Raw genomic sequence first — 121896 nt, 5'->3', positions numbered from 1 at the left:
ATGTGGAGTGAATAAATAAAAGTATATTTACGGTGGCCCCTAGAGACAAAGCACATACAAACTTCAAATCACGTACAAACTCCGAAGCACATACAAACTCCGAAGCACGTACAAACTCCGAAGCACGTAAAAACTCAAAACACGTACAAAAGACAACAGAAGTGCTCCAGGATGCTAGGGCGCAGTGTTGAGCTTTTGTTACCTAGTGGCTACACATGCCAGCAAGTACCAACGACCGGATTTGGTGTGTGGTAGTAACAGGTAAATGAACTTTTTTTTTTTTTTAATTATTTGAATATATATGAGTGCCTGTGTATAAATACACAAACAATACAGACATGTTTTCAACTGTGTAATTTAAGTGATCTAGTAGCTCTGCTTTGGAAGTTCAGTTCATGCTAGAAATGTGTTTTGGAGTTTGTACGTGTTTATAAACATAAACATATATAAATAAAACCTTTTTTTTACATTAGTAATTCCTTTTGTGCATAATTTTATATTATTGTTAATAATAAATTAATTAACGCAACAAAACAACCTGAAGAGCCGGTTCGGAGCCGAAAGAGCCGGCTCTTTTTAGTGAGTCGAACCAAAAGAGCCGGGTCTCTAAAAAGAGCCGGAAATCCCATCACTAGAAGGGTGAGTTCGATTTATCTTCACGTCCTTAGCGGTTCAGCTTACTTTTATTGTTTTTTTGCTTTTTGGGTTTGTTTTTTTTTGTAGAAATATAACCCAATTAATTGAAAGTAACTGGTTTAAATGTTGGATAATATTTCGAACAACCTCTGATGGGCGACAAACAAGCAGCTAATTGGCATTATCTGAAATGTCCCGCCCGCCGGACATCGTTTATTATGTCCCGCTCAGTACTGTGTGCGGAAGACAACCGCCATTTCCGGAAATTATAAGTCAGCTGCTAGGAAGCTGACGATTGTTGCTGTTTAGTTAGCTTGATGGCTAATCTCGTCAATTGTTAGGGTTTGCTTCACACTGCTGGAGCTGTTCGTGGAAACATTTGGACCTGTGTTGTTAACGAGCTGCATTCCTGTAAACATGAAGTGGGTGTTTTTTCTCGAGGCTCTACTCCTGGCTTGTTTTGTGCTGCTGAGCGAAGTGACAGCGAAGGTAAGGCTGACGTTAGCACACTTAGCTAGCTATGTGGAGGAAATGGTGATGATGGCTGGATGAAATGAAATGGCTTTTCTTTAAATCTCCTCTAAACGATGACTTGTCGCTGTGGGTTTGACAGCTGGATGTCAGAAAAGTTAACTAATGCGCGAATGTGGCTGCTATGTTTCCTGCTTGATGGTGAGGATGTAGAACAGAAAAAAGAGGCTATTTATCCCGAAGTTGGCAAGTTCCTGTGTTAACAGCGGCCAAAACATTAAACAAAAGCTGGATAAAATACATTACGACAGGACGAAAGGGGTCAGTAAAGTAGGAACACAGTTAAATAGAGAAAAGTGAACGAGTTAAATATCTAAATAAAATAATGACACTCCATCTAAAAGAAAGTGAGTAAAAACAAAAGATGCAGGTATTGTCACGTGATTGTACTGAATGCGTGTGACATCTGTAACCTGTATCGACATAACTATAATAACCAGTGTTATAGTTGAGAAAGCAGGTTCAACAAACTGTGTCTGACCATAAAGTCTAAGTTGATTACCTCTCACACGGGCAACTCTTTGAGTTCGAGAAAGCCAGAGGTCAACTGTCTGAGTTTGTTCACCCCAGAGTTTAATTGCTTCAGTGCAGGCTCTCCATTTGAATCCATCTATCTTAAAAACAGCATCGCGGCATTTTATTCAGCATCGTCCACTCGGTCATCATTTACTCAGGTTTACTTTTCATTAACAGATCAATCCTAACAAACACACTCCAGGTTTTACTAATTTGATGGCTGATAGAAGCTGTTATTAAATGAAAATTTAAAAAATAAAAAAGAGACAAGCAACATCCTTCTGCCATGTTATGGGTGTTGATGTTGTATAGTCTGTCCATCAGAGGGCGCTAAACATCTTCCCTGTTGGCAACACTGATTGAAACAGCACAAACACAACAATCAGCTAATCTGAGCAGAGCTGGGCAGAATGTAAACGAGTAAATAAATAACCACACGAAAAAATGTTAATGAATCTGTTTATGTTTTCTTTGTCTGAAAGAAAAGGAAATCATCCGATATATCAGAATGTCAGATTATTAAATGAACAAATATAACCATTGGGCTTAAAAATCCTCTAAGTTTATTTTGGGTGTAGTTTATTATTATTTACATAATAATGAAATGTGTAGGCTTTTGTGTACCATATATTGTGCAAATGTGTTTGACAAACAAAAAAAATAAACATTTGTTGTCTCTGTTGCAGAATTCAGAGGACATCCGCTGTAAATGCATCTGTCCGCCGTACCGAGAAGTCGAGGGTCAAATCTACAAACAAAATGTCTCTCTTAAGGACTGGTATGCTAACAAATCCGTTGCTGTGTGACGCAAGTTGTCCTTGGTCTGTTTAGCTGAAAAGCTGAAAGCTTGTTAATTTTAATGTTTCGTCAGCAACTGTCTCCACGTGGTTGATCCCATGCCAGTGGACGGGAAAGATGTGGAGGCGTACTGTTTACGCTGTGAGTGTAAATATGAAGAGAGGAGCTCAGGGACCATTAAGGTAAGTTCAAGTTAGATCAAAGAGTCGTGGTTGTTTTTTCTTTGCTGTGACGCAGGGCTGTATCTAATGATTGAGTTTTAGTTTTATAGTCTTATTGTCCTTTTATTGTGACGCCTCTCTTTTGTCTAAAGCAAAATGCAAAAATGAAAAACAGCCAGCCTATCATGTGACTCAGGCTGTGTGTGACTTAATGGATTATTGTTCAGCTTAGAGGACACCTGATTGTTTCAGTGACTTTTTTTTTTTTTTTTCTAAACTAGGAAACGAGCAATCCCACAGTAATTGTTTCTTATTTTCAGTTTACCATCATAATGTACCTGTCCATTTTGGGTCTGCTGCTGCTCTACATGGTCTACCTGACTCTCCTGGAGCCCATGTTGAAGAGGCGCCTGTTTGGGCACTCGCAGCTTATACAGAGCGACGATGACGTTGGGGTATGTGGTCCCTTTAATTTTACAGCACTCCACCTGAGAAACTAGCATTGTTGTATAGTTTCTTTTCACTGCTGCTGCGCCACTCTTCTGCTCCTTTTATGAGGACTTTTATGTGGACCCATTGGCCGAAATGTCACATGGGAGTCATCCTTTGTAGGTAAACTTTAAAAGTTTACAAGTGCCTCTGTTAATTTTCAAACCCTTTTTTTGTGCTGTGCTGTGCTGAAAATGCGTCAAGTGAATCTGAACGCATTTCAAGCAAAGACTGGAGAACACGGTAGTTACTACAATCGCAGGGAGGATCTAAAACAAGCTGTAACTACCTTCTGTTCACAACATAGTTAAAAGAAACCTGATGACAGCTGCTACATTACTGATGGTGAAATCCTGATTATTTATAAGAACATGGGCATGACAAAGATCTGGGACAGGAAGTGTGGTTGTGGTGCAGCGGGTGAGAACACAACCTATGATGTGAAAAAGTAGTGGTGAAGCTTTAGGTTTCCTGCTGCTGCAGATTCACATGAAAATAATTTAATTTGTGAAATATGAGTTGACCCTTACTGTAACATACTCACAGGAAATGCAGTGTATGGGTCAGTAAGCTTAGCACTTACTGCTATCGTTCATCAGGACGAGCTGATGCTCATTTTCTGCATTTTTTCCACTGTGAAAACGATTAAAATGAACGAAGAGCTTCACTCGGCAGGAAGAAAACAAATTCCTCAGAGAGATGACCAACTCCTGTCAATATTCCCTGCTGTTTACCAACTGATACCATAGGAGACATAAAAACAGATCAGAGCTATTCACAAATGGATGGAAACAGGCTGATTGTGTTGTTATTTTTAAATAAGATAAAGATATTTTGGTTTTAGTCGTCCTCACCATCAAAATCTGTGAGCTCAAACATTGTCTGATACCACCAGGTGTCACCAAATCGACATGACTGAAAGGATTCCCACTTTAACGTGTCAGTTTTCAAAGTCAAACATTGGTCTGTTTATTACATTTGTTCATGCTGCTCACTTGCTACACAGTGAACAATCAATCTGAGTTTGTGTTTTCATTAATCTGTACTTTTTAAAAGCCAGAACACGCTCATATGCAGTATCAAGTAGGAGAAAGAAACAAAAAGGAAACAGTTCAGTAGATTCCTGACTTCTTGCTGTTTTCTCTTTTTAATTATTTGATAAAAAGGCACAGTGAAAATGCTCAAATTTCTTCGTAAGAGCAGATAGTTTGGTTGTTTTAATTTGAAAGTCTGAAAGACTGTTTAGAGAAGATGGCAGTGACTACTTTTGACTGTGGGAGGTGGGTGCAAAGCGGTCTCACTGTGTTTCACTGGCAACGTTTAGGCAAGAAGAATTGTGGTGTTTGTCTTATACTGTACAAAAAGCTAATGCTGGCACTAAAAGTTTAAGATTTGTCAGTATATTGTTTTTCTGGTAAATAAGCTGACAACAAACAGCTGAGGTGCTGCGTTGTCTTGTTTATCCCAAAGCCTGTAGTCAAAATTCAGACCACATGTTTCTCCTGTGCTCTAACATGAATTAGATGAACATTTGCAAGCAAAACCAATAAAAGCGGAAGGACTCCTGCAACATTAATTATAGAGGAACTGGTGGGCTTGTAATGTTTAGTGCTCGATACAGAGAGACTGTCTGACTAAAGCTCTTGCTTTTAGTCAGACAGTGCTTTTCCTTTCCCATCCTCACAACATAATCCCATAACCATTTTTTACTTAAATAATATCCAGTAAAGAAGATTATTATAGTTGACTGAAACTAAACTAACATCTGGATACATTTTAGCTAACTACAATAGACTTTTGAAAAGAAAAAGAGATTTTGTGAACTCTGAAAACTAAAATAAAGTTTTAGTAAATTATAAAGTTTTAGGGTTTAGTTTAGTGTTTGTTAGTTTAGTAAAATTTCATTACAACTTGCCTTATGAGGCGTTTATGGACATGTTTATTGGGACTCTTGGTGTCTTACAAGACTGTTAATTAACTTCTTTCCAAAAGTTGTTTTACCTGTACTGATTTTCTAAATCTTACCTCTGATACATTGCCGCCATGCAACAATTTAAAAGCCTTAAACTAGCAGTGAAACTTAAAAAAACTAATAAAACTAAAGATTTTCAAACAATAAAAACCAAAACTGAAATCAGAAAATCCACTCTGGACACCAACAGAAACCAAACTGAATTAAAAACAGTCAAAATAAAGTAAATGTGAAAGGAAACTAGAAAATACAAAGCTATAACAACACTCCACCAGAGACTAGGCTTTTGTTAATTTAAACGATTCTCACTGCTAACCCGGCTTGAGCAGCTGTCAGCATACATACACATCCCAAACAGAACAGAGGACATCTACATGTGTGTTAACTGTGTTCTTTTTATTAGTTGTTGTTGTTTTCAAGACTGTCATTAAAATGTACATTTGAGTCTTAAAAAGAACTAGCGAGACGCTCGTGTTTGACGTACGTCAGACCTTTTAATCTCACTGTGTTAACTTTGCTTTCAGGACCAGCAGCCGTTCGCCAACGCTCACAACGTCCTGTCCCGGTCACACTCTCGATCCAACGTCCTGAACAAAGTGGAGCATGCCCAGCAGCGCTGGAGGAGGCAGGTCCAGGAACAGAGGAAATCTGTGTTTGACCGCCATGTTGTTCTCAGTTAAACACCGTGTTTAAGTAAATGGTGGAGCAAAAAAACAACAATAACAGAAAAACACTGTGACAGACCCCCTCCAATTATATCACTCTCATTTCTAAATCAAATCTAAACGTGTGTGGTGCATCAGAGGTGGACGTAGGTAAGAAATCATTCCCGGCTCTGGTTTAGTCTTCAGGCAACACACGAGGTTACTCTGAATTAATTTCTTGCACAGTTTAAATACACAGACCTAAAACACAATTTATTCTTTGACTAATGAATCTGAGCTAAGAGTCCTCTTAGTTCAAAGAAGTCTGATTACACTTGATTTCTGAACAAAACATCCAGGTGTTGGTCATAACTGGCTGTTACCTTGTTGGCATTTAGCGGGGTCGATAGTTTCCACCCTAAAACAAACACGATCACTGCTCTCACCATGGGAGCAAAAAGGAAATAAAATCATGTAAAATACTCCTGCTTTAAAAATGCATGTTTTATAAATAAATCTTTTCTAAATGTGTTTACGATCCTTCCTTCCTACCATGATTATTAATGTCTCATAAATGGTGTGAAATTAATCATTTTAATGAACTGAATTAAATTTGGTAACTGAACAAGTAGTTTCCCTGAACCTTGTTGCAGAAATCAATGTGATTTCCTCTCGATGTCATAATGAACTTACAGTAGCTGTGCTATTGGTTATCGGCTGTTAGTGGCCCTTTAAAATCTGTGCCCTCTCCAACTGCCTAAATGTAGCGTCACGTCTTTTGGTTTAGCAGGTTTTTTTGGGGGGGTTTTAAACACTTGGTCAAACATCACGTCCACAGTCCTTGTTGTCCTTGTTGTCTAACAGGCAGGGTTTCTGTGACAGAATTTATTTTGTGTATAGTTTGTGTGTGTACATGGGCAGAGTGGATGAACTGCCATCGCTGGGAGACATTTGAAAGTGTTCTTAACTATTGTATATGTGGTACCTTTAACTTTGAAATAAAGTTCTGTAATATTTGTGATTCTTACACTTGTAATCTGTTCGTTACATTGGCCCCAGGTCAGCCCTGAGAAAACACGTTTAACTACTAGTTTGTTGTCATTTATTACGATTTATATATTTGGGGTTTTTTTTTGAGCTGACTGACATGCTGCAGAGGTCCCAGGACAAAGATAAAATACCAACTTACTTTAGAACAAAGACGATCATTGTATCTACACCAGAATCCTGCCCATGTTCAGGTCATGTTTGTCACATGTTAATCACAAAAGAGCCACCATATGAGGCTCCTCGTCATTTTAGCTTTTATTTCAACATGCGTGTGTTAATAAACAATACAACTGGTAACCAAGTCGTCACAAAGAGGGGGCGTTTGTAGATATGAGGTTGGAGGAAAGCTTGATTTAGGGTTTTGGTAATGGCATAAATTACAATGTAGATCTGACGCGGAAGCATAATTCACATGTAACCCTGTAACACTGGTACTTATAACACCCAACAGCATCAGATGACAGCATGGATAGGACCAATAGAAGTTTATATATATATATATATATATATATATATATATATATGTGTGTGTGTGTGTGTGTGTGTGTGTAAAGTACCATTCAACTGATTGAGTATGTTTACATCAGGTACTTTATTTTAGTTACACAACCTGTGCACTATTAAGCTGCTTGATTTGGATTACAGGTTTTACTCAAGTAAAACGTCTTAATAGCTCAGCCCCCCGCCCCCGACTTTTCAAAACGCAAAATTATGTTTAGATGTTGTAAGAGGGTGTGAATCATGTCAGATTTTCTACACCAGATTTCTGCACTGATTTTTGGTTGTGATTAAATATTCAGATTTCCTGTAGCCCCCCCACCCGCGAGCTTTGTTCTTGGTCTCCTGTGGCGAGAACGAGGCAAGAATCCTGGAAACACTTCGGTCTCAAAGTTACTTGGGAAGCCTCCCTTCAGTGACAACGTGTATACGATTTTTCTAAACTCTGACAATCACTTTAAATCGTTTAAATCCACAAGTCAACCAAACTAAGAAAAACAATAGATTTAAAAAAAGAAGAAGAAACCTTTCTGCTTGAATGCATTTCTGGGAACCGTGGAGACAAACATCTCCCAAACTTTGACATGTTAGTAATCCAGCCTTAAATACCTCGGTTTTTTTTTTTAAGTGTTCTTTTGTCTGGTGCTTTTCTGGCTTAGTAAATCTCTGTTTTCATAACTTGTCCTCTCTGTGTTGGCAACAGATTTTCTACCAATGGAAAAATACTAATTTGGGATCCAGCTTTGTCAATAAAAAACTCGACAGGCTTTTTCTTCTTCTTCTTTTACTTCTCATCTTGACATAGTAACCCATTAAGTTACCCTGTCATGATGAAAATTTGGATTTCGCAGAGAACAGTACAACCATTCAAACCAGTTAAATTGCAGATGTTTGATAACTCCAACCATCTTCTTTTCATTTAACTCAGTGATTTCCATACAGCTACGTCATCGTTTCCTGTGCAGTCCGCTTTTCCTTTTTTCCCTTCTCTCTCTCTGCATGCAGTTCTACCGAGAAGACTATTTTCCCCAGTAAAAAAAAATAATTAAAAAAATAGCAGTTTTCAAGCTGCACACATACACACACACACACACACACACACACACACACAGAGAGAGCGAGCGACACGGGCTCTGTGCAAGAATGGATCAGTGACCTAACTGAGCTCCAAGAAAGAAAGTCAGGTAGGCTTTGTTTCTTTGTTTTACCTCCTTAAATGTTCTTTGTATAGAGATCTAACCAAACTTTCCTTTTTTAAAAGTAAGCTGTAGTTTTTGCAGCAGATTTAGAGAGTTTCTGTGAAGAAAAACAGCTGAACGGAACGATACCTTAGTCATTTTTGATATAATTAAGGTGTGTGACTCAAAAAAACGTTCGCAGATAGTGATTTAGATCGATGTCAGATGATAACTTCAGTGTTTAATGTTTATGTGGGAAAGTAGCTCTTCTCAGTTTTACTGTTGCACTTGCATCGACGAGCCTACAGGGGTCGCCTCAGACTTTGAATTTGATCCAGTGCAGAATCGATGGCTTTTACATCCATCTGTGTTTATTTTATTTCATGCCCCAACAAGCTCCTGTTCAATTTTTTAAATGACTTTCCCAGGCATTTGTCTAACCTGTCCCTACTAATACACAAACACACACACAGACTGTCATGTTTCCATATCTCCACAATACATTACACTGACTTACATTCATTTTGCTGTTGTTACCTCAAGCCAAGTCTCCTTAAAATGCACTGATTTTGTTATTTAGAGTCTATTTTTGTACCCACAAGAAAGCCAGATCCTCGGAATGAGATGGTTATGCCAACATAAATATTATATGTATATACATATGTGCATACTCAGTATATGAAATGTTACCCCGTATCGCTGCATTCAAGGTTTCTGATTCAGTTCGGACTGATGTTGTGGCTGCTGTGTGGTCAGAAGCTGAAATGCCATGAGATAAAGGAATGTCCTTGTACTAAACTGTTCTGCTTGCTGCTCCGCCAGCACATCATGTTGTGAAAGCTGCAGCTATTCAGAGCATTTTTAGAAACAATAACATCTTATTGTTACTTTGACTGAGAGAACAAGAAAGGTTTTTTGCTTCGGTTAAACATTCCCCCTCGATAATCAAAGAGTGATCATGGTTACTCATAGACTGCAATCCCCCTTTTAAAAGCCCCCCCCCCCCTTTCCCCTTGAAGCAGGGATGTGAAACTCATTTTACATGCGTCCCATTTTGATCTTGTGCTGAGACCTTTACACCGACACCAGGTGTTTAACTAAGCATTTAATCCCTGTGATATCTTGATATAAGATAAAGAAGTGCAGTTTCAACAACACTTGTTTTTCTACATGATCAATGTGTAAAATTAAGACAATTATTAAGATGCTGCCCAGATGGTCCTGTAGTTTTTGTTGATTGATGAATTTTGTTTTCAACTGAAATTTCTATAGTAGACAGCTACTTTTCTGTCATTTAATTGTTTAAATGTGTCTTAACTACTTATTAAAGGGTGAACGGTTGTGGGGGAGGTCTTTATCAGCAATAAAACCTTTAAAAATACAGTTAAAATAAAAAATATTTATGCCCTCTTTCATATTTTCCAAAACCGCTCAGTGGGCCGGATTACAGTTTTTCCTGGGTCAATTCTTGCCCCCAAATCTCATGTTTGACACCCCTTTCTTAAAGGGTTTCTGTAACACAGAACCAGCTGATAACTGTTATTTACTGTAACCCTCAAGGTGGTTGATACTACCTAGCTTTTCTAAGGTGAAGGATGGACTGATCCTAACAGCCACAGTACCATTTGGCCTTTTGTGCATTCAAACATGTGCGAATGCAAAGAAAAGTAAGTGGGAGTCTCTTGAGAGTGATGTCAGATACAGTTAAAAGAGACACTTCCAGCCCATTTCTTCACTTCAAAAGAAATGAAGAGGCTGTGTCAACTCGACAAGTTGCATCTTCTCCCTCTGTGCTGTCAGGCTGCATCTCAGGGTGTTGAAAAGACACGTCAACTTAATCGGGAAGTTAAAGAGCTGCCTTGGGTCCTTTTCTGAAACTCAATATGGTGTTTATTACACTATTTAGGGGATAATTGTGCTGTGACTTTGACTTCTTGTCCTCTCTTCTCATTGAAACTTCAGGAAGGAAAAAGAAAGGCTTAGTAATGATTTTCTTTCTGGCGTGTGAGTGGCCAAAGTCTCACAGAGATGAGGCGTAATCGTATCTGTTGTTCATGTTGGATGAGATTACTGCTTATTCCCTCATGAGTGCAGCTCTGGGAGGTGTGTAACGAATGAATACGATGTCTGCTGGCAGAGCTCTGTGGTCAGTCCCGAAATTGAGGTCGAAGGGATTCACATAAAGTTTTAGAAATCTGTCTTAATTGGGATTCCTTTCCTCTCTGGTAAAATTTCATGTATGCTCGTGAGTCTGTGCTTTGATGCTCCTGTGTCCTGTGAGAAGAGGATGTGGCTTTTAATGAGAAGTCCAGATGCCACTGTGATCAGTGGAACAATGAATTCCACATTATGTTGTGGTGAAAATAAAAAAAAAATCCCACAAAAAGCTCTTAGTGCCTCCGTCTTTTGTACTGAAAATGTGCGGATTGAAGTGTTTTCAGGAAGGACGATCTTTATGAGACCTTGAAAGGGTTTGACGGGGTCTCTGTAAGAAAAGCTGCACAGTCACTGATCTGTAGGCTTCCTGCTGACTTCATGTAATGAACCGCGATCACGGATGTCTGAGTTTTGTGACTTCCTCTCTCTTCCCAGGCTTGTGGGATGATAAGACACCCCAAGAGACTGAAAGGAGAATGTTTACGGATGGGTGCTCCTTCAGTGTTTGGGGCAGAAATGTACAGACAGATAACCATGGATGACAAAGGGAACTCTCTTGTGAAATAGTTGGAAATGGTTTTTGCTGAACTTCCATCAACTTCTGCCAAAACATATATTAGAAATTCCTTTATTTGTGTCCAGTGCAAACCTTTTTTAATTGGATGCGAGACCTCACCATAACACCACACTACAGGCTGAAATGAGTGTCTTTCTCTTGTTTTTGTACGGTATAAATTACTGATGTAAGTTTTACTGATGTAACACCTGGCTTTAAAAAAAATCACTGCCCTTAGGCTTAAAGCATCACCCGTGAGTCTGATTTGGTGTCTCCTGCCAGGTCTCTCCTCTGTTACACCTGGAACCACACCCACAAGTGATGTCATGGGATCTTGGAGTGCACCTGGGTATCTGTGCAACAAGGTTAAAGGTGAACCCATTGGAGGTCAGCAATAAAACAGATTTTCAGGGATTCTTAGTCATCTTTTTTGCTTTTAAGTGAACATTACAAAGTGATATCACGCCATACTCCTACTTCCCTTGTAATAGGTATTCTGAATGGGGGTTTTCTTTAGAAAAGCACAGTTGTTTTCATCATGAGGTGGTCAGAGATGGATGATTAATAGAATCAGTCATCACATATCTGATGATTTTTTAGGGTAGGGTTGAAAAAACACCCTATTTTTAGTAAACTGTAACTGCTCTGGTGCTACCCAATAAATAAAGCTCGTTAACTTAAAAGTTGAATTTATCATGTTAGTGTAACTGAAAACTGTTGTTCTGATTAATAGAAGCAGTAACTTTGGTTAGTTGAGTGTCTGAAGGGGGGACACGATGGTGAGAAGGTCCCAGACCAGAGTCCAGTCTGGGGGCTTTCTCCAGTTTCCTTTAACAGTCCAAAGTCACGTATGAAGTTAGGTTAACTGGTGATTCTAAGTTGGCTGTAGCTGTAAGTGTGAGTAGTTGTCTGTCTCTTTGTGGTAGACTGGCTATCCAGGGTGCACATCCTGCATCTCGCCCTATGATGGCCGGGATAGGCTCCAGAGCCTCCTGCAACTCAGAATTTGATAAGTGGAAGAACAAGATGGGTGGATCTGTGCATTTCCTTTTAATGTGAAGGTGACTAAAAAGAGATGATTTTTGTTCCAAGTCTCATTTCTTGCACATCATTTCCTCCACCCTGGGGTGTACTCTCCCTTCAGGGAACAGCACAGTCCTGGTGCACAGCTGGCTTTAGAGGACACCGCTGGAGTCTCTGGTTTGAGGAACAGACGCTTGTCAGTTTTTATTAAACAGCACCTGTAAGAACCAGATTGTGCTTCGAGTCATCACGAAGCATTTTGAGCTAAAAGTTAGAAAAGGTGCCTTAAAAATAAAGCGTGTTTGACTGACTTTGAATGCACTCTGGTGAAGCTGCTGGAGGACAAATGAATAACATGAGGAGTCTTCATGTTTGTACGCACTTTAACGGTGAACATGTCATAAGGGATCTTTTTCTATCATTAATGAAACGCTATTATACGGCCAACATGCATTTGCACATGTGGGCAACACTCGGTCAGTGTTTCCCATTCACTTTGGACATATGAATGGCATCTTTGTGTGTGCTGTGGAGCATTTTTCAGCATGACAATGCCCAGCAGCCAGCTCTGGCAGCGCGGATTCGTCCCATCAGCAGCCCTCGGCTCCTGAATATTCATCCACGCTCCTCAACTCGTCCTGACAATAAACAAGAGGCCAGAGGCTTGAATGCCTGGGTGGGGAGGGGAGGAGAGCAAAGGGGCAGAAGGAAGGGAGGCGGAGGGGAGGGGGGGGGCAAATCCCGGCAAAAGTGGGGGGCAAACAACCCGTTTCCAAGGTAACAAGCCCAGCCTCTGTACTCTGCAGCAGTCTGTGAGAGAAAGGAGAGGGGAGGCAGGAGGGCTTTTTCCTTTTTTCCTCCTTTTCTTTTTTTTTCTTTTTTTTCTGGTCGGTTTTAGTTGGAAAGACATGAGTCGCAGTTTATTGAGAAGGGCAGGTATCCGGCAGAGCCAGCCAAAGTTTTTCACCGTGTAGACGAACGGGATCTGTGCGTCGCAAAGGGATTATAATCTCAAAATACCAGCAGCCATGGATGTGAGGGCAAACTCGGAGGTAAAAGCCGTCTGCTTTTTTTTTTTTTTTTTTAAACAAACAAAAATTTACCGACGAGCTACGGCAGGAAGTTTAATTTGTCACAAAGCAGCTAGTGGGACAAAGCAGGGGTGGAAAATAACTTTTAAAAAAGTTGCAAGGTGCGTTAAAGTGTCTCCATGTGACCATATTTGGTCAATGGCATGCTGAACGATGAAGCGCAGTCATCGGCAGACTGCTTTGCTTTCACCCCCCCCCCCCCCCCCCCCCCGACAGCTGACCCTTTGAATGAAGAAAAATGTCCCAGCGGATGCAGGCAGTAACTCTGCGGGCTTTGTAATTAGTTATTATCGGTCAAACATCCCTAAAGTCAAACCAGCAGATAAGTAAGAAAACAGCACAAGACTCCAGATCACACGACTCTGAACTGAGCACCCTGTGTCCTTTTTCCTGTTGGAGTTCAGGCTTATGGTGAGGGGGGTGACTTCTGTTGTTTTGGCCAGGGAAGGGTATAAACCCAAATACTTTTTAAAACTTGCATTCTGCGTATTTTAACCTTTACACTCTTGTGCATGTGCAGTTTTATCTGTTAACGCTTTTTGCGCCACACATTTGGAGATCATTTGCATTTCGTGCAATGTAGCAGTCCTTAAAAAGTATCATTAATCACACCTCTGTGGGTTAAAATGATCATGTACGTGTTTTCTCTACTTCTTAGTTTGGTGCCTTTAATTTAACTTCGTCTGACCTGGCTTTGGCGCAGATGCAGGTCCAGGGTTGGTTTATTTTATTTTTTTGTGATTCACTGAAACATGTGCATTTACTTACTTGGATAAAGGGGGAAAATCTGGTCCATGTATCACAATTGTTTCAGGCAATTTAAACTTCTAAAAGCACCTTTTTTTTTTTAGAACAACGCTGGGAAAAGAGTGTTTTCACTACACTGAGGTTTGTGTAGGTTAAGTATGGAGAGCTGTGTGGCTGTCTTTCTTGAATGTTTTGGTTCCTGAATATGAGTTTTCTTAACAGATTACAGCCTAAATCCTTGTGATCTTATCTCACTCACCATAATGCAAACCCTATGGCTGTGAGCGGTTTTCTTTAAGCTTTCTTTTTCCTCCCTTAAAAAAGCCTTTCCATTGTGCAGATCAAACAATGACCTTCCCCTCTCACTGGATGGGACTGTCAACACAAAGCTATTGAGGAAGTTCTTCTCTGTTCTCCATTCACTCTAACAGGAGTGCGTCTAGCCTAAATGGGCCGTTGTTCACTCAACATCACAATCAAGAGTTGTTTTTGTCTTCAAGATAGGTTCACTGGGATTTACTGAGAATCGTGAGGGTGTGAGGTTGTAGTTTTCCTCACCGTCATGCTAAAGGGATCCTCAACTACATTTCTTCAGATAGGGGGGTGTATTTCTCCAACATGCGGTTTTGACAGATTTCCCAGTCATAAATCTGCAGATCACAAGACCATCTCCCTTAGCTTCCCTCAAACAGCCACAGAAGTCACAAAGCTTCTTTTGAAAGCAAGCTTTTCATTGCCTTTCATGATTTTCATTTAATCTTATGTGACTATATCTACGCAGAAAGGAGACATATGATATCGGTGCCTTTGGCTCGCCTGTGGCTGTTTTAACCAATTCAGCTCTCACATTCACGTGGCTTAAAAACACAGCAGATGTCACACCTGTGGAGAGAGCACAGAACAATAACGTGTGTGTTTCTTTCTAGGATTATAAACACTGATCTCATCGATCTGCTGTCGCTCAGCTAAGAAACTACATTAACCTTGCTTTCCGCCGTGGGATTTTAGCAGTCTGATAAGTTCATTGAAGGTCATGCTATGCTGACTTAGATCTAAAAATCATAGGTAGAAAATTAACTTTCAGGCGTACAGTATTACCCACTGTTTTAGGTCTAAGGCACACTCTTAGTCATACTGTTGGTCACCATGCTACTCAACATACAAACTAGATTTATTGGCATCCCAGTGTTTTACTTCAGTACATTTTACTTCCACCTTCCATCCTTAATATGAGTGTTTGAGAGCCTGCTTGACTTCTCATTAGCTCATGAAGTAAAGCAAAACATATCACTTTCTTTCTGTACTGGACGTGAGTGGGATGAGCTGCTATATCACTGGTGTTCTGGGTTTCACAAGCGATGGTGTTAGGTTGATCAGCACCTCATATGATGCTCCATTCATGGTGTTTTGTTAGTAGACTACAGTCACAGCAGCAGTTCTGTTGTCAAAAATTTGTCTGGCTAACACTGATTGCAAGACCTTCAGAGCTGCCAGCTATGGACCTCTTTTACAGCGTAACGTAGTGACACTCACCGTTCCAGGTGCCAAACCAAAGATGTCACCGTGATTCATTTATATTAGTCGTCTTTCCTCTGGGGCTGCCCAGAATTGCACAGTGTAAACCTGCCTTAAGCTTAATCCCTTTTGCATTTACCAAAATAAATCTACTACTGGTGTGTCTTAAGGTTTCCTAGGAAGTTTCTCAAGCTCTCTCCAGCTGCAGTGCCAACACGACTACACTTCCTCTCACCCACTCACAGTGCCTCTGGTTCAATAATGCTTTTTTCTTTTTTCTTATTAAAGATGACAAGCGCAGGATTTCCACAAAGCTTTACAAAGACTTTGGTTACAGCCTTTTTCTGTTTGTCTTTTAATAAAAATCCAAAAATATTTGTCAAACTATTTCATGTGAAGTAAAAATTAAGCCTCAAGCTACTGTGTAACTTAACCTCTATATGTAACCATTTATAAGCTCCCCCTGGGCTGTATAGTTAATGGGTCGTAATGTTTTAATAGGATTTTGCATGCCATGTCAGGGTAACAAAACATCATCATGTAGACGTTATCATGCCGTAAGACGTCCTGACTATATTTATTCGAGGGGCTACATTTGCCATGTGTAGTTGCCTGCTGAGATACGAGCAGCGCTCGGGTTGGATGTCTGGAGTACACACACTCTCAGCTGTGTTTTCATTTCTTAAACACTTGTCACAACCTGTTGATACTCAGAATAAATGGTGCAAGCGCTGCATTTACAAAGCCTCCTTATAAAGTAGACAGCCTATAATCTTTAATGAATTGCTAGTGAATTTGACTCGGAGCATAATTTTCCCAGTGCCATTAATCAGCACATATTGACTTGAGTTTCCAGATTATTGAACTCAAAACAGCTAAAGCCAAGGAATGTCTTTATCTGTCTCAGTCATCACATGCGTAATGACTCCCCTAATGAGATCACGTCCAGTTATATTAATTAACTCACTGGCTACTTTAAGTCAAGAGTGCTAATGCCAGTGTAATCAATGGGAGCCCAGTTGTTTTCTTCAGGATTTGTTCATCAGTGAAGCCTGAAAAAAAAGCGGGTAATTTGATCCACATATTTTAAGTGCTCCACAAACAGCTCATATTTGTTCTGTTTCTAACTAAAACTGTGCGGTGAAGTTCGGGGAAACATCACATTTATGGCCAAAAGAATCCAGTGCCAGCTGTTCTTACGTTTTTATAACTAGTGATGGGAAAAGAAAGTGTATGAACAGTGGGTTCATACTGGGTTATGAATAAGTGTTCATGCTGCTGGCCCTCGTCCAACATGGGGGAAAATAAAGAAATCCATATAGCTTGTTATGAACGGTTTCATGTAAGAACTGCTTTGTTTTGGCTGTCTGTTAGTAATTGGGTAACATTACAGTTCAGCCGAGGATGGGCGGCTGATTAGTGATTAGTGTCACGCTGTCACTAGACTGAGTCTCCCGTGGTGGGCAGATGAACATTTGCTCACGCAAAGAGTGATAGTCTCGGTGGGTGTGTATTGGTAAAAAAACAAGGTTTGTGGATTTATTGAGCAACAGGGCTGTGATTTCTGGAAAGAGACATTGCTGCAGAATATTTTAAATGCACTTTTTTGGTTCTTTGAGTACTACAAGGAAATAACCCTTGAAGTTATACATCTCTACAGCTGAGATCTCCAAAACTGCGCAACACCGTGAAACAATCTTTAGAAAAATGAGATTTCTAGACTCAACTGTTCCTTTAATCTGCATAAAACTGATAGATTCTGAGAAATGACTCATAGGAGAACAAATGAACCACGCAGGTATTAGTAAAGCTAATCTCTTTCTCTGTTTACTTAAGCTTTAAGAATTTGGCAAACAAGAGCACATTTTGTTTCCTTGGAAAAGTCAAAGACTTTTCTGTTGGAGGTGACAGATTCCCCCCACCCCCCCACCCCCACCCCCCACCTCCCCGCTGCAGCTCAGATGGACATAAGCCTGTTTTCCACATGCCTGCCTCTGCAGCTGTGCATGCTCATATCTAGGTTATACAGAAGGGGTTTTCATCTTTTCCACAAGGAGAAAATATGCCATGATTACCCTGAAAAAAAACCAGAGATAAAAAAAGAAGTATTGGTTCCACCTGGACAATCGAGCTACAGTGGCAGCATGGCAAAACATGTGGTAGTGTAATTATATAGGTATGGGTATGTGCAACTGCCAGTAGCACTGACCTTGGTGGTTTTCTTTTACATAGACAGATAGAGGCCGTCAGAGTCTCAAATGGGTCTCCAGAGAGTCACACTATGAACACAATGCACATATATACTTCAGGTTTTCAGTTTCAGATGGGAATTTTTGCTTTCCCATCATGGTTGGCTTATAAAATGCCTAAAAACAATCTTCACGTGTAGTGAAAATGATTTTATGTGGACCGTATTCATCCTGTTGAATATCAAACCCTGGGTGCCCTTCTGAAAATATGTATCTGTACCTCAACTCCCACGCTGCTCTGCTGACATGATTCGGCTCAAATTGGCTCAACGGACTTTGTCCGCTGGGGACAAAACTGGTCTTTCAGGAGGTACTGAAACAATGGTGTGGATCAGTGTGTGGGCTTATGCACTCATGTCTGCCAGCAAGTTGTGACGTCTGGAAAGAGTTGAGAATTCGCAGAGATTTTCACCCTTCCTTTCCCCATTTGTTTTTGGCTGCCTGTGAGCTCTGCAGTGGTTTGAAAAACCTTGAAGTCAGGTTGCTGATCAGCAGAAATAGAGAACCGGGTCAACCAGAAAAGCAGAGAAACAAGAGGGAGGCAGCTCTGATTATGAAAGCTGTTGTGTCTGCTGCTTCTGATGCATATTTTTAAAGTTTGCCAGTCTTGATAATAACATGAAAATGTTACGTAAAATTAAGCGATTCCGTGAAGATTGCTCTTAGCCAGGTGCGTATTTGTGTAGCCTTACACTGAATGAGAACAAAGGTTTTGGCTTTGACTCCAGGTGTTTCTGCCCCTCTGCTGTGCTTCCTTTCACCCTCTGAGAACAGACTTTAATATTTTGAATGCAGCCAAGGTCTGACGGATAATGCAAATATTAGCACATTCCTGCAAGTTGCGGGGAGAACTATGTATCAGATAATATGTCAAAAGTGACAGTGCCAAGGACATGTGGACTCTCTTTAAAAGACACACACACACACATAGACTACAGACTGATAAAAGACTTACTTTTTAACCACCTCTCCCTCTCAAGGACACACTGAGCACAAAGAGCTCTTTTATTCCAGGCCAAACAGTCTAATGGAGACACTGTCATGGTCCCGTTTCATCAATATGCTCCTGTTGCTGGGGGAACATATGCGTCATTGATATGCCTCTCATGTAATCACATAATACTTCTGGACATGAACATGACAGAACCAGGAAAAACCCTGAAATGGCAAAGCTAGCTAATTAAGACGATGGTGTTGAATATCCAAAAGCAACACGTTGGCTTACAGGATTTGTTTTTATGCCAGAGGCAAAAACAGCCAGATAGTTTTTAATCTCTGCGTTGAGGTTGAAGTAAAGAGATTAAGAAGTAGCGCTTAAAAAATAAAATAAGGAAGCAAAACTTTTAGCTGACTAAGTCTGGATGTTTTGCTAAGCTAAGATTTGAAAGAAGAGGAAGCAGGCCAGTTGCTTGGAAATGCAGATATGTGTTATTCGACATGGTTAGGTGAGACAATAGAGTGTAAATAAAGGATGGATGTGCTAGCGGCATTTTGGGTGTAGACAAAATGCCAAACTCATAGGACTTGTTTTTTTAAGCAGGACGTGACCATATACAGGATGAACCTGGGGAGGTAGCTTACACTAGCCTAACTGGCTAGAAGAGTGCATTGTGGGTTCAGTGTGTTGTAAAACAGGATGATAAGTTGGCTAGCGACAAACAGACAAAATGTATTGGTCACAGAAACCGAACAATGTGACTTTGAGTGCACTGGATGTTGTTAGTTTCAGGGTGTTGATCTGCAAAAATGGCTGATCACACCAAGAAACAAACTCATCCACAACAGGCCCATGGGAATACTCTTCACCATAAAGAAGACTTACAATCATCGTATCATCTGCATATTGGGAATCCAGATGTGGCCGGATTGAATTAAAAGATGAAGAAAAGTCAGTAAATAGGAGCAGAGCATGGGCTTTGCCCCTTTCCAGATGACGATACAGGAAATTTATTAAACCACAGCTTCCTCTTCAACACCCCTACAAGGCCTGTATGCAAATTGCAGTGGACTATTATGCTCGATCTCCTGCAGAATCTCCTTTCTGTTGAGCTTTTCAAAAGACTTCATCACTAGAGATGTTAAAGTCCAGTCCCTGAACTTTTATTAGTCTTATTAAATTAAAAAAATTTTCCACCCATGTTTACTTAAGATGGAAAGTTGGCATTTTAAACTGGCAATTACCTAATTGAGGCCTAATATTAAATTAAAAAAAGAAAAACAAAAAATGACACTGTAATGAGCCCATGATACAGTGTTACAGTAAGAAAAGGACTTCACATTGAAAAGCTGACTGGTAACTTGGTTACAAGTTACAATTAAAATATTATTAGTTAAAACAAATCTATTTTAATGGTATATAGCTTTTAAATGAACCTTTATCTTGTCAGTTGTCAGTTATTCACCGCTTCATAGGAAAAATTGGAAAAAAGATGAATAACATCATCCAGCTCAAGGCTATTTAGCTTAATGGTTAATGGGGTTTGTGAGATTGTTCGGTTTCCCCTCTGCAGAGAGCTCGATTGAGATAGTTTGTAGGCTGGTTCAGGCCTACATGTGATCTTTAGACTGCTGCTTTATTCAGCATTTTCATACTCTCCTTTTCCCTGATGTTTGACACCCTTGATGTAATGCTGTGTTCCAGATACCTCGGAATTCAGATGTTGGAGAACGTTCCAGAAAAGGCACGGGAAAACAAGATTTGCTTTGATTCTTAGCAAGATAGAGGCATTCAAGTGTCGCTAGCAATACAGCATAATACTTATTTTATTGAGCTTAAAAATACTGCTAGAGCATATTCATGGATAGAGCCTCAGTGTCAGTCACTGCTCTGCGTATGGATTATTTAGTGAGTCACAGATACAGAACAGTGCCATTAGAGAAAGGTTTTACCGTTTTACTCCTGTTTACATTCAGTACTGGGATTGCTAGGGCTGCTCTGACGTTTCATGTTGGAAATCCTAGTTGAGGGGACATTCCAGATTGAAATTCCTAATTGGAATTTAGAAATTCAGAGTTCCACTTATTGAGGAATGCACTATAAACGTCAGGGTTAGTCAAGTCAGTTTTGTTTTGTGTTATGTTGCTTAATGACAAATTTGCCCCATTTTCATTATCACGCTTCTTCTATCCTCACATATCCAAGTTCCTCCTAACAAACCCTTTAGAAAGAAACATCTGAAAAAGCAAGACGGAGACGTGTGGGTGAAAAGAGTGGACACGGAGGGGAAAAGATGGAGACAGAAGTATTGTGTTTTTACATCAACAGGACAGCAACCTCAGGCTAAAGTGTGCCTTTTTGTGTCCTGCCTCCAAACTCCGTAAAACCCCAAAGATTTTAACACCCTGCGATGTCAAATGTTTTGCCAGTTGTTGACCGTTAGCTTGCCCTTGGCTCTGACATCTCAAGAGAAAAGTTGTATTGAATGTGGTTGAATGCACTTTAAAGGTACTCTAGAGCTTTCTTAGAAGTGGTTGTTTACAGCCAGTAATTTTGTGTAGAGAGATGGTATCAGACCTCAGGAAGTCAGTTGGCTAACGCCTTGGTGTTTACACAGCAATGTCCATCTTGGGCCTCTGTGACCCATTTCTGTGATTATAGCTTTCTGAGTCCAAAAAAAAATGAAAACAATAAATTTACACAGATTAAAATTGATTCTAAGTTAGTTACACAAGGTAATGACGTTAAAGAAATTATTTCTGCGCTTCTTTAAGGTGTTAGAGATCAAATCAGAGAGAAGAGAGTGGAGTGAATATCATCTCCAAACTCACCATATTTTAATCAGGTATAAATCATATTTACACAGCTGCCAGTGTCTCTGGATTCATGTTTCCTAATTTAATTTAGTCAAATTTTGAATAAGATGAAAGATTTTATTTCTCAAGTTCTCCGAATGTTTTTCTCAACGTCCCTTTTTTTCCTGTCAAGCATGATTTGTTATATTTTTATCGTTGTTTAGTCCATCGTGAATCAGTCTAGATACGCGCGTATTAGGATAGTCTTCGATGCCAGACATGTGATTTGTAGAAATCATTTGAAAATTTCTCTAATTTTAGATCAAACAGCATGTCGATTGATGACTCTGTCTCTCTCCGAGACATGTGAGTTGATGCTTATGTTGAACCTTACGTAACTATTTGGATGACAGGAAATAGATGCAACTTTCTACATTTTCCCTCCTATTTTGGGACTAATGTTCTGTTTTTACTTTGAGCTCTGCGGTTTTATGGTTCACAGAGGAGCAGCAGCACTGGCGGAGTCGTATACAGGACAAGGCAAAATCGTTCTTTGTGTTGGATGAAAATAACGATGCATGCCTCGTTGTTCTAGCCCAGTCCACAATCCACAGGAAATAGCTGACAGCAGGAATGCTCCCTCTCTCTTCTCATCTGTCTCTATAGGAATCAGCTCCACTACTGGTTGGCTGGCTTCTTCATACAACAGCTTCCTGTAAACAAGTCATGCTGCCAAGCACCCTCCTATCCTCCAACTCTGATCTCTAGGGATCTCCATTTGACCTCCTCATGCACCAGAACAATTGCTTTGAGCCTTTTTGAAAGGTTCATTGCTGCACTTTCAGGGGCACTGGCCCTCAGTTTGAAGGGAGGCTTTAACTAACTGCTAATTTGACAAACTTGAGTAAATGTTTTAGGAAGAACGACTTAACAATTTCAGTGCTACATCAGCATTTCATAGTGTTATAAAGAGAGGGTTGTTTAGGATGAAAACAATTACACGCTCAATAGTATTTTCATTGCTATCTTCTTTTCACTTATTTTAGACGTGAAAGGTGGTAAATATGTTTGTCTGATACCAGACATACTTCTTGAGTATGAGCCATTGATTACAATTAGGCAAAGCATGAAGAGCATATGGAAAGATTAGGATGTGGGTTAAAATAGCAGACCCTGAATGTCTGTTGTGTACTGTGGGTAATCCATAGCCCGTAAGACTCTTGCAGAGACCTTGGTTGGAATCTGCCCGGGCCTATCTGCCGTGTGGCTTCCTCTGCTCTCTCTCACAGCTTTCCTGTCCTAGCATAATAATAACTAAAGAGCCCCACTCCTTCCCCAAAAATAGACCTATAGTATTGTGTGTACAATATGGTGAGTAAGCAATTAGCACTTTATTTGCTAAGAGGGTTTGCCTACCCATATATCCACCCTGACTTCCACCCTATGCACAAAAGATGGGTTTCAAATATGAGTTTAAGCGTTATGACAGTCTTTAAATATTAACTTTGTTTTAAAAAAATCTGTATTCTTTTCAAGTCTGGAAATAAGTAAGCTAAATTAGTTTTCTGGACTTCGCTTGAACTCAACCCTTAATGTTAGTATCAGCAGAGTAGCACATGTGAATATATGTTTTTATATATGATTCATAATGTTTATAAAGAGCTTGCTAAATAGAAGTTTAGCTTTTTCTTTGGCAGCTCTGTATACCCGTTTGCTTTGATCCCGAAAGGAAAATTTTCTAGGCGTAAAAAACCCCACAGCTGTGCCGGGAGCTCCGGGGCTTCTCCAGCACAATATTGTCTACATACTCTGTCAGTTATGCCACTTACATTCAGTTTATTGAAAGTCATCTGCAGTGTTTACACTGGAGATTCAAGATGGCAGATGGGGTGAAATGGAAAACTCTGTAGGATTTCTTTATTAGCCCGAGCTGTGAAAAGTTGTCAGATGCAATAGTAGTAAAGCTACCATTGATGGGGGATAATAGTAACAGCTGCTGTTTCAAAACCTTATATTGACACATTGATACTACAGTTATATAGACTCACAACCACAACAGATGAAAGAGTTGCTATGTTGTATCTGTTTATTCATTTGTTTTTGGCTGCACATGTACATGAGAGGTGCTGTATCACTAGAGTTAGTGTTGCCTTCTGTTAGCTTTGTGTTTTGTTATGTGGCTCCTTAGTGTAGTGGTTAATATGCTCACTTAGCAAAAGATCGCTTGAGACCGGCAGGGGACACAAGTCCCTGGGAGAGTTGCAGCAGGACCAGTATGAAAATTTGCAGAGTCATCTGACGTGACGACTCCTTGGGAATAAGACAGCAACTAAAATAAGCTTTTTAGCTCTATGATTCTATATCCTGAAAATATTTACGACAAATACAAACAATATAAATGGTTTAATATTCTGTATAAAACCCATGTTTAAATGTTTGATATCCCTGTGTTGTAGGTGAGCGGGTGGTTTGCAGACGAACATGACTGCCAACAAGAGTTCAAAGGCTGCTCCTCGTGCAGCAGGAGGTAAAGCTCCTCGGGACGTCCCTGACAGGTCAGTGACATGTTGGACAGGGTGGGCTTGGGTATGTGCATTTCAGGGAGCATTAAGTGGTTTCAAAGTGACCAAATGACTCGACTTGAAAGACAAACAAATCCACTGCTCGAATTTATCCATATTTTCCTATTTGTTTCACTCATGGAAAAAAACAACTAATGATTGTCAGTCATGATAAGGCTTCCAAAGCTTTTGCAAGTATGATCCTGTTTCCTGGACAAGTGCCCCATTCAGCCCTGAACTGAATACTGAGCTGAAACGTGTGTCAGCGTGTCGAGAAGTGACAGTGACATACTGCAGGAAAACTAATTTACAAATGCTTTGTAAAATATAATTCTTTATGATCCTGTCAAATTTGTCAAAAGCCCCTCTGAGTCACATGTTTTCATTCGCATTTCCTGTCACATCAAATAAAATGTGTCGTATTTCATATGTTGATAAATTGAAATTTATAGAATTCAAATATTTTCAATATTGCAGCAAATAAATGGCTGCACATGCATACTTTTAAACAAACCTAATAAATGATAAATCAGCTTTATTATTTCCTGATTTGTTGCATTCTTCTTTTTCTTCATGTGCTGAAGAGACTGTAGAAATAATATTTTATAAATGCCTTTAAAAATTAAAAGCAGTGTGACAAAAAATCACCACACATGGTCTTTAAGTAAATGTACAAAAAGAGATTTAAAAAAAAAACTGGCATGTTGTCATGTCAATTCATGAATTTATATGCTACTGTGGTCTAAATTTAAACATTAGAAAAAGAAATACATTTTTAAGGTATCCTGAAAATTGGACATATTTGAAGAATGACCCTTTTGTCTTTGTTGAAGCTGTTACACGACTCTGCCATAGCTGATTTTAAACAGCTTTTTTTTAATCCATGGTTTCTATTATTCTTATATAGTTAATGATTCCCAGGGATGTTGCTGATTTCTATTCCTTTTCTCATTTTTCATTCTGATGAAGCAAGACACACAGAAGAGAGCATTTCCTACATAAAATTATAATGTAACCTAATGGAGCTGGTTTCTGTAGCTGCTCATTTCAATCAGGCCTAATGCAAATGGCAAACCACATAAAGCATAATTTGTGGTACTGCAGCGAATCCCTGGTGCAGTGTGTGACATTCCTTGTGTTTATACTTATGTGCTGATGTGGCTGCATCCTTAATTCATGAGTGAAACTGAGTAAGTCTTGAACAACAGAGAGGAGAACATTTGCAGACTTTTGAGTGCGAGCACAAATTAAAATGAGAGAAATATCGTATGTCTGTACTGTTAAGCTAAACACATTCACAACAGAAGGATTACTCTTGTGCTAATCTAATATTCTGAATGTTTATTACTATCAAACAAATCCAGCACAGTTGAGGTGGTGTTGCTGAGATTCCTATGAGGGTACAAGCTTCAGCAGGTACTTAGGATTTAAATCAGTGTCGTAAATCTAGTATAACTAATTTTAGGTATTACTGTGTACACACTGTTCTCCATAGTAAACATTCACAGCCAGTCATTGTAAGTAAAACACTGATCGCAGTAGCACAAAGCTTTCTCATCATCCCCTTTGCACCCCATTTGTCCATTTAACCTGCGTCTCTCTTAATAAAAGTATTTGTTATTATTGGCAGCTGGTGGTCCTCAGGGACTCGTCTTACACAAGACTCTTTAAGATCATATTTAAAGCTCGTGAGATGCAGCCAGATGTTTTAACAGATGGAGAAGATTTATGTGCTATTCAATGGATTCTCACTGACGTATGAGATTAACCAAGGATAAATTATGCTTGTGCTTAACTGTGAAGCCCCAGGAAGGGAGCATTTTAATATGCAACAGCACATGGGCAAAGTCTCGATTAAAATGAGTTGAAATTGGAAACTTGTCCAAATACAGGACCTTCGTCTGATGTTGTACTCTGAATGGACATGGACCTCCAAGACTACAGTGAAGACTACTACACTGTTTTCATTGATACACATTTGCCATATTTAGGTGTTACGCACCGATAATTGACAGAGAGCTGGTAAAGTCGGCACATGCGGAGCTATAAGTTTAGGGAACAGGCTGCATTCTCCATCCTGGTCAGTAACGGGAAGTGGCTTGTGGTTGGAATGCCCTGGAAGCCGGAGTAAGAGCCAGAGGCCAGGTTGTGACTGGCATTCAGCTCTTTGTAGAGTACTGTATCTGTGGCCAGTCCATCTGAAGCTGACTAAACTAGGCTTCTTTTTACAACCCTTAAAGCACCCAAAGCCTTGAATAGGCAAAAATCTGATAGAAAAGATGAAGCTCAGCACAACGTTTTGACTATCTAATTGAGAGGTCTTCAAAGTCAGACTACAGTTCAGTTGGTTTTCTAATATTATTCTTAAACTCATATTATTTTATGTTTACAACTGAAATAATATGAAGCTGTCAAGTGGCGTGTGAAGACAGGAAGTTTTCACAGGATTCTGTGCAGACCTGTGAAAGCTAAGTACACCCTCACTGTTTTGATAGGAAAGAAGAGAGTAAATAACAACCAGGTGCTGATAATCAAATGCACTTGAAAAACTGATCATCAGTAAGTGTGAACACCGTTATAAAAGCAGATGTTTCTGCAGCCTCCTGGTCTGGAGCCTTGTGTGTTAACACAATACCACAATCTCTGGAACATTGTGCTTTGATCAGAAAAGACCAAAGTAGAGATGTTTAGCTATAACACACAGCTCCATGTTTGGTGAAAATCCAAACAAAGCATGGTGGGGGATTGGTGATGATTTTGGCTCATTCTGCAGCGACAGGACCTGGGCACCTTGCAGTCACTGAGTCGTCCATGAACTCCTGTGCATACCAAAGTATTCTAGAGTTAAACGTGAAGCCATCTGTTGGACAGCTAAAGCTTGGCCCAAATTAAGTCATGCAACTGCGCAAGGATCCCAAACACAGCAGCAAATTGACAATAGAATGGCTGAAAAAGAATAAAATCAAGGGTTACAATGACCTCAGCCTGAATGAAATGCTGTGGGACCTTAAGAGAGCTGTGCATATGATGCACATATGATTGTTGGGTTTTTCTCTGTATCTATGTGATGTTGTGATTTGGCACTATATAAATAAAATTGAATTGAATTGAATGGGTCAACAAGCACCTCCTCCACTAGGGTTTAAATACCTGAGACTCTCCACCTTTTCGTGTTAGAACTGAAAGAGCCTCTTGGATGAGGGGTGAAAATCAGTTCAGACATGTCAGAGTGAAGACACAGCAGTGTGTGCACAATTATGCTGTGTTCTCTCTTTAAGATGTTCTGAAAGCCCAGCGTGAAGCCAGTGTGAGTGTTTTCTCCCAGATCATCTTGTTTTTGCTTGTTTACTGTCACATCATTGTTAGGCATGGAAACACAGCACTAATCTTTCCCAAAGTAAAACCCCAGGGAGAAAATTAATAGTGTCATGATTAACTCAACAAACTGCACTGCTAGTGGTATTAGGATTGCATTGTTGAGTGTTTGGTCTGGTTGCTACTAAAACATTCCAGTTGATACTTAGCTTCAGAGATGCTGTTCCCTCACTAGGTTCCTGTGGTAGACGTAGTCCTTGGCAGAATTTATGATCGGAGTTTTGCCAGGAAAGCAGTAGGAATTTAATTTCCCAGACAAGTTCTTTTCAACAGCTCCCCACTGAAACACTGCAACACATGCTGACTGCTGATTAACATCAGTGCTTTAAAAGGATTGTATTCATGAAACCATGGGGTCTATTTGGCTTTTTTTTTGGTTTGGGAAATAGGTGCAGACATAATAGGTGCACAAATGTGCAAGCATACATGGGAATACAATATATATGACAAAAACAGAGGTTTTATATTTCCAACAATCTTGAAAGTCAGTGTTTGGTATGATAACCTTTATTCTTCAACATAGCCAGACCTTTTTTAGGCAAGGTTTCTTGTAATTTCTTTCAGTTGTCTTCAGGAATAGTTCTCCAGGCTTCTTGAAGGACATTCAAAGTTCATCTTTGTATTTTGCCTGCAGTTTTTCTGTTCTCTGTCAAGATGACTCCAAATTGCTTCATTAATGTAGAGGTCTGGGCTCTGGGGAGGCCAATTTATCCAGATATTCTTATACTACACCGGCAGTGGGTTTGGGTTCATTGTCATGCTGAAAAATGGATCCTTTGCCAGACAGATGCTTCCATTTGGTGGCTCAAAATCTGATGGTACTTTTTTGCATTCATTATTATTCAGTCAATTTTGAGAAGATCCCCAACCTGTAAGACTTGTTGCCTCTTGTTTTCAGTCCAGTTCTTGTGTATGGCATACCTCAGTCTTTTCTTGCTGTTTACCTTCATTAAGAATTCTTTAATTGACGGCCATCCCTCCACTGAGACCATTTCTGATGAGGCTTTGCTGAACAGTAGATGAATCAACTGAAGGGCCAGATGTATCGCTCAGGTCCTGTGTTAGGCCTTTGATGGATTTTTTTCCTTATTTCTTCAGCACATGACTTTGAGATACTGTTCATCTGTTGATGCTTTTTAGGACTGCTGCTTCTTTTGTCCTCCAGTTGCCAAGTTTCCTTAATTTTTTTTAGGAAAATACACAGCATGCTGAGAAATGCAAGTTCGTGGCTAAAAGCTCTCTGGGAATCCCCTTGTTGGTGTATATTGTAATTGTTGGTATTTTTTGTTGACTCAACTAAAGAAATGGGAACAAATGATGTGTTTTTGTGACAGGCTGCTTGTAACAATGTGCCTGAAGACACAATATAAAATTGGTTCTTCACTAAGTTTTCTCTTAGGTGTAGTCATAACATTCTTGAGTTAGGTGCGTTCTTTATGCTTGAAGGATTCACAGGTCAGTGTTAAGTAGCTTAACAAAATAAAAGCATTCTTCTGAAAGTTGTTAGGTACAAGGCCTGTAAAAAAGTAACCAATGTCCACAGAAAAAAAGACCTCAAGAAAGCCTGGAGAACTATCACTCAAGAGCACTTTAAAAGTTCCTAGAAGGTCTGGATCATTTTTGGACAGCGCCCCCAAAAAAGTAAAACTGCACCATGTCATGTTATAGCCCTGTTATATTGATCCTTTAATAAAAATCTAAAAATTTGATCCCCTCAGTGTTGTAGCAGTTGTCCCCCGCACTGTAGAAAATGGAATAATAAGAATAAAAAGGACAGTTTTTTTCAAAGAAAGTTGAAATTCTTTTTAAACATTGCAGCCATTGTAGATTACACTAGCCATAAACCTCACTTTGTTTTTGCATTACTACTGCAGTTTTTTCGGAAACCACCTAATATAGGTAGTTTCCCTTAGATAGTATCATCGCAGGCATAGCATACATACATTTTCACTGCCATGCAGATGACACCAGCCTTTATCTGTCCATGAAGCCAGATAATACACACCAATTGCAGGAACTGCAGGAATGTCTTAAAGACATAAAGACCTGGATGACCTCTAATTTTCTGCTTCTAAATTCAGATAAAACTGAGGTTTCTGAACTCAGTCCTAAAAATCTTGGAAATACAATTTTTAACCAGATCTTACTCTGGATGGCATTACCTTGGCCTCTAGTAACGCTGTGAGGAACCTTGGAGTCATTTTTGACCAGCACATGTCCTTCATTGCACATATTAAACAAATATGTAGGACTGCTTTCTTCTTTTTGCGCAGTATGTCTAAAATTTGAAATGTCCTGTCTCAGAGTGACGCTGAAAATGTATTTATTACTTCTAGGCTGGACTACTGTAATTCATTATTATCAGGGTGTCCTAAAAACTCCCTTCATTGGCTTCCTGTTAAATCCAGAAGTGAACTCAAAATCCTGCTCCTCACATACAAGGTCTTAAATAATCAGGCCCCATCTTATCTTAATGACCTTGTAGTACCATATCACCCTATTAGAGCACTTTGCTCTCGCACTGCAGGCCTACTTGTTGTTCCTAGAGTATTTAAAAGTAGAATGGGAGGGAGAGCCTTCAGTTTTCAGGCCCCTCTTCTGTGGAACCAGCTTCCAGTTTGGATTCGGGAGACAGACACTATCTCTACTTTTAAGATTAGGCTTCAAACTTTCATTTTTGCTAAAGCATATAGTTAGGGCTGGACCAGGTGACCTTGAATCCTCCCATAGTTATGCTGCAATAGGTGTAGGCTGCTGGGGGATTCCCATGATGCATCAAGTATTTCTTCTTCATTCACCCTTCCCACCCAGTATGTGTTAATAGACCTCTCTGCATTGAATCACATTTGTTATTAATCTGTAAACTCTTCCACAGCATGTCTTTTATCCTGTCTTCCTTCTCTCAACCTCAACAAGCATATGGCCGCCTCTCCCTGAGCCTGGTTCTGCTGGAGGTTTCTTCCTGTTTAAAGGGAGTTTTTCCTTCCCACTGTTGCCAGTGTGCTTGCTAATTGGGGTTTTTCTCTGTATGTATTATCGTAGGGTCTACAGGGTCTGTTTTTGTGATTTGGCGCTGTAAACAAAATGAAATTGAATTAAATTAAATTGAATAGGGGCTGCTTATCCTCATATATTAAAACATGAGAATTACTGTAAATTGTGAAGGACCAGATGTCAGTGGGATCCTGCTTTTTAAGAATCATATTTGGTCGTATTTGCTTTGTCTCCACTGACATTTCAGCCTTATGATGAAAATAGTGTTAGTGTTATTAATCATTCAGTTTACTCCAGAGTAACTCTGGAAACTACCATTAAAACTCTGCAGATGTGAGGTCATGTCTTCATTTCTCATACAGTACACCTTCAAAGCAAGTAAGATGAGATGCATCCTTCATGGCTTCAGCAACCAAGCCCCCAGCTTTTGTATAAGTTTCTCCACCCTGGAGCAGGAAGAGTGAAACCAGGGATGGGCAGATAGGCGTGAAGTCGGATCTGTCCCAACCTGCATTGTTGGATCATAGTCCACAGCCCTCAGCTTCCTCCTCCCATAGCTCTTGTTATTCTAACCATGGCTATGACATCAGATCTTCCCAACACTTCACTTTCACAAGAGTTAGTCACCTTTCAGCTCATGACAAAGCTCCTGATGTGCTATGAGTGGTAGGTTAACCTGAAGTTAAGTGGAAAATTTGGCACTCTGTGGAAATCTTAAAGCGGGTGAGCACCGTGAGAAAAGGTGTGTGTGTGATAGTGTGTGTGAGGTAAACGGTTGCAGAGTCTGCAGTAAGTGCGAGAACACAGTAGCACCTAGTACCACTTAGCTGCAAGGATCAGCAAAAGCTTTGCGCACCAGAGAGGAGCAGCGAGACTTTCACAGGTAAGATAAATCTTGCTTGGCATGCTCCTTTCTGTGTGAGGTCCAAACTGATTCTCCTCAAGTTTTTTTGATTATGTGGAAAAATCCGCAGTGGCATTTTAATGTAGTCTGTATTTCCTTTGGCCTGTATTTGAATCCTGCGCTGCCAGAGACAGAATACTTTCCTGTGGTTATTCTAAATACGTGGCTCAGGTTTTCATGCTGTCTTTGATCTCGGAAATTATTTCAAATCTTTCGGCTGATTCTTTACAGTTTTCTCCCATCTGGTCCACATTTGCACGCGGACTTGTTGGCACCTTTTATGACACTGGTTTGTTACCATCTGTCAGTCTGAAGTATTTTTTAAATGTAAATTTTCTTCACACCTCTCTCTGCCTTGTTTCAGGTGCCAGTCTACATCACCGTGTCCTGCTCTCTCTGCCAGCCAGCGGCAGAGCCAGCAGCCGCTCCTCAGCGACAGTGAGAACTCTGGCAAGCAGAGCAGGTACGTCAGAACTGACGGCAGGTTTCTGCTACGTGGTGGATGGAATAACAAGACAGCTAACCTGTGCAGTGGTGCATCTCTCACAAGTGAGCCTGACTGCCAGGGCCGTCTAACCAAGTCAAAGAGCATCAGCTGCCTGGAGAACAGGCTTTCCATCTACAAGCCTCCAGCTCAAACCAAGTCCTGTCAGGAAAGTCAGGGCGCACAGGAGCAGAAGGAAAAACAAGGGGATCTCGCTCCAGGAGATGGACTTAATGGTAGGACACTGAGCTGGAGCACGCTCTCACTGGGACCTTCCTCTTACCAAGGCCACAAGCGCGCCCTCTCTCTCACCTCTTCAGCAACAGGTGTCCCCCCTGCCACAATCCGCAAGAAGATCTCAGAATGGGAGTGCAGAAGGGTGTCTCTGCCTAGGATGAGCTTGTGTCTGGACAAAAGAGGAGGGGAGCGCATAGGGAGTAGCGAGGGCTGCCCGAGCCTGCTGTCTTCTCCCTGCAGCGAGAAGACTTTTGACTTTAAGGGGGTTCGCAGGATGAGCACGGCATTCTCTGAATGCTCCTTCACAGAGACGGAGGAGGAGGAAGGATTTCCAGACAAAAACGGACGTTTCCAGAAAAGGATCGCCAAGACAGACTCTACGGGACCGTTCGTGCGCTCCCTGTCTACTCGCAAAGAGACGTCAGCGGTCCTCAACAGGATACAAAAGATCGAGCAAGCCCTGAAGGAGAATCCCAGCCCACCCCCTCCACGTTACCTGAGTAACTGCTACACGCCGGATAAGACGAGACAAAAGTCCTTTGTGATAGGGGACGACCTGGACAGCACATGTACCAGTAAGCGCAGCAGCATTTGTTCAGTGAACACTGAACCGGACACCGCTTTGGTGCCCGACAAGCTCTCTAAACTCAGACAAAGGTTTAGTGTGAGCTCAGCCAGGTCCAAGAGCCCAGAACCACTGAGCCAAAAGAACTCTGTTAGCACACCAGTCAACCCCTTACCTAAACCCAAACGCACTTTTGAATACGACGCCAATCGAGACCAGAAGGGTGCATCGTCGACCAATGGACTACCTCCAGACAGAGCCTCTGAGTCTCCGCCGCCGCTGCCCTCGACCCCTGCACCCAGCACGACACGAACGGCAAAGACCGAAGGAAGTGCCCCCATCAGAATCCAGGACAGGTGAGGCAAAAATCAAATGCCTGCTTTTGTGTCTTTAATCACACAAGTATAAGCACAGGAAACTTGTATTACATTACCACACAATACGATGCTTTATTATTACAGTCTGGAGTTTTGAGTGAACAGGACGAACCACTTTAAAACAGGAAGTTTTTGAAGGGCTAGGGAGAAAGTATGAAACCTGGCATGCACTTACAGTGTAATAAAAACGTAATATTTTGTGGATCTTGCATATTCCAACTACATGCATACCACATGTAACATTCCCAAAAATATTTAAAAAAGCATCTTGGAGCTATACAGGTAGTTTACAGATTTTTGAATTAACTGCACATTTACCATTCCCAGTCTTTGTACATTAATAAACTCTGCAAACTTGACAGTTTGAATGACAAACATCTGTGTTTTGTTATAGTTTGGCATTGGACCTAGTTTCTGGCTTCATCTCCTTTAAGAGGATAACTCATCAAACATGTTTGACTGCCTTGTGAGAAATTAGGCTTGTTCATTATGGCTAATTGCTTCACTGATGATGAAGCTCAACAGGCTTCTCATCAGTGTGTCCGTTTGCAAGGTTGCTGCACGTCCTGAGTTTGTTTTAGCTCTTGAATCAGCAAGGTTGCCACTGAAAAATAATACTTTGACAGAGGATTTGAAATGCCAGATCCTATCCAGAAATTTATGCAGGCCCATAAAAAAGGTCTGCTCCTATAACTCTTTCATAATTCTCTTTATCAGAAGTCCTCAGTTGTTTTTTGTGAGCATGGGGCCTGATCAGATCATCCCCGTGTGTGAAACGGGCATGAAATCTTTAAACGTTCATCCCTGTGACTCTGTGTTTAACATTCCTGTGGTTCAAGCAATTTCAGACCGAGCTTATAGCCACAAGCTGTCGATGGCGCGACTTGACCGTACTGTAGATCCCTGCGCCGATGTAGCTCCGCTAACAGTTTGTGCAGTGCCTCGACATGTGGCATGTGCTTTACACTGTGCAGACAACATGCAGGAATAGTAAGATATCTGCATGTTTACTTTGGACTTATCTAGAATTTTTCGGTGATCGGAGCATGATCCTTTTATTTCAACATTAATTCTTCTGATTTAGGTTTTTTTTAAAAGGACAAACGTTGACTTTAATGCGCTTATCAGCACTAGGAGTGTTTCCACCTGTTTCTGTTCTTCCAGATGACAAGTAGTGCATTTTAGAAGTAGGGCCAGCTGTCTGGATTATATTTTAATACGACCTGCACTTTTTCTGTCCTCTATCACGTGTTGACATGCTCTGAGTAAGACACTGGCTCGTGTTGACTTGTCCTCAGCACCTTGGTCTGTTTCAAATTGTTTATTTTCTTCTAGAGAGTCATGTGAGTCGGAGGATGCTGCCAGCTTGCCGTCTTCATATCCGTCCTCGCCCACGGAGAATGGCGCACTGACCACAGACGCACGGAGCCGACCCAATTCCAAAAGCACTTTAGAGGAGAATGCCTATGAGGACATAGTAGGTAAGCACACTGGCTCAGTACACTGTAAACAAGACAAGATGTAAACATTAACTGATCTTCAGATCGTTGATCTGTAATTTGTATTACTGTATAAGTCACCTTTCAAAGTAAGACATACAACATTTTTCTGGTTCTTGCGTCTTGAATTTGCATTTATTTTTCATGTTTTCTATTCTTCTGTGATAGTAAACTGAATATTTTTGTATTTTGAACTTATGTTGAGACAAAATCGGTTTGCTCCAAACATATAATGATACAGGTACTATAAAGGAAATCAAAGGCAAGGACACCCAAATCATGTGAAAAAGTTTTAGTTCCACTAGTTCCACTTGTTGGCCACTTTATTAGGTACACCTGCTTAACTGCTCATTTACGCGAATATCGAATCAGCCAATCGCATGAGAGCAACTCGATGCATTTAGATCTGTAGACATAGCCAAGACAATCTGCTCAACTTCAAATTGAGCATCAGAATGGAGATAAAAGGTGATTTAAGTGACTCTGAAGGAGGCACGGTTGCCGGTGCCAGACGGGCTGGTCTGAGTTTTTGACAAACTGCTGACCTACTGGGATTTTCCCAAACAACCATCTCTATGATTTACAGAGAGTGGTCCGAAAAAGACAAAAATATCAGTGAGCAGCAGTTCTCTGTGTGAAAATGCCTTCTTGATGCCAAAAATCAGAGAAGATTTTTGTCCAGACTGTTTTAATTTGACAGGAAGCTAACAGAAATTTATATATAACAGCATCTCTGAATACACAGCACATTGAACCTTGAATCAGATGGGCTACAGCAGCAGAAGACCAGGCTGGGAACCACTCCTGTCAGCTAATAACAGGAAACTAAGGATACAGTTGGCACAGGCTCACTAAAATTGGGCAATAGAAAAGTGGAAAAATGGTTCCTGGTATAATGATTCTAAATGTCTGCTGCTGCATTCAGATGGTAGGCTCACAATTTGGCATAAACAACATGAAAGCATGGATCCACCCTGCCTTGGATCAATTCAGGCTGCTTCTGGTGATGTAATGTGTGGGGGAATATTTTCTTGGCACACTTTGGACCTCTTAGGCTACGTTCACACTGCAGGTCTTAATGCTCAATTCCGATCTTTTGATCAAATCCGATTTTTTTGTCTGCTTGTTCACACTACAAATAAAATGCGACAGCAAACGCGCTCTAGTGTGAACGCTCAAAGCGGCCCGCATGCGCAAAAGAGGGCGTCACACACAACGTGCTCTGTTTAGACCCAGAGCAAACAATATTATTTGACTGATGGCCCTTAATATAAAGACTGTGGACTTTACGTTTCCCCAATTTTTGCTTAAAGTTATTTTGTTATTTACATAACAATGTAAATAACCTAATAATAATCCTTATTGCTGCTTTAGAGGAGCGGTGCTTCAAAGGATAGTTGCAGATTTCTGTCAGAATCTGCAGATTATACAGTACAAATAAAATGTTCACGTTGTCTTCCCAACACTTTCACTAACATCTACACTGGATGGCCAGGAAGCGTTCGCGATGTCTTCTCCGGCGCTGATAATCGGCGTCTGTCTTGTGTCAGTGACGTAAAAGACGGATTTAATGCGACATGACCGTTCAAACAGCAGTCGCTGTAAAACATCAGATATTTATCAGATTCAGTACCACATACGAAAGTGACCCAGATCGGATTTGAAAATATCGGATTTGTGCCGTTCACACTGTCATAGCATGATCGGATATGGGTCGCAGAGGGTCAAAAAATCGGATTTGATGCGCTTTCGGCTGCAGTGTGAACATAGCCTTAGTATCAACAGAGCAAGACAGTCTACTGGAGTATTGTTGCTGACCGTGGTTGCTTCCAGCAGGATAACTCACCATGTCACAAAACTCAGATCCCCTCAATCTGGTTTCTTGAATGTGAAAATGAGTTCACCGTACTCAAATTCCCCTCACACTCACCAGATCTCAGTCAAAAAGAGCACCTTTGGGATGGGGTGGAACGGGAAATTCATGTGTGGCCGACAAATTTGCCGCAAATGTGTGATACTGTCATGTGAATATGGAATAAAATCTCAGAGAAATGTTTCCAGCACCTTTTTGACTCTATCACATGAAGAATTAACCCTTTAAAGCCGGTCGGAGCGGGCACGCTCTGTTTTGCGTAACTATTTTTAAATCCCGGTAGCTTTGCAACCACGTAAGCTAGCGCAATAATTTTTTTTGCATATGAAACTGGAGGAGTTGTACTTACATCTTATGCCATCAGCTTGTCCTCGGTCACAGTTTCCTTCCACATATAGCTTTGCAAAAACTGCATAAAAAGCGCTTGCAGCAACAAAAACATAATATTCCAGAAACAGGCTTTGCCAATCCGATCAGCTGTTTGTAACACTTCCTACGTCCGAAACCAGAAGTGACATCATTTTGCGAAAATGTAGGGTTTTTTTACCATCAGGGCCTCAGTGAGCCTATACTGGTGTTTTTAAAATCTTTGACTTTATGACTTTCTGTGTTGTTTCTGGGATGCTTAGGACTCATATTGCACTGCTGGAAATAGTTTATTTTGATGCATATGCTGCTTTTTTGCAAATTTGCATTATAATATTTATTTTCGTTTTTCCTGCAGTATATGAAAATTGGTGTATTTCAAAAATAAAACTATGAAGACACTCAAAATAAATTTCCTGTGGTGGGAAACTATTTTGTGCAACTTTTTTGTATTTACAGTTTTGAGGGATAAGCCTCTTAAATTTCTCTAACTAGAAATATATGTTAAAAAAACAAAAACGATTTTCAATTATTTTGTAGTTTATTGCACTTTTTTGCAATTTATGTAATTACTATGCACTTAATGCATACATATTATTAAAATTTGGGCTATAATGGTTGTATTGATGTATAGCAACTTGAAATGCTCCCAAAATTGGCACTACAGCATGTAAAAATATAATATAAGCTCTGGCGGACTTGGTTCTATGGTAGGTCTTAAAGGGTTAAGGCAGGTCTGAAGGTGAAAGAGGCTCCAAACGCGTACTGGCAAGGTGTACCTAATAAAGTGGGTGTTGAATGCATATCATTAGTCTGATTGTGACAGAAGCCTTGGCAGACAAAGTCGGATGTTTTAGTGACTCTTGAAGTTGTAATAAGATTGCGTGGTGCCCCCCCCCCCCCGCATTTTTGCTTCATGTAGAAATGTGTGGGGTGTGGAAAAAAAATCCCACTGTGGGAGCAGTCAGTGAGCACTGAGCCTGAAAATAAGATTAATGGATAACATGTGGCTGCATGGGTTGGATTTTATTGTAGAGATCAACTGGGTATCTGCATTTTCACTCTGCTATCCGGCATCAGCTGGGCGAAGAGGAGCAGTGGGAACTCCCACAGTGAAATGCCTTTATTGATGCAGATAGATGTAATCAGTAATCAGTAAGTGGCAGTTCACCAAATGTTAGAGTAAGGATGGTTTTTTTTGTGTGGTCACAGATTTACTTATATAAAAATTGCTAAGCCTCATTTTCTTACATTTTCATGAAGCGTTTCTCGCCGGAGAGAAGTCAAATCATTGGTTTGTTGTCTGAGATAATTTGTGTATGAAATGCTGGATGCGTCGAGGAGCCAAAATTCCTTTCCACTAGCAAATGACCCCAGGCCCTTTGCCCAGTTCAGCTGCCAACTCCCTCAGTGCATATTTAATGCAGTGAAAATGTGTCAGTGCGATGTGCAAGCTCATGATGAAACTTGTGCAAAAAAAAAAAAAAAACCCCAACCAAACAAAAAAATCCCCAAACAGCTTACACACTCTGCAATATTTTTATTATAAATAAATATAATTTTATTATAAATAAATTTAGTCATCACTCAGTGATGACTAAATAAGGGTAGGATTTTTTAAATATACAAGCATAACCATTTTTTCCCAGTCAGTGCACTTCTTCTTCTTCTTCTCCTTCTTCTTCTGTTTTTTTTTCTTTTTTTTCTTTTTGGCTGAGGATGTGCAGCGGTCTGAGATAGAGCGTCAAGGCATGACGGATTTTCATGTGACTCGCAACAAAGCTCCCATTGTTCATCCGGCACTGTGAGGGTGAGAGTTTGCGGGTTGGAGACGCACTTTTCCCGATCTTTGCCTGTTCTCGACAGAGATGTTGTCTTCCAGTTGAAGTTCTCAAACAAAAGCTTTCAAACTAAAGTTTCATTTGAGAAGCAGCCACGCTGGTAGGAAATGAGGGTTTTTGTGTATCTTATTACACGGTACAGCCATCTTTTACAAAGAACAACAACCTCCCGTATATTCTCTGAACTCAACAAGTAAGCGCGTACGGAAAGAAACAGAAAAAAAAACCCTTTTGCTGATGTTTAGGTGGATGTTTAGATTATATATATATATATAGTCTAGGTCTCCCATAATGTGTTTCATATTTGCTCTTGACACGTTTTTCTCTTTGCAATTTGTAATTATAAAAATCAAATGCAAAGAAAGTTGACATTAGAGCTGCTTTAAGACGAAACAATTTCTGGGGAGTACCTGTGGGTAAGTACCCACCGGGGATGTCCCTGTGTTCCAAATTCCTTCCGAGCCTTTATTCTGATTGCATTCGCCCCTCAACAAACTCTTGAGGCTGATGTAATGCAGGCCAGTGGTTGGTAGTTCAGCGTCACCTCTTGTTGTGGTCAGCATCTTCATTTTCTCCCCACATTGCTGCATGGGGTGGATGCCCACTAGCAAACCAAAGGGAACTGTGAGTGCAGAGTTTTATATTTAATCAAGATTGCATCTTATTTCCCTTTATTAAAGTCTGGACTCCATCTCATCTTTAAGAGTTGCTCTCTAAATAGCTACATTCAGATTTTTAGCCAATTACAGTATACCTGCATCACTCCAAGTTCCTCTTAACCTGAGGAAGTACCCTGGTAACGCTGGCTAGAAAAAAGACCCTATAAAACAAAGTACTGCAATGGTTCCCAGATGTGAGGTCTCTTTTTCATGTCGTATGAAAATACATGAACACTGACTATGCAAGAAATGAAAAAAATGAAATAAATAAATGTTTTTCTTTCCCATGAGAACTTTGACTTCTTTGACTTTCTTGGAAGGACGCCCACTCACTTGTTGTCAGTTGGCACTTGTGCTTGATGTTAGGTGTTTATCTTAAGATCGCTGGCCTTTTTTGACCTGCGCTACAGTGTTACTACGGTTGCATGATATATTGTGACATCAGGGAACCGTGTAAGTGCTTTTAACTAGCGTAGCGGACAAATGGTGTGCCGGTGATTGATCTGTTTACAAGCTGATGAATCACACCCTTTGCGCCACTGACACAATGATTCAGCTGTCTGCTCTTACCCCACTGCGAATGAATCTGGGCGACTGTCTGCTACGTGTAACGAGCGATTAAACAGATGCACCTTAGACACATAAAGCAAGCTGTAATTTTGTTATGGTGCCTGAAATACTGTACATTCTGCCACAAAACGTCGCCGGCGTGGTCACGGGAGAGACTGTCTTCGTGACGGAGGCGCTGTATGGTTTGCGGTCCTGCCAGAGGTTCTTCTATAGCGTCCATCCCTGATGTAGTTTTGTTTCAGTGGTTGAGCATTGGTACAAGGTCGCCACTTTAGAGGGTAAACTGATCCTGACATTGTTGGTGTAGTTTGTTCTGAGCCTCGCCCTGCCCAGAGCGTCCATTGTGCGTACGCAGAAATGTACAATCACAGTGTGCAGCTGAGGTGTGTCCCCTCCTTGCGTAATGCTGCGTGTCTGGGAGTGTGTTAGGGAGAGATCCTGATGTTTGTAATCAGAGGAGCAGATTAGTACCCTCCAGTGCATGAGCAGCTATAGAGACATGTGATTTTCCCAGCAGGCTCTCATTACAGTATAGCTTCAGTTTAATGGCGCAGCGGCACAATGTGGGGTCAGACTGAGCCCTCTGATTCTGCCCCGCAGCTTTAATGATGCACATAAAAATAACTCCACTCAACTAATTGACTGCGTGACACAACATAACGCCCCGAAGCTCCCCATCCAGTGTACATTGTCTGTGCATGAATGTGTGTGTGTGTGTGTGTGTGTGTACAGGTTAAATCATTAACCTAAAAATAGGTAACTGAACAAAGCTATGGAAGCATTTTTTTAAGTTAGGTGCTTAAAAAACTCTCATTGTTGGAGGGTTCACCGGCTTTTCCTTTAAAACACAGCTACCAGATGCACTTCTGCTGCCAGATAACACTGATTTTCTTTCTTTTAAAAGTTCCCTTCATGCATTTCGACGCCATCTGGCTCTGTTTTTTGTTCTTCACCGTGGTTTCTTCTCTTTCTCACAACCTTTTTCAGACCCTGCCAAAAAGCTATTCTCAGAGCACATGTCTGAATAGACACGGACTGTGGTGTTACACAAGTTCTGTCTTTATTGAAGTTGGTCCCCTGCCAGGTGACATCAGCGAGAGCCATGCTATGCTCTGTAATGTTCATGCTCTTTGCTTTCCTGCCATCATTTAGTGACTGAAGTACAAGTATGGAGTGGTAGCAAAATCTATGCTTATTGCAGGCCTAAAATAATTTGCCAAATGAGACCCGAACTCTTGTTTGTCAGATGCCTTATTAGATTGTCGTATGCAACAAACAAACATAAAATGATATACTTAGTGGATGTATACCTGAAAGAACCAGTGGTTATTGGAAAGGTCTTTGTGGAACTCATGATGTACTCTTCTTTTGCTCTCTCACTACAGTTTGCATATCTGGACAGTGACTCAGTTGGGAATTAACTTGAGTCGGCTGTGAATGTCCTTTGACTTACCTTTCATCACTCATCCCTTTTTGAAATAACCTAGGGAGGCTTTCTTGGACCTCTGACACCTTTAATCGCCTTCTATTTACCCTCTTTGACCCCTCGGCCTCATCTGTCCTCTCTCAGAAACGGCCTGCTTACACAAACTGTTGCCAGCTGTACTTCTATCGTGAACAGTCACTTTATTCCCACAGAGAAGGAGAATCCATATGAGGACGTCGACCTGAAGCGGCGGAGTTTGGGCCGTACGTCTCGTCTGTTGGAGAACAACCGCTCATGGTCCGTCATGGACAGGAAGCTGAACTTTCCGCCTCAGGTAACCCTTTCGGGGTGTCACAGATGAAACCTGGATAACGTCTTTTAAAGAATCTCACACCTCATTTGAGTCACTCCAGGAAACCGCTTGACGTGTTTAGACCTTGCGATGTTTACAGAAAGGGCCATCTGCTGATTTAGTCTGCTCACTTCATTGCCAGGCACATGCCTCACACTATGTAAAGTAGAAGGGACAAAAGGGGTACATGTGGTAACAACAAGCATTGTTTAACACTGCTGTAAACACTGTTTGAACCGCTACTTTTGATAGAGAAGTCCATCAGAGAAGTCAGTCATTTCCAGAGTAGCGCTGAGAAGATGACAAACGTTTCAAGTTATCACATGTACAGGAAAACCCCTGCTTTGAAGATGGACATGCTTTTTTGAGTTGTTCCTTTGAATGCCACTCCCTGTGACTGCTTCACAATAAATCGTATTCTCCTGCTTAAATGCTTTAATGTTTTGTTTGCATTGACACTAACACATTAAAGCATCGTGGCCCACATATGGACCAGTGAAACTGACTTTTCTGTCAGTGCAAAGCTATTAATCTACACATTTAATTCCTGGTATATTTTAATAAAAGAAAAATAAGTGCAATTTAAAAAATAAATGTTATTGTTATCTTATTGTAGGGTCTTCAACTTAAAATATAAAGCGCCTTAAGGGAACTGTTGTTGTGATTTGGTGTTATATAAATAAAACTGAATTGAATTACTTGTCAGTTTTTCTACATAATAAAGAAACGTTGTTATAGTGAATGAAAAAAAAATTAGTCAGCGCCACACTGGGTTCAAATTGTAAGAAAACACTGTTACAATTACCGAAAATGTTCTTGTAGCTCATTGCACAGACTGTCCTGTAATTATTAAACATAAAATAAAAAAAAAATTCTTGTTAATTGACAGAATATGTCCTTTTCCCCCTTTGTACTCTGAAACCACCATTAAAATAACAGATTTCTATGAAAAAATTGAAATTTCTGTCATTGAAGTCCAAAATTCAGGCTCTTTCCAAAGCTGTCGAGCAGGCCATATTAGAGGCCAATTCTGGCCCCCGGGTCTTATGTTGGACATCTCTTTATGACAGGAAATGAAAAACTAGGAAGGCAGATCACTGCGCAATGTAACTGAGATATAAAGATATTGCTTAAAGCTAAGTGTTATTACAAGTGAATGAAAGGTACCAAACCTGCTGCTTTCTTTTCTCTGTAACTAGCTGCCTTCCAAACCCAGCAGTCAGTCCCTTCACTTGCCTGCTCCGAGCGACAGGAAAAGCCATCGGATGTCGCAGCTGACCAAACGCTACAGCCACGACGAAATGCTGCTTCTCCCTCAGATTGGTGTATCACCTTCACCTTGCGGCCTGCTGGATGATAGCCTCTGTAGCACAACCGATACCCTGCCCTCACACAGGCACTGGAGGATCCCCAAGGTACACACTGCGAAATTGTACAAAAACACCTACACTAAGTCCTCGCAGAGCTCCGACCGTGTTCACTCTGTGTTCCCGCTTCACAGGTCATCTCAGGTTTCAGTCAGAGTCAGTGGATCTCTGGATCACTTGTAATTCCACAGTTTGGAATTGATGTTTTTAAGATAGAGCGCCTTGATGCGTGTAATCACTGTTTAAATTTGCCTTTTTCTCAAGAACCCCCCTTAATGCCTTTCTGTTGTATTTGTCTGCACCCTTTAACACACATGTACTGTATTTCACACTGTTAGCTTTGGCCGTGCACATCTCTGCTTCCTATACTTAGGCTCAAGAGAAACAAAACCTTAAGTTCCTGATAGAATTTCCTCCTTCCTCCGTCTACAGCTGGTCCAGAGGATCAACTCCATTTACTGCACTAAACGTGGGAAGAAGAGGTTGAAGAAGCTTTCCATGTCTAATGTTGAGACTACATCTCTGAGAGGTATTGCTTCTCTATATTCCCCTTCATCTTCTGGCCAGATAAGCGAGTAAATATTTGTATCTCAGCCACCCACGCAGCGTTCCCTCTGTGTCCCTTTTGCGACATAAACACACGTTTGTGAAGAAGCACCCTAACCCATAAAAACCCCTTTTCTCTGTGTGTCTCCAGATGACAACAGCGAGAGCGAGAGCGACTCGGACGACAGGTTCAAAGGTTAGCGAGCGCACATTTTTCAGATACCTTCTGTTTAATTGACTGACCTGCTGGAGCCTCAGATTTCATTCTCTACAAAAAACTGACAATTTTGCGTGTATTATGTTTGCTCCGTTTCTCAGCTCACACCCAGAGGTTATTAAAGTTACAGTCCATCCTGCGACGAGCCCCGAGCTATCGAACGCTGGAGCTGCAGCTCATCGAGTGGCAGGAGAGAGAACTCTTTGAGTACTTTGTGGTTGTTTCTCTGAAAAAGAAACCCACCAAGAACTCCTACTCCCCAGAGGTCACCTACCAATTCCCCAAGGTAAAAGCCGCAACTGGGTCCTGCTGCTGGTCGCCTCTGACAACTTTTACTTGGGGCGTAGCAAGAATGCAGAGAGCGCAAATTGCTTTGAAACAAAGCAAACAAGCAAAAAAATGTAAAAGAAAATCAAGTCTAATGTGTCAGTGACCATAAAATTCCTTAACCGACGTCACTAGGTTTTTTAGAAACCACAAACTGTGCACAGATATGTCACCACTGAATGGTTTCCAAAGCATAAATAGTTCAGAACCTCCTGAGTGTTATTATTAGGTGACTTATAAAAGCAGTTACTGCAATGATATTATTCTTACTATTAAAAGATCGTGTAGAGGGTTTCTAAAATTTCCCCCCATTTTGAGCCTTGAAACACTTTTTTCACATTTGACCCTGCAGGCTCTTTGAAGTTGTGTGGGTTATTACAGCTTATAAATTAAAGCCCTGTAGGTCTGTTTATAATTAAAAATAACCAGGATCCATTCACGCCACAGGAAAAACCCTGAAAGAATATTTTTCTAATTACTTCTCAGCTGACGTGTACACTGGGAGAAGTTAATCTCACATGGCCAGAGAGCACTCTCTGTGTAGTTGAATTAGAGAGGACATGAGGGAGTTTAACCTTGAACAGGAGAAAAGTTAGTCTGGTCATTTGTAGGTCATCCATGGGGGATTTTAATAAAGGATGACAGAGTTATGTGAAGGAGGATGAGCTGACTGGAATACTCTCCTCACCTCACAGCTGGATAGGCCCACCAAGCAGATGAGGGAGGCAGAACAGAGGCTCAAAGCCATTCCCCAGTTCTGTTTCCCAGATGCCAAAGACTGGAGTCCGGTCTCAGAGTACAGCAGGTACGTCCAGCAGTCTTCCACACAGTGTCAAATTCCTTTCCTTTCCTGTCTGTTGGGCAACAGAAAAAACAGAAACTATAGAAATTTCACATCCACCTCGCCCTCTAAGGGCGACCCTCAGAGGGCGAGGTTTAGCTTTTCCTCTGCTGAATAGCTCAGCTTCTGAAATGACGTCTCATGCATGTTAAAAGTTTTTCCATTTGGCTCCGTTCTGTAAAAGGTGGATTTTTACTAAACCCAAAGCCACAGTGGACATTATAACTGACAATAAATGATCCTGTACTTTATTTAATCAATAACAATATAATAATGATGAAAATCTCTCACACACCTCCACCCTTTTATCTGTGCACTCCACCTGCTGCACCGTTTGAATGTATAACCATGCCAGGCTCAATACAATCATGCTCTGTTTTATCACAAGTATCTGCCATTGTGTTCACGACTCTGTGTCTTTGCGTTGCTCCTCATGTGCATATATTTGTTTTTGGCCTCAGCGAGACCTTCTCCTTCATGCTGACTGGGGAGGACGGCAGCAGGAGGTTTGGGTACTGCAGGCGCCTGCTGGTAAGCCGCTGTTCATCTCCCTGTTCGCACCCCGCTGAGCCCCTGTTTGTTGTGACAGACGCTTTTATTTGAACACTCGGTGTAGTTTTCCTGTGGCGCTGCTGATGTGACCGTGTGCTTTGTCCAAAAAGGAAAGAAATGGCTAAGAATAATAATGTCAAAAATAAAACATGAAAAACTAAACTGGGTGTGAAACGCTTGAAAAAATAGATGCGGACAAAGATTATCGCACTTACTGTTACAGCAGCTGAGCAGCGTGCGTGTGTGTGCCCAGTAAATACTTTAAATAGTGTTAGCAGAGCAACAAACACCCAAACTACACAGGTGAGATTTCAGTGGCTACAAAATGCAGTAATTGAATAAGTATATGTTTAATGAAATGTGTAGCTCTGTTGCATTTTAAATTGAATACACTTGGGAAGAAATATTGCCTTAAAAGATAGAACGCAGTCATAAAAAGCCCATGAAAATGTTGTAAAATATAATAATTGAAGATAAAAACCCAGTTAGGACTGACTCATTGAATTTAACAACGGTTTCTCGGGCGAGGCAAGACAAAAAGAAACCATGAAAAATCCAAACATTGTCATTCTGGAGCACTTCCTCTCCGTAATTAGGCTGGCGAATGCTTTGAAGTGTTTCGTTGAGCCTCCCATTTAGCTTGCGGGTGGAGAGCATGACTGTGTGGGATTCTGCTAATGTGCTGGCGATTTTTGTTTGCCGTTTGCCTTTAAAAACAAAAGAAAAAAAAAAGCGTGCACGCAGCATGCGCGGTCTCACTTACCAGGAGCGTGTGTGCTGTTTAACAGATTTCTTGGTAAATTTTAGATCAGCAAAGTGTTTTCTTATGCATGATCCGCTTTGTTGATCTGAGATTCTTTTTGATGGAAGCAGATTTTAATGACGATTGACAGAGACAGATAGGGAGATGGGGAAGAGAGGTGAGCTGCTCTCCTCCAGTAACTTTGTTTCCTCCCCGCTGTCTGTCCAGCAGTTGGCAGCAGCCGAGCATTCCTGAGGACTTGAATCAAGCTCCACATAGTTGATTTAATCATCCATTTGGAAAGGCAGAGGAGAAACTAGAGGAGAAAATTGTATTCCTAATATGGACAAGTGGATTTGTCTGTGTGGCCTGTGTTCATTTGTGTCCGTGTTTTTAAGTGTCTGTGCCCCCGGTGTTTCTATTTGAGCGCACAGAGGACAGCAGATAGGATCAGACAGAGCAGATAAACCACCTATGTTTATCCGCATGAAAGACTTTCACCTCAGATGACAGATTGAGTCAAAGACTTCACATACAACATTTAAGCAACTTATCTTCACGTTATCATCCGTGTAGTTTTATGGTCCCTTTATGTATTTGTAATTATATACAGTAGTGTTTGGAAGTCTTGAATCGCCCCTTGTTGGATTACTCTTCAATAACGTAGAGGTTCTTACTCAGGGGAGGCCAATCGTGACTGATTATGTTCAGTCGTGTGTTTTTCTATCCAGGTATGCAGCGTGTTTAGGATCATTGCTTGACAGATTAAAATCTGATGGTACTTTTCTGTACTTTTGTAATTAATTCCAGCAACACCGCTGGCTGAAGTGCAGCCCAAAACCATGACAGAGCCACGGCTGCTTTTTAAATTTAGTTATTTTTGGCGTTTTCTTTAATAGAATGAACTAAAGAAATGTGAACAAATGATGTGTTTTTGTGTTTTTGTGACAGGCTGCAAGTAACAAAATGTCTAAAGTTGATTCTTTGTTTTCTATGATGTGAGGACACAACACTGGTGCATCCCTTGAGTTTAGGTTCCTTGTTTATGCGTGAATGATTCATAGGTCAGTGTTAAGTGTCTTAACAAGCAAAAACAAATATTCCTGTGAAGATCATCAGGTACAAGGACTGGGCTCAAAACAGCCAAGAAACCCTCGAGAACTATGTGTGAATGTGTGTGTGAATGGGTGAATGACTGAATGTAGTGTAAAGCGCTCTGGGGTCCTTAAGGACTAGAAAAGCGCTATACAAATGCAGGCCATTTACCATATTGCTCAAGACCACTTTAAAAAATTCCAAGAAAATGTGTTTCCTTGGAAGTAAAATATAAAGAAAAAAGGTGTCACTCCAGACTTTTGGACAGCACTGGGTGTAGGGCTACCTTGCTAAGCCCTTCCTTCAAGTGCATTTATAGTTATTATTTTTTAAGGATATCTCTGAATGGGTCTCTTCTGGTAAAGAGTTTATTCTTTTTCTCTTACAGCCAACTGGGAAAGGACCTCGACTTCCTGAGGTGTACTGTGTCATCAGCAGGCTGGGCTGTTTTGACTTGTTCTCTACAGTGAGTTCAGTCTTGTCCTCTAGCCACACATACAGTAAATGCACACACAACACACACAACACACACAACACACACACACAAAAAGCCAAATTTCTGCATGCGGTGCTGTGGCTGTGGTTAACCTGTCTCACAGCTGAAGGAAATGACTTTCAGCAGACCTTGTGCCGAATGCCTGTTTGTCAGTAAGGCTTGTTTCAGCTTCTTTTCCTTTTTTTTTTTTGTAACCCTCTGATTTCCCAGAGTAATTGTTTCTCTTGCTTTTTTCTCACTGGTGCTAACGCAGAACAGAGCAGTCACTCTGTGTGACTCTTTCAGCCTTATCTGATTCCTTTATTATTTCAACCCAGACTGTTGAATGTTTTAAGGATATGGTGCATGTAGATATAGTTGCAGTAACTGAGTAAAAGTAGAATAACTTCCCCATATTGATGAAGTATTCACACACTATCAGTATGGGTGTGTGCCTTTAATTTGTACTGGTGTTTACTTACTAGAGCCAAACTTTAACTAGTTTTGGATCCTGTGATATTTAAGCACCCTTAGCAGATGCCCAAAGGGAGCAAGAGAATGCCTGCGATGTTTCAAATGTAAATTAGATTTATTAAAAAAAAAAAGTTATCATGATAAAGAAGGAGGTCAGTGTTTGATTTCAGAGGAAGCTGTATGTGTGTGAAGAGAGAGCAACAGGGTTGATATCATATGACCTCCAAAATGAGCGATTCCCCAATCAACTTTCCAGACAGGAGGCAGCTCGGACCAAAACAGGCAGACAGGCACACTGGGTGGAATTTTCCTCACACAAAGGCATGGAAATAGATGCCTTTGCTATTTTTCAAAACAGAAAATGAGAGCTAGACAACCATGAGCGCTTGAAGCCACAACAGTATGTTTCCATTAATTGTCAACACCCTCTTTTCAGATCCTGGATGAGGTAGAGAGACGGAGAGGCATCTCAGCAGCTCTGGTCTATCCCTTCATGAGGAGTCTGATGGAGTCCCCCTTTCCTGCTCCAGGGAAGATCATCAAAGTAAAAACCTTCCTTCCCGGTGCAGGAAATGAGGTCAGAGCTACAGGCACAGGCACAACAAAACACAACTGCTTTTTGTTTATGACCGTTAGCTCAGTACACTTTGGCAAAGTGCACTCAGTAAATCAGACTCACGCTTTCTGTGATCACTCAGGTCATTGAGTTGAGGCGGCCCACCGATTCCCGACTGGAGCACGTGGACTTTGAAAGTCTGTTCAAGTGTCTCAGCGTGCGGCAGGTGATTCGCGTCTTTGCCTCGCTGCTGCTGGAGCGGAGAGTCATCTTTGTGGCTGATAAACTCAGGTAAGTGTTAGAGTTAAAGAATTGGTCTGCAAAGTTGACCTGTGCAACCATTTGTGCATACTTTATATTTGTATATAAAAAATATCTCATTGGATAGGTAATTTTAGACATTTTGTTTCTTTCCCAGTAGAATTTGTTTCAAATTCTCCTGGAAATGTTTTAAAAACAACACCAACATTTCAGACTTCAGCCTCAAGACTCAGACTTCATCCTTCATTTTCTATATAGATGCATCTCTCTAGGGTAGCGGTTAACACGTTTGCCTCACGCACACAAACATGATCCCTGGTTTGAGACCAGACACAAAGTTCTGATGAAAAATAAGGGAGCTGCTGAAAGACATTTTACTTATACTGTGATTATATTGGCAACTGAAATGGGAACACACTTGTGTTCTTTCAGTGTGGGCTATAACAGGCATTTTCCCTCTGTGCCTTTACAAAAGGCTGCATATAAAAGAAAGAGTGCCTTAAACAAACAGCCGTCTGGGTACATTGAAATCTGTGGGAAAAGACAAGTCAGCTCCTGTGCTTCGTGACCTCAGCAAAAAGTGTTCCTGAGTTTATGGTCTAGTTTCAAATCTTTTTTTTATACTTATTTTCCCAGTTGTGTTAGATTTATTAATGTGGCTCAAGATGGACATGTGCATGGAGGGATAGTGGATATATTGGAAAAAGGATGGAGCTGCCAGGCAGAAGGGTAAGAGGGACAATACAGAGGAGGTTCATGGATGTAATGAAGGAGGACATGCAGATGGTTGGTGTGACAGAGAGGGATGCTAGGGACAAATCATCCACTGTGGCGACCCCTAAAGGGGAGTAGCTGAAAGGAAAAAAGTTTGGCTTAAGAGGCCCTGACAGACTGGCTTGATTTTCCTTGCCTCCTTGCCATCTCAAATCAAAAAGTAGTTTAAGGATAATTGGAAAGAAGCTTGCGTTCCTGAGTGCAGCGCACAACAAGAGATCACTTACATCAGCCGCGTGACCACTCAGTAAGCTGTGAATCTATATTAAATTAAATTCTCAATTTGTTCCAATCTGTGCGATGACACATCACACTCACTCTGAAGAGGAACTTGCAGGATAAGTGCTGTTTAGTGTCCAATCTGTTGTATCTAGAAAATTTCAGGGCTGCCTTAGTCTCATGCGGCCTATTGGAATCCCTCTTCTAAACACAGAGACGCGTAATAGCAGGGTTATGCTGTGGATTTGCCAACTGAAGCCTGACAGATGCATGTGTAACAGTTTCACTCTGATGTCTGATGTTTGGTAAGTATAAGAAAAAGTCAAGCAGCAGTGGAGTTTTGATATCAGAGATGTAACGGGTCGGACTCAGTGTCCTCTTCTTACACAAAAGAGAGGGGTACTTTAAGAGCATTGGAGTCAAGGGTGGAGTGGGAGGAGATTTGAGTGGAGAAGTAATCTCTTCATGTATCAGAGCCCAGTTTAAACAAACATCAGTGGGGGCAGTGACTGCGAGGGGAAGGAATGCACTTCCTGTGTGTGCAACTCTGCCCTCTGTGATCTGTGGCTCAACTGTCACCATTTGACTTACGATGTCACGTTCACTCCCTACGTACAAGTGACCTCGCGCTCTGCGTCCCCGGAGAAAATTTGTCTGAGCTGCTCATTAGCGGAGCTGATAGCATCGAGGAGTCATAGGGTGGGAATCACAAAGTGACTCGAGATGGAGTATTATTATATGTTAGCAAATAGCAGTCAATGTTGATAGATCTTTGTAATATCTAGCTCAAGTGATAAACAAAGCATACTGATGGTTTCCAGAGAATAGAGTCTTATACCTTCTGGTGATCCTCAGACATTTCCAAACATCAAGTTTACATTTATAATTTTTGACAACTCTTAGGTGGATTGTCATGAAATTTTGTGAAGCTGCTCTTGTCCCCTCAGGGTTATTTGAACTTTGGTGACCAGGTGTATTTTTATTTACCACCATCTAAAGTTTAAATTTCCAGATTTCTTCTTGTTTTTCTTTTTGCACGTTTCTCACACTTACATGTTTCAGTTCATTAGACAAAGTTTAATATTAGTCAGCAATAACCAGATAAATACAAAATGCAGTTTTTAAATGATGATTGAATTTATTAATGGAAAAAAGCTATCCAAAACTACCTGGCCCTATATGTAAAAGTAATTACCCTACTAACTGGTTGCGCCACCTTTGGCAGCAAGAACTGCAGTCAAGCAATTGCAATAACTGGCAATGAGTTTTACACACTGCTGTGGAGAAATTTTGGCCCACTCGTTTTTTTTGCACAATTGTTGTAATTCAGCCACATTGGAGGGATTTTGAGCATGAACGGCTTGTTTAAGGTCATACCAAAGCATATAAATCCCAATAAAGTCCAGGTTTTGGAGTGACCACTCCAAAACCTTCGTTGGTTTTGTTTTGAGTTTTTTTGGACCCTTTCAGAGGTAAACTTGCTGGTGTGTTTTAGATTATTGTTCTGTATAAACTAAGTGTGCTTGAGCTTCAAGACACAAACTGATGGCCGGACATTCTGCTTCAGGATTTTCTGGTAGAGCGCAGAATTCATGGTTTCATTAATAATGGAAAGTCGTCCAGGTCCTGAAGCAGCAAAGTGGCCCCATCAAACTACCACCACCATGTTTGACTGTTGGTATGATAATCTTTTTATGAAGTGCTGTTGGTTTTACAGCAGATGTAATGCAACTCAAGATCATCGAGGATGATCCAGAGGATTTTTTTTTGAGACAAGTCTTTGTGTTCTTTTCGGTCAGCAGTGGTTTTCACCTGGGAACTCTCTCATAGATGCCATTTTTGTCCAGTCTCTTTCTTATTGTTGAATCATGAACTCTGACCTTAACTGAAGCAAGTGAGGCCTGCAGTTCTTTAGATGTTCCTCTGGTTCTTTTGTGACCTCCTGGATGACTCGTCAATGCGTTCTTGGACTAACTTCAGTAGGACAGCCACTCCTGGGAAGGTTCATCTCTGTTCCAAGTTTTCTCCATTTGTGGATAATGGCTCTCACTGTGATTCGTTGGAAATCCCTTTTGTCTGATTTATTGCTTTTTGAGATCTTTTAGCTGCCTAAAGGATCTCTCAGTTATCAAGCCTGGATAAGGCAAGTGAAATTTAACTCAAACAAGAATGCAAAAAACTAAGAAATGACACTGTACCTAATTATTAAAAACTCCGAAATATAAACTGAAGTATAATACCCACTTCAGATTTATTCCCAAATTTAAATAACTGAGAAGCAGAAGGTCAGTTAAAATGTAAAGAAAGGAGACATAAAACGTACACAAAACAAAAATAACATACACAACGTTTAATAAGGCAGCGTTCTTGACAGATACCTCTTAATGTTCGATCTGCTCAAACCAGTCCATGTTTAATGTCTATGGTTCTATGCATGTGTATATGCAGTGCTCCTGTCTTTTGATTTCATTTTAAAACATGATCTCTGTGCAGCTTTAATGACTCATGTGATAAAAGAGCTACTCCCTCTCCGTCTCTGGCACATAATCCATAGCAGACCGTGATATATGTTTCTTTCCCCTCAAATGTATACCCAACACACGAAGGAACCGAGAGCAAAAGCTATTTTAGGCAATAGCTGCGTTCAATCAAGTCTAGTAAAAATGAACCGAGAGCTTTGCTGCTATTTCCAGAAAAGTCTGAAACACAAAAGTCTGAAAAGACAAAGTCATTCACCCTCTGATGCCTGTAAAAACTAGTTGGATGTCTAATCACAGACACTCGGCATTAGCTGTGCTGCTCTGTAATTGCTTTACTCAAGTGACCTGCAGATGTTGAATGAATTTTGTCAGTCCTGCAGGCTTATGTAAACAGTCACTGTCAGCCCTCAGGGTAGAGCTGAGAATGGTTACCAAATTAAATGTCTGGATTTATTGCTAAACATAAGCAGAGAAATACTCCTGCTGTATATTAGATTACAGATATTAGTAATATGGTGATATGATTCTGTGCAGCTGCGCATAAATATATTTAATTAAAATAACTAACAATGCATTTTTGTGCAAATGAAAAAATGACATTAAACCTGCAAGCTTTAATGGCCAGTTTTTAGATACACCAGGCACAAATTTCTCTCCATGCACTGATAATAAACATGAGGGCAAATTCCAAATCGTACTTGTATCATTTTAATTTGATTTATCACTTTATACACTTATCAGTGTATGTCTGAAAGAGCTGCGTAAGAGCAATTGAGTGGGGAGCGAAGAAGAGAAAAGAATTTAATGAAATGTGAGAAGTCTGGCTTTTAGAGGAAAAAGTGAAAAGAGGAGGGAACTGTGAAGGGAAACAAAACAATAGCTGAAAGCCTTTCTCACAGCCACGGTGAATTAATCAAGCTCACTTTTCTGTGGTGCAGCAGGCTGTTTGCGTTTCTGCATAGAGCCGTTCCTGTGTCCTCTTATAGTAAAACTACAAGATTGAAAAAAACATTAAAAAAGCATGTATGAGGCGTCGTGTTTTGGGTTTTGCACTAAATTGCCTGAAAGTGAACTGCAGCTGTGGAGCTCGCCAACATGTTTTGCAGCTGCAGATCTGCAATATTATGATCAATGTGGTGACTGTAGCGCTTGGACAGGTAGAATTATTGCTGTTGCTGTAGGCATTTTCAAATCAGCAGGTACTGCAGCGTTCTTGTTTCATTTAGTCCACGGTTGCTCTCAGACGCTTTCTCTGGCATGTTCTGCAGAGCTGGTACAAAGCCAAAACCACTCTTAGCAACTCATACACTTTCCCATGTGGTATTCAACTCATCGACGCACTGTAAATATGTGAAATGTTTCAGTGGAGAAAGATGTGGCTATTACATGAGTCTGACCATGATTTTTACATCAGTGAGCATATGTAACGGTAGACACCTGCACACTTCCATTTGCTCTCCAGACAGCCTTGATTAAACTCGGATGTTTTTGTGGTTTTAATAAGAACATGTATGGAGTTTTCCATCAGGGGGCCATTTCTCAGTGTAAAATAGTTTGTGCTGTTTGACTGAGACCCAGTGGCTGGAGACCCTTGTGCACAGGAAGTGAGGGAAAACCATTTGTGGGGCTAAAGGAGTAAGCAGAGAACATTCTGCTAAAAGGATAAAAATACACCACTGGGAGCTTTCCCTAGCTATACAGTTCTGCATGTACTCTGTTGCGACTTCATGTGACTTCTAGGTGTTATTAGGGGCTTTGAAGGAGGCCTAACACTGAGGAGTGGTTTTGTGGATCAGCTGGCATGTGACAGCTGTGGTTTTGTCTTCTCTAGACCTGTCTGTGGAATTCGTCTTGCCAAACCGTCCTAAGACTGGTTGATACAACACAGAGCTGCAAAGCATGTGATGATACAGCCTTGACTCTCTTTTTCTCGAATACTGAAATTTATCCTACTCTTCTTCTGGGCTTCACATACTAAGCCTCCCGATCCCACGTTTCCTGGAGTATCTGCCAATTCATCGTCACACACATTAAACCAGGCCCAGCAGACCCATGAGAGCTAATATGTGAGGATTAGCTCCCAAACCTCAACACACAACAGCTCCGAACAGACGTCATCTCTGTTGAACTCTCAGGATCTTTTTTTTCTCTTCTTTTCTTGAGAGTGGCATCATAAATTGAAACATAGATGTATTCCATCAAATTAAATGAGTCAAATTAATTTCTGTGGTGTAGTTTGTATTAGTAAAAAGGTATTAAACTATGGAAATTCTTGTATATTTACATATGTTTATGTCAGCAAGTTTATTGACACACACTTTGTTGCTTTGGGTGTCACTGAAAGGGAAAAACTGATTTTTTGTGCTGTTGTATCTACGTTAGGGTAACTCATTTAATTTCTAACATGTTCTCAATAATGCTAAATGCTAATGTAAGCTGGACGTGGCTACTGTGATGTCACCCATGCGTTTCTGGACTTTAATCAAGGGTGGAAGTTATCAGCAAAGCAAGCTAGCAAGCATGGTTAGGCCCCAGTCACACAGGACTAGAGACCGGTTAACCACCATATGGTAATGATCAGTCACGACAAAAAAAACCAAGTCTGTCATGGTAAAATAGACCCCCTTTTACACAGGCACAGAGTGGTCGGTTTGCCTAGCAACCAGTGAAGTGTGTATTCTGTCACTGGTTGGTGAATGGTTTCTGAAGGTCGCTGGGACTCGCAGAGAGGGCTATGGTACTTCAGTGAAAAACCTCCTTGCACTTCTACCTACTCCTTTTCAAACAAACAATGGAATAATATTTTGTAATGATTGTGAAGGCTCATGTTTGAAAGGTTTGAAATAAAAATGAACTGAACTGAACTGAACTTACCTCGGTCACTAGCAGACTGCCCTTATTGCAGTTTGCATGGTAGATGCCAAATTGTCCGCAAACACTAGGAAACTATTTTCAAGCAAGAGTTAAACTGAATAGTGTTACGCAAACCAGAAACGGTTAGTGTCCTGAGGGTGGCCAAGGCAAACTGTTTGCAACCAAATCTACCACAAGGAGGTTTTTGGCACATCATGCTCTTTGTAACCAGTTTCACCTAGACTCAGCCAGCAGCCTGTAGCAGTCACTCACTGTCCGAGGCCTTAGAAAGCTGCATCTATAAACTTTAGAGATGCAATGCTAAGACACGGGTACTTGCTAGTTAGCGTTAACAGATAAATAAAATACTACAGTTGTACTCCTCAAAACTGAAGCACTAAACTTCTTGAATGATCTGGAATGAACACATAGTAGTATTAGTCATGATATGTAATTCAAAATGGTCCAAAAGGCACCTGCAACACAAACACGGGCAAGAAGTCCAGTTCAGTGACTCAAATTTGTGAGCGAAGCCTAGCAGGAGTGCTAGAGCTATATCGCCAGAGTATGATTCAAATAGGCTGGACTGTTAACTTTAACAAAGTCCAAATGCAGTACAGTTGCTATGAAGGGGGAAACTATCCACAGAGACCAAAAATATTTTTGTACAAAGCTGTAAAATTGCTTAAGAATGCAGTTTAGTTGGGAATTTTACCACAAGCGTCTGTGACAACTTGTCTCAAGTGGACACTCTAAGAACTGCAGTTTTTTCCACCTCCGACTTGGATTATTTGTCAGTTGCTTCATTTTGATTTGTAGGGTGAAATTTCCTAATTAGCACTAGAAAGTACAGAAAGTACATCTGAGACAAAAGTACTGCTAGTTTTATACTTCTGATGGTCACAAACCAAAGAATTTTAATTCATTCAGTGGTTTTGAAAAGATTTCCTCCTCTTCCTGATCTTCCTCCCCTCAACCCCAACCGGTCACAGCAGATGACTGAGGTTTTTTCCTGTTATAAGGGAGTTTTTCCTTCCCACTATTAACAAGTGGTTGCTCAAAGAGGGTTGTTTGTTTTCTCTCTATTACTGAAAGGTGTTACCTTGACATGACTTTCTGTGATTTGGTGCTACATAAATGAAATTGAGTTCAGTGGAATTTCACATTTAGAATAAAGTGGCACTGACTGACTTTGTAGCAATGTTGATGTCATGGCTAAAAAAAGCCATATAATGGCCTATAATCCTATCTGGTACCACCAATTTTGAGTGGCTAAAATCCAGCTTCTGTACTTATCTACACTGTACCAAGGAAAAAATATGGCTTTACTGTTTAAGTCAAACTGTTTTATTTTTTCCATTTTACTATTCTTTACCAATCAATGTATATGGAGGCCAAAAAGCATTTTTTCTTCTTATTTTATGACCTGCGTATGCCTGAAGCTTTGGTCTAGATCAAACGGGAATGTCCCACTCGTTCTCCAGACTTGAGTGGCAACCTCTGGTAGTGCAGAGTGTTTTCGTTGCAAGTTCATTTTCTCCCAGGAGTATGCGGTCAGGGAATGAGTGTAATTGATCCTTTTTGGTATCAGTGGTGTGCAGGGCTGTGTGTAGCCTGTGGCGAAGGTTTTCGGAGATCTGTGCCCCATCACTCCCTGTTGGAACTCGTCAAACCCAGGAGACGGGATCTGTTAGGAATTATCAAGCCCTCCTCAGGCAAATGAAAATCAGACTGGCCAAAGCAAAGCTGCAAGTGCTTCATGTTGTGAGTGAAATGTAAAAAAAAAGAAAGGTTGAATGCTGTGGTTATTGTAGCCTTTGGGTTTCTCTGATGTAATTTTATTTTACCCTGTCTAGAAAACATTTTAATCTTGTCAATTTGACTCATGGGAAGTTCAGAAAAAAATCTCTGGCAGACATGTAGCTGGAATGGATATTGTGGAAAAAAAAGCTGTGGGAGTTTGTCAGTTTTCTCTGTATATTGCTCAGTAAAGTTTCTCTGCGCTGAAACAGAAATAGGTCACATAAAAGGGAGGAATTTTTGTTTGCTGCACTGCTGTTGATGAAATGTATATATCTCAGATAACGTGCGTCATATACCATGTTTGATCCCTGGTCTCGGTCTTGAGCTATACTGATTTAGTGGTTTGCGTGTGTGTGTGTGTGTGTGTGTGTGTGTGTGTGTGTGTGTGTGTGTGTGTGTGTGTGTGAGAGAGACAGAGAGAGAGAGAGAGAGAGAGAGAGATTGGACTCACAGTTTATTTTCACTCTCTTTGTGTACATAGACTGGACAGTATGTAGAAGACTGAGGGGAGTCTGGAGGGGGGGCGGGGTCAGCCACTGTCAACAAGCGACGGATCGTGAGAAAGACGTGCTGCTATTTGTGAGCTTCATGTTATACCACAGCTGTCGAAGTTAAACCGAGTTGCTGCGTTTTGTTATTGCGTCAACAAGACTCCAGCTTAACCATAGCAACATGTCAGAGTCACGCCACCCCTGCAGACAGAGTGGGGCAATCTCAAAATAATGCAGTTCGTGGGGTTACGGTTCCTCGTTGTGGTCTATAGTAAATGGTGTTAACTGTTGGCGCGAGAAGTGGAAGTGCAATAAATTAAGGCATTAATTTTTCCAGAAGCTGTGATAATAATCTGTGATAACGTAAAAACTTTTGGGGGAAAGAAAAGAAAAACAAGTGTATTTGTGGAAGCTCAAGAACAGTCTGTTGGATCTGGCTGCACCTCAGAAGAGCTGCAGGAAGAACAAAGAGTCCGAATACTTAGCTGTACTGTTATGTACAGTGTAGTGATGGAAATACATCGGCTGTGCTCCAATAGTTTGGAATGTGGCCCCAGTTAGTGATTTAATAGTAATGATTTTCCAAACATTTAAAGAAGAATATAACGTTCAACTTAGCATGACCACAGCAGGTGGTGCTTTTTGAGTAAATGCTTGACTGCATAACCCTTTCAGCGTTTTTTTTTTCTCCCTGTTTCAAGCTTGTCTGAATTAATCTGGTTAAACATGATTGATGTGTTTGCCTTCCTCTTTGTCTCCCATCATCAGCACCCTGTCCAGCTGCATGCATGCTGTGGTGGCGCTCCTCTACCCCTTCTCCTGGCAACACACCTTCATCCCGGTGCTGCCAGGGTCCATGCTGGATATTGTCTGCTGTCCCACTCCGTTCCTGGTGGGGCTGCTCTCCAGTTCGATGCCTAAACTCAAAGAGCTGCCTGTAGAAGAGGTGAGTACATTATATTTACACCATGAATTTTTCAATTTTCATGTTGATGTCAGCAATGTGTAAATGTAGCTGCGTAGAGTCCTGAATGTAAGGGATTTGGATGACAAGCTAAAACAGTACAGATTCACAGTAATTTCATTATGACCTGGCAACTGTGGCTGTTTCTCTTTCTGCCTCCGTTTTTATTATACTAGGGAACTAGCCAGGTGACGTCCAAATGATTAAAAAAAAGGAAAAAGGAGGTCTAATTTTTAGATTGCAACTTTCAGACCTTATTAAACAACTTTGTGTACCTGCTTCTCAAGTATGAATACTTTTTTTGACTTAAAATTAGTATTTTGGGGTTTTTGGGCATCTACCAGCTGAGCGAGATGTGCACTCCAGCCGGGGTAAATTAGTTGATCAGTAAAAATAATGGTTACAGTTTTTAGACCAAGTCTTTCTACAAAACAGAATCTTGGTGAAGTGAAGTGTGGCAAGACTTTACTACACTGGTCTGTATCACACATGGCTCAATGTGGATGGACGGATGGCATCTGTGCTCTCCATCTGATTCTTTCTTTCGTATAAAATAAATATTTTGGCAGTAGAAGCCGTGTGAAATGAAATGGCCATTAGTTTGTTACAAAAGTGTTACTACACCCAGTTTTTCCCCAGCATTGGCCGCATTAATGTATCAAACTGAGAAGCGACCGTGTTAATCAGAGTTAAGACCGACCCAATAACGAGTTGTTCGCGATACCAGAAACCTGTTTCTGTCACTCTTCCAGTTTGTGATTCATTTATTGTGACATTTGTATGTTTACATCTAACATTGGGCTGTAGCATGTAGCTTTGACCATTTTATGCAGAGTGGACTTTAAAGTTAAATAATTCATCACAGAGTTCTCATGTGTGCTAATCAAATAATGATATCCTCCTTTTCTCTTTTTTAGGCTTTAATGGTCGACCTGGGAACTGACCGCTTCATTAGACAGGTTGGTCTATGCATTTAAAAAGAAAACCATTAGCATGAGCAGTGACCACTGTGCCCCAAGTGGTAATGTAAAGATAATGGCAAATTTCCTTTAACACCCTACATGTTCTTCAGTCGTTTGCTCAAAAACATTAATTGGCATTTCTTATTTCTGAAACAATATATTAATAAGTAAAAGCAGCTTTAATTGTGACTTAACTCAGAAAAATTCAACAATTATAATAAAAGTTCAAAACTCAGGATAGGAATGTAATGACTAGATGAAGTAATGAAGCACACAGAGGTAATCTGTCCCAAGAAAAAAGCCAATAATGCATAGGTGAACTACATCAGACAACAATGAGGGTGGGAAAAGAACAAAGGCAGGAAGTAAAAATATAGCCACATTAGGAAGAAAAAAAGCAACAAAATAACACAGGAAGTAATGGAAAGAGAGACATAGAACACACCTTCCTAGGCAAACAGGAAGACAGAGAGGAATGCAGAAAGCAGGACAACAGTAAAGAAAGAGAAAAAAAACTAAGAGGAACCGCAGAGATCATTCCTGGGTATCCTGATTTTCTGTGGCAACATGTAATTGTGGTGTAACATCTGTCACAGCAAAATGTCTCAATAATGTGCGTTACAAAGCAGTAACTAACTAAAGTTAGCAGAAAAGAGCTATCATGAGTAAGGGACAAAAACAAACAAACCAAAAAACCCCAAAAATTAGACAGTCATGCTCGTAAAAGGTTGCAGAGCATCGTCTCCACGCCACTGTTGTTCATCTGTAGTAACTGCAGCACTTGCAACTGTCTGTAGATGGATGACGAGGCATCGCTGTTGCCGCGGAAACTTCAAGCAGCTCTCGAGCAAGCGCTGGAGCAGAGGAATGACATCATCACTCAGGACTCTGACAGCGAGTCAGACGAAGGTGAATAAGCGACTGAACATCTCTCGGTAACGTGGCAGATGTTCTTCTTATTAATTAGGGCGACAGGGAGCGCGGTCTACAAGTCTGTGAAACTGGCTGGGAAATGACGTCTTCTGTTCTGCTGACAGTGAGTCATGAAAGGCTCATCTTTGAGATGAGCTAATGCTGTTTCTGGTGGTAGTAGTGTACATTTCAAGCTGACTGGAGCATAAGTGCAGTTGTTTTTAATGTGTCAATGTCTCTATGTGTAGCTCCCATGTGCCCTCGCAGTCAGGATTCCCGGTTTTCACTCAGGAGGCTTTTATCAAGGAGTCATGAATGGCTTACCTGTAATGGGCTGTCACAACATGCTTTACGGCACAGAAACAAAGAGAATTTTGACATAATAAGGCCAAATCATTTGTGTGTTTTTAAAGGCTACTTCAGACAGTCTTATCTCTGCTTTCCAAATTCCCCTCCAAGACCAACAGCTAACACTCTGTGTGGTTATGTTACATGTGCCAAGTGCCACTCATAACCAGTTCTCACTAGTCCAGAAAGCCAACACACTTGTGCAACCCACAGTATAGCCTCATTGGACTGTAGGTGAAGGGAAAAATTAAACTACAACAATTAGCTTTCTTGTGCTAATATTAGTGTAAAGTAATAAAAAACAATAACAACATGAGTAATCAAGAGAAGAAATAAGTAAAAAATATTGATCTGTGGTAAACTAGCCTTGAATGACAGTTGTAGCTCTGGGTGCTCTGATGGGCAGGATTTCAGGTTTTTCCTGCAGTGTCATTGTGCTTCACCTGACATCTTCTGACATAGGATAAGCACAAAGCTGTCACATCATTATTGTTATGTCTCAATTTTGTCGTTAACATGACTGAGGTTTGGTCTTTATTCAACAACTTTACTTTGCAAGCACAGCAAAACTCTTGAACTTCAAGGTTTAACAAAAGCTGTGGGCATATTTTATCGATTAACGCCTTCGTTTTTATCCCCCGCAGAGTATAACTCGCTGAATAGCCTGGTGTCGGAGGCGTTCATCCGCTTCTTCCTGGAGACTATTGGACATTACTCCCTGTTTATCACTCAGAATGAGCGTGGGGAGCGCATTTTCCAAAGAGAGGCCTTCCGCAAATCAGTGGCATCCAAGAGCATCCGACGTTTCCTGGGAGTCTTCATGGAGTCTCAGATGTTTGCAGGGTTCATCCAAGACCGGGAGCTCAGAAAGACACGAGCTAAAGGTAGACTGTTGTTCTCTGAGTGTCAGCTGGGTCTATGAATGCTCTTTCTTCCTTAAAACATTTCATGAGAAAGTGTTTGCTTTTCTTTGTGCATTTCCACCCCTGCATTCCTAGTGCTCTCTGTGCAAAAGAAAGCATTGCACTTACACTGACCTCTAGTGGCTGAAAGTTTTTCAACAGCATGCTTTCTCACTGAATCACAGCAGCTCCCTGAAGTATTGATGTTTCATATTCTCATTCTTTACCCTTCCTTTTTCTTTTTTTAAAGAAAAATCTCTGCTGTTGTGTTGACAGGTCTGTTTGAGCAGCGGGTAGATCAATATTTGGAGGAGCTGCCAGACACAGAGCAGAGTGGAGTCAACAAGTTCCTCAGAGGCCTTGGTGAGTTCAGAAGCAGACATATTTTAGGAGCTGGAAAGTTATAAACAGAAATATCAAATATTTATTCTGCATATGCTAATGTCATCTGAACAGGCAGAGCTACGCAGCAGCTTTTACCAAACCTCTGCACAGTTTCACTCTCACTTTATTTTTTATTGTAAATATCTCACATGGCACGAGCTAGCTGTGATAGGCTTCACCAATAAGAACTTAAACATGGATGTTTGCCAGAAATCAGATTTTTTTTATACCGTATATTCGTGGCTTCGTTTTACACCGCTTAATAGATTCATGTATTTTGTTTCCAGGAAGTAAAATGAAGTTTCTCCACAAAAAGAACTGAGGAGACGACCTGATCTTTCAAGTCTCTGCGTCAAGACGACTCCCATTTTCATCCTTTGTTTTGTTTTAAATGTTCTAAAAGCATGTACATATTATTTCACTGTAAGCTGTGATACTCTTCAGCCTATGTTTATAGTATGAGATAGCAATAGCAGGACGGTACACAGCATGTGAGTCGTAGAGTAACCACTGATGTCTAGTCGTGCTTGTGAAGAGTGTTATTGGAGTTTGTGAGTGTATGTGACTTGCAGGTGGGCGTAGATGTACAGATATGTTTTCCTTTTTGCATTATTTTACGACAGTGTTTTTCTCTGTTTGACCTAAAGCTTATTCAAAAACTGTACATGCAATACAATGAAGAAGATGCTTTGAACTCTTCCTGGAGATTTTTACAGTCTTTTATTAAAAGTGATCATTAAAATTGTTTCAGTGCCCAAGTGTAAGCATTGAACTTAAACTTTATTCTATTCTTTATTCTTTAACCTTATTAAACTTTATTCGTTCATTATCAAAACAAGGCCCAAAGCAGTACAGACTTCCCAGTCAGACATAGACATATATTTCACATTTTGCCTGATGATGAAAACTCACCTCCTTTTATCACTGACATCTCAATGACAGCCGCTCCCAAAGCTGTGCATTAGGTTGGTAAGATCCCAAAAGGCGCAGTAGTCTAACACCGGCTACCACATGCTGCTGGTAACCTAATTACGTCTGTGCACATCACTCCGGTGGCTGTCGCTGCCACGCTGTTATTAGCTCTCCTAACCGAGCGGCTTGCTGTTGATTCCAGGTGCCGTGGTGCTTTTCTCCTGCCAGTGTCTTTATCGCAGTTAAGAGTGACATTTGATGTGAAGTGGTCGTGCAGAGACTTTCGGATAAAGAGCTGGCCATGAAAGAATTTTTTTGCTTGAGCAAAAGTTGTGAAATCAAGTTATAATAACAGTGAACCTACAATTATGCTTTCAGAATGTAGTAAATACACACAAGTACTAGTATTTAATATTTTACTGTGGAATATTATCATTCATAGATGTAATAACTGGGAGTTTTAAAATCCCCCAGTCCAGCTGACATTACAGCGTCTTACCACTTTAACTTCCTGTGACCTGAGATTGTATTTTGATTTCTTCTAGTTATTTGTGATTAGAACCTGTGTTTACCATGTAAACCAAACTTCCTCTTTGAACAGGAAGTTTACGTGAAAAAAAAAAAAAAGAAGTATCTCTTCATATGAGGATATTGGTTTTCTTTTACAGCGTAGCACAATAAAGTCAAAGCTGCTTAACACAGCATGCAACACTTAATAAACAGAATGAAACCCAAAATATCTTCATGTAACAACACGGTGTCAGGAAGTTAAATGTTGCAGCTGAATCCAACTGTTACGTTGGTGGCTCTGTTATTTAAACATATTTTTATTTTTAAACAGATTTTTCCTAATATTCATCTGAAATATGTCTAGGAAAAAAGTAAAAGGTGCAATAATTTCCTTTAAAATTGATTGCAGCTACAGTGGCATAAAGACATACTCAAAAAAGTATCTAATTTAAAAATTAAGTAAAAGTATAAGGTCCTAAAACCACCAACATACTGCTAAAATTATGGCTGTACTTTAACTTGCGGACACCAAGGATATGTGCTGCTACATTGCCCACAGCAGCAGGGCAAATGGGGTAAACTGGCCAAGTGGCTGCAATAAAACTGGTCCTGCAGATTATAGTATCAATAATTCAAGACCAGGAAAGGATGAGTGTGTAGAGTGATGCCTTAAATTGGGAATATATGCCTGCTACTTCTTTAAGCTGTCTAAGAAAATGTTTTAATGTTCTATTTGGACCATTATGAACGACGGCTTCACTCGCTTGACTGATTTAAAAAAGAAATATTTGAATGTTTTCACTGCTTTAATAATAAAATATTCCATATCTTTATTTTATTTTAACTAGATGACTTTTAAAGTCATACATGTTACTGATGTTGATGTTTGATTTGAGTGTTGAGATTTTAAACGAACCATTCACATGTCCGCTGAATTTCTGTACATCTAGTCAGGCACTAAAGTCATCTATGATTTTCAGATGCTTGCTTGATTTTAAAACGCTATCATGTTTTATTATGATAATGCACAACACGAAAAAAAAAAAACATAATTACAAAACGCTTCAGAGACCAAACACAATTAAACTATGAATTTCAGCTAATCTCCGAAATTTAACAACTGAAATGATGCTGCAGTAATAACTCGGCGATAAAATGCGTAATATTTTATCACTATCGCACTTTTTTTTTACTCAGAAATTGATACATGATTCCCGTTTTCAGAAAAATGTGGAGGTTTAAAATTTTGGTCACGTTGTTGATTTGTTTGTAATTTTGTAATTACGTGTTTAAAATACATAATTTTGCATTTAAGTTTCGAAAGGTATTACACGTTAATATTTTGTATCGCTCAGTGACGGTAGGCTCTAATTGTAAACTTGCAGTCTTCTCGCCAAGTGTCACACTTCAGCCTTGAGAAACGTCAGAAGTATTGCAGGACTATAAAATCTCACGATTAACTGCGAGACTTGGAATCTCCAAAATTTTGTCCGGGCCAAAGAGCGACATCCGAAGGGGGGGATCAACACTCGGAGATGCTCGGGTCAAGGTAAAAGAAAAAAAGAAAAAGAAAGGAAAAACTCTCTTTGTGCAGACGCAGGGCACAAGATGTGATGGGCAGGCTGACAGAAGCGGAGTTTCTCGGCAGACAGTCTCGTTTCCTCCGGACCAAAAACAACACTGTGACATCCTCACACGCGCGCACACTCATGTTTACCTGACAGGATGTTTTTCACGAGCCGTGCGCTTCGTGAGGGGATTTAATTTGTACACAGGCACAGTTTGTAGATGCTTAGTGGTGGAAAGTATCCGTGTGCGGACTTTGTGTTTGCGTGCTGTCCTTCTCTGTGTTGTGGATTGCACCATGATGCCATGATAGGGGCGGAATCTCATGCGCACTTTCTAAAAAATAATATCACGCTCAGTGATGCGCTGGCTGCTGATGCAGAGGCAGGCTGTGGATGAAGGGGCAGGTACTCTGCGATGTCTCTGACGTGCTTGTTGTTGTTATTTGAAGAAGCTTTAATAAGGTGCTGACAGCACATCCATAAACAGATGGAACAGGTAGCCGAACGCGTAATACGCCAGAAGGAAAATCACAGGAAATCCCGAATTCCCACAGCCTTATGCAGTGGGCTAATACAAAAACATTACTGTTCACACTTAATGCAAGTTTCCCAGAAGGGTTGGGTAATATTCAGATACGTATGTGCTGTTTTACATTGTTTACAGTTCAGTCATAATGTAACCTAAACACTAAACAGGTATTCATTGCAATAATTTGATGAACTTGTATTTATTATTAAGCTAAAACTATTTTTTTAACGCCTCGATAAGATAAAAAGGGTAAAAAATTGATTCTTTCACAATTATACATCCCATGATTTGGTGGTGTGCAGAAACTTTTTGTTTGTTTAGTTTGTGACATGTCCTGTGACTTGACTCACATAAAATAACTTCTGCACGGCTCTGGATTTCATATAGGCCAATTTCGTTTTAGAGACCACCCGCTGAGATGAACTTCTTGATATGTTTTTCCTCTTATTTATTGCGTGAATCGAGTTCCTTATTCTGTAAGTTTTGCTATAAATATTATATTAATATTATACTTTTTCAGTGAAGTTTAATTTCAAATGTTTTCTTTTGCTTCAATTTAAAGAAATGTAGTTTAATGTAAATCCAAATTAGCATTTGACTACTACACCCACTTAGTGTAACTCTTTTTTAAGAAGCCTGCTAGAGGACCGCAGCTCCCAGCATCCCTAATGCTGCTGAGTAGCTGCAGCACCCTGTTAGTTAACAAATTTTAATAAAATATTATTTTATGTTTTGCATATATATTATTATATATTAATGTTGTAGCATGTACTACTATAAATGAAATGCAGTGGTTAACATCGTGCTGTGCAAAATTCTCGAGCTACCCTTCATTTCTTTATATTTTGGTAGGAAAATTGGAAATAGGTGCAATGATTTATTGAAAAAACAAAAAACTGAGATTTTACAATTTCAACAAGCTTGAAAGTCAATATTTGGCATGACCACCTTTCTTTTTCAACACAGTCTGAACTCTCTTAGGGACGATTTCTTGTAATTTAGTGTAATTACAATTCCTTTAATGTTCAGGATTAGTTTTCCAGGTTTCATAAGGATTGAAGATTCAAAGCTTCTCTTTGGATGTTGGCTGCCTTTTGTTTCATTCTCTGTCAAGATGATCTCACACTGCTTCAAAAATGTTGAGGCCCGGGCTCTGGGGAGGCCAGTCCATGACTGACAGTGTTCAGTCGTATGTTTTTCTATCCACGTATGCTCTTACTGCATTCAAAGGGTTTGCTTTTTTGGATCATTGTCATCCTGAGCTACGAAGCTGTTGCCAATCAGATGGTACTGCATGGTGGTTTAAAATCTGATGGTACTTTTCTGCATTCATAATCCCATCAAATCTGACAGAGCCTTCACTGTGTTTTACAGATGGCTGTAGACACTCACTGTAGTAAGTCGCTCTTGATCTCCACTATGCCTATTGACAATATTTGGACTATAAATTTCAAATTTCATCACTCCATAACACCTGTTGCCACTGATTTTCAGCACAGTTTTGTATAATTTGGTATACCTCATTCATTTCTCCCTGTTTTCCTTTCTTAAAAATGACATGCTTCTACTGAGCTCATTTCTGATGAGGCTTTGCTTTGCTGGATATTTTCCTGTTTCTTAAGGATATGACTTTCTGATACTGTTCATCTGCTGTAGATTTTATGGTTTTTGCCAATTTTTCGGCTAATAACTGTTTGAGAATCACCTTGTTGGTTCTTTGCTAAGTTGCCTGTTATGTAAACACAACACAGGTTCACCCCTTGAGGGGTGGTTCAGGAGTTTTGCACAGAACACTTAATTACAGACTACCCGTAATATCAACAGTATTGCCAGTGTAATGACGAACTGGGAATTTTTACTGTGCAGCTTTATGAGTCTTTTGCTAGTTCAGTGTTTTTGGATTTATGGCTTACATGCTGAGGCTGAACCGATGTCAGTAATATTACATTTGAATATTAAATTGTGTTGTTGGCACATGTGGAAAGTAGTTTATTAAGGAGGTAGCCATTGCAGCTAAAGAGCAATTGAGAGTGAGAGTTGTTCGTCTGCTTGCTTATTCTGCCCCCTGGTGACAAAAAAATTATAAACACCCCTTTAAAATAAATAATACTGAAAATAAATGTCATGTTATTTTATAGCCTATCAGCTATACCGGTTCAACAAGCCCACATTCAAAAGATAAACATGATGTGGAAAATATGTGTTTAAGACTTGTTTCTATCTTTAAATTAAATTGAGTTAGAAGGTCGGGGTATTTTTGTCACATGTGATGCCTTTCGTTAAGGAAGACTTTGCACTTGATTAACATCTGGTGAGTGAAAAGTGAAGACTTTTCTTTCCTGTTCATGGATTTGGTAACAGTGAGTTGTTTGAGGGGAGGAATAGTAAAACAGGATGATAATTTCAGAGTGGTTGAAGATAATCCCGCTTTCTCTGTGACCTCATCACCTCAGCGTTAATAGATGTTACTCGGGAGGTGCTTTCAAGGGAGAGATCATAGCGCAGGTTTCTATAATTGTGACGTCTCCGGAGATGGTATGCGTATCTAGTGCCAGCTTAGCAGAGCAGGGAAGCTGGCGGGAGGTTTCAACGTGAGCGATAAACGCTGTGCAGGTTGCAGAGAAAGCGAGTGCGCAGTTTGAAAATGCTACAGAGCTGAGTGAACGAGACACAGGGTGCACCACGACTGGCTAATTGTGTTTCAAATTGGGTCTTTGAGTTCACAATGGGGAATGGGATTGCTCTGAGCTCCCCCGCTGAAGTATCCAAGGATGAGAAAGTTGTCAGATTTTTAGGTCAGGCTGTAAAGGGTTGTTGTTAGGCAGATTTTCTCATAGGTCCAGATGCCACATTGGTTTAATTCAAAGCTTCTGGGTATTTGATGTGGAACTATTTTAAGTTTTGGTTGGTTTAAGCAGTAACCTCTTCTTTGGTTTCGTTTCTCGGCTTTTACACTTTCTTGCAACTGTATCTTTGAAAGACATGCAAGTGTTATATTTATATTTATCTTTTCTGTGTTCACATCTGTACTTCTTTACTTTCATTGTACAGTGCTCTGTTCATTTTAACGTCCTGATTGATTTTGTAGTTTTAGAAGGAATAGCAGGAGTGCATCCTAGTCCCATCAGAGCCTGACCCCGTTTCCGTGAGCTACGTTAGAGTGTAGCCCCTCTGGGACTTGTCCCCTCCTCGTGCTGACGAAGGGAAGAAGGCCACAGCTGGCCCATCCTAGCCCAGCTCAACTTAGCCTGACAAAACCTCAGCCTTGCATCACCTAATCCTGCCTGCTGCAAAGAACCTAAAGGTGCTTGCATTACAATTTCTCCTTCCCTGCTCATTGTAGGTCACTTGGTCTTCCTTCCTTTAATTTGGAAAGGCTTCCGGGGATATTTTGCCCTACAAAAAATAATTATGTTATCTCCCTAATTCCCAATTATTATGCACAGGCTTATTTAAGAAAAAGGATTAGATTTTCCCTCCCTTTTTTTTGTTGGCTGCACCAGCGAGCAGTGAATGAATATGAACATGACACTTCTCTCCTCGTCTGCAGTGAGGGGTCCTACACTTGGATGATCTGGGGGAGGAGAGAGCACAGTGAGCCTGTCATGTAAGCCGCCTCCTTTGGGGCCACCTCTTGGTGTACACTGCTTCCTGCCTCAGGTAGAAGCCTCAGTGTTTCTGCTGCTGAGGCGTCAGGCAGTTCTCTCTCTCTTTCTCCCTCTCCTCTTCACTCCCTCCCGCTGAGAAGGCAACACATCCCCTCGCAAAGCACGGAAATGGAGAAGGTAAGTTGTCGCATTTTTGAATCTTGTTTCCTATCTTTAATTTCTTTTTTGACACAACAGGAAATTATATTTCTTTCATGTGGCATTTTATGCACCATGCACTTTCTGTATAAAGCTGGCATGTTTCTTATGTTTGTGTTGTCCTCTTCTCAACCCAAAAGTCTTGTTAGATGTTTGGAATACTCCTACTGTTGTCTCTAGACTAGAGTTTCAAAAGTGGATTTTATCCCAGAGGTGCTGTTCACAGCTCCAAAATTAGGCAGGATCAACTATAGATGACAAATGTCCCAGCAAGGATAAATTAATAAAAGTGAAAGTGCTTTGTTCTTATAGCTTCTGTGCTTTTATTTTGAAACTAAAGACGATGTAAACAAGAGAGAGCATTTGAACTTTTTATTGATGAAAACCAACTTTTTTAGATTTCAGTGTTAGATATTTTATTGTGTTAGGTAAACTCTTGGTTGGGTACTTATATTTATCCACACGAGTCGCTCTACAAAGACTCTCGGAGGCATTTGCAAGCATGCAAATGCATAACAGCTTCTTAAAGTGTGATTCCACCTTAAATGAAGCAGCAGCACAATTTTTTCTGACATGTGCCACCCCATCTTTTTAACACATTGTCATGTGTTTGTGTATTCATTGTATGATTTAAGGCAAAGTTTCTCTTTCAGAGCTGCTCAGAGTGCACAGAGCCGACTCTTGCACAGAGTCTGTGTACGCTCTGCAACAAGTGGTTGTGTTACCAGTGCACAGATGTGCACCAGCATCTGAGAACCCCCAACACTTCCCAGTACATGGAATCACACCAGCAACAGAGGCCCAGTGCCACCCAGTTCCCAGAACTGCACCAGAGGGGCTCCAGCTCCTTGCCTCCTACTGGACAAGGCAAGACATTAGTTTGATTTGTTGGCTCTACAGACTTGTATGACACATTATTATATAGATAGCAGGGCTGGTGTCTCTTTGCAATGATTAATGCATGATAGCTGCATGTATTTCTATGCACCTGTCTTTAACACGTGTCTCAGTGCTCGGATGATTTCATTTTTGCTAATATTAGTGTTTTGCTATTTTAAGCCCATCGCGTATGTTTGTCAGCTTTGTTGCCAGCTGCTTTTGCACAAGTTGTCAAATCATAATGAGCACGTCCCAGACAGCATTATTGTGATGTGGGAGGGTTAGCATTTGGTTTGTGTACTTGTGAGAAAAACCGTGTGACAGCGCTGATAGACAGGATGTGGTCAGTCAGATCAGGCTGATGCACACAAGGTGATGCTCAGCTCTCTACCACAGAGATCTCTGATGATCTGCAGGCAGGAGGGGGGGTTGGCTGAGGTGAGCCGGCCAGCAGAGAGCAGTAGGGTACGTTTATTAGCATTATCCAGCTAATGTTAGATGGATTTTCTGTGCGCCAAAAGCTTCTTATATATAGAGAGAGGTACAGGTGAGAAGCACTTTAGAGTGTGTGTATTAAAAGTGCTGCTAATGGTACTTCAAAAGCCAGTTGGACAGCAGCTGAAAAACTGACATCTTTGTCACTAAACACGCTGTAACACATACCATTGCAACCTCAGCTTCCTTCGGGTGCCACAACTGTATGCTGTCATTATTTTGGTGCTAAAGTGTAGCACTAGGTCAGCTTTAATAATGCTTGTCAACAAAACTGGTAACAGTTTTCTTCAGTTTTCTTCAGTTTCTTTTCATGTATGTTTAATGCAACAGTAAGTGCACTGACTGACTTTTATTTTCAACATTAAAAAAAAAAAAAAGAATCCAGGTATAAGCTACAAGTAGAATTTATATTCAGACCATTAGCTAGCAGGAGAATAAACAACTTAAAGAACTGAGGCTTGGTCTGGTCAGCATGGCACTTTAGAGGCGACGTCTAAGGATTAACAGCTCTTTAAGTATTTCACATCAGCATATCTGTCCTATACTGATGACATTAAAAGACACTTTGGAATAATAAAAAGTGTTCATAACTTATCAAGAAGACAGTTAGAGGCTGTCATGTGATCCTGCACGCCATTTGAGCAAACTTTGAGCAAACAGGCTGATGACACTGCAAGTCTTTCTTTTCTTCTAATGCGTTTACTTTAATGCTGCGTGCTGTGGGCCTGACTGTGAACTGCCTGTTGACTGCTGCTCTGCCCCCCTCCTCCTCCCTGCCCCTCCTCTCTCTGTATGTCGTTCAGGCCCGGGGTCGTATCCTTGGTCCCTCCTCATGTGCCACTCTCACAGACAGGAGCCCTTGGAGCTTTTTTGCGAGTCATGTGACCTTCTGTGCTGTAGCAGCTGTCACCTGTCCTCCCACAAAAACCACAGGTCAGTCCTCAGATGCACAGCACAAGGACACTGCCGAGAAGGGCTAACCACAGGTTAAAAAAACACTTCCTGTGAGCAGTAACACTCTTTAACTGCCTTGTCAGTTTTATCATCTATATCTGCATACACTACCCTTGGCCAGCCTAACATTCATTAAGTATTCATACCTTTTTGTTTTCTGTGATGTTAGAAAGCAGGAGGTGCCGCGAAGGTCACCTGCATAATGTCTTGTCCTCGGGGGAAACAAATTCAATTCTGGTGTTCGTCATGCTCAAAGAATAAATTAGTGAACTTTCTGGTGGATGCTGTGATCTCTCGTGTGTTTAGGGTGGTGCAGATCGGAAAGGCCCTACAGGATCAGCAGTGGCTGTTTGAGAGTCTGATGGTTCAGGTGGAGGAGAAGAGGTCTGCAGTGGAGAACAGCGCTAAACAAATAGAGGAGAGGTTGGTTTTCACCCACACTGTCATTAAAGTCCAATTTCTGAGCAACTTTGCCCACAAATGGTGGGTTAGGGAGGGACTGAGACATTTGCCCCCTTTCTGTCTTTCCAGGCTTCACGGAGTGAAGATTGCACACAGGAAGGCAGAGAACCAGATTAAAATGGCAAAGATGATTATGATGAACGAGCTTAACAAACGAGCCAACCTATTAATAGAGCAACTGGAGGTAATTACTTTCTCTTTCCATCTAATCATCTTGCCGGCCACGAATCTACACGCAAAGAATCTGTAACTGCCACGATGCCGTCGCTAGCTCGTGATAAGCTGTCGCAGCTGCTTAAACCGACATCCCAGCACCTACATCTGTCAAAAGCTGTCTGTTGATTAACCTGCAGTCCAATCACAAGGCTTGCCTTCTGCAAGTAAGGACACAAAACTTCATGTTTACATTTGTTTGTTTTTTTTTTAAATTTTCTACAGAAGATTGCAGAGGGCTTCCAGCAGCGTCTGGAGGACCAGCTGCAAGGGGCAATAGAGATATGTGGCCAGCTGGACCATATTCAGAAGTTCATCACCTGGGCTATGACCCATCACTGCACAAGCCCGGTGCTCTTCAGCAGAGCTCTGGTATGCATATGAGACAGTTAACAGACGTCGTCCCGCACACGCACGCGCACACGCACACGCACACACACAAAGTCCGGTCCTGTGAGAGAGGTGATAATTAATTTCTTGTAAAGTAGAACAACAAGTGTGAAGTCTCTTTTTATCATCTTTGAAAAAGAAGCCACACATTTACATTTAAAGGGGAACTCCAATTGTACTTGAAGGTCAGTTTGCTAGAGATTACTGCTCGGTCTGTGCTGTGCTGTACAGTGCCCTCTGTGTTTTTGAAGGAGCAGCCTGAGAAAATTGCTGAAGTTGTGTTGCTGGCTTTAGTTCAGCATGAGAAAGAAAGAAGGCTTCGTGTGCTCTGTACTGGCAGCCTGGAGTTTGACATTTACCCGTTAGGTGGGGTTTAAAAATAGAAAAGCTGCATGATAAGCAGTGCAGGATCCACTGTTTTGGGAGATTCGCCCATGGATGGAAGGCCTCTTTGTGGAAGTCCAAACTAAACCACTTAAGTGTTCTTTTAAACTTACTTTACATCCATTTGTCTTTCTGGTCTCATGATTTGTATGGAGACACATCTGTCCACTGACTCTTTTGTCACGTAGTGGTGTAGTGGGCAGCTTGGGGCCTTGTGCGTGGACCTCAAGCTGCCCACCGCGTCACTTTTTTGCATTTGTCCCAGTCCAAAAGCATGCTCTTTGGGTTAACTGGTGCCTCTAAATCAGACAGCTCATGGATGTGAATCAACTGGAAATCTGTCTTGAGTGTAGTCCACCTCTTGCCCTATCATAAAAACCTTTATATGAAGTCCACTTTAACAAGCATGTTTTATCCCTGGTGTTGATTTAGTTTATTATAAAAAACTGAATGACATATTTTTAGTGAAAGGAACAAAGGAAATGCATAATCATCTACAAATATATGCTGGAGTTTTCTTCCTGTTAAAAGGGAGTTTTTCTTCCCACTGTCACCGAGTTCTTGCTCACAGCGGGTTGTCTGATTGTTGGGGTTTCCTCGCTATCATTTAATGGTCTTTACGATCTAAAGTGCCTTGAGGTGACCGTTGTTGTGATTTGACCCTAAATGAATAAAATTGATCTTTCATCTTTTTCATATTTCCTTTCCTGCAGATTTCACTCCAGATGCAGCAGCTGCTTGAGGCGTCACACCACTCAGATTCTTGGAGTCCTGTGAAGATAAAATTCAACTGGGATGCTAGTTACTGGACGAAACAAATTTCCTGTTTAGGTAAAAATCAATCCGTTAATGCAAGAAGACTTTTTTTAAGAACATGTTTTTCTAGGAGAAACCTCCTCACTCAAAAAAAGTTAAGTAGGCACAAAAGGAACCGTAACTATGTATATCTGTTTGATAATTAATCAGCATTATTTTGATGCATGACATGTGAAATACTCTCTCTGAAACCGGGCTCTCACTGTGACTCTGTTACTCTGCAGGTCAGCTGACTGTTGAGGGGGGAAACTGCGCTTATCCCCCAGGGTTGGCCTGCTCCAGTATTATGAGACCCCAGCCCATTACCTGCTTGACTCTGCCACCAGTGTTTCACAGAGGACGAGAGCCGGGCTGTGGGTACCAAGCCTGCTGTGAGCCTCAGATGTGCTGCCTTCATGGCATTCATTCGCAGCCAGATCTTCCCAGTCTGGACAAAAGCCAGCTGGACACCACACTTTATAACTCCAGCTGTGCTCAGCCGGCTCATATTTCTGCTTCCCAGCACCAGAACCAGCAGATCCAGAGGTTCTGGGACCAGGAGAGTTCCTTGCAGCGTCCTCCACCTGCATCACCTATCCCAAACAGAAGGCACAATCAGCTCAGCCGCAGCCAAGCATCTGCATCTCAGCCACAAGCTGCTGACTCACAACCACATTCTCAGTCTAAGTCCTATCTTTCTCATCATCAACACCGCAAAGAAGTTCTTCCAAATACCCAGGCTCGGCTAAGTGCAGAGCGTGGGAGACCAAACCGGCGTCGGGGGAAGCTATCGACCAGCAGATCTCTGCAACAGGAGCTCAGCTACACGGCTCTGGAAAGGGATCCAATGAGTGAAGAGAGCCGGGTGGAAACGCATCGTGTGGAGGAGACCTGTGGACAAATAGCGGTCGCTGAAAGGAGGGAGATGTTGGATCAAGAGCTACAACAAGGCAGGAGGAGTCCTGTCCAACAGCAGCAACAGCAGCAGAAGCTGCTGTGTTTATCAGGTGTGAGAAAAGAGCAACAGAGGACCAACTCTGCACTGACCGTCAAAGACCACAGAGATGCCAAGGTGAGAAATTAAGCCAAAAATGGAACTTCACCAACAGAGGATATTGCAATATAATATATACCCATATGCACATGCATTAAAACAAGAGCTGAAGCTACAATATATTAAAAAAACAAGATGAAAAAGACAACAAACAAAAAATGCGTGTTAAAGGAAAAGATTATACAAATGAAACAGAAATGTCTTTGCTGTCGTGTCAGGAAGGGCGACCAACATAAAAATCTGCCAAATCAAACATGGCGACACCTTGAGAATAGCCGATCAGCTAAAAATAGCGTTTTATGTACAGTGTGCTTCTTGTACACTCCTCGTTGTAACAACAAAATTCTGCTTAAATCCAGCTTCATAAAGCTTCTTAAAAGCAGCAGAGTTGCGAACATTGTTTGACAGTTGGCCCTCAGATGAAAGCGAGCCATGCGGTGGGATTTTTGTGCACCTCAGCCTTCGGTTTTTCACTTCACACGTGGTTCTGCAAAGTTTCTAGAGGCTCAAGCGAAGTTTTTAACCCTGCTATGGTAAACCACACAAAGCTGTTTATATGTGCCTCTCAGAACCCGCTACTGTTTGGTCAAGCCTATTTCCTGTGAAAACAAAGACGTTCAAACACTTGCTTACACAAAGGCACCAAAGCCTGCATTAGAAATTGCTTAATGACGGGACGTTTTAGTCGAATGAAAAGCTCGGAGAGCCGCGATTTATGCGTTTTCAAAGGGCTATTGTATATTTTTAAAATATTGACATGTAGACGAGTGTTGGAGCGTTTGAGGCGGCATTCAGTTTTAATTAATATCCATTAACAATTGAAACCAAAAGCGACACTTTATATTAATGCCAGAACGATCACTTCCCACAGCTGACAGCTAGCCTCAAAAACAGATGGCGCAACAGAAAGCTGCTCTTGCTTTCAAAAAGAAGGGATGATGGGAAAACAAAAGAGCTGCTCTGACAATTATAGCCGAGCACTTCAATGCATGCTTAAATCCAGGAGCTCGCTGTTCATCATAATCACTCGTGATGCCAGAGGTTTTAGCAGCTGCATAATCGTCCTTCTTTAAAAATTCTCAAGATGGGTGATTACTACCACAAAGATATGTTATTTTTACATTTTCAAGTCACAGCATCTGAAAGTGATATAAAGCCACTTGGGCACAGTCATTTGTGTACTTAACCTGTCATTAATGAGTCGCTGAGGGAATAGTGTGAGCTGCCAGTTTTTTAGCTCTGGTTTGCACTGAGATAAATTCCCATACCCCTCCGTGATTCCAGAGAGAAGGATTATAGTCTATTTTCCTCTACAGCCTGAATCCTGCATACGTTTCCCAGGGGGCATAGATCAGGTGAGTGTTTTAATCGCATGATACTAAGGAGCATGTGCTTGGTGTCAGCCTGGCCTGAAAATGTGTGATGGTGTACCGGAAAAAGAGACACAAGCCAAAGTGTTTAAAAAAACCTTTTTGGAAGACTTGGATCAGTAAACTGTAATATATGAGAGAAACTGTGAGAGTGGTGTCTTAATCAAAGGGCCACACTGTAGCTCTCGGGTTGAATTTACATATGATAATTGGTGTGATATCCAAAGCTTTCATTGCTCCAACAATAACACTAATATATTCAACATGTTTGTAAGGATTGAGGTGTTCCCTGAATAGGCTCTGAGTGATGTTGTTGTTCATTTGGTGTGTGCCCGTGTGTGTCCATCCACTTTTTTTTTTGTTTCCTTTCAGTTTTTAATGGCATGAACAGGTGCACCTGTGCATGCAAGGCTGCTTGAAACCCCAGCTCAGTTGTGTGTGTGGATATATTTATGTTTTTTGACAGAGATCCACATCCCTGGAGGTGACAGTGACAGCCCACGAGTGTGTGTCTGATGTGCAGCATAGCAGCAGGCTGAGCACTGGCTCGGTGTGCTCGAGGAGGAAGAGGCGCTCCCAGAGCATCCCGACAGAACTGGCAGCCCCGTCCGCCAGCCCTTACGCCGAAAGGCCCACAGGATGGGCTCGTAGCCTAGAAGCGGGAGCTGCAAATAAGGTAACCCCGCATCAGAATATGATTGCACGTGGGGAGGCTGAGCTGTCAGAGAGAATAGGACTGATCACAGTTAGGAGGTGCACTCGCCACACGTGTGTTCAGCGCTGTCATCTCTGGTGATACACAGTTCCACAATAAAAACTGTAACTACAAAACTAACTAGAGGCGAAAACAATACCAAGATCCACTTTGCATCGATGGACTAAGATGCTCAGTTGTCACTAGGTTTCTGTTTTTCAAGCGCTTTTAAGAATTCATCTGCCACGTGAAGAAAGAGCAAAGCCTTCTGGAGGTGCAGAAAGAGCAGGATAAAAGGAATGCAGAGTTAGAAAGAAGTGAGCTTAGCACACCTGTGCACGTGTAAAGCCCACTTCTCATCTCTGCTTGAGCCTAGCAGCTTAGGCGAAATCAGCTGCTCTTGGCACGGCGCACCCACACCTCTGATCTGGTGCTATGCATATATTGGAGGTGCTCAATTTGATAAGGCGGGAGAATGAAAATGAGCGAGGGAGAAAGACTACAAAACGATGGTTCTGCTAAATCAGTTTTAATAGTTAAATTCCCAACGTCTGACAGAGAGTGCGATACTAAATCTGTGCAGTACTCTTGTAAAAAAAGGAAAAAATAATAAAATCTGTGAGGCGATTAGTTGAACAGTTTTCTCAGGAGATAAGCGAGGGAATGAGGAGCCCTTTTTTCCAATCATTTTTGACAGTTTCTGTCATTTGAAAAATCGCGTGCTTGTAGAAACCTGCAGGAGCCATTATTTGGTTTAACAGCATATTTTGCTGCTGGAGTTAGTGACTAAAAGAGTTTTACTTAATGGTTATTTTGATTTCAGTATTACGTTCTGGATCCCAGACAGAGGAGAGCATCAGATGGGGTGCTCTGTGTGGCCAAGGAAACTTCAACTGAACCTCCTTTAATGTCCTATAAGACAGAGCCAGGTGGTTGAAAACACTCTGAGATTTTTTTCTTACATAGTCAGTTAAAATAAAGAAAAAACTCACACATTTTCAACTGCTTGACTTTCTTTGTACTTTTTAGATCACCCCATCACTTACGTAAATGAAGAGATTGGTTTTGATGCCAACAAGAAATGCAGCTTCTCAAGTAACAGCAACAGCAGGTATGTATTGTCTTAAAAAAATGAAAGATCAGTCCATGCACAAATCATGAAAACAGATTGTTAACCTATTTTTACATCCCTCTAAATTAATAGTGATGTTCAGAACGACTCTGCAAGGCCCAGGGTTCCAGTCATTTGCCTCGAGCGTCTCAAAATACTCGTGTCTCAGCTCCCACCACACGGACGAAGACAGAGTGACCCTCTACCTGCCAGTGGGACGGATAAGAGCGAAACCCTCCCTAAGCAGAAAACCTGGCAGGATGTAATGCCCCAGGTGTGCTGCATTTGTTTCATTCAAAACAAGAAGGGAGATGTTTTAACCCTTTAAACCCTAACCCGTCATGGTTAGCATTTTTAGCAAGGGTGGGCAACTCCAAGCCTCGTGGGCCGGTGTCCTGCAGGTTGTAGATCTCATCCTGGGTCAACACACCTGAATCAAATGATTAGTTCATTACCAGGCCTCTGGAGAACTTCACGACATGTTCAGGAGGTAATTTAGCCATTTAAATCAGCTGTGTTAGATCAAGGATACACATAAAACCTGTAGCACACTGGCCCTTGAGGCCTGGAGTTGCCCAGACTGGTTTAAAGGGTTAAAAGCACCATAGCAGGCATATAATTAGCTGCCACCACACCATTTATTTCATTTGTTTACTTGGTTGTGGCTAAAGTGTGTTGGCTAGTAAACCTTAGGGGTAATTTAGGATGACCCTGGCTAGCTGCTGTCCTCTGTAGTATTTATGCATAAGGGTTTTAAGAGATTAAACTGTAATATGAAAAAAATCCCTTCCTTTCTCTTCTCTTGTAAACACAGGGAATAACAGGAGAATCTGAGACTTGTGGGGCCACCCGCGTGCTTGCAGCACCAAAGCGACAAACTTGTAATGAGTCCACCGCACAGTCAGACTGCAGCGACAGCAACATAGGGGTACCTGTTCCTCGTAAAGAATCCACACTGCTCTCCGCTGACTCTGAATATGTGGCACCAAGTTTCTATGAACTGGATCTGGATTCTGACTCTGATCCCAGGTCAGTGTCAGAGGAAGCAGTCATCTCTCAGGCTGATTCAGACCCACAGCTTGACTCAGATGCATCACCAGATTCTGACCCGAATGCACCGTCTTCATCTGAGGCTGAACTGGAGTGTAGAGCTGAGCAGAAGTCTGCAGAGATGGGGCTGTGTGGCGACTCAGAGCCAAGTCTGGAGTATGAGGCAGATCCAGAATCAGATGCGGGACCAGACGGCCGAGGGTTGGATGCAGATACAGAATCAGGTGATGCTGAAACGGAGTCCGACATCCAGCCTGTATACGACCCCACTTTTCAGGGCGAGACTGATTCTGACGTGAACTCCGATCAGCCTCCAGACTCTCAGGGCTCCGTAGCATCTGAGCTCGATGTAGACTCTGAACCCGAGCTGACCACCGATGACCCGCAACCGCTTCGCTCTGACCTGGATGAGGAGATCGGTCCAGGTCAGAGGCCGCTCCTGATTGCAAATCCCGTTGTTCCCGGAGACACAGAGGATGTCCAGACTGAGCAAGACGGGACAGAGTTGGAGAGTGAGGATTTTTGTGCCGTTTGTCTGATCGGAGGAGACCTGCTATGCTGTGATCGCTGTCCAAAAGTCTTCCACCTCTCTTGCCATATCCCCCCTTTGCCGACCTTCCCCTCGTAAGCTCACGTGAAATTTCAGCACAATCCTCACACCTCCTGTTAAACAGTTTACATAAAGCTGGTACTGCTAACCTAATGTGTCTTCCCTCATTCAGAGGTGACTGGGTGTGCACCCTGTGCAGAGATGTTCTACAGCCAGATGTCGAATACAACGGTGACAATGAGAAAGCATCTGGAGAAAATGCATCAGCAAATTTTTTATCTCCATGTGACCAGAAAGTAGGTCAATTCATAAGAACAAACTTATTTACAGCAGTCAATTTGATATGTTATAGAGGGTAACACAGCTGTCACTCATATTACCCGAGGGGGTTCATCTAAATGCTAAAAAAATCTCCATAAATATCATGACTAACGAGTGTTTCGTACTTATCAAAATGGCTATAAAAATGTATGTGGCAATAACTAATGTTTTTTTTAGTTTTTCTTTAACTGTGATCCTTCTTTTTCTGTCGCGCCAGTTTTCATTCATGTTTGGTTGAATCTTTGCAGAAATGTGAGCGGCTGACACTTCTGATCCTCAGTAACATCCTGAGTGCGCCATTCCAAGAGCCCGTCAGTCCACTCGTAAGCTAATCAACATTTTCTTACAGTAAAGTTATGCTGTAAGACATACAGTAAAGTATACAGTAAAGTAAAGTTTATATGTAACACAGCTCTGCTCACATTCAGTTTTTGCCAAAGTGAGTGAATTCTTAGAGCCTTAAAATTGTGCTGAATACATTTTCTTCTTCATAAAATATTTACAAAGCTCATTTTATATGATATTTGAGGCATTCTATAATTGTCATTCGTGCCTAAATCAGCTTACACTTATCTATTTATGCAACATTTCATTGTGCATTGTGTTTAAGCTGTTTTGTAACCCATAAACAAAACTTCAACAGAGAAACAGGTCACCTCCATGTTACCGTATGCTATCAAAGGTAACATGGGTCTTGAGTATCTAACTTAGTTTAAGACTGCGATGCAAGCATACACCCTGTGCACAGGTAGCAGCACGTCTGTCGCGATGATACATAATGGAGCTCATGCAACATTAATGTGATGCATTTTGAAGAGCAGAGTGCTCCTGAGATAATTAAATTGGAAATGGTTATAGAGAACCAAAGTGGCTGGGGGGATAATATAAGAGTCTTAAATGCCACTGCTTTCTCACACAGGCACGCCATTACTACCAGATCATCAAGAGGCCAATGGACCTGTCTGTGATCAGGGCCAAGCTGAGCAAGGGGAATACCCAGTGTTACAGCTCACCCGATGAGTTTGTAGCCGACATGTATCTCATGTTCCGCAACTGTGCAAAGTTCAATTACGTAAGTTAAAAATCTAAATTCTGCTTGTTTCTGTGTATATACGGTTAATCAGTCTCGACATCATCACTGGTCACTACTTTACTATAATTACTGTAATGGCATCCCCCCCTTCCTCATTACAGCCTGACTCTGAGGTGGCCCAAGCAGGCCGCAGCCTCGAGGCCTTTTTCACCTCCAACCTGAAGGAAGTTTTCCCGGGCAGAGTCTTCCCCATGGCTGAGGTGGATTCAGACAGCGATGAGTACGACGAGGCTTACAGGACCACTGAGAGCGGCTTCCCCTGGCCAGAGAGAAGAGAGCAGTGCCACAGGAAGAGGAAGAGGAGGCAGTCTCTCAAGTCGAGGAGGAATCATTTCTAATTAGAGCTTAATAGTGCGCAACCATGGCAGCAAACGTGTTATTTCTGTTTATAAATATGCTGTTTTTTTTTTTCATTTAGCAGCCAGAGGGAATGCACCAGTGTTTCTAAAAGCAAGCCAACCTTGTGGTTTGCAGTGATATGACAGTACTGCCATCTGATGGCAGTTAAACATGCGAAAATAGGATTGAGAGTAGTAACTAATGCAGGAGTCATTATTATCCATGCAACTCATCGGAGGGGCTGAGTGCAAAAATGGAAATAAGTGAAGGTCACATTGTATAGGTTACGCAGTCATACCTCTGTGGATCTCGGTTTGTTGCTTCTACAGCCATGTAGTGAGGTGATGCTGTAATACTTCCTTTATCATGTCATATTTTGCCTGCTAAGCATATGCTCCTGATACACTGCACTGCTTGCTATTTTCTGCTAACATAAAATACCTTATATATCTTTCATCACATGCTTTTTTGTACAGAGGATGCTGTAGTTGGATGCTTATTAATCGCACTTTTCATCTTTATTAAGTGGACTTTTTCAGGTCATCATAGCCCTGATTATACGCAGTATTCTGAAACTTTGTCGGTAAATTCTGTACTTACCATATTCACGAGTTTCCAAATCATTTATACACGTGTCACTGTATAAACTTTTATTTTACTATATGAATGATTGCAGGCAATTAACATAGGTTTGATTATTGTTATAATTATGTGTGTCAGTAGCTTTTTTTGAAAAGCAGCAGCAAATTGTTTAGATTAGAGGAAGACAGGATGTGAGAGATCGTGGGCACCGTAAGCACTGTTAGAGCTCACCGGGGCATTTTTATTATTGGAGAATTTAATATCTGGAGCAAACAGTTCATGAAATGTAAAATTTCACATTTAGCTATCAGATAAGTTTGTGTATGTATATTGCATATTATTTCTCTTGGAGCAAAATCTTCCACTCTTCTCTTATCAGGATGTCTCAGGCTTACTGAAAGTCTAAGGTGTTGTTATCTTTGATTACTGATGAGTATAAAAATGTACTTGCTGCTGTGTGTAGAGAATTACTGTCGAAAGGAAATGCATAATTTTATAAAAAAAAAAAAACCCCGCTGTAGCACATTTCCTGTTTTTAACTATGCTGTACTTGGTTCCTGCAGCTTAATATACGCTTTGTGTGACTCATGGCGATGGATGTACAAAAGTAGCGAATGTATAGTATATGTAATGCTATTCCTTTTGACATCAGTAGATCTAATAGGCGTAAGGGAAAACTGCCATAGTTGCTGTCACTGTTTCAAAAGAAATGTTTTCTTTTTTCCTTTTTTGTAACTGTAATTATAAATGCACAAATATTAATATCAATAAAAAGCATTCATGAAAAAAAGCATGTTAGCATTCTTATTTAAGATACAGTACTGCAGAAAGAGTACCAGAGTACCCTGTCATTTCTTTATATTTTGCTTCCAAGGAGCCTTACTTTCTTGTAACTTTTTTGGTGGTCTTGAGAAATAGTTCTTTTTTTGGACACTGGCCGCTTTTCTCCTCATTTTGCATGTTTGCTAAGCCACTTAAAACTGACCTATGAATCATTTAAGCATAGAAAAAGCACCTAACTCAAGGGTTAATCAGTGTTGTGTCTACACATAACAGATAAGTTAGCAAAAAACCCAATTTAAATTGTATATTTAAGCACTTTGTTACTAGCAGCCTGTCAGAAAAACACATTTCCCCCTAATTTTATTTAGTTTGAGCTATAAAAGCAAAAAATAACGCAATTTAAAAGGCATAAAAAAGCAACAGCAAGGTGATTTCCAAAAAATGGGAAAGTGGAGGGGGAAAAAAATCTACAGCAGATGAAAGCCGTGTTAAGAAAAAATCCAGACACGAGACCTGACTCATCTGAAACAGTCTCAGTGGAAGGGTGACTGTCAAGAAGTGGTTCTTTAGGAAGGGGAATGGGGAGAAAAGATGTATACAGGGACATATTACAAACTGCAAAGCAGGTTAAATGCTGGATCAAAACGAAGCAATGTTAACTTTATATCAAAATCCTGTCACTGCCATGTCACATACAGTCCGAGGTTATGGGTGTGTTATAATGAATTACAGTTATTAATGGTGTGTGGAAGAGTGGTAAGAGTGCTCAGAATTACACAGCCGAAACTGCAAAAATATTCAGAAAAGACTCTTTTATTACTTCTAAAACCTTCGTGACATTTAAAAAAATATATTTGGTTGAATAATCTCTCAAACTGCTTTGATGCAACATAAAGTAGAGAGACATTTTTTTGTGAGCGGACAGAAGTTTTAAGAATTAATCAGATGAGACTAAAGAACTAAAAATTGTGTAATTAGTCACACTTATTTCCTTGAGATTTGACAGTCTTTTTGCTCTGAAGTAGTTGTTTTTTCAAAGCAGCCACTATCATCGGCCTGTACCTATGAATGTAACCCAAACCTTCAGTTCAATCTGTTAAATGTAAGAAAGCAATCAGTCTAAAGGTTAGCAGCTCCTGGAAGCCCGCGAGCAGGGCAAAATGCCCATCAAGATGAGTTTTACGAGTTTCTTTTCACATTTGTTTTGAATATTCCCGAGTCATAAATCAGTTAACATGCATCATTTGAAGTTTTAGCTTTTAGTTTTATGTAATGAAATGCTTCTTAAAACCCATCGCTTCTTTGTCCTGATGTATGTAGAAGTGAGTCATCCAGACAGCACCACCCACCTAGTCTGCACGGTTAAAAGGCTCTTTCATGGCCACTTCAAACAGAACACCATCAGAACACATCCCATAACATGTAATAATGAATCTGATTGTCTGGAGAGCATTAAAGAGAGAGGGAGAAGTAACTTGCTGGACTCTTTCGGCAGCACAGACGTGATGTAACCCTTCAACGTGGCCCAGGAGACATTGCTGGCTCCTGCCTCGCGTCACACAAACTGTGGAGAAAAAAAAGTTGCGATGTTTTAATTGCATGTGAAATTTCTTTTTTTTTTTTTTTAAGTTAAAAACAAAACAAAACAATCCTCATATTTAAAAGTAGAAGTTCAAGAGTTCTAAGTGTCATAGAATTCACTTAACATAGGATTTTCTGCATCTGGATATTTGTTTTAGTTTTAATCAGACAATGGAAGGCGAGATTCATCGTAGGGATTTTAAGGGTTTCCTGGAGAGAGAAGGACATTTAACAGAAGCCCCCTGGTGATGCATTAAAGTGTTAGCGTTGTAAAAATAAAATAACAACCCCCCTCTTGGTGCAAGTTGCAGTTTGACTTCTGTGACTTTTGTAGTTTGCTGCAAAAAGCCTGTGCTTTAAGAACAAAGAAGAAAATTCTGTCTTTACATTACACTGCTTATCCTCCTCTCGAGATCAGTCTGTTTTTTTTTTTTTTTTTTAACCAACACACACAGCAATAATTGTTATATGTACACTATTTTGGTCAGGAGGCCTCTTGCTATGTTTTATTTGTGAACAAGGCTTGTGACCTTTCCGTCTTCAGTCTTCACGTAAAACATCACATGATAATAATGAGACACTTCTGTGACCTTTGGTGAACAACGAAAAGGGCAGACAGAAATGCAGTGAGAGAAAAACGCGGGCTGGAAAGTGATGCAGGGAAGTTTGGAGTCTTTTAGTGCTGCAGGGGGCAGACAGGGGATCTAAATTGTGTGCCTTGCTGAGGTTAACTGGCACGTTACACCTGGAAACATCTGCTGGCATTTTATAGTCTTGGTAACGTGCCTGTGTGTGTGTTAGCCATAGATTCTGCTTATGAGAACTCTGAAATTCAGCGCTGACAATTGCACAGACCTCACATCCACCTTAAGGAGTCTTTAAGGTTGGTGCACCTCGAGCATCGCTGGTGTAATGGTCCCATGAAAGAAAGACAAGGCAACAGCGATCCCTAACAGTATCATGCAAGATTCCCATTCTTGCGAGCTGGGTTCGATTCCCAGGCGATGCATTTTAAGGGTGGTGGTAGCTCACTTGGCAAAGTGAGTTGCGTACCAATTGGAAAATAAGGTCAATCAGTTCTCGACTCCTTCTCCTCATGCTGAAGTATCCTTGGGTAAGATATCGAACTCTTTAAGCTTCCCCTGATGTGTATGTGCATTGACAAGAGTTTTGGAAAACTTAAGGTTGAGGTCACTGAGATTTGAACTGGTGTGAGCTTTTTAGTAGCACCTATGGCAGGGGTCGGCAACATGCGGCTCCAGAGCCGCATGCGGCTCTTTAGTCCTTTTAGTGCGGCTCTGCGTGGTTTGGGAATTTTTTTTTTTTTTTTTTTAAGTAATTAGCTGAAGTGTATTTTATTTATGTTAGCTCTTTTTTTAACTTGTAGTTCTAAATCGGAAGATTATTGTGATATTGAAATATAAAAATAAAATTATATTCTATTATTTTTTTAATAAATAAGCGTCACACTTGCGGAAGCCGATATACCCGCCGAAACGCCGTGCCTTTATCGAGACTTTCAACCCCAGGTAAGCGAATTATGGATCTTCGGATCCACATTATGTCAGCAGCTGTTCTCCACCGTGAACTATGTTAAAAACAAACACCGCTCACGCCTCACAGATGACAGCTTACAGTCCTGCGTGAAGATGAAAGTGACTTCGTACAGCCCGTACGGCAGAACCGACGCTGTTACGTAAACAGCGTCGGTTCTGCTCAGGTGCGTCCGCCTCCCCTGCAGCGGCGCTGCAGACCACGCCCCGCCACACACATTAACCAGATAAAATACATATTTAGGCTGAATTTTGCAAACATCTATTTTTCATTTTTTAGCAGCATAGTGCTTTTTTTCCAGTTATTTTTTTTAAAAGTCAGGTCAGGGCTCCAAAAGCCCAAAGGCGATATAAAGGTGGCGGCTCACATCAGTTTTTGTTTGCTACATGGATCATTGTAGTTCAGCTGGGTGTCTTTCCTTTTGTTATATTTCTTTAAGAGTTCAAAATGTGTTAATAACATAAATAAAATGTAATTTTCTCTGTAGCACTTCATGGATTCAAGCAACACGCCTTAGTTGTTTACACAAAGCATAAAGGTAAAAAACAAACAAACAATGTATACAGTGTTATCTTCATTTTAGATGTCAAAAAGTATTTGCGGCTCCCAGTGTTTTCTTTTGCATGGAAATCGCGTCCAAATGGCTCTTTGGGTGTTAAAGGTTGCAGACCCCTGACCTATGGTATTAATGTGAAAATCCTACATCACCTCGTTGAGGTAATGTGTTCACAAAGTGGGGTAAGGGGTAAAAAGGCGCTTCACAAAAGGTGATGATAGATGTTTCTGAATGGGATGAAGCTTAATTAGATGTGGTTTTATTGTGTGACACAAGCACATTTATCAAATCATCTGTTGTGCATAATAATCTTAGAGGTATAAATGTCCTGCCTTTATTTTAGGCTGCTTGTCAGTATTGTGTTGCTTGACTTTTCTGCCAAATCCTTAAATTTTAGCACTAACTGAAGAGTGGTAGAGATTTTCACTGAGTTTTCACAGGGGACACCGGTGTTTGCGAGACAACTCACAGCATGTCTGAGCAGCTGGCAAAGTGATAGGCTGTGTACACTGGAGAGAGGATGAGGGACAGTTTTAACAGCTCACTTAGCTCTTGTAACATCATCAAGTTGGCTCCGCTGAGGAACAATGGGGCTGGAAAAGCAGATGAGCAAACACCGATCTCAACCTTTCTTTTCTGGAAAATTACTACATGTTTGTGCGTTTATCTAATCTATCTGATATGCTTCCCATCACAGATTAAATGTATGTAATGAAATATAAATACTGGGAGAGGGGTTTTAGAGCACAGTGATGTGAGAATTATTTAGCCCTCTCTGGAATTAACAGAAAGAGTCTCACCTTCAGCTAACAAGAAATGACATTCATGTTTTTGACCACAAAAACAGCTGCCGTCATTCTATTCTAGAAAAAGAATAGGAAACAGTCAGTAAGCATTGAGCTATTTCTTCTACTTCTTCTTCTTCTTTTATAATGATATATTATACTGTTAAAAATGCTCAAACATTCCTCAGAGATGTTGGTCCAGGCTGACATGACAGCATCATGCAGTTGCTGCTCATTTGTCGGCTGCACATCCATGATGCGAATCTCTCGATGCACCACATCCCAAAGGTACTCTATTGGACTGAAGTATGGCAACTGTGGAGGCCACTTGAGCACGGTGTACCCATTGTTATATTCAAGAAACCAGCTTGATTTGAGTTAAACTATGTGAGATGGTGTGTTATCCAGCTGGAAGCAGACTTTAATAGATGTATACACTATACAGGGTCAGCAACAATACCCATGTATGATGTGCTGTTTAAAACGAGTTCTAAGATGGCCAAAGTGTGTCCTCACACTTTTTAAGACAGGACAGACGCATGCTTTCATGTTGCTTCTGACTCAACCGTCACAGCAGAAGTTTGACTCACTAGAACAGGCAACAATTTTCCAACAACCGTGCCACATTTAGAGTCACAGGCCTTGTGAAGCAGGAAAATACTGACTCCCTTTCTCTTACCATCGTATTCTCCCCAGCTGTTCTGCGGTGATTCTGCAACATTTTATTGGAGAGTGTGCTTCCATTGTCGTTATGTAAATATACTCATTAAACCAGTAATATTGTTATAGCATACAAAGATACATAATATATGACTTTCATGGGTTTTCCATATTGTTTCTGTTGGCCCTAAACTAAATACACTATATCAGTTTAATGTGACTCCAGAAAACCTCCTTTACAGTCTGTTTCATATGGGTTTGGAATCAGCGATGTGCACATTTTACCACCACTCAGTGTTTATCTTACAGGCTGTAATAGAATGATGGTTTGCAGAAGGGTATAAAATTTCAATCTTCTTCTCTTCTGGCCTAAATTAATTAGCTTGTTTGCCCTCTCTGAGAAACCATGCACAGTAAATATAGTAATCTTTGTTCCATAATTTGACTAAGCTGGCATCATGCTGTGTTCACTGCCTCTCAGAGAGCTTTTTCATTTACTTTGCTTCACCCTCCACTTGTATTTATGTTACTGGCTAAGATTTGATTACTTTTAAAACAAACACTCATATTTTCGACTTGTTTTTGTTGTAGATTATACTATAAAACAATGGTCACCGCGAGACAGTTTTCATCCAGTCACTTTGCCAAATGATTTACCGAGTTTCTCAGCAATTTTCACAATTTTTGCAGTTTGTGGACAATAAAGAAATCCATGCTTCTAAAAATTCATCGTTTTTGTAGTCTGATCAGTTGGTAGATGATATACTGCATTTGATCTCCACGCCTTCTTTTGATGTGTCAAAGAGGAAGCTGCACGTGTATACCGAGGGAGCCTGTGAAGTGACCAAATGTCCTTCCTGTATGCCAAGAGTGCCCTGTGGCAGATCATTGAGGCCCAAGGGGAAAGCAGCACTGGGTCAGTGACCATAAATGTAGTTGTTGGTGTTAGCTGTTACTGAAGCTGAGCTGGATGACTTACTTTCATGAACTAATGAGCCCCATTTCTTAAATCAGCCCATCAGTGTGAGGATCCATGTGGGAGGATCCATGTGGTATCATGTCAGCTATAGTCTGCATTCCAACACATTGATTTGGAGATTCCCCGCACAAAGTTCAGTTATGTTTGTGGCCAGAAAGAGTAAATCTGAGCAGGAGCACAGGGATGAAGACACTTCTGACTCATACTGGATCTTAAAGCATTCCATTAACTGGGTAAATCAAATAACCTCTGTGTGCTTCCTTGCATGTTTATGTAAATTGTAAATGGATAAAGTAAACATACTGGGGATTTTATTTTATTGAATTGTTTTGTAAGTTTGCAACAGTTCAGTATATTACACATTTTAAACATCATAGAGGCAGTAAAAAAACAAAACAAAACTGTGAATGTGGACTTACTCAGTCACCTTAGGTGCTTGGGTCACTGGTTACTGTGTAACTGCTTTATTCTTCTGTGGCACATTAATGGGCGTTCCAGTCTTCTTAGTGAGCAGCATGCAGGACTGCTCAGCAGATATGCACAGGCTCAGAAAGAGTGCTGCCACTTCCAGGAGGTGTTTGGAGCAGAGAATTAGTTGGAGATGTCCAAGCTTTTTACAAAGCTCATTTATCATGTGATGGTCCTTAAGCACTGTGTAGACTGTAGAGAATACAGTGGCTCCAAGTCCATGGCCAAAATGATCAATAATGCCTTAGATAAAAGGCAGAAGTCTGCCTAACGAAGGAAGTCAGTGGTTACTAATTACATGTTACCACACAAAACTGCTTATTGGATACTTCAAGCCTTTTGCACTCATCACCAGATATGTGGAACTAATCTGCTAAGCATTTCAGAATACCAGCTTTATTCAAACATTTCAAATGACATTTTAAATGTAGTTGTTAAATTAGTTTGTTAAATTTCAGTAAAATTTACATTTTTAATTATTATTTCCAAACAGGAACAGTATGTGATAGAACTATGATTCCCTATCTTGGTTTGTATTACAGCTGGATGTTAGGGGTATACACACTATTATTTTCTAACTTCTTGTAGCGATATCCTCTCAAATACATGATTTCTGTGGGTAGAAAATAGCTGCATTACATCAACATTCTTATATTTCTAAATGCAAGATAAAATGGGTGAACCTGGATCCAGCACACTACAAATTATGAGTCTCACGAAGCCATTTGAGATTTCAGTGTAAAAGGAAATTAACACAAACAAACAACCTTCAAATAACATTTAAAAGAGTCCAATGAAAATCAACAGACACCAAAGGAAATGTCAAAAAATAAAACATGACTATAGCTCTGAGTTTGGAGTAGATCTTTCTTTTTTTTTCTGATGTGACAGGAACTCTGGCTCTATATATTAGTGTAGAAACCACATTGTGGTTGCAAGGCTGCACTAGTGTCAGGTTGTTGTGCTCGTGTTAACATCTGACTGAGTTAACAAGTCTCAGAGTGTAAGAAAAAGAAGTCTGTTTAAAGTTTGCTTTAGACAGACTTTGCTTTAGACCACTTGTGTCTTTTAGGATCTTACTCTAAACAATAATTAATATAAATGTTTTCTTACTTATCTAAAATAATAAACATAATGTGAAATCATTTTCCCAAGGGGCCACACCAATACACCGAACTCAGTTCTGCTCAGTTTTATTGGTGCGGCCCTCTATAACAGTTCCAGTTTCTCATGCGGCCCCCTGGGAAACATTAATTGCCCATCCCTGAATAATTATTCCAAAATGAATCTAAAACTCAAACTCACCAGACAAGCTCTCCATGTGCCCACTAGATGGAGACTAAGAACCAAGAAAAATTCAAGATGCCGCAAAGAAAAAACATGTCTCCTTATGCTTAAATATCCGGGTATGAATTGTTCTTTTGTTCTGTCAGGTTCATTATTAATAGGGTTCTCTAACCCACACTACTACAAGCCCCTGAAGCAGTCGCTATTCACTCAGTGGAGTTTTAACTCCCTTTCTGTCCCTCTTGGCTTCCCGTAGTCGTTCGAAAAAAAAGTTTTCGCGTGAAGCCCAACCTGCTGAATGAAAAATGTCTCATTCCAACGGGTAAGAAACTTTTGGTGAATTTTACAGCCGCAGCACTGTACAAACAGTACAGCCGTGCGTGTATGAGTGGGGTCGCCTTTATTTAACGCTGTCTTCTCAAGAGGAAACGTTTTTGCAACCTCACGTTTCGTTGCCATGCCAACGTGTAACCGTGGGAGACGTTACCTTATTATAAAAAGTCAATTTTTTTAAGCTTTCTGCGCTGTTTTTATGCGTGGAGTAGCTGATTTTTTTTTTACATTACTAGATACCGAATGTCTCCCTGCCGTTTTTGGGATATCACAGTTATTATTATTATTATACTTATTGTTATTGTAGATTTCAACTAGCTATCGTTATTATCTAACTAGCACATTTGGTTACAAGCGTCAAGTGTTAGGATTGAGGCTCTGTGTTAGATTAACTGGCAGTATAATGACAGAGGTTACACACCGAGCAGGACAATAATTTAACATTCATTTTAATGACCCGGTTATTCAATACTCAGGGTAGTCGATGTTGAATGCGTGTTTCGTGCGGTTATAGTGACTATGTTTTTTGGCTCTTAACATTGTCCTCTTATTTTAAACCACCCGGCATTCCCTTTTAACTGCAGCCATTTTGACATGAAATAGTATTGTGTGCCAAAAAAGTGATTACAGACGTTTCTTTGTGTTTTTTTTTTAAATGTCTAATGTCTGCGTATATTGGTAATTAGTAGTAGTAAACAGCATTTATGAATGGTTCCATATAAAATAAAGAAATGCCATGTTTTGTAAGTATCAAGGGCTGCTTAAAATATCTTTATAGAACTTTTATGTTATATTTGTTGAAATTTCTGCTGCCCTTTTGGTCAGATCTCTCTTTAAAAAAGACTTTTTTTAGCTGGATATATAAAGTCACTTTGCAGTTTCAACTCGGCATTATCCATGTAAATGACCTGCTGAATTATAATCGGTCAAACAACAATTTAAATGCTAGCACTTTTTTAGCAGGTGACATGAAACATAGATGCTACTAATAAGAAAAGCTTTAAATGATGTGTTTAATAACACTTGTGTACTATTGTTGTCATATTGACTTATGTGAAACAGTCTGTGTAAAAGGGAGTAGTTTTAAGTGTCTTAAAACTTTATTTGGCCATAAAGAGGCCCACTGCTTCTTTTTTTTGAAACAGATGAATACTGTAGAAGCTGTTATAACATTAGTATTTGACAGGTGGGGCCATTTGTGTATTCCAATATGAATGTGACTTTTCTCCGGCTTCTCATCGATGTAAATTTGAGGTGTTCTTGTTTCTGCACTGGCCTACATTTTCCTACACATCTGCCACCCTAGCTTCCCAAGGCTGAACCCAGCAAGGGCAGAGATTAGCTTTAACCAGGATTAAACCAATGAGAAAATTTGAATTTGTTGGCCCTTATCTCCTAGCAACATGTGGAGAGCCCTGAGCAAATGGCAGAATTTGATCTTTTGCTTCCTTTTGGCAAAGCGTGTTTTCTTGCCAATAGACACTTATCAAACATGACCATTGAACACAGCAGGATTTTTTTTGAGGGGGGAGGGAGGGAGGGGGGCTTTAAAATTATTTGTTTATAGGAAAGCTGCATGCATTTCTTGTTTGCAGTGTGAGAGCAGCAACTTAGTTGCACCTCCATTTTATTTGTCAGTCTTGTTGTCCATCAGCTGCCAGGTACAGTGTAATTTTACTGCTCTTTAGTTAGTCTGGTGTGTGCTTTAATGGCTTAATGTTGTTGGTGTAGTGCATTTAGACCAGAAGCTTTGATTATCTCTGCATAATATTAGGATTCACTCCATAACTTAGTAGATGGGATATTCGCATTCTAAACATGCAATTTCTTGCCTCATCAGGTAATGTAATTCCACGCTTCATTAGGACTGTGAAGTTTATCATTTGTCATCAAAGCCAAGCTGTCAATAAATGATTAAGTTTCACATGAGTAAAATGTAATATTGGGGCCCGAGCAAAACGGATGGCAGTGTACATTTTAATTGCAGTTAGGAAGATTTTGTTTTTGTTTGATTTTCAGGCGATATTTAAGCAGCTGCTCGTTACAGCTAGAGGCAGTCCCGCAGAGCTTGAGTCCAACTTATTCCTACAGTTTATGCAATTAGAGAAACATGAACTTCTAAAGGCCCCAAACAATAATTGAAATGTGTAATATGTTATTGGTCTGGGCAAACCGAGAGGGCTAAGTGTTTTTCTGTGTGCTTCCCAACATTTTTCACTTACATGCAATCTCATCAACCTTTAGTATGCTGCAGCTAATCTATACCAACTATTTCCAATATTGACTGACTACAGTTAATAGATAACTAAATCTGTTGTTTAGTCAATAAGATCACAAAAATCATTATGTGTATCATTTCCCACAGCAAGGGGCTATTCTTGCTTTTTAAGTCCTTGCTTCACATGAATGACACTGATGGGTTAGAAAAACTACATGTACATGATCATGAATAAATGAAAGAGGAGCTGTTTTAAGTAGAGAAAAGTAGGAAAAGGTTTTAAATGAACCCTTATGTGTCTTTTCTCTTTGCTTGTTATAGCATGCTTATATTTGGAAAACATTTGTATATTTAGTTAGTTATGTAAATAAGCTGAAATTGCTGTCTGACAGAATGATGGAGAGGTGGGACAAGTAGGGGCTTGACCTGGGGCTGTAATTACTACCTCTTGAACCTGGAGATGAGACCAAATTCAATGTAAAAGGGTGTACTGATGTTTGCTCACCCGTCAGTGTGTCTGTGGTTGAAAACAGACTTGTTATTTGTGCCATCACTGAAATTCCTTCCTCACTGGCTCTAGTTAATAATTATGTGTATTTTCTTGGGTCAGTGCTATAGAGATTGGAAAGAAGATCCATACATAGATTTTGGTGGTACTCCAGCACTTTCTTAATCAAGTCAAGAAAAGGAAAATAAGGAGTCTAGCCTTCAGGGAGGTTTCAAAATTTCGCATTTTGTAAGTACTGATGTAGGGGTAGCAGGAAGGAAGACGTAGTCTTAATGGAAAACATTTTAGGTACACAGGTGGCACAGGGGCACACTTCTACCCCACCACTGCAGAGTGGTTCAAATCCCAATTGTATTTCCAGCAATTTGGTCATGCAACAAACACAAGTGGCCATGCTTTGCAAGCCACTAAATGACCATGTCTTTGCCACTCCATTAGCAATTCTTCAGTGTTGTCAGTGGCTGTTTCACTAAAGAGCACAACCACTCAGTGAATTTCCTCAATGGAGGCAATTTGTAGCTTTTGTCAGATGCATTTATGTTTTACATTTAAAAAAAATCTTGATGGGAGAGGTGGCGGTACAGTGCTTGTCTTTACTTTAATTCTCTTCGGTTCTTTTCTTTGCTCCTTTAAGTCCCTTAGTTTGGGTTTGTGGTGGGGCACAAGAAGAGTAGAATTGTTTTTGACTTTAAGTTTAAAAAAACAAACAGATTTAAGTAAGTCATGCATTTCAATTGAATTGTTAGAATCACAGGTATAGATATTCTAGATAGGCACACCAGGCTTAAAGCAATTCAAGACCTGTGTCTGTGACCCTTTTAAGGTCAGACCTCTCACCCTAACCTGAACATGAACTTGATATCCTATTTCCTTTGCATCAGAGATCTGGGGCCAAGGACCAGTCACCTCTGTCTGGGAGATACCTGAGGAGCTGAGACCCTCCTCCAGTCTCCTCAAGTCCTCAGTGATACACTCATCACATGCTGCTGTCTCCACAAATGAGCTATGATTGAGGTGACTGGAATTTCCAGAGGCTGTCACAATCATTTTGATTAGAAAATAGACAGGAGAAAATGGGAGAGACAGGCCTGTTATGAGAGCCCTGTCAGGGCTAAAATAATGCATCAGAGGGAAGAGGTTAAAGACACCACTTCCTTGTTAATAATTAATTGCTGTGCGTGTGGTGGATCCACTTCATCGCTCCCAGTCATCACTTGATAATTGCTTTACATTTAATTTGGCTTTAGAGACTGTTTTTCAAGCTGGGTAAATTGTGCTTAAAGTGAATATGGGCTCAGACAGAGACAAGAGTTTGGTCATAAACCATAAACCATAAATATAAGGCGACAACTTAGACTGGGAGAAGTAAAGTTTTAGTAATTCTGTACACTATTTGAACACCAGACTTTTGGAATTAAAGTCATTAGGAAACTTTTAGAAATGTCTACAGCATTAGTAGATGAAGCTTAAAAAATAAACGTAATCGTTGACACTTGCTTGAAACTAGCAGTGATAATTTCTTGCATTGGAGAATATTTATGTGTCTCTCAGCATTTCCTTATTTTTAAGCCTTCTTACCACGACACATGTAATGCCTTAGGGTTTAGAAACATGGTTGCCAAGGATTGATTGGGCTGTAATGATTAGGAATGATGGCAAACTGGATCATGATGGAAATGATTACGTTTCTTGACTGACTAGAAGATGAAAAATAATCTTGTTATGATGTTGGGATTTTAAGATAAAACAATATAAAAATCACTTTGCTTTTTTTTTTAAAATGTTTTTTTTTAGAAAAACCTGCTGTAATACCAATATTTGACAATTTTGACAGATTTTAGTATAGTATTTTCATCAATAAAAAAAATGATTAGCCAAAGGATTACAGCTACTCATCAGTTAAGAATGAATTTCTTTTATACACATGCCAATTCAAGAAAGATTATGACTCGCTTCTCCTTCCTTCTGTAGATGACAAAAGCAGTTGTTAGTGGACTAGATATGAACCTAAAGTCTGTGCGGACCAGTAGATGCACGTCGGAGAGGAATGTGCTAGATATACGGCTGAAAAATGATGGAGACATCAGGGTACGTTGATTCTGTAACACGATCCCACTGACAAAGTAAAACCTGTCTTTGATGACGTCTGTTTTACACACTATGTGCAACATTAGAAGACCAAACTCCACTTTACTTCTGTATAGCCTCCTTCATTGGTTAATTTCACTGCTCACTTTTCTAAATCCAAAGCAGCCAGTGCTCAGTCTTGCGTGCACACAGATAACAATCAACTTAATTAGACCTGAGATTGAGCGAACTGCAGCAGCAACTTAATCATTTGTAACTTGATTAAAAATACTATATTCTGCGGCTCCAGAGACTGGTGTGTTTTTTTTTCCTTCAGAGGGCTTCGCAACTTTGCAATTCAGGTCTTAAGTTAGGACATAATAATTTTGAAAAACAACAGTGAAATGATCCTGAGGTCTTCAACACCTGCTCGGGGGAAATCCTCTGCTGTATATGACTGACGGTGAACAGATGGATATTACAAATGTATTAATGTTTTCTCGTATTTCTGTGCCCATAGGAAATTTATAAATTTGAAAATAAATTGGGTCAAGGTGCCTTTGGAGTTGTTTATGAAGCCACCCACATAGAGACACAGACAAAATGGGCCATTAAGACGTTTTACAGACCACCGGTGAGTGTGTTTGGCATCCCCCGAGGAAGCATGTTTTTTAATGTGTTTAAAAAGTTGCACTAATAAGGGAAGTTTATTTTTGGAGGGTAACAAATCCAGCTGTGATTTGACTTTCTGTTGCATTAGGCAGGAAGTTTGAAAGTAGAAATGGTGGATAACGAAATAAACCTTCTCAAACAAATGAATCATGCGCACATAATACATCTTGAGGCAGTCTACCGCTCGACCACGGTAAGCGTTGCTATCCTTTAAATCACAAACTCAAAATTAGCATAATTAAGTGAGTGGGTGAATGTAATGCATGTAACATATCACTGTGTCTATTACTGCATGCCGCTCTGCATAAATATTACTGATGAACACACAAATTGACTGTATAGTAAGATGCATTTATCTTCTCGTTTCTAGATGATTTATTTGGTTACTGAGCTGTGCAAAGGGGGTGATCTGAGGGAGCTGTTGCAGCGGAAAAAGTTCTTCACAGAGGACGAGACAAGGGATATAATCTGTAGTTTAGCTGATGCTGTTGTGCACCTTCATAAAAGAGGTAACGTCATTTTCTAGATTGATCTAATCTATGCTAATTATACTGTCAAAAATGTAGTTCAGCCTGTGTTTTGAATGAATTGTGCTTCAGTTAATTTATACTGGTGCTATAATGCCATTATTGTATTCAAATTGTTTTTGCCCTCAATGATGTGATATTCCTTGCCATTAGGGCTTTCAGTCACTGTAGCAAGGTGTCTTATTTTGATAAAATGGCAGTAATGCCCAGCTGCCAGGAAATAAACATTTTAATTAAACCATTTATTTGGAAATGCTGTTTCCCCTTTGGTAAAATCTGAGGTTAGAGGTAATTTAGGACAGTTCTTGGTAATGAGGCATCATTTCATGTGGCTAATGACTAATGTAGAACAAACTAGGGAACAATACTAATTAACAGGAGTTTTTCACACGGAAAGTCCTTTTGTGGTGGTGTTTTTCGGCTTCATTTTTATTAATGATAGTAATGAGAAAGTGCTTGAATGAGCTCTCCAGAAACCTTTCTTTGTCAAATGACAAGTTGCATAACTTGGCTTAAATTTGTAGATCACATTTTTTCTGACCTTTGTCAGTACCATCGGCACATTAAGGGGCGTCCACACAGGAAGTGATTCGCTTGTCGCTAGCGGACATACCAGGCTCTAATTGTCTAGGAAACACTCTAGTGCAGGGGTGGGCAATTATTGCTCCCCATGGGCCACATGAGAAACTGGGACTGTTGGGGTGGGCCACGCCAATAAGCTATAAGTTAATATTGAGCAGAGTTTAGTTCATCTTATTGGTGCGACTGTCCAAAACAGTCCCAGTTTCTCATGTTGCCCCTTGGAAAAAGTAATTGCCCACTGCCTCACCTCATATGTCAGTCAGTGGTATGCTTCTCTCTTATTGGTAGTCTCCTCAATCGCTCGTTTTGAAGCTGAGAAAATTTTAACAAATAAGCTGCCCACTTCACCTCAGCAGTGGTCTCTGGTTCCCGCATCACTGGTAGTTGCTTGCTGTGTGGATCTGTGAACTGTATTGTTCCTTATTGTTCTTATTCCTTAATGGAATTAAATGCACCAAACCTTATATTGTGTAGTTTATAGTTTGATATTAATTTCTTTTCATTAGTATTTCATTAAGTAACTAGAAAAAAAGCAGAACTAAGTAGTGTATTTAACAACTGGTACTTCTGTTCTAGTGTGTGTATAATTGTTACGTAACTGAAAAAAGAAATTGAGAGTTCAGGTGACAGAAAGCACTTTAAAGAAAAATAATTACCATACCAAAAAAATGTTAAATAGACAAAAGAAACAAAAACATTTTCAGGTGTTTGTTTTGGGCACATCATTTGTTCTAACTTACCTTTCACACACCATCAGCACTGTTGCATTGTATAATTGGTTGCTTCAAATAGTGCACTGAATAGGACTGCCCAGGGCAAATTGTATTTTTCCTCCTGCCTTCCCTCTCTGTGCTAAGTTAACAAGGCCCTTCAGCCTGGTCTGCTGTAAGCAGGAAAAACATAACTGTGTTAGCATGTATGGAACATGTAATTTATTCTAGTGACTGACCATAAAATGATACCTTGATGAAAGGCTACATATGTATTTTTTTCTTGTTCGCTTCTTCAATTCTTGGCTTATAATTCAACACAAGAAGTCAAAATATTAACATAAAGGTTTTGTCATGTTCCACTGGCCCAGCCCATGAATCTGCTTAGTTAAGTTAGTATTTATAACCCCCTTTGGGGACATTTGCCCCCTGCTTTACTAGCATTAACTACTTAGAAAAAGCAGGTAACCTTCAAAATGCAGCCACCTTTTTGTTTTTTCCTTTTGCACAGGTAATATTACAATAATTATGTTGGCATTGATGTTTTATCTATGACTCATGAAAAGTTAAATAGTTATCACTGGTCTCATCATTAAGCAACCACTGGTCTACTTCTAATTTAAAAAAAAATGATTGAGATATTTATTGCAGCACCTAATCCTGTAAATATATATAAAAATATTTGAAGCTTTTATGTCTGTGTAAAATTTCCTGTTTCTTCACATCCTACAGATATTGTACACAGGGACTTGAAACTTGAGAACATTCTTGTGAAAAGTTCTCCTGATAAGGATGGTGACAAAATCGATGTCAAGGTAAAATGTTGAACCAAACTGAGAGCTTTCCATCAATGCATCTTATCCATTCTCTGCCACACTGAGAAAAAGCCTCAAATAGGCGCCTTCTCCTCGCCCACTGTCTCCTCTATAGTTAGTAAAGGCTTTAAATACTATCTCATTATAATAGTCTCCCTCTGGTCTTCCTTTATAGTCCACCTTTACAAATGGAGTCTAAACTGCGTCTTTAAACAGATGACATGCTGAGCACAGCATGTTGCTTGTATTGATGGCAAGCCAGACAAAGCAGATACCTGGTGTATGAGTTAAAACAAGGCCAGGATTGTCTTTGTCTTTGGCTGCACATACACTAACACACACTTATAGTACATGTTGTTAGAAAGTTTTGTCATAGCAGAGCATAAATTGTTTTTCAGAGTATTTTCTTTTTTTAAAACTTTGCAAGTATTGCGATTTTTTTTTTCCTCTAGAAAAATTCTGTATAGTGTCGGCTTGTATTGATGTTACTTGCCTAGCTCCTTACTGAAGCACCTTTAACAAAGAATCTAATATGGATTTTGTCAGCATGACTGAATCATGTTTATTTGTGACACCTTTTTCCTAAGTGCTATTCTCCACCTAGGTGGCAGACTTTGGATTATCGGTGAAGACAGGTGGTGTCGGGATCGAAAACATAATGACACACGCCTGTGGGACCCTTATCTATATGGGTAAGATATTTGGATCTCCTGCAGCATGCTAGTTGACCAACACGATGACAGTGCGGATGAACAGAGTAGCAGAAATCACTCCTGTTTTTGATTCTACCACTGAGGGCGCCAAAGTATTTTTATGACATTTTTAAGTTTAAATACAGACTGCAAAATTCATAAATGGACTGTAAAATGCTGTTTTTGTTTTTATATAAAAAGTATATTGTTAAATGTTATGACTAAATATGCTATTATATACTTATATCTACAATGCAGTGTAAAAGCTATAAGTCCTTGTGAAAAAACCAGTAAAGTGGTCATGCTTTCAAAAGTAATATTTATCTTTTAATTTAACGGGATACAAACTGTGGTGTCCCTATGCCTTTAAAAAGTACCAATTCTTCTACAGGCAGATTTTCACTTTAACTGTTTGTAAAAGTTGGAATAAAGTTATTGCCAGTCTTTCAGTGAATTTATGCTTCCTCGGCTGCCACTTTCTCTTTGGTAATCCTTGACTTACTCTGTGATACTAAGATCAGCGTTTTCTGGGATTGTGCCCCTTCATTCCTTTTATTATCAAAGATATTAGGAGGATTTTTATCTTTAGAACTTTGGTTGTACATTTGAGGTACTCAGTCTGGGACAAATTAAATTTATTCTTGATGATGTTTAATGCCAGGACTTCTCAGGTCCTTGTTAACACTCAGACGACTAAACAGCCTCCTCTTGGAGCCAAATATTTCAGGTTATGACTTGTCCCAAAGCACCTGCTCTTCCATTTCTGCAATCCACATCTCGTGTTTTTCTGCATACGTGAGTTAACTTGGCTTTGTCTTTACATCAGAGGACTGGCTATTTGGCTGGAAGTCTTCCATGACAGCAATTCTGGAAAATCCTCAGATTGTAATGTTAACTTAATGCATAAATTGTTTGCTGCACTCTATTTCCTTGGCTTGCCTCTTTGTTTTGAACCGTAACCGTTTCTGTGTGGTTCTACAGATGATCTTGGACTACACGTCCAGAAAAACCTGTTTGCCACAAAATGTTGGCCCATGAGAGACCAAGCATTGCAGGCTGACCACCTTCTGTCTTCCTGCTGTGCACATTTTGTTTCACGGTTAAAGATTTTTAGCTCGAACTGTCACTGTTTCAGAATCCTTACCTTTTTATTATGTCAGGGTATCACCCACTTTAATCCTTCCTACACAGCTGTTTCTGTTACAGTTAATGGTTTTGGTTTAGCCACGTTAATGATTTGATTCATTAGCACCTGTTTGGTATAATTGTTCAATTATGTGCTGGGCTATATGCCTGCAAATTCCTTCTGTTATTTTGTTACTTTCTCAGCATATAAATATGTCTCTGGAGTGTTTCATGGTTGCACAAAGGATGTTTTGTAGATCCAGCATATAATTTAAAATACATTACAAAAGATATAAGTCATTATATATTAAAAATATATAATAATATATTCAAAAGATGAGCCTCTTCCACCTTTATTTATTCATCTCTAACTTTTATGGCTCATTACTACCTCTAACTGTGGTTTTGCACTTTCACCTTGTGTGTCACTCTGCTTGCATGTGTATGTGTCCTTGCAAATATAGTGACAAAACATAACACACACATTATTATAGTGTTAACTTATTGAAATGGGGCTCAGCAGCACTGCTGGTGCTAAAAAACATAATTTAACAAAGTGTTTTTCCACCACAAATTTCTGTAGCTCATGCAGACCAAGTCATACATTTGTGCATTTGTGTTGTTTCCAGCCCCTGAAATGATGAGCGGTCGAGGTTATACCCAGTGGTGCGACGTGTGGAGCATAGGAGTCATTATGTATATGTTGTAAGTAGGCGCACACATACTATTTTTATACATGTACACGCGATTCATGAGTGCACATGTCTGAGGTATGTGTCCCTGTAGACTGTGTGGAGAACCTCCATTTGTCTCCAAAACAAGGAAAAACCTACTTAAGAAGATAATGAACACTGGAGTCAAATTTTCTCAACCCATCTGGGCCTCAGTCAGTGATGCAGGTAACACTTCATGATCTTAATCACATTCTTATGGTAATATAAAGTAGCAGTGCAAATGCTTCATATGTGCAGTTTTACTGGGCAGGTTGGTATTACGAACACTCACTGATCGTCTTGAGTCTTTCTCAACAGCTAAAAATCTTTTGACTTGCCTACTGAAGGTGGACCCCGCATACCGAATGTCTGCTAATCAGCTACTAGAGAACCCCTGGATTACAGTAAGGCATTTTCAGCATTCATGAACTTCAGATAAGTCGCATGAAGAGCTCTTATAGTGCGCTTTGTCAAACAGGGTGACTCTACTATGCCTGTTGTACCACCCAATGTGCTGGAGATGATGCGTCAGTACCTGGAGCAGGAGGAAAGTAATAATGAAGATTAAATTAAATCTCCCAAGTCATCACTTGATCATTTTGATTTTGATTTGATCACTTTATTAGTACTGTTGCTATGATTTGATAAGCTGTAGTTTAATATGCTGATTACTATATTTGAGTTCTCCTGATATGTAACTGAGCAGACACGCAGGTCACAGTACAAATGGATCTGGAAAAGTTGCCAAATAAGGCCAAGGCAGTGATATTGACTTAGTAATGTAATATTTAAATGTGAGGCATTTGTTTTTATTTAGCATAGAGTATAAAGAAACAGATGATCAGAGACAGTGATAAACCAAAGGCATGTGAATCTACCTAATGTAGATGTTGCTAAAAAATTTCCAAAACAGGAAATAAGACTTCAGAAGTTTCACCCTTCATCACTTCTGAGGCAAACCTGGACTCAGTCCCGGTCCACCCGGCATTTTCAGCAGAAACTAACAGCAACTGCATGAGACACAGCAGCTCTGACATATCTTCCACATCCACCAAACTGGTAATGTGTTTCTCTTTAGCACAGCTCTCTCAACATTTTCACATTACTTGCCTATGTGTGTGTTTTAGGACCCCAAATGTGTGTTTCTTAAGGTCTCTTATTATCTACTTAAGTGCTATATGTGATTAATGTAGGTTTTGTATCACTCACTATTAAACATCCACTTTCCCCTTTTGGCAATTATTGGGTTTTATCTTGAGTCATCACTGTAGGTTTATGATCAGCACAACAGAGTTACAGAGTTGTTAGATTTCATCTGTATTATATCATAATGGCTGGTGTGATGTGTTTGTCACGTGCTTGCTTTACTCTGATTTCCCACCCAAAAAAATTTCCCTGGTTCCTTAAAAGTTTTCTTTTAAATATAAAAACATTTTAGAAGCACTCATACACAGTTTTAAAAGTTACTGTAATGTCGTCAGTGTCTTGATTTCTTTTTATTCCTGTTAGCAATTAATACTGCTAATAATTCACTTAAATTGAGTCTCAGTGTGTGGGTGTGTGTGTTTGTGTGTGTGTGTGTGAAAAGTTTAAAATGAAACAAGACAAACCTGAATTTTCCTTTAAACTACCTCTTTATAGGCCATTATGTGTGGTCATGAAGTCCATGTTTTGTGTTTTCCCTGTGGTTATCATAGGACGGTGGAATAAAGACTAAAGAAAGCAGTGGCAGTCTTCAGCAGGACAAACAAATAAACACCTCTGACACCCCAGCACAGACAGCAACCACACAGGTCTGTTGAACCTCCTACATCCTATGTTTTTTGGTTAATTTAAAGTTTTCTTTAGTGTGTATTTTCAGCAGCATACATGTCTAATCTAAAATGTCAGTTTATGTAAGTAAAGTAGTCAGTAAATGTCTACTGATTTACCGTTTGGATTTTAAAAAATGGTTTTCTTTATAGCTGAATTTCTGTATATTGGCTTTCATGTTTAACTACCACTAGATGGTGCCAGATTCACCTCCTAAAGATGTTAGAAGATGTTAATAAAGGTGTAGCCATGCAGCTGTTTTTTTATATGGATGTCATAGTTAATTCTGTTATGTAAGATTAATATGAGTCTTATGCCTGCAGTCTCATGCTCTTGTTAAACTCTCCACACAGCCGAGTGCAAAGCAGCGTAGGCCTACAGACAAGAAGGACCTCAGTTCAGGACAGAAACAATCCCTCAAACCCAAGTAAGGCAGACGACCAGAGACTTTCTACCCCCAGTAAAGTACAACTGGTCCCTGCAAACCACCAGCTAGCTCCAAGACTGAAAACCATTTAAAACAAAACTAAAAAATGAGCCATATCCCATTATAAAACATGAAGAGAGAGAGAAAAACAAAAACAAACCTGACCTTTTGTGGCTGTGTTGGACATACATTTATTGTTTTGTTTTTCATTCTGTTATTTAATTGAGATCTCCTATTTAACAGTAATGTGAATGTAAATACTAGGAATGGTGCAGCCTTTTTGTGATGGCCGGGCGCTAAGCAGCAAACACAGTGTCACATAACTGTGAAAATAGTACAAAGAGGCCCAAAACCACTGCAGCTGATGCAGCTTCAGTTTCAGCTTCAGGACTGCTGTGTGCCAAAAGAAAGAGACTCCGTCTGAGATAATCTCCCACATGGGGAGAAACTCCTGGAGAAATTATTTGTATTAAATAGCCAATTGTTTTAGAACATCAAACAGCTAACATAAAGCCTCATGCATTTTTATAGTTGCTGCCAAATGTGGAGCCTGAATGAGTCTGATGTGTAACACTGATACTTTTAGCTTACAGCAACAACAAGGTTAGGTAAGATTTTGATGTTTTATCTTGACATCTCTCTCTTCCCTAAGTCTTCATTTTAGCTGCTGTAAACTGTTTAGGTATATATTTTTGTCTTTTTTTTTTTTAAATTTGTCACTTTTCTTTTAGGTTATTTGCTTTATAAATAGCTGCTAAATAGGAGAGAAAATACTCGTGCAGATTACTGGATATTATTTAAAAAAACAACAAACAAACAAAAAAAGAGTGAGCAATAGGGATTTTCTTTCTTTCTGTTCTGACCTCTCAATTCCAAAACGTCCGATATGCAGTGACTGCACCCTCTCAGTGTCAAAACAGAAAAACTGTCACACAGGCTGGTTACGCTCCATCTGAATGCAGAGGATTGGGACTGGGGGCAGCCACGGGTCTAATCTCGTTTGGAGGCCATTGAAAGCAGTAGGAGCTACTTTGAGGGCACTGCCATTCAAGCACAGGTTTTTCCGCTGCAGAGAGAATAATCCCCAGCATAGATACAACATTAAAGTATCCAAGCATAACACACAGAGGGTGAATTTCAAATCCACCCATTTGCATCTTGAAGTGAATGAGTGCCAACAATGGGGCCCCGTTTTCATGCACAGGCTCTGTGTTTTAGTGTGTATGTGTAAATGTAGTTTGCACTTTTTCTTGAATGAGTGGACTCTTTTTTTTTAAGTCAAATTTTATCCAGGCAGACATTCTACAGTAATCTCAGGTGATGTTCCCTAACATAGTGAGTAGATATGCAAATGAGATGTGAATTATTTTTGATTAAAGCTGCTTGCCAAAAGGACTGCGTGATTCCTGAAAACATGATTTTGGTTTACTCACTGCTTTGAACAGCAGATGGTAGCTGGTAGTGAGTTGTTGAATTGATTCTGAAATAATTCCCTGAAGTTAATCTGACACAGGGTGTCGTCCCTGAAGCTACCTAGTTTTGTGCATGAAGCTCCGTAATTAGAATTGATTGCTTGAGCCACTGCCCATTAAAACTGTGACACCCATGTGATGTGGCACTAATTAATATGTTGTATGCTTATATCTGCGTGATCCATGGAGGAAAAATAAATAAAATGTTGAGACATACTTCCTTTTGGGTTCTGCCTTATGATTGTGGCGATAAGTTGAGAAAAAGAGGACAGCAGTGGGGTGTAGATATTTGACGTACAGCAAGATATAGGAGTGCTTATATGTGTCTCCGGTTGGGACAAATTCTAACAGAGTGAAACTCATGAAGGACGCATGGAAGAGTCATAACTATGTTGCTAAAGTCAGATGTTGTTAAAACACTGTCATGGTGTTTCAAGCAAACAGCAGCCTCCAGTTTCACTCCTTTTGCCAAAACAACAGAGCACAGAGGTGGGAGAGGAGGGGACAGAATGAGAGGCTGTATGGTGGATAGGTTAGGGGCGTGAATTTGGGACAAAGCATGGAAGCAAAGGAAATTAGAAAATTCGTCGGGATGGAACGAGGGATGCGCCCCATGCCCCCCCTCATTCCCTCCAATCCTCCCCCACCCCTTTTCCCTCCAGCAGTGCTCCCGACAGATGGAAGTAAGAGTGGGTGGGTTGATGGGCTGGAGGGATTAAAACTCTGAAGCCCCATTTTTTTGGGGGGGAAACAGTGTCACTCCTGCAAAGGTGGGGTGCATAAGAGGCACTTGTGGCGAGTAGTTGTGTGACGTGTGCACGCTGGCTAATGTCAAAAGAGGCAAGGATTCTTCAAACACCCCCCCCCCCCCCCCTTCTTCATCCACCTTTCTCCATTGAGGAGTGTAGAGGGAGTTGCTCCAGGAGAGGAGGGGAGGGTTCATTTCAATAACCTTAATAGAGCTCCCTTTAATTAATCAGCTCATCTGCAGAAGCCCGATACCTGCTGCTGACCCCCCCACTCCCCAACACACACACACACACACACACCCTTCCATCCTCATCCCAACCCAAAATCCTCACAATGCTGCTATGACATTGTGGTAATGAGGGAACACAGCTACAATGTCATGGAAATGTTGCAGAGACGTTATCTGCGGGAGCTCATCACACATGCCGATGTTCTCGATCCCCTTCAGTGTTTGCGATGTGCGCGGAGATGCAGCTGTATTACACCGCAGCGTACCTCCCCTCGTAAAATAACAGATACATATGGCCCGGATGGCGGGAGGATGCCATGATGCCTCTATTTCCACAGAAGAAGAGGGGAGGGGAAGTGCCGGCGTCAAGTAAACATTTGAAACAGATGGCAATTTCAAAGCATGCCTCATCAATCTTTGTTGACACTACCCCCTTTTTAAAACTACTCTTATTTGGGATATTTGCAATTATAATGCATACTGTAAGCTCATTTGAATATCAAATTAATTACTGAACACACTGGAGTAAATACCTCTTTTATAAGTCCTTGTTAAAAGTGAAAAGTTCTTCACTACGGTTGGATGGTGTGTTAATTTACAGTGATATCTAATCCCAAGTTACTTCACATAAAAGGCATTACTATACATATTTTAATGGGGAGGTGGTTGTTTTCCAAGCAATTTTCTGCTAGAGTACATTTTTAATTTATTCATATTTAATTTATTGGTCTCTGCATAACCGCTCAGTAAAACTAATCAACGCCATGTATGGCCCTCTTAAAGCCACATCTCTCTTTGGCAGGCAGACAGGCAAGCCTCTGCATTTGGATAAGCTCCCTTCTCTTGTGCACAGAGCTCGGTGAAATGCCCTGCATTCAGTCAAGCAGGCGGATGCCACCTCCAAGGAGACTCTTGGGTTCTCACAAACAACCTTTTAATCAGAAGGAAAAAAAAGAGTGGAAAATGAAATATGTGCCCAGCCTTGAATGATCCAAAACACTGCAATTTCTGTGGATAGTGACCATCGTCTGCTGTCAGAATACAGTCCGCTGGGGACAATGCCTTTTCCCCTCTCTTTCTGTTACTTGTTGCCCTCAAACTCATCTGCCCTTGAATTGGTTTTATGGAGCTTTGGCAGTCATTTAGCACAGTATGACTGGAGTTCTTATCACCTGACTCCACTATACACTCCAAATATATATCGACCCATTGACACACCTTGAGGAGGGATTCACACAACCTAACACATGGAAATGATTTCAATTAATTACCATTCCCCTTTGACAAGGCAGATGGGGGTGGGGGGTGGGGGACAAAGGAGCCCCAGACAACAGGAGCATTTCTCTGGTGTAATGTGGACCATGTGTAATGAGCAGCGGAAAGGTCATTTGACACATTTCTGCCAGAATGAATTCATTTATTTCAAGCACTTAATTCTGTAGTCACCTCATTGGTGCACGGCTTGGCAGTGCACTGAGAGGGTGCATTACCACAAGTGGAGGCTTAGCTTCCTCCCAACTGCTAGCGGTGACCACAGGTCTGTGGGAATGCCTGAAGAGCAGAGAGATAGTGAAATGGAGTGTGGGAGATCCAATCACCTCTTCCATCATACGAAAATCGCCTCCATCACCTTCAGCGTAATTGGAACATTCATTACAGTTCAGTAAAAATGCAGGTCGCCATTAGATGAGCAATTTAAAAGAAGGCTCCTGGAGAATGAGAGACTTCAAGGGTCACGTTACAGGGTCACAGTCAAGTAAATAATAGGAATTGGTCCCATGAGGCTTGAAAAACCACAAAGCTCATGGTCACGCACCAAAATACAACTCGGGAAAGGAGGCAGAAATTCAATCATCGGACGGAAAATAAAATGCCCCCTGCGCCCTCACAGCATTAAATAAATTACAATTAGAAAGGCAGACCGTAATTTGCTGTCTTAAATGCACTCTAACCTGAGGAGTTATGCGGCTGTGATGCTTGTGTGACAGCTGGCAGTGTGTTAATCACAAAGCACCCATTGAAGAGGTACAGTGATGGGAAAATTAGTTGTATTTTGTAGGTGCAAGGTATAAAAGGCTAGACTATAAAAGTTCAGAAGATTAACCAATTCAACAACTGCCGTTAACCTTTAACTAATGAAGTCATACTGAAAGTTTAAGAGAAGTTTTACTGGCGAGGATGTTACCTTCAGCTGCCACTAGAGGCCTCAGTCTGGCTGAAAGCGCTACCACTGTGCTTTTTTACATTCCTCTAAAGGGAAATGGTTCACTGCAAGCAACAGCAGATACACTAGCCTGATCAAAGGAAGCATGTTTAATATGTTTAGGTTTTAAAACGGACTTGTTATTTATGTTCTGAAGGTTATTTTTTAAAACTTTGCTCTAAACAAAGAAATCACAACAATAGCTCACTGGATTATGGGCAGCGATGCTTCACTAGCCGCAAACATGCCTAAAGTCACAACTGATAGCATCATTTTAGATTCTCTTTGAGAAATTTAAACCCTCTCACAACAAATCTGCTTATTTATTTCTTTGCAGAGCTCTCGCTAATGACCGTGTTTTTGCAGGAGAAAATGCTTCTACATTAAATATGAATAAACACATCATGATGAAACAATTAGGCAATGGTCCTAAGTGTTGCTGGTTTAAGTATCTGCATCACTAGAAAAAAAAGAAATGGTAATAACAAAAACAAAGCTGAGGAGTTGTATTCGCTAATTAGCCTTACTTCTCAGGGAAAGAGGAAGTAATTAGTGAGTTTTGCATTGAGAAATCTCACGCAGGCCCCCCTCTCGTTAAGATGGAACCTTTGTGATTGATGAAATAAGATAATAATCGGTAGCGTGATCGCCTTATGGAAAGGGGTGGCCACAGGTTCATGATAAGATGACACACGGCCTCAGAGTCAGGAGCGCTCACGCAGCATATGGGCTGTGCTTTCCTCTCAGCCCTTTTACCACTTAGGAGGCAGATTGGACTTCTCACTCTCAGCTACTCCGCATTATTGTCCATTATCACACAGTGGTCCATGTGTAAGGTGACAGTGGTGCTCTGATGGAGAGGCGACGGGGGGACCTAGACTGCAATAACATATTATTAGCTTTTTTCACAGCTCCACTGGGCTGGATTTACACTGGATATCCAGAGACCTCTGAGGGCAGCTCACTGTCACAGCGGTGTCCACCAGCGGAGCAATTGCCAGAGCTACACAGGTGTGTGCGGACCAAATAGCCATGCACCCACGCAGGGCACAGATGGGCAATGTGTACACACGTGCGCGCACAAACACACACGCAAACAGTGTGCATTAGTGTGTCTATAATCAGTGACAGGCCCTTTCCAATTAGCCTCGGTGTGCTGTCTTTCTTGCTGTTGTAAATAGTAGATGTTCTCCTTTTGTTCTGTAAACTGTAAACACATCTGCCATCGCTGTAGTGAGCCAATGCATAGATAGATAGCCACACCTTGAAGATAGATAAATAAATCAATGTATTTAAATTGATATGAGGGAGAGTGGCCCTCCCTATAAGGTGCTCTTGTCCTTGGTGATGTTAACAGTCTCCCTTGTGACTGATGTCTCTTGTCCCAGTCCTGTTTATAAAACAGCCAGAACTTCGTTAAGGGACAATAACATCAGCCGAGCTCAATTATGGTGACATTTTGCTGACATGCAGATTGCCTCCCCTCAATCTTTTTTTTTTATGTAAAATACTGGTGTGCCAGTCACATATGGATGGATGAACTTTGGGAGAGTCGATGGTATCGATGAATCATAGATCATACAAGTCAACAAGAGTGACACCAGGAAAGTGAATTCATCGCACACGGAAAGTCAATGTGAAATTGTAATCATAATCAGACAAAATGAGTTATGTGTAATCAATAGCACAATTATGATAGTAAGTAGGACCTGTCCTTAGCAATACAGACAATATGTGCATTCAAAGAGGCTGTGTTCATTATAGCATTAACTTGTGTAGTGTGGACTTAAACTGGCATCTGTTTAGTTGTCAGGAGTGAGATTTATGCTATCTGCACACTATCTCATGCACCATTTATGATGATAAAACGGGACCGATCATATTAGTCCTAATCAATATATCTGGGGCTCTTTGTGTAGTATAAGGGAAGAAGAATTATATTGTCATGAATTGCTGGAGAGTATGGAAGTTACCAATTTTGAAATATCATAGGAGTTTGTGTAGAGGGAGTACAATAAGGCTGCTAAATCCAGTGAGATGATGGTATTTGCCTGTCCTTTGGCGTGCCCTTAAATATTGGAAGGACTGCAAGGTGTTTCATGAGAGTGGCACACGGCGGCTCCATCTGATGTCGGTGGTCAAACAGTAATAAAAATAAGTAAAAAACCCCACACATAATTAGTTTTTTAAAACTAGATTCTCAGTATATTTGGTTTGCTGTTTTTTTTATTTTATTTCTGCACACACTAAACACCTGGTCCAGGCCACAGGAACAGCTTCAAATATTCACGATGTATGCATCAAATCTGGGAATGACATAGACAGATAGAGCAGATATATATAGAGCACTAGAAGGTGATGTGGTGCACCTTTTGAGATTCAGCAATTAACATATATATATATATATATCAACATAAAAAACAGCTACAGCCATTAATGGCCCATAAAAATTGTGCCAGGGTACAGCCTAGACAAGTCACCACTCTATTACAGGACTGACCCAGAGAGACAGACAACCATTCATACTCACATTCACACCTACAGCTAATTTAGAATTGCCAGTTAACCTAACCCCATGCATGTGTTTGGACCAGGGGAGTAAGCCAGAGTATTCAGAGAGAACTCACCCCCAGTCAGCTGGCGGATTCAATAGATTCAGTGGTGGATTCCCACGACCTTCTTGCTGTGAGGCGATAATGCCGTCCACAGTTTAATTTCACATAGAATAACTTAAGGCCATTTAATGTGGTTTGACACCCGACCCAGAGAGGTACTCAAACATTCAGGTTGAATGTGGCTAGATCAGTCAGCCTCGGGAAGTCATACTGGATGTAACAAGCAAAGGAATATACAAGATGCAATCTATCGACTAAAGCTGCAGCGAGCACAAAAATCCAGCGGATGTTCTGCAGAAGCTGATTGTTAGTCACCTTCAGCACCTCCAATCAAGATTTAAAGGAAAAAGGCAACACAGGTGGCTGGGGCATAAAAGTTTCCCGCTGTACATTTCATAGCATGTGATGATGTTTACATATGATTGCATGAATAGGCTTTCACTCCTTCTGCCGCAGCTAGTGTGATTTCTTCATGGTGTTTGCAAAGACACTCCTGCCGGTGAGCAGCTGAGCAGAGTGTTTCAAACTTAGGGTCAGCCATCTCAGCGTTACCTCTTGTTGTACAAAGTGGTATTTGAACCGGCGAGGAAGCCAGTTTAAGTCGACCCACTCCCTTTACTGTACAAATTCAGCTCAAGAGCAAAGCCCTCTAGCTAGCAAAACTTCTGGTCAGATGAAATTCATTTTTCTAAGGAAGCTACAGAGCAGAAAACAACCTTCTTTCCACTCTGCCATGGAGTTAACGGATGGCCTTTTCAGCCTGCTTCTGTTGCACTTTCCCTCATTACATTTAATTTGAATTTTTAATCAAGTTTGAATTTAAGATGGTTAAAGTGAATCATGGACTTCATTGGTGTTTTCTTGGTTTAATACCACTTGAGGTCAATGGGAGAATATCTCTTTTTCTGCTTTTGCAAACTGTATACGTTAAACAATTTCCCCCGAGAATGAAATACTCAGCACTACCACCTGTATGTTAACTTCCTACATGATCTGACCATGTGGCACACAGAGCTCTGCTATCTGACCCAAACTCAGAAAGTCCTGACAAAGCTGCAGATCTAGTGGTGTTTTGCTCATTTTGAAATGTAATTCATGAAGAAATTTCTCCTCTGTTCTTGCTGACTGTGCCAATTTAGTGCATCCATCTGTGTCATGTGATGCAATTCAATATGCAAATGCCCAGTGTGACAAGCAGCGAGACAGAGTGTAGTCAATATGATGCATTAGCCCGTTAGGTTAACAGTCAGTAATGGATGAAATGAAGCAAAAAGTAACATAAAGCTTGAGGTATGCGGCAGTATAAGAAAAGTTAAATGCAAGTAAGAGACATTGACTCGATATTTCCAAATCTTCAAATGTTCTTTGCTTAAATGTGATAACGTGTAGGTGATATTTCAAACCCCTTTCATCATTGTAGTAAAAAAAAAGTACATTATAATAAAAATGATGTTGATTTAGAGCAAATCATATGATTTACTGCACCCATAACCCATAAAAACATAGCGTACATGTCTGCATGTCTCCCTCTCTCCTATGCATACAGTACACAACCAAAAACAAACACACAAAGGTTTATGCAACTCAAAGAGATACTAATGTATTTTCAAGCTCTCCCTTCCTCTCTTGCAACAATAAAACGCATTACATGTGACTCACATGATGCGACGCCCCACTTTTTTCCCCCTTCTAATAAATTCTCTGGAGAATAAGGCGGCCTCTGTCATCTTCATTAGAGGATGGCAGCTTTTCTTCCATCAAAAAGCTCATCTTAAGGATGTGTAAGCACTTTGAATCACAAGCTGTAATTGCTGACCGATAGAAATACTGAAGGCTGTGCACAAACAGTCTTCACAGAGGCCTCATTTTCCATTATGTCGACTGGATTTGGCTACAAGGTTCAGTAATTTCACAAATCTGAGAGGTGTACACACTAAAATTCATCCTCCTCTCTTTTAGAAACTTTTTTCTTCATAATTTCCACACTGAACAACGGTCCGCGTTCCACCGTTGTTCAGTGTGTAACCCACTATTAGAGGGACAAAACATGAGCTCGACTGCATTAAATGAATGTAGTATCTATTAGATAAAAGGTGTGTAATGCTGAAGACCTGGACCTTAGCTGCCCTCCATTAGACACCCCTTTGCCCTTCACTTTGTTGTCTTTCATTCACTGGCTTTTGTTGATTAACCACGATGAGGTGACTTACTATAGTCCCCCAGTTTATCCTCTTCACCCCTCCCTCCTCCTTAGTGAAGTGGTACAGATAAAAAAGTCCATTCAGGCAGCCATCATAGGGGGTCAGCACAAATCAGATGGAGGGGCTTTCTTGTGTCTGGCAGCCGACACTTTCAAATGTTAATGGATGGGGGCGAACAAAGTTGAAGTGGGTCTGAAAATGCTAATTGTCCCTAATTCATGTAAATAGGTTCCTTAATGGAGGAATTAAGCATTTTAAATATGCAATTGGAGGCAATCAGTCCTTTCATTTGGTGGGGTGGCACAGGTGTAGTGGATTGAAATTCATCTTTCACACAGGGTGGCTCATTTTTCATTTGGCTGTGCTCAGGCATGGATGACGGGGACTGGAAGAGAGGTCCTTGTGCACTGTTATGTACAGATATCAGCGAGCAAAACACGTTGCAAAACCTATAATTGCGTTCTTGTTGTTGACTGTATCAAGATAGAGGGAAAAGCAATTAACGGAGACTGCAATCAATACTGGTAAATACAGCCAGTGCAAAAAATATAATTAGTTCTTGTGGCTTAAATAAGTCATATTAAATGTGTAGTGTTATTATTCACATTTGTTTATCTTCACTATGTATACAGTATATACAAAATGCATGTATACCCCATTTAAAATGATAATTAGAGCGATATATACGCTGTGATGTTTAGGTAGAAAAAATATGAGTGTGGCACAGAAGAAAGGAGCGAGGCCTACCTACATATTGCAGACAGAAGAGAAGCGAATAGACAGCTCTGACTTATTATTCTGATCATCTCAAACAGACAATAAACCAGGAGGTCATGCTTCAACATGTACTAACATGGTGTAGCAGGACCAGAGACAGAGGAAACTCACACACAGTGTGTATAGGCTATGAATCAAATGGGCAATGCATTGTCTCAGAAAATGACTTATTAGTCAATATAAAGGGGATACTGTGTCTTTGAGGTGTAAATAGCCACAGCTCTGCTGCAGAGAAGTGGAGCCAGCCCTGGTTAATGAACGAGACAAGAAAAACCTTGCTTAAAAGGACAAATCAGATCACAAGATTTTAAACCCATTAGCTGCTACTCACATGGAATGATAATAATGATAAAGGATGGTAGGGCCTTTTGATTTCAGAGTAGCAAAGTGTGTTGTCTTGGGAAAAATCTTTTTCCTGGAGGAGAATCAAAGAGCAGTTCATTTTCACACTGACCTTCAGGGCTCAAGGCGGCCAGACAAGGGCACAAACAGATTGAGAATTAATTGGTGCAATTAACATTTTGTGATTATAAGGACTTCAGATCAATACCCTATGCAAATAGCAGTATTGATGTGCAGCAGAAACCTTGTTAATTGTGTTTGGCGAACAAACAGGCCCCTGTGTTACTATTCCATAATGGAACAGGAGGCACGGACAGGTTCAAACTGCTGACCACTTTAGATGCACGAGGACATGCGGTAGTTTCTCCTCCCCCCTGCCCTCCATCTCCCCCGGTCCACACCCTTCACCCTCCACTCTGCTCAAGACTCTTAAGAAAAGTTGCAGAGTTTGATGATCTCGGTTGCTTTTAAGCCAGCCTTTTAGTGGCTCTTTGAAGAGCCTCTTAAAAGCTGGATGAAGATTCCTCAGTGGCTCTGTGATCACCATGTTCGTGTCAGGCAGCGGCAGATTACACAAATGGCCTTCTGCCGCCTTTCTTTTACAGTTTTAAACAGTAAGAATGGGCATGCGAGGAAGAATGGAAACACTCTGTGCCGACAGCCATCGAAATGAATTAGTTTCAGCTTTATTGCTATGGACTGGATTTTCCACTCTCGTTATTAAACTGCGTTAAAAATGCACTTTCATTTCAGATAAGTACCAGTAATCCTGTTTGCAGACCACAGCAGATGAAGTTAAATATAATTTAAGCAGAAACGGAAACGGGAGGAACAATGTAATCACTGAAAGTGAGATTGAAGTGATGCTATTCTTATCATTATTATTATTTTCATTACTGTCTGTGTGAGGAAAGATGCTGGCGAGGGCAGCGACAACGGCAAGCAGCAGGTGACAAAGGCGAAAAAAAAAATACTCCATTCAATAGCTATCACAGCCAGTAAATCCCTTCTCACTACTACCCGTCTCACTTTTTCGGTGTGTGACAATTGGCTTGCAGATTGTTGCATGGCTTACATCCTGTGGCCTTGAAGAAGCACGCAGAGCTGGCAACGTACAAAAAGCATGAAGCTACTGTTAATTAGCTGAGTTTACAGGCTGACGGGACCGTTTGCAGGGTCTTTTATGTGCTGTACTGCCTGCTGGGGTTGTGGTGTCGGTGTAATGATGCTGAGCTTGATGTGGTGGGCTTACCTATCGTTAGGTGCTGTGCCGCACTTGCTAAAGGATGCAACTTGAAGGGTGAAGACCCTGGCAAGAGTAGAGCTGTGACAGAAGAAATGCTTCTTTTTAACTCTGCGTTTTTAATTTTACTAAATTAAAATGATTTTTTTTTATTAAAATAACCCTCAACCTCATTTCAGCATCACTTAAAATGAGGTTCTCAAGGGTACGATTACAGGTTATATAATAAAAATATAACAATTGCCACCGTATTAGCCATTTGTCAGTGTGCTAATTAGAGTTAATTCTTTTCAATTTTGGGCTGTGCTCCTTTAGGCATTAGCTTTAATCTCCCTGGTGATGAAGTTGCCATATTAAATGGAAAGCAGTAGAACAAGGGGACAGTGGACATGGAATTAAACCATCACACATATAACTATGATTAACAAACACCACCATTTATTAGGTGGATAATAACTTGAATCAAAACAGCTTCACAAGTTGTGACTTAATTCTAAATACCTCTGCGTTTGTGAAGGACCGTCTTATTATATCCAATTAAATGAAACAAATACAGTGAATTGGAAGTTTCAAACTCAAGGTCATCGTTCAAGAAGACAAATTTATGGAAAAGGATCATTTAACACAGTACTGTGCAAAAGTCTTGAGCCACCCCCTTTATATATCTCTAGATTTTGCTTCCAAGGAGCCAGACCTTCTTATAACTTTTTGAAACCATCTTAAGAAATAGTTCTTGAGACTTTCTGAGGCTCTTTTGAAAATTTTCTTTGGAAATTGGCTGTTTTTTAACTCCTTGTACATGAACATTTTTACCTGAACATATTCTTCTGTTTGTTCCACTTTAGACTGAACTATGAATCATTCAAGCAACTCAAGGGATGACAAAGTATTTACAAAGTATTTGGGCAACCTGTTTCAAAAACACTTATTTATTCCAATTTATTTAGTTGAAGCTACAAAAATGCCAATGATAACACAGTTTGGCAGATATACACCAACCAGGTGATTCCCAAACATCCATTACCACAAAACTTGGCATATCTTGGCATTGTGTCCAGTGTGTCATTAAAACATTTAAGGAAACTGGCCAAGTGGAGTACTATTGAAGTCATTTCCTTAAGAAATAGGAAAAAAATCCAGCAAAGGCCTAAAACAGGATCTGAAAGATACATCTGGTCCTCCAACAGATCCATCTACTGTTCACTGAAGTCTCATCAGAAATGGTCTTAGTTGCTATCAAGATATTCTTAAGTAAGGGAAATCGAAAGAACAGGCTGAGGTATGCAGTTACACAAGGACTAGGGTGAAAATCAGTGGCAACTACTCACATAGAGTGATGAATCCAAATGTGAAATTGTCCTCAGTATGCACTGAGAAGGTCAGGAGAGAGGTACGACAGTGAGTGTCTACAGCCATCTGTAAAACATGGTGGAGGCTCTGTCATGGTTTAGGGCTGCATTTCAGCCATGGTGTTGGAGATCCTGTCAAAACTGATAGAACTATAGACTCAGAAAAGGTTGATGCAGTTGCTGCTTGATGAACTTCCTCTTTATCCTGATCAATTATTGTAGAAAGTCATGAATTTAAAAATTAAGATTCAACAGAACTGCAAATATGTGAGGATGAAGATCAATCCACGAGCAAACATCAATGAGAGAGGTGCTGCAGGTGGAAGATGAAGCTCACAGTAAAGTAAACACTGCAGGGATGAAGAAGATAATGGTGCTGATGATGACACTGATTGCACCTGTTATAAAATTGACTGACTTTCTGCTCTGGGAGAGATGAGATGGGTTGTTCTACCTAAGCAATCAACATACAAAAGATATACAGTGATGACATGTGAACCATTTCCCAAACACTGTTATAGAGAGAAAAATAAAGCAGATAGTTAATCTTAAAACCGGCAATCGAAATGCCCCTCTACGGTCAGACTGTGGCGAGCAGGTGAAAAACACAAAATGGCATTGCATTTTTAGACATGGCTCAAAAAGACCTTGTCAAGATTGATGTTCCTCCTGTAGCTATAGTTAATAGTAAGAGAACACTCCTGAAATTAGAATCCACTTCTTTCTAAATGCACCACCTGTGAATCGAGGACATTTGAGAAAAAAAATGGAAGGGTAGATGTCATTTCTATAGGTTTCCGAGACACAGGGAACGGACAACAGCCAATCTGTGTGGCGTAATGGATATGTCAAGAATTGCTAAATCATAGGTGTCCAAGGCAGAAAGACAACTAACCTAAACATGATGCCATTCCAGAGGCAGGGACGGAGGCAATCCGGAGAAAGAAGAGAAGAGGAAACAACACGGGCGCATGAAGTGTTGAATTTAAATTTGGGGCCCCATCATCGAGAACAAATATTAACTGTTTATTTTCCTGCATGCTGTTCTTTATTATTACCTATTTGGCATCTCTGTCTGGGTGCATTATGTAAATGAAGTAATGCTACTTTGCTTAACAATAACACACTGACTTTGAATCCTCTTACTTAAGGTTTGATTGCTTCTTGACGGTGGTTTTAAATGAATTGTGTTGAGCAGTGATAAAGAGCTTATTGCCAGGAATAAAAGCCCAGAGCAATGAAGAAAAGCTACACATGGAGTGGCTAGGCGATACAGGCTATTACGGTGAGGGAATGGTGTCCTTGACTGCCAGGACGGCTTAGAATTTTATTTCATCTTGTTTTGCTGGCTGCTGACAATGATGCGTGACTCTGGCACCGGAGGAAGAGGGCAAGCATGAGAGCCATTTTAGATCTCATTTGCATATAGTGTGTCTACAACAGCATGAAAATAACTGCACTGGCATGCATGTGCATGTGTACATGAACGCACCATGTGCATGCTTCATGCACGCATTCATAGGTATCAGTACAGTATATGTGTACATTCAGGTGTAATTCTGCATCCAAGCAATTTAAAAGTTTCTGAATCGAGTGGCGTTTTAGGGGAAGTTTTCGTTCACCTTGTGTTGCGTGTGTTTGTGGATACACACTTGCTCTGACCTCTATCACCCGCATGTGCCGAAGTCCCCAAACCTCATGTAAATTCGGACAATGGAGGACTAGGGGACTCTGGGAATTGTTGTTTATCAGTGCAGTGAAGAGAACGGTTGAGCTGTAATGGCTCTCCTGTGGCTTCAGTATGCAAACTTCTCTGTGCAGCAGCAGTTTGAGTCGTCCCCTCTGAGTTGCACATCTCCATGTTATATTGGTTGAATGCTTGATTTGTTTGGGAACAGTTCATTTGGCGATTATTGCCGTGTTGTCAAGGTGAGTATGTGTGCCTTTTGTTGCATACAGTGGCTCAGATGAACGTGGAACTACATTTATTTATTTATTTTCATTTTTGACTCCAAACTTTCAGTTTAAAACCCTCCAAGTTTGCAACTTTTTTTGTGACATCATTACATTCAATAACCGTGTTAGTATTACCTGCTTTTTACCAGCAGATCGCTACATCTGCCGTCTGTGACGCTACATCACAAGACTCGTAATTAACTTGCCACTGAAAACATCCTGCCCACTCGACTGTCTGCGAGGCTCTGCACTCATTAACTTTCCATTTTCGTATGGCACACATGCAGTTTACAGTTTTTAAAATGATTTATCACTTATTATTCTAAGTAATTATTCAGCAGACAAAAATAGGCTTCAGATAGTGAATCTGACATCTGTAACCAGCAGGTGTTATTTGTTGCTAACTAGCTAATTAAGCTAACATGCGAACCTGAAAATGAAAAAAAGAAAGAATTTGTATGTATTTGCTTTTTTGAGTAACACAAACTGAATATTTTGAAATACAGGCATCATGGGCCCAGGTTGATTTGAATATTTAATATGTCAATATGTGTGACTATACAGTAAGTTAGCTGTAGTATAATGGCTGGGGCATTAAGAGATCTGTGCTTGTGGCGGGATTTGCAATCACACATGAACACGTTGGGTATAGTGTGAGGACATCTTCAAAATGTAACTACTGTTAAATGTAGCTAATGTAGTTAGTCAGTGAGGCACTTCTCGTTTCTTCTATAACTGGCTTCACTTTTCACCTGGAAGCTGCAGTATTGTGCAAAATTTACGAGCCTTCTCTCCTTTATTTATATTTTGTAAAGAAAATGGCAAAGATATGCACTGATTTATTGAAACATACAAAGATACAAATGCAAATACAGTGTAAAAGGGAAAAACTGAGTTTCAACAAGTCTAACAAACTTGAAAGTTAATATTCTGTATCACCACCTGTATCCTTCAGCACAGCCTGAACTCTTTTAGTCAAACTTTCTTGTAATTTGTGTAAGTAGTTTTCAGGAATAGTTCTCCAGACTTCTTGAAGGACATCCAGAGCTCTTCTTTGGATGTTGGTTGTCTTTTGTTCTCTGTTAAGATGATGCCACACTGCTTCAATAATGTTGAGGTCCAGGCTCTGAGAAGGCCAGTCTAAGACTGATTGTGTTCCATTGTGTGTTCGTCTATCCAAGTATGCTTTGTACCATATTAACAAAGTTTTTGAGACCATAGTCATGCTGAAAAATGAACACTGACATTTACACTGCTCAACTCTGTCTTCTCTTATTGTTTGTCTTTATCTAAGTATCCTGAATTCATATGTTGTGGTCCCACACAGCCGTGTACATGCATAATTTTCATATCATGTTACAATTAGGTCATGCACACCATTTCAGCGTGTGGAGAGCTGATTGGACTGTGGTTGGTTGGTATTAGTCAGCAATTGTTTCAAAGCAGGTAGCTATTTGCTAAAAACATGCGCATCACACCCCATTTTGTGTCTGTAACAATATTTGGAGGATCTTAGAACTACTAAACTCTATTTTCTGTTTTGCACTGTTGCCTCACAGCAAGAAGGACGTGTAAATGTGAGTGTGAATGGTTGTCTGTCTCTCTGTGTTAGCTCTGCTACATTCTGGCATGTAGTCCAGGATGTACCCTGCCTCTTGCCCCATGACAGCTGGGATAGGCTCCCGCGGCCCTGAAATGGATAAGACGGACAGATGGAAATGGTAGTTGTCTGACTGAGTTAGAATTGTAATAATGTTGGTTATTTGGTCCAACTGAATTTTTTTATAGAAATTAAAATGAAGTGTGTACACTTGCACAGACAAACAAGCATACAGGGATGAAGATAACAATGTGCAAGTGCATTATAAGCAACAATCTGCACACTCTGACTTGTGAGTCAGACATGCCAAAAGCTGTTACTCTTTAAGTAAAATATGTCCAGTAATTATCTCATATGATGCAGTATGTTTTCAGGCATACAGAAAATAATGATGGTGTGCCACGAAGTGGTGAAACCTCTCCCTCTGATAGGTTTAGGCATTTCAGACGTTTTTTTCCAAAGAGATTTGGTCAGAGCTGTTCCTCTGCTTAAACAGAGAAACACTGAGGATCAATTTGTGGGATTAGTGGACACTGCTTAGATAAAGTTGGTGCTGAGGAAGCCCACACGGCTGCTGTTCCCCCAGTGTCCAGCTAAAGTCCTCTTAGCTCCATTCCTGGCTGCAGACTAAAACCATTCAAACCCCAAATGCAATCACAACCCCGACTCAGCTGGGCCCCTCAGAATGATCATCTCCAACAAGACAGGCCTAGATTGCAGCTCTGTCCCTGATCTGCAGCCCTCCCTGCTTCGTCTCCTCCCAGAAATTTATTTAATGAGCGAAGTTTTGTGGTGGGTGTTCGGGAGTCTCACACCAAGCCAGGAGCAATGCAGAAGGCACTTTCATAAACCACGGGCGAACAAATGGGATTTAACACACAAGAGGCTCTGATGGCCTATTAATTCTGCTTTGGCTGGAATCCAGAATGAGCCCAGCCTCTCTCCTAATTCATGGCTAATTTCTATCAGAGGTATCTGGAGACGTTTTTTTTCCACTGTGCAGGATGCATCCACATAACTTTAATGGATTCATTCAAGGGCTATGGCACGCAGACATTGATTAGATTGCCTCT

The 121896-nt window shown here is 40.5% G+C and overlaps 4 protein-coding genes across 11 annotated transcripts; all 4 read left to right on the top strand.

Annotated features, from left to right (window-relative positions):
* Positions 1-874: 874 nt before the first annotated feature.
* On the top strand, positions 875-6768 carry tmem9b (TMEM9 domain family, member B). Its single transcript, XM_085158105.1, has 5 exons — positions 875-1125; positions 2370-2461; positions 2555-2663; positions 2963-3097; positions 5628-6768. Exons 1-5 carry the CDS (start codon positions 1054-1056, stop codon positions 5781-5783), a joined length of 564 nt encoding a protein of 187 aa, XP_085014231.1. The 5' UTR covers positions 875-1053; the 3' UTR covers positions 5784-6768.
* A 1597-nt stretch (positions 6769-8365) lies between these two features.
* Positions 8366-62954, top strand: dennd2b (DENN domain containing 2B). Of its 3 annotated transcripts, none has more exons than XM_085157768.1 (20): positions 8366-8479; positions 24000-24098; positions 31742-33019; positions 34376-34521; positions 41487-41608; positions 42826-43041; positions 43426-43522; positions 43691-43735; positions 43858-44042; positions 44779-44888; positions 45386-45455; positions 47702-47779; positions 48699-48839; positions 48961-49109; positions 58468-58645; positions 59581-59622; positions 60423-60534; positions 61530-61769; positions 62064-62150; positions 62459-62954. In XM_085157768.1, exons 2-20 carry the CDS (start codon positions 24025-24027, stop codon positions 62491-62493), a joined length of 3405 nt encoding a protein of 1134 aa, XP_085013894.1. In that variant the 5' UTR covers positions 8366-8479; positions 24000-24024; the 3' UTR covers positions 62494-62954. The 3 variants fall into 3 exon arrangements, with proteins under 3 accessions (XP_085013894.1, XP_085013904.1, XP_085013886.1); XM_085157778.1 differs by lacking the exon at positions 8366-8479 and adding an exon at positions 8506-11573; XM_085157760.1 differs by lacking the exon at positions 8366-8479 and adding an exon at positions 12979-13261.
* A 1933-nt stretch (positions 62955-64887) lies between these two features.
* trim66 (tripartite motif containing 66) lies at positions 64888-83022 on the top strand. Of its 6 annotated transcripts, XM_085157736.1 has the most exons (21): positions 64888-65142; positions 68779-68994; positions 69241-69297; positions 69439-69475; positions 70150-70363; positions 71674-71803; positions 72131-72247; positions 72356-72470; positions 72725-72871; positions 73987-74104; positions 74314-75140; positions 76439-76477; positions 76959-77168; positions 78010-78118; positions 78216-78297; positions 78391-78571; positions 79112-79971; positions 80070-80193; positions 80467-80541; positions 81138-81290; positions 81413-83022. In XM_085157736.1, the coding sequence occupies exons 3-21, from the start codon at positions 69260-69262 to the stop codon at positions 81647-81649; spliced, it is 3813 nt and encodes a 1270-aa protein (XP_085013862.1). In that variant the 5' UTR covers positions 64888-65142; positions 68779-68994; positions 69241-69259; the 3' UTR covers positions 81650-83022. The 6 variants fall into 6 exon arrangements, with proteins under 6 accessions (XP_085013862.1, XP_085013843.1, XP_085013861.1 ...); XM_085157717.1 differs by lacking the exon at positions 68779-68994; XM_085157735.1 differs by having other exon boundaries at positions 64888-68994.
* An 8050-nt stretch (positions 83023-91072) lies between these two features.
* Positions 91073-104790, top strand: stk33 (serine/threonine kinase 33). Its single transcript, XM_085158066.1, has 15 exons — positions 91073-91207; positions 94826-94958; positions 95916-96032; positions 96532-96645; positions 96772-96876; positions 97054-97192; positions 99235-99317; positions 99922-100009; positions 101764-101839; positions 101921-102033; positions 102166-102251; positions 102326-102398; positions 102761-102906; positions 103545-103640; positions 104013-104790. The coding sequence occupies exons 2-15, from the start codon at positions 94950-94952 to the stop codon at positions 104088-104090; spliced, it is 1323 nt and encodes a 440-aa protein (XP_085014192.1). The 5' UTR covers positions 91073-91207; positions 94826-94949; the 3' UTR covers positions 104091-104790.
* The last annotated feature ends 17106 nt before the right edge of the window (positions 104791-121896 follow it).

Source organism: Neolamprologus multifasciatus, chromosome 1 (genome assembly GCF_963576455.1).
Source record: "Neolamprologus multifasciatus chromosome 1, fNeoMul1.2, whole genome shotgun sequence".
Classification (NCBI taxonomy): Eukaryota; Metazoa; Chordata; class Actinopteri; order Cichliformes; family Cichlidae; genus Neolamprologus; species Neolamprologus multifasciatus.
The sequence above is the reverse complement of the archived record's forward strand: the minus strand, read 5'-3'. Positions and strand labels throughout refer to the sequence as shown.

What these genes read in the sequence shown, in the direction of transcription:
- tmem9b (XM_085158105.1), top strand. Translation starts at nt 1,054, where the DNA reads ATGAAGTGGGTGTTTTTTCTCGAGGCTCTACTCCTGGCTTGTTTTGTG. An exon ending in TGAGCGAAGTGACAGCGAAG is followed by an intron (nt 1,126 to 2,369) that starts GTAAGGCTGACG and finishes TCTCTGTTGCAG; the next exon opens with AATTCAGAGGACATCCGCTG. An exon ending in AGAGCGACGATGACGTTGGG is followed by an intron (nt 3,098 to 5,627) that starts GTATGTGGTCCC and finishes CTTTGCTTTCAG; the next exon opens with GACCAGCAGCCGTTCGCCAA.
- dennd2b (XM_085157768.1), top strand. Translation starts at nt 24,025, where the DNA reads ATGACTGCCAACAAGAGTTCAAAGGCTGCTCCTCGTGCAGCAGGAGGT. An exon ending in CCTCGGGACGTCCCTGACAG is followed by an intron (nt 24,099 to 31,741) that starts GTCAGTGACATG and finishes GCCTTGTTTCAG; the next exon opens with GTGCCAGTCTACATCACCGT. An exon ending in CAAGTTCCTCAGAGGCCTTG is followed by an intron (nt 62,151 to 62,458) that starts GTGAGTTCAGAA and finishes TTTTGTTTCCAG; the next exon opens with GAAGTAAAATGAAGTTTCTC.
- trim66 (XM_085157717.1), top strand. An exon ending in GGCAGGATGTAATGCCCCAG is followed by an intron (nt 78,572 to 79,111) that starts GTGTGCTGCATT and finishes TTGTAAACACAG; the next exon opens with GGAATAACAGGAGAATCTGA. An exon ending in CCTTTGCCGACCTTCCCCTC is followed by an intron (nt 79,972 to 80,069) that starts GTAAGCTCACGT and finishes TCCCTCATTCAG; the next exon opens with AGGTGACTGGGTGTGCACCC.
- stk33 (XM_085158066.1), top strand. An exon ending in TGTGCACCTTCATAAAAGAG is followed by an intron (nt 97,193 to 99,234) that starts GTAACGTCATTT and finishes CACATCCTACAG; the next exon opens with ATATTGTACACAGGGACTTG. An exon ending in CTTCCACATCCACCAAACTG is followed by an intron (nt 102,907 to 103,544) that starts GTAATGTGTTTC and finishes TGGTTATCATAG; the next exon opens with GACGGTGGAATAAAGACTAA.